The sequence below is a fragment of the Vulpes lagopus genome, chromosome 9 (genome assembly GCF_018345385.1).
Source record: "Vulpes lagopus strain Blue_001 chromosome 9, ASM1834538v1, whole genome shotgun sequence".
Taxonomy (NCBI): domain Eukaryota; kingdom Metazoa; phylum Chordata; class Mammalia; order Carnivora; family Canidae; genus Vulpes; species Vulpes lagopus.
The window spans coordinates 71,914,147-72,025,379 of NC_054832.1; the positions used below are offsets into that span (position 1 = coordinate 71,914,147).

At 37.8% G+C, this 111,233-nt stretch overlaps 1 pseudogene; it reads right to left on the bottom strand.

Annotated features, from left to right (window-relative positions):
• Window positions 1-23,449: 23,449 nt before the first annotated feature.
• LOC121498627 lies at window positions 23,450-104,467 on the bottom strand (annotated as a pseudogene).
• Between the last annotated feature and the right edge of the window lie 6,766 nt (window positions 104,468-111,233).

The following is a 111,233-nucleotide window of genomic DNA, read 5'->3' on the forward strand; positions in this document are numbered from 1 at the left end:
TGCTATCCAAAAGCAAGTTCACATTCAAAAATAATCATTCTGATTTCCTTTTTTTTTTTTTTTTCAGAGTTCAAACAGATTTGCAAACATTCAGGTCAACCTACCCAGTGATGCCTCACTTGATAATTAATTTCTTTTGAAGTTTAAATTCTCAACAGTCGCTCTGAGGAGTCTGACCTGGAAGCCCACTCCAGGCATCACTTCTGATCAAAGACAAGACTGGGAAAACCGAGGAAGGAACCCTCAGCGTCCAACTGTGATGTGAGCTCTATAGTGGAGTGAGCCAGCACACCAGAGAAAAGAGTAATGATTAAATGAACTAGAAAATCAGTGCTAGCACACGCATCCACACTCATGCACGCACACAAATGCACTCTGTTAAATGCTTTACATGTGCTATTTCATTTAATTCCCTCAACAACTCCATGAGGTAGGTACTATAGGACCCTCATTTAGGTTTAGGAATTTACCAGAGGTCACACATCTGGTAAGTAGTGAACAGTGATACAAACTTAGAAGTGAGAGTCTTGACTACTGTGATACCCTGCCTGGCACTGGAAAGGACATGAATGAGGAGTCTAGCACCGACCCTAGATTTTAGTCTAGGTGTTGCTATTCACTCCGTTTGCTACGGACAAAATCACTTGATCAGCCTCATTGTGTCTTTTCTATCTCTTCTCCCCTCTCCCTTCAATTCTACTCTGCCCCCTTCCCCTCTCCTCTCTTTCCTCCTGCTCTCTCTTTTTTCTCTAAAATGATAAAATTGCACTAGATTATACCTTTGGTTCAATTTTTCCCTTACATGTTTTATAAATCTATACTATGAATAGTTAAGTACAAGCAGTATGTATGGAGCAGGTGTCTCCAAGAATATTCTTAGAAGTTCTTTTTTTCATGATGAAAATGATTTACATAAACTGAACTCAAAATGGTTTGCTGTTTTCATGGAAAGAGGAATGAAAAACTTCAAGAACTCGTGCCATCTTTGACTTTCCCTGACACGTGATTCAATTATTTTCCAATCCAAGACCGAAACTGATAAGTAAATTGACTGAAAACAATATGCTCATGTTTTTCTGGAAAGTAAACATTTGAAATTAACCTTATATAAGTTCTGCTACTGACATTGCTGGTTTTCAGTTCCCATTGCATAGCTCCTTCTTCCCAATGGCTGTCACTGAATATTTTTGCTTTATTTTTGTTGTTGTTTGTACAAGAAACAATTGTCCATCATGCCAAATGAGCACCACCTGATCCAGAGCTATTGAGAAATGGTTGAGCTTTCCATTTCTCTTTCATATCTAATAACTACCATTATCATTTAATACCTATAGAGATGAGCCTTAAAATAAACATTCTTCCAGATTTCTCCATAAACTATAATTATATTTCAAAATGAAAAATCACATTTTCATTTTGAAATATTATTGCTTTTGCTAAGATATGAATGAATGATCAAAATACAGCTGTTTATAAAAGCTCATGAACGTCTTTTTATACTTTTCTATAGCTGCACTTTTTTTCATCTAACACAATTTTCAAAGATTTTAGTGTCCCAAATCACCTCTCATTGACACAGACATAAATTCATCTGATTTATTTACTAGTAGAAAAGACAAACCCCTTTCATAAAGTTTGCTTGCAACAAAATATTGCTGCTAACAGTGCACCAAAGAACTGCATGCATAACTAAATGTATAAAAATAAATTTCCAATCACACTTAAAAGCAAGGGCACTAAAAGAATTATTTGTAAGTACTAAGTGAGGATGGACAGTGGGGGCAGAATTGTGTATATCTAGCAAGTGCAGAGGATCAAAAGAGGTAATTCCAAATTCTATAAACACCAATTTCACATTGTCATTGAAGCATTTCCAAACTGTTTAATTATGTACCGTGCTGCACAAAGGATCAAGCTAGGAATTACATACAGCTGCTAGAACATGATAGGTGCGCGTAGCCGGGTAACGGTCTGATCACAGAGACACCAGGAAGATGTTCTTGTCTCTTCAAAATAATATTCTTCTGAAAACACTGAAGCAGCTATCGCTTCTGCAATACAATAAAAAAGTGATTTCAATATATATGGAACGAATGATTGACAAAATGCCAAAAACTCAGTTTCCTCATTATCAAATGGAGTAAAAATTCAAATCCTATAAGGTTGTTTTGAGATTCAAATGAGATATTAGATGCTGTTAAAATATTTTGTAAATTGTAACATGCTTCAGCTAATGTATGTTAATGTGATTGTTAAAATACTAGATTATGCAAAACTTTTAAAGGTCACGTTGCATATGAAGTAACTGACCAAAACTTCAAAGCAGTTTTTTTTAAGATTTTTTCTTCTTTCTATATTATCTTTCTTTCTTTCTTTCTTTCTTTCTTTCTTTCTTTCTTTCTTTTTCTTTCTTTCTTTCTTTCTTTCTTCCTTCCTTCCTTCCTTCCTTCCTTCCTTCCTTTCAAAATATTGCTGCTATTTCTTTCTTTCTTTCTTTCTTTCTTTCTTTCTTTCTTTCTTTCTTTCTTTCTTTCTTTCTTTCTTTTTCCTTCACAGAAAGAGGGCACAGAGTGAGAAGCAGACTCCCCTCACTGTAGGGAGCCCAATTCAGAGCTTAATCCCAGGACTCTGGGATCATGACCTGAGCCGAAGACAGACACTTAACCAACTGAATCACTCAGGTGCCCACAAGGTAGTATTTTTAATATATACGTTCAAACCCAAGCTGGTGAACAAATTGAAGATCGGTTTGCAGCTCCCACTCCATGAAGAAAAATGAAATAGAGAAGCATACAGGGAAACCCTGGAATTCTCTGAAGACGTCTAATATTCAGTTTATATTCCAATTTCCCTAATTGTTCCAAAGTAGCTCTTAGAAATTATTTTTTTAACATCAGAACCTAATCAAGTCTCACACCTTACATTTGATTATTCTCTTTCAATTTAAGACACCCCTTTTCTCTTTTCATAACAATAACTCCATGGAAAGACCAGACTCTGTCTCACTAAACGTCCTTCATTCTAAATGTTTCTAAACATTTCTTTGTAATATAGTTTAACTGTTCCTTTTATTCCTGTAATTTGAAGTTAACTCCAAAGGCTTATTTCAGTTTAGCAAATAATCTGGGTCAGAATACATCCTAAATGATGTTGGGTACTCCATAATGAATCATTCTGAGATACATAACTTCACGTAGACCCATTATTCTGAAAGCTAAATTGGATCACTGTATGGAAGTAGTGACTACCAGAGAGACCCACTGTAAAGATATGTTTCCAATGATCAGATAATCTATGGTGTGATATGCTGGGCAATTTGCCAATATCCTATTATTCAACAACCATCACTAATGCTTTTAACATTCTTTATTGATCTTTGCCTGGATCCGCCATTTTATTCTGAATTACAAAAAGTTAATTGTCTAGATATTTCATTCTTTCTGAATAAAAAGTTGTGACATTAATTAGCTCATATTCTCCCATTAAGGAGAACTCTTCTTCATCACCTAGCCATGAACTACTTCATAGTGTAGCTTTCCTAAATTTGGGAGGCATGCATTTTTGTGAAAATGTCATGTTGATGATTTTTGGTAATAAACAAGAAAGTATCAACATAAAAACATTTTAAATCATAAGAAATACATGCATCCAATTGAGAACAACATACCCTGACCAAGTGTGGTGGAAGACTATTGCTATTATACTATATATATATATATATATATATATATATATATAAATTTTATATTTTATATATATTTTTTTATATTTATATATAAATTTTAGTGACACATGTGAAGTATACAGGACCTTAATAAGCATAATAAATATAACAATAAAATCCATTAGAGGGCAGCCCTGGTAGCTCAGCAGTTTAGCACTGCCTTCAGCCCAGGGCCTGATCCTGGAGTCCCGGGATCGAGTCCCACGTCAGGCTCCCTGTGTGGAGCCTGCTTCTCCCTCTGCCTGTGTCTCTGTCTCTGTCTCTGTCTCTGTCTCTGTTTCCCTCTGTGTGTCTCTCATGAATGGATGAATAAAATCTTTTTAAAAAATCCATTAGAAAATATAAAACATCAGGTTTTGAGAACTTGGTCTCAGAGGTAAAATATTATACTCCATTTCTCCATCAACAAATGTTTATTATTCTCGCTTGTATCAAATGTTTCTAAAGGCAAAATTTCTCCACGCACACTCACCCATATTCCTATTCTTCCACAACACACCACCTCATACCTCACATATGAATATGCTTATGTCAAAAGTTTCCTTATAAAAAAAACAGCATAGGGCAGCCCCAAGTGGCTCAGCGGTTTAGCGCCGCCTTCGGCCCAGGGTGTGATCCTGGAGACCTGGGATCAAGTCCCATGTCGGGTTCCCTGCATGGAGCCTGCTTCTCCCTCTGCCTGTGTCTCTGCCTCTCTCTCTCTCTCTCTCAGTCTCTCATGAATAAATAAATAAAATCTTTAAAAAAAAGCAAAACAGTATAACCTGAACAGTAATGAATGTGGCTGGTCTAATTAAGCCCAAAGAGTGAAGCTCTTAACATTTTTGTATTAAAATATTAGCGCAACAGGGCGCCTGGTGGCTTAATCGGTTAAGCGTTGCCTTTGGCTCAGATCATGATCCCAGAGTCCTGGGATTGAGCCCTGCATCAGACAACCTGCTCAGCAGTGAGTCTGTTTCTCCCTCTCCCTCTGTGGTCTCTCTCGCTCTCACTCCCTCTCAAATAAATAAATAAATAAATATCTTTAAAGAAATATTAGTACAACTTGTAAAATATACCCAGAGACACTGTTTTTTTCTGAGAACTGTGGACAGTTTTTCCCAGGCATGCCTGTGACATGTATGGGGGCAACAGAAGCAGGAGTGATGGAAACTTCATCATAGCCCCTCTGGGCAGAGTCCCTGCCTCTTCATGCTTGTGTCCTGCACCTGTCTGAACCTTCCAGGGACTGGGCACTCACTGACTCTCCAAGCAACTTAACTTGGTTTGTAAAATGATCAAAACATAAGGATGATATCTTTTATATTGAGTGCAAATTTATTTTTTGGTGGTTTTTGCTGATTCATCCAAGTTCACTTTCTGAAGCAATACGAGTTTAATACTTGTAAGGCAGCTGTTTCCTTATTTTAAGAGGAACTCATGCCCCTGCATTGTCCTGTGTCCCCAACTTTTAGCTGTGCATCTGAACTTCCTCCTACCATTCCTATGGAGCATCATTTTCAGATCTGTCTAAACAGCCCTGGTGGTCTCCTCGGATTGCATTCTAGCTGGCTATGGTCCCACCAACAGTGTGACTGATACCAACACCATCCCCACATGGCAGGGTAAAAGGTACGCACAGATGGCCCATGAGACACCTGTGCCCTGGCTATGGCATCCCTAGAGTGCACTGGGTCATGACATAGTTTGTCAGTGATGACGATAGAAATTACTGAGCACTGACTAAGGACCAAACTCTGAGCCTTGTCAGCATTGCTTTATTTACCTCCTAAAACAACATTAGGAAGTAGTGTATCTGTTTTCTATTGCTGACATCACAATTTTATCAGCTTAAGACAACATCATTTCATTGCCTTAATGATTCTATTGGCCAGATGTCCTGGGATGGTTCTCAGGTTAAAATCAAGGGCTCTTGAGGGTGCCTGGGTGGCTCAGTCTGTTAAGCACCTGCCTTCGGCTCAGGTACTGATCCCAGAGTCCTAGGATTGAGTCCTATGTTAGGCTCCCTGCTCAGTGGAGAGCCTGCTTCTCTCTCTCCCTGCCAGCTCCTGCTCTCTCTCACTATCTCTCTCTCACACTCTCTCTCAAATAAATAAACAAAGTCTTTTTAAAAAATCAAGGGCTCTTCAAGGCTCTACTGCTGTCTGGAATCTCTTGAGGAGAATCTGCTTCCTTGCTTGCGCAAGTTGTGGACAGAATTTATTTTCTTGCTGTAGTAGAATCAAGGTCCCATATCCTTGTTGGCGTCAGCTGAGGGTCATCCTTGGCTTTTCCAGGTAGCTTGCAATCCTTGGCTAGCAGCTGCTTCCCTCCACTTCCACACTGGCAACAGTGGGTCAGCTCCCTCTCCTGATGAAAATTGCTCCCGCCTATTTTTCTATCCTCACAGTTCTTTGAGGACTTTCCCCCCTTCCTCTTATAATTTAAAAGGTCCTTGTGATTACATGGAAACCATCCAGATAATCTAGGATTACCTTCCTATTTTAAGGTCAGCTGATTGGTAATCTTCATTCCATCTGCAACCTTAATTCCCTTTGCAGAATAACGTATTCCTAGGCTTAACACCAGGAAGCATGGAGGACAAGCTCCTGCCTAAGACAAGTAGGTGTTAATGTCTCCATATCACAAAGAGAATTGAGGCAGCAAGACTAGCAGCTGGAAGAAAATCTAGAAATATCCTTCTTGGATCTGTAAATGCAACATGTAATGAAGCTCTAGTTAAAGGACCAAAACTATTGGAAACTTAGAGCCTAAAATTGTAAGTAATCTTAATACAGTGATGCAAGTTTGGGACTCAGTCTATTAGTATATTTGTTTGATTATGGCAGAATGGAGGGAGACCCAGCTGGGCTTACCTGGTGGCAGCTGATGAAATTGCAACATCAACCACAGAAAATGGGATTCCTCTATTACCCCCTAGTAATAGGGGCAAAGCATACAACTAGAACCCTCTGTCTTTGCCTGAGCTGACATTGCTGTACTTGTTGAGACTTGGAGATGAGCAGTGGCCTCCCTGACCAGAGAAAGTGTAGCTCAGGAACGATGGAAACTATCGGATACCTGTACGAGATCCCATTTCCCTTCTCTTCCAAGAGCATCCCTAATGCCTGCCATAGTGGTAGGATAGTAGGATGCACTCCTGTGTGCTAGAGGAGGTGACAAAGGCAAGCCTGGGGTTTAGTATGGAAATGGTCATATGTTTATTCCTAGCAACAATGTGCTGTCTCTTGGGACCTTTGTGCACGGCTGGTGGAAATGTGAAATGGTGCAAGTGCTATGGAAAACAACATGGAGGTTCCTTTAAAAAGTAAAAGTAGAATTTCCATACAACCCAACAATCCCACTTGCAGGTGTTTATCCCAAAGAAGTAAAAGTAAGGTCTCAAAGAGAAATCTGCACACTTACGTCCATTGCAGAACTATTCACAATAGTGAAGAGGTGAGAGTACCCAAACGTCTATCAAAGGACAAAATGCATAAAGAAAATGGAGGAATACACACAATGGGATATTTTTCAGCTCTAAAAAGGACAGAAATCCTGGCACATGCTACCACATGAGTGAAACTTGAGGCATTAAACTGAAGTCAGTCACAAAAGGCACATTGAGTATGATTCCACTTATATAAGGTGTCTAAGGTAGTCCAATGCATAAAAACAGAAAGGACAGTGGTGGTAGCCAGGGACTAGGGGAAGAGGAAAAGACGGGGAATTTTTGTGTGATGGGTAAAGAATTTCAGTTTCACAAAACACAAAAGTTCTGGAGATGGGTTGTACAACAGTGTAAACATTATTAACGCTACCAAAATTAAAAATGGTTAAGATGGGCAAATTATATATTTTTTACCACAATAAAAAAATATGAAACAGTCTCTTATTCATGCAAATTTAGTTTGCCTCCTCAGATTCCACTGAAATTGCCTCAAGAAGAATGACAGCTGGTGCATTCAGCAACTGTAGTGTTCTCCATTATAAATATAAAGTTCTAGAATATAAATGCCTCATGAATATTTCCCCGAATACCAGATGCATTACTGGGAATGTTACCAGGTGCCCTTAAGAATCTGTTCAATAAAGGAGAGAAAAAGCAAACCAGTAAATAACTGACTTAAGAAAAAAATAAGATCTACCTAATAAAAGAAAGTAAAAGAAGGCATATCTCTAATGTACATGGATCGGGACAGATTTACTGAAGAGGAGTTAAAGGTCACCCTGAGTTTTTAGGCTGCAATAGTGACCAGAATTGGTCTGGAAGTCAGAATACCCAGCAATTTTCTTCTTTCTCAAACTAATATTCTCTCCCTTAATTTAAGACCGAGTATAGAAGACCTAATGTAATCTAGATGTTCTGTTGATAGTGACTCTGTAAGTCTTAGTTGACCAATTGCCTCTACTGTTTCTGAACATGAGTTAATATTTAGGTAGAAGTTTGATAAAGCACCAGAAATGGAGAACTTAAATGGACCTTTTCTGGCTAAATCTCTTATAGTAATTTATGCCTTTTTTGTTTTCACTTGTTTCTAAAGTATCTCTTCATGAGATACTTGGACTCATGAGTATTGTACTCTGCATGAGTATGAGGGTGGCATTAAGCATTTGACTTATTAAAAACAGTAACACCTTCCCAGGACAGGTCTGTGCACTTCACCCAGAGCCACTTAAACAGACTTAGCACATGTTGGTGTCTGAGTGGGCGACTGCCCCTCCACAGCGCCCCCAGAAGGGAGTGTGCATTACCCGTTCCCTGGTGACCCTAAAGGATCAATGGTTGTGTGCAGTGTTCACTGAGGGTGGTGACAAGTTCACCCTGAGGGATAGCAGAATGGGAACAATTCTGCTTTTCACCTCAGGGGGAATAAAAACAGGTACTTGTCCCTTCAAAAAGAACTGAGAATTCTGTGTTCCCCAGATGGCCTCCTGATTTGTGTATGTGTGTGTGAGAGAGAGATGGAGGGGAAGCAGGAATCCCACACCGCTGCCATCCAGAGGGTCCTGGAACTTTAAACCTGGCTCATGGGACAACCCAGGGTAAGTCCTTACGTCTGCATTTCAAGACGCCTGGCAAGTATCACTCTTTTTACCTCCTGCAGATTGCTAAACAACTTGAGCTACTGGAGTCACAGAGGTGGCAAGATGTCAGCCTCATTGCTAATGAAGGTGTAACTAGAGAATGTGGCTTCACGAGGTCAGCAGAGTCAGCTTTCAAATAGCACACCTCCAAATTAGGCTGAGTCCTCACCCAGGGGCAGGTAGCCCCAGTACCCACTCCCCCAGGGCGACAGAGCAAGCTCTGCCACAGGCTGCCCAGGTGGAGGGAGCCAGGGGAAGTAGGGGGGGCTGAGCTGTCCTTCCAGCCCCATGCTAGGAAAGAATGAGGGGGAGGGTGGGAAGCTAGCAGGGGTGAGGATGATCCCAGAAGAGTGTGAAAAAACGGTTTCCCTCCAACGCCCCTCCTTGCCAAATAAAAGGAATTTCCTGGGAAATGAATGATCCATCAACCAGGCCAAAGGAAATGTGGCAGGAGCCTTTAAACAAAAGGAAAAAGAGGAAAGGAGACAGAAGAGGGCAGAAGGGGGGTGGAGAGGAAGAGGGGGAAGAAGGAAGCAAAAGAGGGAGAGAGAGTTTTTATGACTGATGCGCACAGGGTTGGAGTGAGCATTTGTCCCCAGTCAGCACAGATCTGAGCAGGCACAAGTTTACTTGTCCACCTTCAGGTAAACAGGCAGAGAAACTCCAGGTTTTTGGAATTGTGTTCTTTATTCACGTAACTATTGACTTGTTTGCTGAGTCCCCATCGGTAAAACTTTGTGAGCACAGGGACTGTGTCTTGCTTTCTGCTCAGTCACTGGTGCCTAGAATGGTGCCTGATAGATAAAGGGTGCTGGGCAAATATTTGTTAAAAAAAAAAAAAAAAAAAAAAAAAACAAATACGAAGGCAATAGTCACACATCAAGGCAGCTCATAATTTCAAAGCAAAGCAAAACAAAAGCTATGTCATCAATAAATCTCTGAGACAACACTGCTCATTTCTACCAGTCACTTAATTTTGTCAGTTAGTTCTGTTATCCAAAGTTCACTGATATCACTCTTGAACTTTTAGGCTGCCTAACACCTGGGAATTATGAATCACAGATTTTTTATTTCTTCCTGATTCTCTGACATTCCATGGCGGTCAGCAGCTGGGGTGACAGTGTCCGTGAGTCCTAACTCCTGTATTATACCCGTCTCTCAAAGTCGACGTGCCTTGGGAACATAACAGCCTTTCTAAAACGTTTTGCTAGCCCACCCTTAGAAGCAGAACCCTGACAACTGAGTCATGGCTAGTGTCTAATGCAGTAGACATTCATCTCATTAGGCACTAATAATGGAGACATTCAACATACTGCCCAGTACCCAGTATTTAAATTTACCTTTAGAACTAAGTATTTGTCATATGTTTTTTTCGTATGGTCCAATAAAGTACAGGAAAACAAGGAAAGAAAATATAAAAGCAAGAGAATTGCGAAAGCAAAAGCACGGTCGATCTTTTTAAAAGTGCTGCGATGTCAAATAATTTATTACAAAGCAATGCTGACATTTAAAGTGATAGATAAAAATCCAAAAACTGATTTTGCTGTATTATCTCTAAGATCTCTTGAGTTATTCATATTTTAAATGTCAAACACATTAAGCAGATTCTTCCAAAGCAGGAACAAAATGGTCTCTTAACCTAGTGTGCACCGTGGTTACACATTTTTTATAATTCTGAGCAAATATCAACATTGCTTATTATTCTTTCAGTTTAACTCAAATTTATGACCAAGTCAATAGTCTATTATCCTCACAGCATCTTGGCACGTACAAAAACTATGCATACTCTGCAGACACAAATAAGCAGAGCAAGAATGACAAGTGCAGAAGGAAGGGAAATAGCTTTTTTAGTCTTGTGTTAGGAAAAGGAACCCACAAGTATGTTCTTCTACATAAATAATTCTTAATCTACATGATAGGGCTCAAAACCGAGAAGAAAAGTAGGAGACCAGAAATGCGCCTCCTCCTTTAGTATATTGCCCTTTACAACCCCGTGCACACTGGACCTTTGGGAACCCTGGCTGTGCTCTGAGCACACACAGCATGGTCTGTGTTTTTCACTACCCAGCTGTTCATAGTCTGCAAGAACTGACCCGGGACTTTTGCCACTCTCTGGAGAGAAGATACTCTACCCTAGCTCAGCAGAGCCAGGAGATGAGCCTTTGAGGTCCTGAGTTCACAGAGCCGTTTTCATCATGGTTCTGCTGTCTTCTAATAACCTGATCCCATATAGACTGCTCTTCCTTCCTTCTCTTCCGTGACATCTTTTGATATCTAGAACATTCTGCTGACTTCTGTGCTAACACCAGCACCCGATCTGTTTTCTTCTTTTCTACCCCTTTCCTTGCCCACATTCTCAGAAATTCAACCTGGACCTAGAAAATTCTTATAGCAAACTGACCCAGTGGTCACAGAACCTCCTCATTGCCCACCACGTTCACTCTACTCTGACTGCCCGTTACCACTGAGGCATCTTTGATTTAGCAACATTTAAACAGTTGCAGCCACACCTGTGTATCCCACCTCCACTCCTACTTCATTAACTTGATTTTATATTTCTTGAAAGCTTTTGACCACTGTTCCCAATCAACCCGTAGCCCTCTTCAGTCACCTCTGCCTCCCTTCTCAGTCTGAACCTCATAGTTGGCTTTAGTCAGGGCCCTAGATAATTGATTTCCCTTGTTCTACGTTTGGCAGTCCCTATTCTATACAAACACTCTTTGCTTCTTGATTCTGCATCACTGAGAGTAGCCAGAGTAGCTAAGCAATAAAATGGCAAATGTGTATTGATGTGTACTTATAAATTCATGTTCTCCAACTTGAGAACATGCATGAACCATTCACGTATGAACCATTCTCCCTCCAGCCCCTGAAACTCGGCCATAATGGATTTGTCACCCTTCTTTCTAGCTTTCTCCATGTGCTCCTCCCTTTCAAACCATTGACTATGACTTGCATGCCCCTTGAGTGCTCACAGCACCTGAGAGTTGGCCTCTGCTTTAGGGTAAGTTCCACAGGTCCAAGTCCCCACAGCTCCTCACGTTGGGTGGGCAACTACTGTCAAGCTACCTATCCTTTCTGGGTGGGGAATTGGGTGAAATAGATGATAGGAATTAAGGAGTGAACTTATCGTGATGAGCACAGAGCGATGTGTAGAAGTGTTGAATCACTAAATTATACATCTGAAACTAACGTGACATTGTATGTTAACTAATTAAAATTAAAATAAAAAGTAATTTTTTTTAAAAAAAGGTACTAATACATTTCTCTTCCACTTTTGTCAGAGGAGACCATCATCCCGTGAAGGGAGCCCCAGACCTCAGCACCTCACCCCCTAGACTATTGTAATAGCATCCTAATTGTCCTCAGCCCATCTGATTTCTCTATTCTCCAGTCTGTCCCACACATTACCAAGGATTAAACTTCCTAAAGAACACCTTCAGCATGTCACTTCTTTGCTCCGAATATTTTTGTGGTCTTCTTGTTTTCAAACAGGTCTTGCATTTAAGGATTTGTCTTTGTAAGCCCTACAAGGTCCTACACAGTGACCTGTGGGACCTGGACACTAATCAGAGGCTAATGCATTGCCCAAGTCAGTGAATTCTACTATTGTGAGATTTGGTAGCTTATTACATTAACTGAGAGCTTCTGTACTATTTACTACACTTTCAGTGCAAATGACAAAATATTTACTGAAGATCACACCACTGCAGTTATTGTTAGGTGTAAATAACCACCCTTGTTTAATCTCTACTACGTGCTGAATGTTTTACTATATACTTTATGTGCATTATCATTTAACCCCCAAACCATCCTGATAGATGAATGGTATTATTCCTGTTTTAAAGAAGAGGAAACTTTCAAGATGGCTAAGGAACTTGCACAAGATAATATATATGTATGGAGCTAGAGTTCACACTTTATAGATGTCTGGCCCCAAACTTTTCTAGATCCTATTTTTCAACAGAAAAATCTTGAGAAGTGTTGTGCCCAAGATTGCGAATCCGAGAAACCACCAAGGAGCCGACACCGATGCAAACACACGAGGGTTTATTTACAAGCTCGGGTCCAAGTGTCCCCAACACAGCAGAGCAGGGACTTGGCCCCAGAGGTGGGTTTCAGCTTAGTTTTGTTTTGTTTTGTTTTTTTTTTAAAGATTTTTTATTTATTTATTCATGATAGAGAGAGAGAGAGAGAGAGAGAGAGAGAGAGAGAGAGAGAGGCAGAGACACAGGCAGAGGGAGAAGCAGGCTCCATGCACCGGGAGCCTGACGTGGGATTCGATCCCGGGTCTCCAGGATCGCGCCCTGGGCCAAAGGCAGGCGCCAAACCGCTGCACCACCCAGGGATCCCCATCAGCTTAGTTTTTTATAGGCTGGTCTAGGGGATCTTCAGAAGGGGTGGAGGAATTTCTCAAGTTGTTTACATTTTGATATGGGGCTTTCAAGGGCATTGAGCTCTCTTCTTATTCTAATAGGGGCTTCCAGGCCTTGGCTTGGGCTCTGTTCTCATTCTAATATGGGGCTTTCTAGGACGTTAAGCTGTAAGCTGTTTTCTTCCGTAACTGAAGTAAGGTAAAGTTCAGCTCTTATTCACAGGGGCCTGGGATGGCTGTACTTGTGATAACGCTGAACTTAAAGTGGAATGGCCTTAATTTTCTTGGCCTCCACAAGAAGTCCCTTTGGTCTATAAGGAAAAAAAATGTCATTGGGACCCCTGGGTGGCTCAGTCAGGTAAGAATTAGATTCTTGATTTAGGCTCAGGTCAAAATCTCAAGGTCCTGAGATGGAGCTTGCATTGTACCAGCTGTGTTCAGTGGAGAGTCTGTGCAAGATTCTTTCCCTCTGCCTCTCCCCATTCTTTTGCATGTGCACACAGGCAAGCTCTCTCTCTCCCTCTTTTTCTCTCTCTCTCTCTCAAATAAATAATCTTTTAAAAAAGAAACAATAAATTCACACACACACACACACATACATGCACACACACACATTTTGAAAAGTCCCTGATTCTAGATTCTAGAAAGGTTAAATGTAATCAGGAGAAGAATGTGCCTTTTTTAATGTTCTCCATTTTGCATTGTCCCCAAGACAAAATGATCTCTTTTGACATTCATCTGCTCTTTTCCTAGAAAAGTTAGTAAAGGGAAAAGGGAAGAAATACATGGCTTTAGTGGTTCACTCAGTACTCTGCAGTGTGACAGCACAAGAAACCCCATAACAAGTGTGTGACAGTCACTCACCGTACAGAAAGTGTCCTAGAATCTTCACACTACTTTGCCATGTGCCACTTTGGATACACCCAGGATAAGCTGACTGCAGGAGAGAGCTCATTCTCTTCTTTGTTTGCTGTAAATATGCCAGGATAAGTGGTGCAGGGGCATTCCCACATCCTGTAGGATGTGTTGTCAACACTCCTGATCCTGGACAATACAAAGGCTAATAGGCACCAGATTATTATTATAGAAATATGGGACAACCACCTCCTTTTCAGTTTATCTGCCTGAGCATTTCACTTTCAGAGAAGATAAAGGCCAAGTCAAGAAGTGATGACTGATTCTGGAAGATAAATACTCCTGAATGAGCACGAGGATGAATTAGACAAGTCAATGCAAATATTTTCTTTTCACCCCCAAATTCAAATTAGATTGTAAAGAAATGTGGGTCCAGCCACTGACTTAAGATACCACACAGAAATTTAGGACCCGTAAATATAGAGTTAAATAGAATCTTACTAAATTTTCTACAACTACCTCTACTTAGATGGCAGTAATTTAACGATTAGAAATATTAAGCAGAATTCTTATTGCTTACATCTTTGCTCTTACACAATATTTTCTCTAACCACACATTAGAAAGAATACCCTCTAATTGGAAATGAATGGCTAACAACTCACAATCCTTAAGAAAGCAGACAGTAACGGAGTGCAAAGTCTTCCTCTCTTAATAGCTGAGTTTGATCTCCTTTAGATAAGTGTTGATTTTTTTAAAAAAGATTTTATTTATTTACTATGAGAGACACACAGAGAGAGAGAGAGAGAGAGAGAGAGAGGCAGAGACATAGGTAGAGAGAGAAGCAGGCTTCCTGCAAGGAGCCCGGTGTGGGACTCGATCCTGGATCCCGGGATCACACCCTGAGCCGAAGGCAGACACTCAACCACTGAGACACCCAGGTATCCCAACTGTTGATTTTTAAACAGTTTTAATACCAGAGAGATAATATTTGAAGTGAAAAATGATTAGCGGTGAAATGAACAGATTAATTGTAGTTATAATCTGTCAAAGATTTTTGTTGTATTTTCTTCTGTTTCTTGTATCTTTAAAAAAAATTGTAACCAATATTATGTGCCAAGGGATCTCATATTCCACCTCCCGCTATGTCATATGGACATAATTGACTAATAGTATTAATAAGAAACATCTGTTCCAATGAATATTATGCCTAAAGTAATTCTGTGTATATGTGTGTAATATACTGCATGTAATAAGAAGCTCTGAGTACTCACCAGCTTTAAAGAGTGCTCTAATTTGGTTAAACTTCAAAAAGCCATTTATATATGTAACTAAAGCAAGTAATAATGTACTTTATTACATTTTCAGTAATTTCCATTGTCCATTTTTTAAAAAACTAATTACATAATTGGCTTCTAATTACAACATCTTAATTCAAATCAATTTAAATTTTACCACTAGAAATAAGTGACTCCTTTGCTGCAGCTGCTTTCAAATCATATCTTTCTCCTCATTCCAATGCTCATTCTCCATATATTTTTAAATAAAAAGGTATACACTGTTTTTTGAAAGGAGTAAAGATGATAAAGATCAAAGAGTTTGTGTATATTAAAGAACATTGCCTGACGTACATTTATGCTCTCACCAACTGGTTTGAATGCACATCAAGAGATGGTGGTATTTGTTCCCAAATCTATTTATGCCAGTTACATTATTTATAATAATTATGTAAATTCATAAACAATCACGCATGAAGTATGAGGATGAAAAGATATTTGTTTCTAATGAAACTACATTGAGTGCATTGGAAAAACTAAATAAAAGCAAGATATTTTTTAAAATGTTTAGCTTGGTGTAGCAAGACCATTCTCAAAGTTTGGAGAAAAAAATCATTAAAAAAAAAAAGCATTCTCGGGGTTTCTGGGTGGCTCACCAGTTAAGTGTCTGCCTTTGGCTCAGGTCATGATCTTGGAGTTCTGGGATGGAGCCTCATATCAGGCTCTCTGCTCAGCCAGCAGTCTGCTTCTCCCTCTTCCTCTGCCCCCACCCCAACTTGTGTTCACTCTCTCTCACTCTCTCTCACCTCTCTGAGGTGCCAGTTGAGGCTCATGAACATTCATGCATTATAATACTAGCTTGCCTGGAGGATTTTCTCCAGCAACCCCCTGCTGCTTGGATACGGGCAATGGGAATGTGGGTGTCTGAGTTCATTCAAGGTTAGGGTTTTACCAAGTGGGTGGGACAAAAGCAGAGGATGGGAACAGTGGTGACACTATTTGCAAGTGAGCGATCATAATAATGAATCATAAAATACAAGGGGAAGAAGAACAAGGGGAGGGCCAGTGGATAGAAAGTTGAGAATTAAATTTGCAGTGAGGTTGAAGATTGTTGCTGCAGGAGTACTGAAGCATGGGAGCTGAAGTAATAGGAAGCAGTGATTGGGAGGAGTTAATCAGATTTCAGAGGTGGTACAGTTTATGGTGATGATATAGTCCGAGACACGATTTTGGGAGTGTGTGGACATAATGGAGATGTCACAAGATCATCGGAAATGACATGGGCTAGGACCTGAGAAGCTAAAATGAATGAAGACACCTTCATGCACGGTGAAGTCATCAAAGATGATGGCAAAGGTTTGGGGGGAAAAAGAAGGCTGCCATCTAGGGACTGAAGTGTTCAATGAATGAACAGGATTTTGATGGTTACAAAGCAGAGGAAGCTTATTCAAGTGAATGACAACGAGCTTCAAAGAAGCTGCATTGTTTTTATTTTATTTTACTTATTTTTTTTCCAAAAGAAAAATGGACCTGATGGTCTGGAAATGACACTGTTTGGGGGTAGGGCAGCAAGGGCAACATCTAAAGCAATTGGGATATAAGAAAAGAAAATCAGCCTTTTTTTGAGAAGGCTTCAGGGGAAATGTTCCCAGAAAAAGCTGGCTTGCAGACAAAAAGTTATGACCAGGTTCCCAGAAGATGAAGAAGCTGCTGAAGCTGTGAAGGATGCAGGGACATTTACTGTTTGAGAAGAGAGCCACTTGTGAAAGACCAGAGCTCCGGTAAGTGGTTCTGCCAGAATTCAAACCCGAGTATGTCTGACCCCCAAGTGGGGCCACGCTGCTTGTCAGAGAGAGAAAACGGATCCAAAGTAGTGATTGGCTGTTGGATGCAGGCAGAAACATCTTCAAAATTCTTTCATTTGTCTCTTTAATTTTTGGCAATTTCTAAGACATTCAGATTATTATGTTGGCATATGTATGTAGCTGAAAACAGAAGAGAGAATAGTTATTCGGTCCCCGAAAATGCAGACTTTGGAAGCTCCCCTTAGCCTCAGAAACTCGATGTGAACATAACAACTCAGGTGAGCCTTTGGAGCTGGCGGAGGTACTAAATCAACTGAGACAACAAAGTTATTTTAGAGCTTATGAAGCACTTTTTATAAACTGCTGTTGCACTGAATGCTTCCCGCAAGAAACTATTCAGAGTGAAAATGACAATGGGAAGATCAAATTCTCATCAAAGCTGATTATTCTGGCGGAAAGACTATGCAAAACATCTTGAAGGCATGTGCACTATGCTTAATGCATCTCTTTTAGTCTCATTTAGTCCAATATTGCATATGATTGATAAAACATTTTTTTGGAACATTCTATCCCTAAACCCCTGTAAACAAAATGATATCACTCAAGTTCTAATATTCTGACCGAATTCATCTCTTCACTGTGAGGAATGATACAGTACAAGGTCAAAGGAAGTAAAAGTGAGATGTTGGCCGTCTGTCTTTAATCCTCTAAAAATAAAATGTCAATGAATGTGCATCCAGTATATTCCCATCAATTCCAGGTTGGAACTATAACACGAAACGATTAGACAGATTTCCAGAGCAACCCGCCACCACTGTTCTCTTTTTCCACAAACGACTTAAAAAACAAACGTAGTGATTATTTTTTTTTTGTCAACAGACAACTTGTTACCCTCTGATCCATAACCTGCTTTTCTCCAATAATCCATATTGTTTTTTCTCCTAAGGTTAACATCCAAGAAAAGTAGTTTTTCCAGCTTTCTGGATCCAGTGGCCACCTAATGTTTTATCAGGCCTTTTTCTTGAAAGTCCACTGCCCCCCTTGACCTAACCACACAGCGTGGGAAGCAGAGGGAGCCACATGACAATGTGATCCTCGCCGCTCTTGATTAGTCCAGGGCTGGATACCTGACTCGGAACCATTGGATACGTAAAGCCTGGATGTTGTCAGAACAGTTTATGGCCTTGCAAGATCAAAAGAGTGAGGAAGGTGATCTGCCAGACTCAAGAGGTGGAAAATAGCCCGATATCGATGTGTTGTCAGAAGTGCTACCACTTGGACAAGCAGAGATGAAGATGTCACGTAAACCCCCATGTCTTCCTGTGCCTGTTGTTCACAGTATCCCTCTGCATTCCTGTCCATGGTCCTGTCAGACATTCCGGTATCCTTGTGTCTTTATATGACACCATCCTCCCCATTTCGCTGAAGCTACGACACCTTAGAATTTTGGTCTCCAAACAAAACAAAATTCAAGAAGCTGTTGCCCTGTAAGTTGTGCCTAGGGATATCTACCTCGTGATGTGGAAAGCATTAAAAGAATGCCCCCCTTTCTTGTATGAACAAGCACTTTGAAATTAGTTGTCTCAACCACAGCCCTTTGAGTAATAACAACGAGAATGAATGTTCGTCGCGAGGTTAGAAAGTTCTAAGCACTGTGCTATGTGGATTACAGTCATTACCGCATTCGATCTCCATGGAGTCCTTACAAGAAAACTGAAGCTCAGAGAAGTCAAGTGAGATGGACAAAGATTCCCTTCCCAGGTCCATCTTCAAGAAAGGACTTGCCCCCAGCTGTTTGAAGTGCTGTCATCCCCTTCAGGGCTAGCCTCAAACTGTGGAGAGCTGCCTCCCCCAGATCACACCCCTCCCGGTCTGTAGCCTGTGTCCAAGGAGTTAGAGGTAGCAAAGCCCAGCATCAATCTGTAGGGACATCTTAGTTCCAGAGTTCCCAGTAGGGTGGTTGGGGCTATCAGATAGATCTCGAAGCTCAAATTCCCTTCTGTCCAAACTGCTTCCTTCTCGTCCTTTCCACAGCTGTCCTTTCCAATGCTGTTCCCTAGTATACACTCGAACACTAACCATCTGTCTCTGAGGCTGCTTCCTGAGAAGCCCAAACTTTAACAATTAGATTGTCCAAGTTCCTCCAGCCAACAAGGGCAGAGCTAGGATTTATGTTAGTCTTCCTGAACCCAGGCACATGCATTTCCCCTCTGTCCTAGCCACAGTGTCTACAGTGCAAACAATGATTGAGAGGCCACTGTGTCAAAACTATTCAGTTCACAATGTTTGCTTTGGCCATAGAAATCCAGTCTTTTCCTCATCTATCCCAGAGAGGGAAGCTTTTGAAATTTACAAAAAATAAACCTGTTCCTATCTTATTAGAAATATGTAAGACCCAACATTAGGGGCAGCCCCGGTGGCCCAGCAGTTTAGCGCTGCCTTCAGCCCAGGATGTGATCCTAGAGACCCGGGATCGAGTCCCACCTCAGGCTCCCTGCACAGAGCCTGCTTCCCTCTGCCTCTCTTTCTCTCTCTCTCTCTCTCTCTCTCTCTCTCTGTCATGAATAAATAAATAAAATCTTTAAAAAAAATCTTTTGAAAAGACCCAACATTAGAAAGTTAAGGGCATATTCAGTGATCATTCTCACTGACCACAAAGAGAAAAGAAATGAAGTTGTGCATTTTCATTATTGGTGCAAAATATATGTGTGCACGTCATGTGACACATACATCTCAATTCCTAATACAACTTGTATCAATCATTTCCCAGAAATTATTATCTTACTAATGCTGAAAGATTCTGACCCTAAAACTGGTGGGAGAAAGGGACTCTGAGTGGCTCAGTTGGTTAAATGTTGGACTCTTGGTTTCAACTCAGGTCATGATCTCCGAGTAGTGAGATAGAGCCCTGAGTTGGAAGTTTCAATGAAAACTCAGATTTCTAGGTTTTTTCTTTTTTAAATCTAGCAATACCAACCCTGCATTCAGTGTAGAGTCTGCTTGAGATTCTCTGCCTCTCTCTCTGCCCCCCAACCCCTGTTTGCATGCACACTTTCTCTCTCTAAAAAACCAAAACCAAAACCAAAAACAAAAACAAACAAACAAACAAAAAAAACCCTGAAAAACTAGTGGGGGAAAATGCAAAGGCAAATGAAAAAGTCAGAATTTCCCACACATGATCTTGATTCTTCTCCTATTGGTGAGGGATTTGTATTCAGCTTTTTAGAGTAACCAAATTCATAACCATCTGCCCACACCTTCTTCAACATTTAGGGGTTATTTAGAAATGATCTTTATGTACAAAGATTACAGAAAGCCCTTACAAAAATTTGACCCCATTGGATAAAAAATAAAATAAAATAATTTCAAAGACTCTTCTGGGTTTTTTCCAACAGACTGACAGACATTAAGAAGTTAATGGGTAGGCCGCCTTTAATGAATCCCATTTTTTCTTCCCCACTAGACCTGGAGGCCATGGAGAGCTGGCAGGAGAACAAAGGTGAATCAACACCACCGTGAGTAATAGAGTCCTACCTCCACGGTGGGGAGGCCAGCTGGCCAGACTGTATCCCAATTAGGAAAATGTTTTTCTTCCTTAGCCTAGATTAGACCTAACTGCCCCGAGAAATACTGCGTGTCCTTAGGTGTGTGTGTGTGTGTGTGTGTATGTGTGTGCTGTTTGATTTGATACTTAGCTCCTGGATGACCCTGACTGAAGAGGCACATCTTCAAAGGAGCCTGAGCTGCATTGCAAAAGCCTAATTGCAGCTTTGTACTGACTTGGATATGTGTCACTCAAGCCCCCTGGGAGTCATCATGCTGAATGAGCCCCTCCTCGCTCACCATCTGCACCACACTGACCCCTGGATGGTAACTGGTCAGAATAACCCAGACATCAGGAAATCCACGCTCGGGTCATTACCTCCCTTGGCTTGCCGAAGGAGGGTAGTAAAAGGGGAGCTGGAGCCTATGGAAGGGTAGGGTTTCCTTGAATGGGAGGTATCATGTTGAGTTCATGACAAGGGGATATAATGAGAACAGAATGGATGGGAAGCAAGGCCATTCCATGGCATGTTTAACTTTATTGTGTTTATTCTTTGCATTATGAAGACATGGATATGAATACATAGTTTATAAAGATAATAAAATCCTTCTAAAGCCTAAACTCTTTAGCTAGTTGCCTCTCTCCAGGATAATCAGGTGTCATGTAATCGTGAGCAGGGGGTGGTTTAACAATGTGGAGGGTCAAGGAAGCAAGAACAAAGACTGGGGCAGCCTCACATCCATCCAGGTTCAGCTATCCCCAGGGACTTAGCAGTCTTCTCGAGGTGGCTAATAACCAGGAGCTCTGGGGAGTGGGTCCTGCTGGGTAGGAAAGAAGTAGCCAGGAAACATCTCCATAGCAAGTATGACACTGTCTTTCTTTCACAAATATATTAAAAACAGGTGACCTTTAAGAGCGGGGGAGTCTGCTGCCTCTTCTAGAACCTTCTTTGGAGGGACTGGCTGTCTGGCACCCGACCCAACATACCCAACGTTGAACACCTGCTGGATTTTATTTAACGGCTGGCACAAGGGGTTTTGTGTCTTGTTTGTGTATTTAAATTTTTTAATTAGTTTCTGACATTTGAAAATTGAGAAGTTTCTATGAAAACTCAGATTTCTAGGTTTTTTTTCTTTTTTAAATCTAGCAATACCAAGCCCATGTTCTAGAATAACAACACCCCCGCCAGGAGTGAGTGGCCACTGCTGCATTTAGAGGGGAGGCTCACGCTCCGCAGTTTCACCAAGTGGTCCTGCCCTCGCTTAGAGTGGGCCTGGACCCTCTTACGTGTGTGCCCCCCAGATCCACGAGGAAGAAAGAAAGGCTCACTGGGCAAACTGTCTCACTTTCACAGTTGGTGTATTTACTTCTGTGAGTTAAGGGAAAGAACCTTGCAAAATAACTAATGGAAATGACATCTGGCTTACATAGATTTCAAACACTCTAAAAAAAAAAAACACACACACACATTTTCCACAACTTTGAGTTGCAAAATTGGCAAAAGCGGTGAGAAGTTGGGAAAGCAATTTTCGACACAGTGAGGTGGTGTCAGACTTCGTGGACTTTGAGGCAAATATCTTAGAGCGTCATCAGGCAAGTCACAAACATCCTATTTATGAACATGGAGGGAGAAAGCCAGGATTCCCAAGTATTTATTTTTCTACATATTGCTTTTCTGTTTGAGGCACGATATCAGCGAGTTATCACACACAACCCAGAGCAGACCCATTTCATGGCACCAGACATCTTTCTCAATACATTTGGACTGACTGTATGTAGTAACAAATCAAAACAAAATTGTATTGCTCGTGTCCCCACTAACTGCAGAATTTAAAATACCCGAATCCACCATACATTTTGGGGATAGGTCCATAAAAAGATTTAAGAAAAAGTATCTTCATGGAGCATCTCCTGAGCAATTTCTTCAAATGCTTTCGAAAAGGACATCTCTTGTGTCTGCTGGAGAGATGTCATGTGTTACCTGGCTAATATCTGAAATGCACTGCGTTGTAGTTTTCTTGGTCTTTACAATGAAATTATTTATAACTGCTTCCCAACTGTCTTACCAGTATGGGTCCTCTCAGGAGTCAGGCACAGAGAATATTCTAGAGAATAGCCTGCCCTAAATGAGTTATTCTGATTTGTGGAATTCTGTACAATAAAAATGAGCACAGATATGCTGATGTCACTTAGTTCCTAGCCTCTTTGGTGCTTTCCTTTGCGATTTCACTATCAGATCTAGGATCTCAGGAAGCAAATTCACAAAGCAGGAGCTGGTGGAAGAGGGGGATTAACTTGGCTCCATTTTCCCTAACCGTTATCATATAAATGCTGCTAGCCTAGAACATGATTTGAAGTAAAGGGCAGTCAGGCTGACCTCAAAAAGAAGTGCCTTGGAAGCATCGTGAGTGGCCACTGAGCAAAACTGCCCACCTACCATATCATCCTTCGTCCTCCTCCACACCCCAGGCTGAGCATCCTGCCCTTGTTTCCACTTCCATTTTCTACTGTTCCAGAAGAAGAAATGGGCATAGAAGAAATGGATTTGTTTTGTTTTGTTTTTTGGGTTTGGGTTTTTTTTTCTATATCCTTATGACCCCGTTTTTTGAAAGGATTGGAAAAATATAAAAATGCCCTTTAGCTTAAGGATTTTTGAGTTATATGCAAATGGAGTCATTTCAAGAGTGGAAGAGTCCTTGGTCATTTCTTAATATCAAAATTTATGCAGGTTTCTCTTCTGAATGTCTTCTAAAGAGGCAATCATACAAAGTCTCCCATTTTCCATACACAATAAATTCTTTGTTTCAGCCAACTCTTAATGGAGGGGCAACTAGTACAACACCATCTCCCTGGACAAAGAGCATTGAAATATTCTGTTTTGTTGCTTTATATATCTTTGTACGTTTCCTCATCAAATTCTATAGCAGTCACATTTTTCCACATCTCCCAATATTACATTTAAATGCTGATCATAAGCATATAATCTGCCTTGAAGCTCTCTGTTGTTTCTTATTTTCACATAAATTAGCTCAACCAGGCTGAGCCTTCTGAGATCCAGGAGCTGTTTTACCATCCTGGTAGTTTCTTGCTGTCCACATCGTCTACCATGTTTCCCACCCTGAGCCCTTTAGAACATCTGCAGTTTAATCCAGATCTGCCACTTATTTTGTGACTGCCTAGCTTATTTTCCTGATCTTTAGTTTTGCTCTCTGTGTAATGAGGATAAAAAATAGTAGCCCTGCAGGACTGTCATGAAAATTCATTTATTCATTCAACAAGTATCTACTGAGCTCTTACTGAGCTCTACTGTTCCAAACACTGGAAATACAGCATTTGGAGGACAGGGGGGACCAAAGTCTCTGTGCTTATGTTGCTAATATTCTAGGGAAGACACCACAAGTAGTATATTATTATATAATATAATAAATATAATATAATATATAATACTATATAAAGTAAGAGATCCTTCCTTCTTTCTTTCCTTCCTTCCTTTCTTCTTTCCTTCCTTTATCTTTTCATTCATTCATTCATTCATTCATTCAACACAATATTTGTGTTGGCAACTAAAGAAGGCACTGGATAAATTGATAATCAATTGAAACTCAATGGAGTCCTGAAGGAGTATCCAAAAGTAAGACCCACCATTTGCTTCGACATGGATGGAACTGGAGGGTATTATGCCGAGTGAATTAAGTCAATCAGAGAAGGGCAAACATTATATGGTTTCTTTCATACGAGGAATATAAAAAATACTGAAAGGGATTATAGGGGAAAGGAGAGAAGATGAGTGGGAAATATCAGAGAGGAAGACAGAACATGAGAGACTCCTAACTCTGGGAAACAAACAAGGGATAGTGAAAGAGGAGGTGGGCAGGGGATGGGGTGACTGGATGACAGGCACTGAGGGGGGCACTTGACGGGATGAACACTGGGTGTTATACTATATGTTGGCAAATCGAACTCCAATAAAAAAATATTTTAAAAAGATAATAAAAGTAAGACCAAGAATCTCTGCCATGAAGGAAAGGTGATTATAGGAAGGTGATAAGGCGAAGGGAAAAAAAATTAAAAAAAAAATTAAGGCTGTCTTAACATTTTTGCCCTGATATGGCCATGAAAGTTCTGAAAAACTTTAAGACTTGCTGACAGACCAATACTAATTCTATTGTTTTAAATATTTATACTATAAGACTATTTAGGCATTACAAATTTTATTACAGGGCAGCCGGGGTGGCTCAGCGGTTTAGCGCCGCCTTCAGCCCAGGGGGTGATCCTGGAGTCCCAGGATCGAGTCCCATGTCAGGCTCCCTGCATGGAGCCTGCTTCTCCCTCTGCCTGTGTTTCTGCCTCTCTCTCTGTCTCTGTGTCTCTCGTGAATAAATAAATAAAATCTTTAAAAAAAATTTTATTACAGGGGCACCTGGGTGGCTTAGTTGTTGAACGTCTGCCTCTGGCTCAAGGTGTGAACCCCGGGTGGGTCCTGGGATTGAGTCATGTATCTGGCTCCTCACAGGGAGCCTGCTTCTCCCTCTGCCTGTGTCTCTGCCTTTCTCTGTGTGTCTCTCATGAATAAATAAATAAAATATTTTTTAAAAGGTTTATTACACACTAGTGTCTTGGTCCTGATAGAGTAGCTTATCTCAGACTACCTCTTCTTTCAATGACAATTTTAAACTCTGGAGAAAACATAAAACTACAACAGCTTTAAGATAGTGGAAGACAACCAAACCTAGGCAGAAGCTAGAAGGGACACACATCTCTCCAACACCCCCACCCCCAACACATACACACAGTTCACCATAGCACACAGGCAAATACTCAAGCAGAAAGCAGCCATCACAGTAGACTGAAGAGTCAGGTCAGAATTCAAGGTTGTCAGAGCAGTAAGAAATGTGAGCAGGAAATCCCAGAGAAAAGGATGCAGCGGAGAGGACAGCCCTAACATCTGCACTTGAATTCCTCTTGAATTCTTTGCTATCTTTGAACTTCATGTATGAGCAGAGAATTGGAGGAGCCCAGCTGTGAGCAGCAGCTGCCTGATGTCACAGAGATGGAGTTGAGAGTTCAAGCCTCACCACGTTAGAAGGACTTAGTAACACTCAGACTTTTCAGTTAAACTCCAAAAAGGCCACATGCTAGGAGGAAGGGCAGGTTTACTATTTTATAGCTACAGTTCAAATACATGTTGGGAAACACCAGTGCTAATTTCAAGACTAAGGACCAACTCCTTACAACTCAGGGCCAAATTGGAATACATCCACCCTAACAGTGAAAAATGAGTCTCCACAGAGTCAAAGTGATATGCTGGTAACTTTAAAACTATTTTGAAATAGTTTTAGAAATATGGAAAAGTTGTAGAGATAGCAAACAGTTCCCATATACACTTTGTCCACCTTCTACTAATGCTAATATATTGCATACTCATAGTATAATGATCAAAACTAGATTAACATTGGTGCTATGCTATTACTAAACTTCAAACCAGGTGTTATTCAAATTTCATCCTTTTTTCCACTCATGTCCTTTTCGGTTCCAGGATCCAATCCAGAATCCCACGATACTTTAAATTGTCTTTTTATCTCCTCCAATCCCCAGTCTTTCCTTGTCTTTTCTGACCTTGACACTTTTCACAAATGTTGTTCTATCATTTTGGTACTCAGTTTAGGTTTATCCAATGTATTCTCACGATTTGATTGAGATTATGCATTTTATGCAAAAATGGTACAGAAGTGATTTTAGCCATTTTTATCGCATTATATCAGTGATATGTGATGTCAGTACATCTTATTTCTGAGGCTGTTAATCTTGATCACTGGATTAAGACAGCGTCTGCTGGGTTTCTCTACTCTAAAGTTACTTTTTTTCCCCTCCATTTATTTATTTAAAAGAGAGAGTGAGGGCAGCCTGGGTGGCTCAGTGGTTTAACGCTGCCTTTGGCCCAGGGTGTGATCCTAGAATCCTGGGACAAAGTCCCACATTGGGCTCCCTGCGTGGGGCCTGCTTCTCCCTCTGCCTGTGTCTCTGCCTCTCTCTCTTTGTGTCTTTCATAAATAAATAAAATCTTTTAAAAAATAATAATAATAAAAAGAGAGAGCAAGCATGGGGTGGGGCAGAGAGAGAGAGGGAGAGAGAGAATTTCAAGCAGACTCTATGCTGAGCATGGAGCCACATATGGGGCTCCATCTCATGACCCTGAGATCATGATCTGAGCCAAAATTAAGTCAAATGCTTAACTGACTGAGCCACCCAGGTGCCCCATACTATTTTTCTTTCTATAATTGATGAAACTTTGTGAGAAATACATTAAGACTATGCATACCGTTGCTCCTAAAATGCTAAATTTTATATCAATGGGTGGATCCTCCTTGTAGCAATTATCATTGTGGTATTTGACCCAAGTTAATTTTTATATTTCTTTCATACCTTCTACATATATTAATTAAAATTCTTCTGTAAGAAATAACTTTCTATTTTCTCCCATGAACCTATTTATTCAATTAATTATTTATATCAGCATGAACTCATGGAAGCTTGTTTTATTTTATAAGGTTTTTTAAAAAAGATTTTATTTATTTATTTGACAGAGAGAACTAGCACAAGCCTGGGGAGCTTCAGGGGGACAGGGAGAAGCAGACTCCCCACTAAATAGGGAGCCTGATGGAGAGCTCTATCCCAGGACCCCAGGATCATGCCTGGAGCCAAAGGCAAAGGCTTAACTGACTGAGAACCACCCAGGCACCCCTATTTTATGAGTTATAATCCAAAAGATCATTATTTTGTTACTCAAATTGTTCCAGTTTTGCCCACTGGAAACTCCTTCATATTGGCTCCCAGATCCTTTCAGCAAGCTTCGTCATTGCCGTTTTTTAATTGAGCATATTTTTACTTTCACTACTCCAAGGAACTATGGTTCTTTTTCCTGAAAAATATATGCCAATAATTTAATTGTTGGGATAGTGACTCACCAAGAGAAAAAAAATCTGACAGACAATCCAAATATTAAAATTACTTGGAGAAGATTTTAAAAGTAATCAAGATATAGGTAAGAAAATCTTTAGAAAGGAGAATTATAAAGGTGAAAAGATAAACAAATTTCAGGAGAAATATGGAAACTAAAAAAATTAGGGTAATCCTAGAACTGAAAAATATGATATCTAAAATCTAAAACAGATATGAACCATGAGCTTGATCACACCTTAATATATTTTGACAAATTTTTTGCCACACTTCCTCAGGTTTACATAAAACTTTAATGATACATTTCAATATTCTTTTGTATTTTTTTCTGATTCTATTCCTCTCCCTCCCCAATTATTCCTTAACATAATAAGTTTACATTATTACATACATAAACAGTATGTAGTATTTTTACACTTTTTTGAGAAATGTTTCTAAAATTTAGTTTTTTTACTCAATGTTACTTTTCATATTTATCTATATTGATAATAATTCATTAACTCTGGCATATTATTTCATTTCTTGAATGCATCCTAATTGAATCATCTAATCTCTTTTGAAATACATAGATGGCTTCCAGTTGTTGAGTATTCAAAATAGTCTTGTCATAAACATATTTGCATATATTTCCTTGAGCACATGTGAGAGATTTTTCCTATTATATATTTTTTTGAGCTGAATTTCTGATCTTAGTGTTTGGGCATATTAACCTAAGTCTCTATCATCAAATTTTGCTCCAGTGTGGTTGCACCTATTTACATGATCAAAACAGTATGGGATTTAAGTGCTCATTTCTCCACATACTTGCCAAAACTTGTCATTCTGATAGGTATAAATGTAACTGTACTTGATTGTTTTAATTTACATTTACTGGGTGGGTGATGAGATTGTCATATATTTACAACATATTCAGGTTTCCTGTTTGTAAATTGCCTATTCATCTCCCTTGTCCATTTTTATTGAGTGATTTGTCTGTGCATGATTACCATGTAAAGTTCTTTATAAATTCTGAATAATAATCTCTACCAGGTATAGCTTTTTAAAACATATCCTCCCAGTATATAGTTTACTTTAAAGTTGTTTATGGTATGATTTTTGAACAGAAGCTTTAATGATAAGTAGTGTTTTTTTATGTGCCTCGGTTAAGAAATTCTTCCTTTCTATGATGTTTCCTCTAAGATATTTTGGTCTTTAATATATCATAAATTTGTTTTTGTATCTGGAGTGTTAAAGAGATCTTTTTCCTATATGAATAAGCAATGATATCAGAACCATTTATCAAATATCTGCTCCTTTCTCCACTGCTTCACAATGCCTCCTCTGTTTTCATATACATATGAATCTGGACTATCACTGTTCTGGATGTCTCTTTGTCTATCCCACACCATCCTGATTCCTATAGCTTTGTGATTTGTCTTATCTGATATGGAGAACTCTCTCAAGTTGTTCTTTAAAATATCTTAACTACTCTTGGCTTTTTACTCTTCCATGTGAATTTTAAGGCCAACTTGTCAATTTCTACAAAAGAAATTCTACTGGGGTTCCTAGAATGAATTTGCATTGAATTTATAAGATTAATTTGGGGGAGACTGGCATCTTTGTGACATAGTCTTTTTAACCATGAACATGTTTTATTTCACTTATTTATTAAGATCTTTTTTTACATCTTTCTATAACACTTTAAAGTTTTCTCCATGTGGTTCTTACTGTCCTTTTATTGGATTTATTCCCAGATACCATATGTTTTTGTTGCTAATTGGGAATATCATTTATTGTTAGTACATTTTCTAATTAGTTATTACTGAGGTAATGTTATTGCTTTACACTGTGGCTGTGAAAATCTCTGAGTTTTCAGGGTTAGTTTTGACAGTGATGTGAAATATAATAAATGTGTGGGATAGTAAAGCATTATCAGGTCAGACACACATGCAGTGGCCTCATAATATAGAATCTTAAGAATTCCATCTCCAAGTATATATTGCCTACAGTTTGGAGATCTCTGGTTCACACCCTACCATTTTAGAATGATCGAAAAAAAAGCAATGATTTGTACAATTGGCACAATATCTGTACCATTGTTTCTGGTACAGAAACAGATCAGAGTGATCAGTTGGACTGCCAGTCCTCTTTCTCCGAGGCTTATGTTTACTTTGAATATAATTCAGGATGCATGCATCATCTGGCCTTTGTCGTAGGTCACTTCTTGACCTTTGGACCATGGTGAATGAAAATCCAGCCCTCTGCAGGTTTGGTGCTACCCCTGGTGGGTCTCAACCCAGTCTAGCGTGAGCTGGCACCAGCATGGTTTCTATGAAGAGTCTTCATGGGAAGAGATGAACTACTCAGCAAGGAAATAAGCTTACCAGTTCTTTCTTTTAGTTGGTATTTTCATGTGAAGGAAATGAAGAAGCACTTCACATACACTGAGTCACTTAATTTTCATAATATTTCGATGAGGTATCCTTGTCCTATTTTAGAGACAACAAAGCAAAATTTAGGAAATTAAATAACCCACCTCCCCAGAAAATGATAGGACCTTTGCTCTACTTAATTCCAACATCTGGTGACTCCCGGGTGGCTCAGTGATCAAGCATCTGTCTTCAGCCCAGGATGTGATCCTGGAATCCTGGTACCAAGTCCCACATCGGGCTCCCTGCATGGGGCCTGCTTCTCCCTCTACCTGTGTCTCTGCCTCTCTCTCTCTGTCTCTCTCCTGAATAAATAAATAAAATCTTAAAAAAAAAATAATTCCAACATCTGTGCCTTTCTCACTACCCCATTCATTGATGTTTACTTATTTTTACCAGTATTATATTTGTTTGTACCTATATGGTATTCTTTGTACACAAAAGCACATTATTATACTAATGAAAAGACATTTTAGAGGCTCAGCTAATCAGTTCCTTAGTTGGTCAGTGACTAAGATGGTTCGTGCCAAGATGAATGGGAGTGAGCCTCATGGTCCCACTGAAGGATGGTGGGGAGGGCACATCTGGCAGGGGACCACTAGAAATTGTCTCCTGTTAAGAAATGGATCTGGAAGGAAAATCTAATCACAAGATCAGAAAAACCAGTGACTATTATGCAGAGAGCATTGGCAAGTTGCTGAGGATCTTTTCTGAGCAGAACAAAAGGAAAAAGGGCTTATTATTTCAGCACTAAAAAAATTGTAAACAGACATAAGAAAATTATAAATAAAGATGATATTTTAAAAGTTAGGTACACGGGATCCCTGGGTGGCGCAGCGGTTTGGCGCCTGCCTTTGGCCTAGGGCGCGATCCTGGAGACCTGGGATCGAATCCCAGGTCGGGCTCCCGGTGCATGGAGCCTGCTTCTCCCTCTGCCTGTGTCTCTGCCTCTCTCTCTCTTTCTCTGTGTGACTATCATAAAATAAAAAAAATAAATAAAATAAAATAAAAGTTATGTACAGCAAAACAACATCAACTGAAAAAACAGAGAACAGAGGTTATGGCACCTACATGGGCTAATTAGATCACTTTTGTCCTCAATTCATGCATCTTTCCCCTCCAAAATCTGCTTTGTACCTCCAGTAACTGTAAAACAGAAGATGAAAATATAATGCCCAATAAATTTGAAGAACTCTTCCTTAATGGGTCTGGCCAAAATACATCTTGTGAAATCTGGAGACTCATAGTATAGGGACAATGTTGAATTTCATTTTTTTGTTATTTAAAATATTGAATATATCAGTTGCAAGGCATCTACAGTAACAAAGCAAAAAAACTAGAAGCTTACTTCTGAACATCCCTTTAGACTTGCAGTCCCGTGTATCTTTAAAGGCAAATTTTAAAAAAAATGTAAGAGAATAATATGCCTTTACTTGGGCTCCAAATCCTTTTCAGTTTATAGAAAGAGGCATGCTGCTTTCCTCAGCTCTTTGTGGGAAACCTGCATAGGGCTGTATATATAATTGAAGTCCTGGTATCCATTTATGCTTCCTCTCCAATCCGAGCAAAGAATTCAGAGACCAGCAATTCTACAGTAATTAATTTTAAAAAAGGGGGGGTGGGGAGGCAAACACACACACACACACAAACTTCGCGACAGTCGGATTCACTTTTGCAACCCCAGGAGAAGCTGACCTCACAGTACAGGTGCTTCACTGCCTTGTCAGTATATTTTACATTCCCAAAAGACCTCAGTCACACCTGGGAGTCACAAAGAGTCAGATTGCCTGCTCTGTTAAAATCCAGATCAATGGAAGAGAAAAAAAAAATCTAACCCCGAGTTTTGTTATGCTTGGTTTAAATAGCTGTTCATACTCTGCATTCAAGGTAGCAACAGTTACACAGCTATAAATAACTTTACCCCATCCTCAAGGGACAAGCAAATCTCTGCTACATCAGCATGATATAGCTCATATAAAACATAACTGAAAAGATAATACAATAAGAATAGCCACCATCTTCGAGTGTTTTCTATTTCCCACTTGCTGCTCTAAAGTTAAAAATTAATTTATCTCACTTCATCTTTATGAAAGTTATAATACTGATGCTAACACTTCATATAGTCATTTATTGGCCATGTGCAATTCTTAAGTTATTGCTCACGGTCAAATAGTCAGTAAATGGAAGAGCAGGCTTTGACCGCAGGCCTGTCTGGAGCCCACACCCTCCTTGCATGATGCTATCTGCCTCTACCTCCAGTTCAGTAGGGCAGATTGACAAACCTCCACCTTACAGAGGAGAGGACAGAAGCCTAGAGGGATTACCTGCTCAAGATTGCACAGTGGAGGTGCTGCGATTCGAGCTTGGCATGGACAGAGCCAGGGCCTGTGCCAGGGAAACATCCAGCGGGTGCTCAGTGCTCTATCTGGAGGTGGCCTTGGAGACCCGGCCAGAATCCACAGCTTGTCATGCAAATAGAAAGATCTGTTCTCTAATAATGTGTGGCATATGGTTAAAGACCAGTGCAATCTGGCAGGATTAAAAGCCTGGTGTGGAATATATGACCAGAGTCTCTCCCCTCTGTTCAGAGCAGATGGAATGGTGAAGGTGATGGTGGCTCATAGGAGAGGTTAGATTCACATGATGGGAAGAGGGCATCGTGGGGTCTGATGGGAGGGGCTGCTGGCTGCTGGCTTTTCCTATTTCCTCTACATGAACTCAATATGTTCCAGTGTGAGAGGTACATTGATTTGTTGAAGGATAATTCAGCTGCCATAGCAAAATGGAGGAAAATATCATTGTGGGCATGTACAAGCTGCTTGCGTTATGCCAGGTTTTTGAAGCCAAATCCAAGCTGTCCTAATGTATTGCCTTATTTCAGTTCAAGTAATATAATTAAAGGCTACGGTTGGCACATAGTTACTAATTACATGGTAACCACCATGCCTCCTCTGGGTTTTAATATTTATTCATAATTTTCTTCACCAGATCAAACTAACCATCTTGGACAGTCATGGGCTAATATTTTTGTTGTGATTGTCCTATAAGTAGACCTGTTACATTCCAGCTGGCCGACTGATCTTTGAAGACAGAACTGACTCAGTCTTGCTAATTTTTACACTTAATTAAATATTAGACGTTTGACTTTGGGATAAATATTGAGTAGCTAGATCTATCAAGGTTTTTAAAGCCTGACCAGCATTTTACATTCAAGAAGCAATAGAAGGATTGATGGAAATTTATATATTCATGATGTCCAAACCAGCGCATGAGTTAGGTGAAATTTTTCTAGAACCAATTGAATAAGATAGTGACAAGATAGAGATGACAATTGTTTAGAGACTTGTTTTAATGCCATTCTCCCTTTGCAAGATGCTGGGTTTCTGGAAAGCAAAGTTGTGCTTTACTTACTAATCTTTGTACACCAAGCACAGTACCTGGGGCATAGTGAGTGCTTCATAAATATTTATTGAATGAATTAATGAATGAGTGAATGAATTAGATGGGTAGGAAATATAGGTCACTGATGAGCTAGAAGGGTTGTCACAGGAGACACACTCAGACAACAAAAAGACTTTTTGTTGTCTAAAAAGTACGAATGGAAAGTATGTAAAGTTTACATTAGCTTACATATACATATATACATATACACACTTATTCATATGTAATAATGTATAACAAATCACAAATAGTACTAAGTGAGGTTTCTGTGTTAACTTGCATCTCATCAAAGAGATGGGGAGAACTTTTCACCAATAATGGCTCTTATCTATCTTCTGATTCCATCCAGACTATATCATAAGTCTGTTCTTGTTTAAGAGGACATGTCCTTCCACAATATATACAAATATTGAATCACTATGTTGTACATCTAAAACTAATATAATGTTACATGTCGATTATACCTCAAAAAATAAAATAAAAGACACTTCCATTTAGTTCTATTAATTGCAGAGACATCTCAAGTTATGTTTAAAAACTGACCAAGGTTTATCCTTGACTGTATTGATCACATTTTTTTTAAGATTTTACTTATTTATTTGAGAGAGAAAGACTGAGATAGCAACAGAGAACGAGTGGTGAGGAGAGGGAGAAGCAGGCTCCCCACTGAGCAGGGAGCCCAACACGGGGCTAGATCCCAGGACCCTGGGATCATGACCTGAGCTGAAAACAGATGTTTAACTGATTGAACCACCCAGGTGTCTCTGACTGCATTTTTATAGTTCTAGTTAATTCACTGCTTCATAGACATGTCACTACTCTTTCAAAGTATATTCTGCAAAATTACTACCACCTGTGTTCTTTCTTTTCCTTGCTCTCCATGACAACCTTCTCTGTTTTGATGGTGAGAAGGGATTAAATAGACTTCCTTGGATTTTAGCAGGAACAAAACAGCTCCCCAACAAAAATGCTTACTCCAGGGGATCCCTGGGTGGCGCGCAGCGGTTCGGCGCCTGCCTTTGGCCCAGGGCGCCATCCTGGAGATCCGGGATCGAATCCCACATCGGGCTCCTGGTGCATGGAGCCTGCTTCTCCCTCTGCCTATGTCTCTGCCTCTCTCTCTCTCTCTGTGACTCTCATAAATAAATAATTAAAAAAAATTTTTTTAAAATGCTTACTCCACTGCATAGAACCATTGCGATTATGAAACTTACTTTGCTTTTATTCAAATCTCCCACCTAGTATAACAGTCTATGTTTATAGTGTTACCTTTTTCCCATTCCCTAAGGATAGGTTACATATACACCCAACCAGAACTCTATCATTAAAATATTAATCATTTGCATAGTCCTTGGCCATTAAAATTATTTCTGACTAATTGCCTAATTTGTCTTTTATAAGGTCCAGCCTAGAAACCAAAGCTAAGGCTGTTTATGAGACCTGCCTCCGATTACATTGTCAGTAAGTGGCAGGGCTCATTGTACCCTAAGTCAAGATTGCTTTTTATCCTGCTAAAGTCATTGCAAAGTAGTTTTAAAAGATTTCCACCAGTTTAACACCAACATCTACCAGTGGCTGGGATTTCAACAAATACATGTCATCGGTACTGGGATTTCCCACTCCTTAGTCGCAAATGAGATGACCTTCTGCAATCAGCCTCATGGTGGTAGGAAGGGCTGGGAGACTGCAATCAGAAAGCACTTTCACTCCTTTTACAGAATGGTGCAGAGGAGGGACAAAGCATCATCATCCCAGAAGCCCTGCACACAGTCATTTCTGTTGCCCTCCTCCCCGCACCCTTTCAATCTTTGAAAATGTCTTTTTGCAAGAGAGTGATCCGCACATCATCACAGTCTCCAAATGATTCTGAAGACTGATGGTTTATTTGTGTATGCAGTCATTATTTGCTCATTTCCATTTCATTCCAGTCAGATCCCTATTATCTCAGGACTGCTCACCAAGTCTGTGGCTTCTCCGGCTCATTTGACCTGCCCCTTTGCTCTTCTGTTACAAGTATCCTCCCATTTCTAAGCCTGGGTCTTTGTTTGCCAACACGCCAGTGCAGGGAGAAAAGACATAAGGAAAGGGCTCAGTTTACTACTTGTTCACAATGGCAGTGTAGATAGATTTCCTGTTTCATTCCTTGTTTTTTCAGTTTAAGTTTTGCAGAGTGAAGAAGGCAGGATGTGGAGGGTTTGAAAACATGGATTATTTTGCTAGGTTCTGGTATTTTGAATTATTGATGTTCATTGTAATTAGATAAAAGGAAAAATCTAATCTCTTTAGGGGTCATTGAATCACTTTTCTGCTCTCTGTTTTGGGATATGGATTCCTTTAAGGTAAATTAGACTATTGATCTTAGTCACTATCTTAATATTGATATAGTTTTCTTTGTTGAAATTCATTAGTTACCACTTGCTGAAAACAGGCCCTGAGGTGAACTGATTGCCCTTAGCAATTTCATAGTTTATTACAAAGCTAAGAGTTAAAGCAAAACTCAAGGATGACCTGGCCAGGCACACAGCTCCAGCTCCGTCAGAGCTCTGGGCTCATGGGCTGGTTTTTGCCCCTACTGCTAGCAGGGAGGGGAGAGCTCAATGTGGTGAAGTCACTTCGCTGAAAAGCCTGAAGCAGATGAAGATGAAAGGTGTTGGTACCAGTGTTGTCTGTCCTGGGAAACCAGTGGTGTCTCACCTCTGGGGCTCTCCCTGAAGACCAGCCCACTTTGAATACTACACAGAGAAGCACCTTTGGTGAAACTAAAAATCGGTTACAGTTTCTTAATGGTTTTACATGCTGAAATTATGAAGAAGTTTTACAAACTTGAAAAATTTCAGCAGTTTTACATGCTGAAATTATGAAGAAGTTTTACAAACATTGAATAAATGTCTGCAAACGTAGTCCCTGGCTATATCTTTTAGAAGCTTGATTTGGGGAAGAAGGTGGGATGGTGCTGCTAGGAGAAATTGTTGTGTGTCTTTAATACAGAGACCATTCACACTGGGAGCGTTACATAAATAGCAAATTGTTGTAACAATCAGAAATACTTCCTTCAAGTTGATGCATTAATTTAATCCAGCAAAACAACAAAAGTATATTTTTAAGTCCAGTTTATAGTGTTGTCAGCATTACACCTCATAAACTTTTATCATTTTATAGATGAGTTACTATTGCAACCTGGTTATATGCTAGGTAAAACTTAACTAAGCACGTTAAATGAAATTTTAAAATGTTATAAAGAATAAAGTGGCTTCCATATGAAATATCTCTTTTGGTGTCACCGACCCATGTTATTTTTTTATTGAAAAAAAAAATTGAATAAGCACTGCATGTACTTGGGTACTATAGAAACCGTTTGCTAGTAATCAAGGTTTTTTTTCTACTTTATTTTCTAAGCCAAGTGTTATACAACATCCCACATAATAGAATTGTTCCAGAGGGATGGCGAAATAAAGAGTATTTATAAAACAATAGTATTAGCAGTGATATAAACAAAAATTCATTTAATGTGAGAAGTATAAATCAGTAAACCTTTTTTGCTCTACCAAGATGAAGAATCTTAAAAATGTTCCTGACTTTTGATCCTATATTCCACTTCTAGAAATACTTTAGCAAACCGAAGATGCATCAAGAGACCAAGATGACTCAGAGAGCATTAGTTATAAAAGCCTAAAGCAACAGTAAAATAATCTAAATATCAAAAAGAGAAAAGCCTGTTGTGATCGAAGGAATTATAGAGTGGAATATTGAACAATAACATTAATGTGATGTTTTTGAAAAGCTGCTGGTGTTGTATAAACCCACCCATAAGACAGACTTGAATGAATAAAAAAGAAAAAATTCTGTGAAAAGTATGATTAAAATCAATCTATATTAAATATATGCATATATGTAATAGCTTGAAAAGGTACCAAAGGAAAATACACCAAAAGAAAATACACCAACATACTGAAAAGTAGTTATTGATTATTTTTATTTTCTGTTTTGTATTGTTTCTGAATTTTCAAAAATGTTGAAACTTGAATGCCTTTGTGACAGTTAATGTTATGCATCAACTTAACTGAGCTAAGCAATGCTTGGAAAGCTACTAAAACATTATTTCTGGTGGTATCTGTGTGACTGTTCTGAATGAGAGTAGCAACTGAATTAATAGACTGAGTGAAGAAGACCACCCTTACCAATGTGCGTAGGCATCATCAAATTTGTGGAGGGCCCGAATAGAACAAAAAGGTGGAGGAAGGGGGAATTTGAGCTAGGACATCTATCTTCTCCTGCCCTCAGACATTGGCACTCCTAGTTCATGAGGCTTAGGATTTGCACTAAGAGTTACATCATTAAACCCCCCCCCCAACCCCCAGCACACACACTCTTCTCAGACCTTTAGATTAGGATTGAATTATACTGTCACCTTTCTTGGTTCTCTAGCTTGCAGGCAGCAGATCATGGGGCCTCTTAGCCTCCATAATCATGTAAATCAATTCCTATAATAAATCTCTAGATAGATAAATAAAAAGATAGATATATAGAGACTGTATATATAAATATATACATATAGTCTATATATACAGACTATATATAAACTATAGTCTATATTATATATATATTATACATATATACATATATAATATTATACAATTTGTATTTAATCTGTATATAGTCCATCTATCCTATTGGTTTTGTTTCTTTGGAGAACTCTAATACAATATTATATTTATAGTGAGACAGTATCATATATAAATAAAAATATTTATTTTAGTCAGGGAACACTTCATTACTCATCCTATGAGGCTGTTATTACCAAAATCAAAGGCATCAGGAGAAAAATATAGACCAATATCCTTTATGAATACAGATGTAAAAATTCTCAACAAAATACTAGCAAATGAAACACAGCAGCATATAAAAACATTGTACACTGTAATCAAGTAAAATTTATCCCAGAAGAGTAAGATTGATTCAATGTATGAAAATCAGTGTAATATATCACATTAATAATATAAAAGAAAAAACCCACACAATCATTTTTGCAGATGCAGAAAAAGCATTTGACAAAAATACAACACATTTTCACAATAAAAACAATCAGAAGGGATCCCTGGGTGGCGCAGCGGTTTGGCGCCTGCCTTTGGCCCAGGGCGCGATCCTGGAGACCCGGGATCAAATCCCACGTCGGGCTCCCAGTGCATGGAGCCTGCTTCTCCCTCTGCCTGTGTCTCTGCCTCTCTCTCTCTCTCTGTGACTATCATAAAAAAAAAAAAAAAAAAAAAAAAAAAAAAAAAAAAAAATTAAAAAAAAAAACAATCAGAAAATTAGAAATAAAAGGGAATTTCCTCAACATAAAAAAGAGCATGTATGGAAAGCCCATAACTAACATCATATTGATTGTGAAAGAAAGTTTCTTTTCTCCTAAGACCAAGAACAAGACAAAAATATCCACACTTGCCAATTCTATTCAACCTTGTAGTGGAGGTTCCAGACATAGTAACTAGGCAAGAAAAATAAATAAAAGACATGAAGATTGCAAAGGAAAAAGTAAACTATTTGTAGATGACATGATATTCTATGTGGAATATTCTCAAGAATTCACATATAGATACACAAACACACACACAAAAACACAATTTAGAGATATTAGTAAGTTCAGTAAGGTTGCAAAATATGTCAATATACAAAAATCAGTTGTATTATTGTACAGAGCCATCTGAAAATGAAATTAAGAAAGCAATTCCATTTACAATAGCATCAAAAAGAATAAAATACATAAGAATAAATATAACCAAAGAATTGCACAGCTTGTACATTGAAAACTACAGTGCTGATGAAAGAAATGAAAGACCTAAGTGAATGGAAAGACATCCTCTGTTTATGGACTGGAAGACTTAATATTGTTAAGACGGCAATACTCCCAAATATGAGCTACAAATTAATTGCAATCTCTAAAAAGATTTCAAGAAATGGAAAATCTGACCCTAAAATTCATATGGAATTGCAAGAGATCCAGAACAGCAAAAACAGTCTTGAAAAATAAAAAGGAAAATTGGAAGACTCTGACTTCCCTAATTTCAAAACTAACTACAAAGCTGCACCAGTCAATAAAGTATAATACTGGCTTAAGGATAGACATGGAATTAAGAGTCCAGAAATAAAACCATACATTTATACCAATTAATTTTCAACAAGGATGTCAAGACCATTCAATAGGAAAATAAATCTTTCAGTTGCAGGATTAACTGGATATCCACATCCAAAGAAATGAATTTGGACCCTACTTCACACCATATAATGAAATTAAGTCAAAATACATCAAAGCTAAATGTTTGAAATATTAGAGCTTAACTTATAAAAATCCTTAGAAACATAGAATTAAATCTTCATGACCTTCATGATTAAGTAACAGTTTGTTAAATATGACACTCAAAGTGTAAGCAACTAAAAATATAGATTAATAAGACTTCATTGAAATTTAAAACTTTTGCATGTAAAAGGACACTATCATGAAAGTAAAGAGACAGTCCACAAAATTAGAGAAAGTATTTACAATCATTTATCTGATAAGGAACTGGTATCAAGACTACATAAAGAATACATACAATTCAATGATAGACAAATAACCAAAATTTTAAATAAGCATTACAAATAAGATATACAAAAGGTCAGTAAGCACATGAAAAATGCTCAACATCATTAGTCACTAGGCAAATGTAAATAAAAGCACATGGGACGCCTGGGTGGCTCATCAGTTGAGCATCTGCCTTTGGCTCAGGGCATGATCCCTGGATTCCAGGATCAAGTCCCACATTGGGCTTCCTGCATGGATGGAGCCTGCTTCTCCCTCTGCCTATGTCTTTGCCTCTCTCTTTGTGTCTCTCATGAATAAATAAATAAAATCTTTAAAAAAATAATAAATAAATCAAAAGCACAATAAGATACCACTTTGTATCCACTACAATAGCTATAATTTTTTCAAAATTCAGATCAAAATATAAAAATTATTTGTAAAAAAAATAAATAAATAAAAAATAAAAATTATTTGTGAAAATATGAAACTATTGTTTCATACTGTGAAAACATGAAACTTCATACACTGCTGGTGGAAATGCAAAAGTGATGTAGAAACTGGAAACACTGTGACAGTTCCTCAAAATATTAATATATTAACATCAATATATAGAGTTACCATATTGTCCAGCAATTCTACTCTTGGTATTATACCCTCAAGAATTAAAAACATATGTTCATTTAAAAAGTTTGTACATAGTGATACCTGGGTGGCTCAGTGGTTGAGCATCTGCCTTTGGCTCAGGGTGTGATCCCAGGGTCCTGGGATCAAGTCCCGCATTGGGCTCCCCACAGGGAGTCTGCTTCACCCTCTGCCTATGTGTCTGTCTCTCATGAATAAATAAAATCATTTCTTAAATTATTAAAAAATTTAAAATAAATAAAAATTAAAAGCCTGCATATGAATGTTCATAGCAACATTATTTGTTATAGCCAAAAATAGAAGCAACCTAAATGTCCAGCAACTGATGGATAATTAATTGTGGCATAAACATACAATGGAATATTATTCAGCCATAAAAAGGAATGGAATATTGACATATACTACAATGTGGATAAGCCTTGAAAACATTGTGCTAAGAGAAAAAAGTCAGTTACAAAAGACCATTTATTGGATGATTTCATTTATATGAAATGTTTCAAATAGGCAAATTTTTTTTAAAGATTTTATTTATTCATTCATGTAAAACAGAGAGAGAGAGAGAGAGAGAGAGAGAGGCAGACACAGCAGAGGGAGAAGCAGGCTCCATGCAGGGAGCCCGACGTGGGACTCGATCCCTGGACTCCAGAATCACGCCCGGGCTAAAGGCAGGCCCCAAACCGCTGAGCCACCCAGGGATCCCCTAGGCAAATTCTTTAGAGACAGGAAGTAGATTATTGGTCCCCAGGGCCTGCAACAAGAGATGAAAAGAGAATGACTGCTAATGCGTATAGGGTTACTTTTGAGGGTGATAAAAATGTTCTGAATTAGCGGTGATGGTTGTATAAATTTGTGAAAATGAAAAAGCCACTAAGATTTACACATGAAAATAGTGAATTTTAGGATACCTGGGTGACTCTGTTAGTTGAGTGTCTGACTCTTGATTTCAGATCAGGTCATGATCTCTGGGTTGTGAGACGGAGCCCCATGTAGGGCTCTATGGTGGGCAGGGAGTCTACTTGAGATTCTCTCTCCCCCTCTACCCTCCCCTTACCCTCACATTCTCTCTCTAAAAAACAAAAAGGGGAATTTTATGATATGTGAATTATATCTCAATTTTTTTTAAAGATTTTATTATTTATTCATGAGAGACACAGAGAGGGAGAGAGGCAGAGACACAGGCAGAGGGAGAAGCAGGGTCCATGCACCAGGAGCCCGATGCAGGACTTGAGCCCGGGACCCCAGGATCACTCCCTAGGCTGAAGGTGGCGCCAAACCACTGAACCACCCAGGGATTGCCTTATATCTCAATTTTTAAAAGTATTTTTTAAAAAGAGTTCATTTGCTAATGGTGACAGCAGAAACAGTCAACTCCTCTACATTGTTCTTCCCCTAGATGGGCCAGAAGTCTTATTGGGCTAAATGAGAGAGCAGTGATAAGAAAAATCACAATTTGGAAAAGAGTAAAGACACTGATTGATTACCCCTTCTTTAAATGCAGACTTCCTTCCATATTACAACAGGACCAAGTTACAGAGAGGGAGAAGACTCCATTTTAAAACAAGATTAAAATTTGACTATTACATGGGCTACATATTGAATTGCCTAATTAAAACTGTCTTTTATGACTTGAAGTGAGATTTTTATTACTTAAAGGATACAACAGAAGTTATGAGGTCTACTGGACTTCCCCTGTAGGGACATAGGGAGAGCCACAGAGTATCTGAAAGTACAGCAGGATGCAGAGCTAAAGCTGTGTTCTAATTTCATTTGTTTCCATGTACAACTGGATAAAGGAAGATGCTGATGGTTGGGGGGATATATAAAAACCCTCATATAAAGCTAGAGAGAAATATAATAATATTTAATAAAACAAAATCACATCCCCATGATCCAGCAGCTTCACTTCTGTGAATGTCTCACAGGAACTTCTCCATAAAGGCATGGACACTGCAACTAAAGATCCCCTGAGAGGCTTCCAGCAATTCATTACTACATTCAGCAAGTAATGTGACATGTTGTTTTTTTACGTATCACCATGTTAACTGCTAATGGAAAGTTGAGAACAAGATTGAAAGGCAGACGTTGAAACCTCTCTCCCTGGTGTGTCCATGAAGGTCATGGATGATGGGCCTGGATTAAGATTCGGAATCCTTCTCAACGCCCTGCTTCTCCAGGCAGCCATTAACAAATGAACAGCCTTGTAGGGCAAGATGGCATCTTTTTAATTTTTTTTTTTTTTTGCAATTTCTGTTTTATAGTTAAGGAGACAGAACGTACATATATTAATATTAAATGTACGATCCGGTAGTACAGAGTAGCATTGCTTCTGGGAAGAAGGGCAAGTGTAGCCAAGGCCATAGCAGGGGAGGAAATTATGTAGGAAAGGATAGCTCAGCTTTTGGTGGGTTTGGAGACAAAGGCATAGAGAACAGAAAGAGTGTAGAGCGTAAATGAATGGAACTACAATATAGGTGCATAGCAATGAAGTTGCCTACGAGGATAAGAAGACTATCTACTAAAGGTGGGAATGAACTGACTGAGGTTCTTTTCCCTCACCTTGGACCGTGACGTATGATAAACACACTAACCTGCTCCCCGACTTCCCTTTAAAGGAAGGATTTGCTGTCGCTCCTGCATTGTTGCCCTAGACTGGCCTGTGCCTGGGCTTGAAACAGGCAGGTACCCAACAGTCTGGCCATTCAGCCCACACACAGGACGGGCCAGACCACACTCTTCGAAGAACTCCCTCTCTTTTCCTCCTAGAACATCTTGTGCCCACATTCAGTCTCCACACCTTCATCTGGAGGACCTGACCTGCAGCCTTTGACAAGCACCTCTGTCCCATGTGACCCTTCTGTGCTGAATGCCAAACATACTAAGAAAGCAATAAGGAATCGTCCTCTGTTGCACATTTGAACCATGAAGTGAATAACGTCCTCCTTTCATTTTAATAACTGCTATACATTCTTATAATGTAAAGAGGGTATTTATACCTCTACCTTGTAATAATATATATTTTTATATATATATTACATAATATATATATAAGTATATATATATTTTAGGCCAAATGTTTGGATTGTTTTTAACTTAGAAAAAATTAAATAATTAACCAGACATCCTGCATTTCTATAGGGCTATTTTAACTAGAATAATAGGGCATTAAAGTTCATCTCTCATATCATTTTCCTTAAAGCTTCAGGAAGAAGAGATGGGAGAGGGCTAACCTTGAAATCTTATCGCACAGCAGCTGTGTTCTTACATTGTTCACAGACTCTGTTTAAACTACAGTTGGGCTGAGGCCACTACTACTGAGCAACCCCAGTGGTTCTCTGGAATCAGATGTTCTAATGCTGTCAGCATACGGGTTGTCCCCTGTGCACTGCTTCTGTCACAGCTCCCAGGCTGTCAGGAGATACTCCTGGAAGCAGCAAACATTTACAGCGAAAGGGTTACAGCAAAGGGTCACAGCCTGCAGTCATCACTCTTAGCCACAAGGGGTCAGCGTTCACACCTACTGTCCTAAAGATTCTGAGAAAAAAAGCAAACCTTCCACTTCATGTTGGATGTAATGAGCTTACTGCAAAATATTTGTCAAATAAAGATGTATGGAACTTGCAATATAAAATGCTTACTTCCCACGTTCCCTACAAATTGTTTTACACTTATTGAAAAATCATGAATTCTGAGAATATTAAAACTACAGGCAGCATAGAGATATAAAGTGCCCCAACTATTTTCAATTGACTGCATACTCTGTGCGGAGCACAATCTAACCAAATCACATAGAGGATCAGTGACCCTCCCCAAAACCATTTGAGCCAAGTGCGCTCCCTGAACCTGGCAACATTTCAGACCAGGTAACTGAGATAAAGTAACTCCCTCAACACGTATTTATTAAGCACCAAAGACCTGGGAATAAGTCAGGGATGAACCTATACTTAAGTCTGATGGCAAGGCTTGCTTTTGTCTTACATAATACCTTCAACTTCTTCTTTTACAGGTGAGGAAACAGTATCTAAGATGCTAAATGGATTGTTCAAAGGAACAGAGCTCCTTGTTTAGCTGGTTTCTTTTTTTTTTTTTAAGATTTTATTTATTTATTCATGAGACACAGGCAGAGGGAGAAGCAGGCTCCCCGCAGGGAGCCTGATATGGGACTCGATCCCTGGGCTCCAGGATCATGCCCTGGGCCAAGGCAGGAGCCAAACCGCTGAGCCACCCAGGGATCCTATTTAGCTGGTTTCTTTACTCCAGATTGGTACCAGATAGAGGTGACCATTACCTTTAGTGTCAGAAAGTCAGTTGTGGGGAGATGACCGCAAAAACAGAATCAGCCAGTGAAAAAGGGAGAGAGAAACATTCATGTATCATGGAATGTCTGATTTACATGAAGTCAATAAGAAAGCCATAATTCCTGAATAAATTATTTTGGGTTATTTTTTAATAGATTTTATTTATTTATTTGAGAGAGAGAGAGAACATAAGCTGGGGAGAGGCAGAGGGAAGAGGGAGAAGCAGACTCCTCACTGAGCAAAGAGCCCAATGTGGGGCTCAATCCCAGGACTGACCTGGGCTGAAGGCAGATGCTTAACCAACTGAGCCACCCAGATGCCCCATATTATTTTAGTTTAAACTCATTAAAATTTTCATCTAAATGCAATTCTCTCTGAGAAATGTAATAGTATTATTCCATCATCTTCTGGCACTTATTACTTCTTCATTCTATTGTATTTCTCTAACATTTCTTTTTTTTTTTTTAAGATTTTATTTATTTATTCATGAGAGATGCGGAGAGAGACAGAGACACAGGTAGAGGGAGAAGCCAGGCTCCATGCAGGGAGCCCGATGTGGGACTTGATCCCAGGTCTCCAGGATCACGCCCTGGGCTGAAGGTGGTTCCAAACCACCAAGCCACCAGGGCTGCCCTCTCTAACATTTCTGATGTATATGATTTTCTCATTCCACCCTCCATGTCTCTCAACATCTTGAAATTTCTATGACACCCTTTTTTTGAGTGCTGTTCAATTTCTTCATCTCTATCTTTAAAGTTATTAATTATTATATCTGTTTCTAATTTTCTACTTAATAGACCTTTTTGCTTTTTAATTTTAAAGATTATATTTTTAACTTCTGTAAATTCATTTTTCATTTCTATTTATTTTTCAACGTATTTGATCTTTTATCTTTCCTTATGATGCCAATTCCCTCATTTACACCTTTGAGTATTTTAAATATATTTATATTATGCTCTTTAGATAGCCATCATAAGTTTATAACTTCTCGAAATTCTAATAATGTTCTCACTTATGGCAGGTTGTTGCCTCCTTTGTTATGTATTTTATAAATTGAGGTATTAAAAGTAGTAACACTATGTTTTTCTGCGAGAATCCATTGTGGTTGTGCAATCACTCCCTGTTAATGTACGGGGGAGGGGGCAGAACAAAGTACAATAAATTGGGAGGCTAAACAACAGAAATTTGTTTTCTCACAGTTCTGGAGTCTGGAAGTCTAAGATCAAGGCCTATCCTGATGACCTCATTCTATCTTAATGACCTTTTAAAGACCTTATCTTCAGATACAATCACATTCCAAAGTATTGGAGGTTACGATTAACATATGGAGCCCACAACCCCAAAAGTAGTTTTGCTTACATGTCTGGGCATGTCACCAGCCTACAACAAGTTTTATGTTTTAACTTAATAGCTTAAGTGTTCCTGGATCAATCTTTTAAAGAAGGGGACGTGGGATCCCTGGGTGGTGCAGCAGTTTGGCGCCTGCCTTTGGCCCAGGGCGCGATCCTGGAGACCCGGGATCGAATCCCACATCGGGCTCCCGGTGCATGGAGCCTGCTTCTCCCTCTGCCTGTGTCTCTGCCTCTCTCTCACCCTCTCTCTGTGACTATCATAAAAAAAAAAAAAAAAAAATTTAAAGAAGGGCACCTCCCTCTCTCCACTTCCTCTGATTACACATCCTAGAGTCAAGAAAAGAGGGCAATGCACTGTTTCCACCTCCCTGTGTCACTGGATGGATGTTTTTTACTTCATTGAAAGTGTATCTATCAAGGATCCCTTCCTTTCTATGAATAAGTTTCTCCAAAAATCTTACCAGCTTTTTACAGTCAGTTATTTATTTACTAAGTTTCATGTTACATTTCAAATCTTAATTCCTAAACAACTTTTTGGGGATCATTATGCTTTTTGAGAGCTTAGATACCTAAAACTGGAAAAAAACTCAGCTAAATCATTTTCCACTGAAGAACACTATAAAAGCAGAGCAGGACTTGAGGATCTACAAAACAGCCAGCTTTAACCCAACAGGAAAGAATTGTCCTGTCTAAATCCCAATTATAAGATGTGGCAAATTCTGATTAAGAGTTTAAAAAGACCAAACAAGTATTTAATCAATGACACCTGCAGTTAAATCAAATCTTTTATAAATCTTGATTCTGAATTAGGCAATCTAATCTCATCCCATATAACCAAATGTTTTTCCTAATTATTTTTTAATAATCAAAAAAGATTATACCTGTGTCCTTTCAAGATACTAAAGTTCAGTTTGACTATCTTCTGACTCTTGTAGTATCTCAGATAGCTCAAGGAATAATCAATAGCCATATACTACAGGATATGTGTGAAAAAAAATTTTCTATGTATGCAGAAAGAAATGTAGAAAGCTATATTAGAAAACCTGGGCCAAGGAAGGTAGACACATGGATTCTCACATAAACTAACTAGCTGTATGGCCTTGGGTGAGTCATTTATTCTCTAGGAGATGCAATTTCTTCATCTTACATAAAATCAAAGTCTCAGAACTAGTAACAAGCTTAAAATGGAATCATACACAGCAAGTGCTTTAGAGTATACCTGACATACAGATTTTTCCATCTTTAGCTCAGCTTCTTAAACTTGGCTCCTAATGAATATTCTGCTTTTGATGGCTGCATAACAAATTGGATGTTCTGGTGTTCCTAGCATCTATAGCCACCAATCAACCAATACTGAGAATGCCATTGCCTTTCTAGATTGAATGCAGCTTATCACCAATAAGTATGGATCTGGTTTGGAAATCAGAGTCAGGTATCGGTTTGAAGGCTGTCTTCTTCTGAAGATGTTACACTGGACTTGGGGCCACATGACTAAAATAAGTAAAGTGCCAAGATGTATATGTTGTGCCCAAGATTACGTACCCGAGAAACCACCAAGGAGCCGACACAGATGCAAACACACGAGGGTTTATTTACAAGCTCGAGCTTGGGTCCAAGTGTACCCAACACAGCAGAGCAGGGACTTGGACCCCGAGGTGGGTTCCAGCTTAGTTTTATGGGCTGGTCTAGGGGACCTACAGAAGGGGTGGAGGAATTTCTCAAGTTCTGTTTACATTCTGATATGGGGCTTTCAAGGGCAGTGAGCTCTGTTCTCATTCTATTATGGGGCTTCCTGCACTGGCTTGAGCTCTGTTCTCATTCTAATACGGGGCTTTCTAGGGCGTTAAGCTGTAAGCTGTTTTTTCCTGTAACTGAAGCAAGGTAAAGTTCAGCTCTTATTCACAGGGGCCTGAGATGGCTATACTTGTGCTAACGTTGAACTTAAGGTGGAATGGCCTTAATTTTCCTGGCCTCCACAGTGTACTCCTTGTACATGTTCTTGAGAATCTCCTTCCCTTGAATGTGGGCAGAACCTGTGACTATCAAGTGACGTCAGCATCATGACTTAGTTACTAATTGGTTGACAGAGTTCATTGCAAGTGGTATCATCCTGGGTGGACCTGATGTAATCAATGGAGCCTCTAAAAGAAGGTGAGATATCTGAGAGATGGTCTCCTGCTGACCTCAGTGGAAGAAGCTAACAGCCATGTTGTGAACTCCTATGGAATGGGGCTGCCTCTACACTGAGCATCAGCAGTACAACTGCAAGGAATCAAATTCTGCCAACACCTGGATGACCTTGCAAGAACACTGTGAACTCCACATATGAACTGCAGAGTGGCTAATACCTTGACTGTAACCTGGGGAGATCCTGAACAGAGGACACAGTCAAGCCAGGCCTAACTCCTGACCCAGAGAAGATAAGAGATAATAAATTGACGTTTTAAGCCACTAAATTCATGGAAATTTGTTATTCACAATAGAAAACTACTATAGGGCTTTATCTGTGGGGGCCAGTTCTCTGCCCTTAATAATAACAAAGACTCTCAACATCTGCTGTGTATTAGTTTATAACATCTGTTTATAGTAGCACCACAGAACCCCTGGGCCACTCAGGAATGAGACAGCATAATCTCTTTTAACTCCATATTGTCCAAAGCTACTATTTGAGTACAACAACTGTTGATTTGATGCTTTGGTTTAATATGCATAGATAGTCTCATGTAGAAAAGGAGACTGGTATCTTATAAGCAGATGCAAGTCCCTTACTTTTTGTATGCGAATTATTTAATCCTCACAAAGCCTCTAAGATGGCTTTTGCAGTTCCCATTGCTCAGATGAGGTCATTAAAGCTCAGAAAGTCTAAATGACTTAGCCAACCATACCACTAGAAAGTAATACGGCCAGTATTCAATTATTGGAATGCCTCAGATGGAATATTCTATGTTATTTAGTTTATTTTATTCATCGTATGCTACAAGAATGTAGCTGCCAAATCAAAGTCCTTAGAAAACTCTCAGTTTGAGTTGAAAGAACTTCTCAGATTTCCAGAAGAGGCATTGTGTGATTAGTTAGAGGATCATTAAAGTTCACTGCCTTCCTTGGACTTTCCTGGCTAATGCCTGGACCATATTACATTAGGACATGGCAGGATGATGTGTCAGCCTAGAGATATATTTTTTTTGTTGTTGGTATATTAATTATGGACATCTTTCTTTCTTGACAGATTTTCCAGAAGCCAAAACAAGTGGTTTGTTTTTCAAGAGAACATTCAAGGCATATGAAGACATGTTGATTCCTATGGTACATTTTGTTTGTATTTTTATTCCCCCTAAAGTCACATAAAAATATGGATTTCACACAGGAGCACTTTCAGTGCAATACAACAGTACAAATCCAATCTTTTAAACTGCCTTTGAGCATCACATGGTAACATTACACTATCTAGCAGCCTCTGGCCTTATGCAATGGGCAGTGTGCATAGGAATATATTAAACTCATCAATCAAGGGATAAGAAAGAAAAATACACTGTAAGGAATGTGTTCATGCCCAACATTGCTGACACTCTTGCTCCCTTCTTGCTGTTTAGTTGATCCTCGATACCTATAGGAAGCATAAGATGCATCCCATTGTTAGCTTTTGTACTGCAAGAAGCAGAGTATCATTAAAATAATGTCAATGATAAGATAGTAGATCGATGAGATAACTGTATATTTTTAAATGGTAGCATCATATTGTAATTCTGAAATTTCTTCATGATTATTTTCAAAACTGCAAATATCATCCATTCTCTCCTCCTTTGCATCCCTCACAGCCTAATTTGGTGTCCATTTACCTTATTCAAAGAGAAATCACAAGAAGTTTTGGTTAAAAGAAATTGAAGGGCAGCCCGGGTGGCTCAGCGGTTTAGCACCACCTTCAGCCTAGGACGTGATCCTGGAGACCGGGGATCGAGTGAGTCCCACGTCAGGCTCCCTGCATGGGGCCTGCTCCTCCCTCTGCCTATGTCTCTGCCTGTGTGTGTGTGTGTGTGTGTGTGTGTGTCATGAATAAATAAATAAAATCTTTAAAAAAAAAAAAGAAATTGAAGTCAGAATAATTTTGTGCCTTGTGGTTTCTTTTAGTGGTTTTATGATTCTTTGTATATCATTTTCCCTGAAATAAAATTTAAGTGAAAGATCTGACTTCAACTTTGTCTTTTTATTCCTTTAGTTCTAGAAATACCATTGAATCATCCAGGAATTTTCTGGAGTCTTCTTCCACCTCCTCATCCAAATCTCCAGTTCCCCAAACAGTACTTAACTCCCATCAGAGCAGAACACAGATGGTCTGCTGATAGAAATGTGGAAAACCTTCTTTTAGTTTCTAAACTCTGGACATCATGATCATATGTCAAACAATTTTTATTTTATGTAGGTATTTGTTCTCAGTAAAAAGAAAAAGAAATCCTTAGTGAGAAAAAATACCTTTGCTACTGATGGTTTTTTTAGAGCAGTGTTGTTGGAGTCTGGAACCAATGATCAAGAAAGAATTCTTGAGATGGCTTCAGTGCAAAAAAGTGGGGGGACAGTACTGTGCATAGGATGAGCTGCGGACCTGGGATTGTGAGGAGCAAGTGGTTAGGTACTGGGGTTGGCTGAAGTAAAGGTAAAGGAAGTTCCAAAAGGATTTTCACATGCTAAAGAGGACTCACAGGATACAGGGGTCTTTGCTATTGTCAAACAAAGGTTGTTTCTCCCTCTAGCAAGGCATTAACATTAAGACTATTGGGAGTTTCCTGGAGGAATGTTATCCTCTGCCTAACCCAAGTACTTGTTATAAAGTTATAAGGACATTTAATCGACATTTCCTTCTGCCTTTGTTTCTCACTTCACAGTGATCAGGAGCAAATCTGAATGTGAATGAGTTTTCTCAGTGCTTTTTTTGAGAGCAGATCTTCAAGAATAGGAGAGGTGAAAACACTGGAAACCTGAGTGAGGAAAGGCAGAAAGGAAAAGGCTGAGGTATAACACAAAGACCTGGATCATCAAGGAAGTGTGCTGTTTTGGCACTGAAAGGAAAGATGCCATGAAGATCAAAATACTGTGATGCAGAGTGGGAGAAAACATACGACCAATAGATAAGGTCAAGGGCTCACATTAGGTCAACAGCCTTGCATCATCTAATGATGCAAAATATGTATATGCAAATATATGTGCAAAATAAATATATTCGTTTATAATACACAAAATAATTATATGAATATAATATGCAAACTATTATATGCAAATATAAATATGCAAAATAAAGTAATAATATGCAAAATAAAGTATATGAATAGGGAAGAGTCATTTGGAGAGATACATGCAGTAACTAGGAAGGTCTAGAAGAGGATGAGTTAGGACACTGTTCTGTGCTCTGCAGACGCTAGAGGGAAACCATGTCCTCTCTGCCACGGAAGCTAAGGAAGCCCGTATGTTTTCCCTATGAGAAATGCTAAAGGGAGTTCTGCAGGCTGAAATGAAAAGACAGTTGGAGCTCAAAGCCATAAGAAAAAATGAAGAATGTTGATAGGAGTAACTAACTACATAGATAAATATAAAAGCCAGTATTACTCTATTTGGGCTTGTAACTACTTGCTTATATCTATGATGGGGGAACACAGGGCTAGCTGAGGACAAACATGAGCCTGGGGCAGCACATTGACAAGTCCTTGAAACAGGCAAAGGGACATTCCTCTACAGACTCAACTACCTCGATGTTAATACTTTGCTAAGGGCAAAAGGCAATCTTAGCCTGACCCCCAAGAGCCTGTAAATCTACTTTAAAATGTAAAAATTATTTTAGAAATTTCCTTTATCTTTAAATCCCCAAGATACATGTTGGCAATTTTCAAGCACATGGCCCACAATATACATCTGAAGGGTCTCGTGACTCTTATTGGATGGTAATAAGTGACCTTTTCCCAACCATAGCCAGCCCCCTCAGGATCCTGGAAACCTTGCTCCCAAAATTCCTTAGAGAGTACATTATCCTCAAACCCTTCCCAACTCCCAGGTAGATAATCAGCCCCGTGGGCAGCAGCTCTTCCTGCCCATGGGTCCTGTCCCCATGCTTTAATAAAAACACCATTTTGCAAAAAAGACATCTCAAGAATTTGTTCTTGGTCCTTGGCTCTGGACCTCACCTCTAATTCCAAAACTTCTTCATCTTCATGACTTAAAGGGAAAACATAATTGCATAAAATAGTAATTATAAATCAATCTGTCAATGAGCACACAATATACAAAGATGTAGTCTGTGACAATAGACTACAGAAGGAGATATATAGGAGCAATTTGTATACAATTGAAGCTAAGCTGATTACACATTAATACATTAATTTGTATACTATTGAAACTAAATTGTTATAAATTTAAGATGTTAATAATGAAGAAACCCCACCCCCCGTGAGAATGTAGAACCAGGCCTAACCCAGAGGCAGTCCACACCCAGGTGCCTTCCTGGAACTTAAGCAACGAAAAACGTTCTGTGGTTTTTCCGAGATAAGAACCCCCCCCCCCCCCCCCGCCACGCCCTGACTGGAAAGTCCCTGAACATGCTCATGTTGACCTTCAAATAGACCAATCATGTCATAACCCGTATGCTATGCTAATCCCGCGGTTTTTGCCTTTAAAAGATGCCTGTAATTGCCAACCGGGGCTCTTCCACTTCTGAGGCAGAGCCCGTTTGCGCAAACGTTCAATAAAATCCTCTTGCTAGGGACCCCTGGGTGGCGCAGCGGTTTGGCGCCTGCCTTTGGCCCAGGGCGCGATCCTGGAGACCCGGGATCGAATCCCACGTCGGGCTCCCGGTGCATGGAGCCTGCTTCTCCCTCTGCCTGTGTCTCTGCCTCTCTCTCTCTTTCTCTGTGTGACTATCATAAATAAATTTTAAAAAAAACATTAAAAAAAAAATCCTCTTGCTAGTTGCATCTGCCTGTCTGGGGTCTGAGTCTCTGGGGCGTCCATCGGGACACGTTGGCACCTGTGAGCCAGGGTCCAACAATAACAATCCCCAAGGTAGTCACGGAGAATTTTAAAATACACAGAAAAGAATGAAAATGGTATACTATAAAAAATCAACTAAATACAAAATAGTAGTAGTGGAGGACTTGAAGAACCACAACAAAAGCATTTAAGACACACAGAAAACAACTAAATAACAAAATTAAATCCTTCCTTGCCAGTAATTAATTTTAATGTAACTAGATTAAACTCTCTCTTTGAGAAGACAGAGATGACAGGATGGATACAAACAATATGATTCATCTTTAAGCAGTCCACAAGACCACCACTTTGTTAGGATTCAAAGAGACTGAAAATAAGGGACAGACAAAAGATATTTCATGTAGTAGTTGTAATAGAGCTGGAGCAGATATATTATTATTAGACAAAATAGATCTCATATCAAAAAGTTTAGTAGTGGGCTGCCTAGTGTTTCAGTCAGTTAAGCATCTGACTCTTGATCACAGCTCAGGTCTTCATCTGTGTCCTGAGTTTGAGCCCTGCATTAGGATCCATGCTGGGTGTAGAAGAAAGAAAGAAAGAAAGAAAGAAAGAAAGAAAGAAAGAAAGAAAGAAAGAAAGAAAGAAAGAAAGAAAGAAAGAAAGAAGAGGAAGGAAGGAAGGAAGGAAGGAAGGAAGGAAGGAAGGAAGGAAGGAGGAAGGAAGAAAAGAAAGAAAGAAAAAAGAAAAGAAGAAAGCACCTGAGTGCTCAGTCACTTAAGCATCTGCCTTTGGCTCATATCATGGTCTCATGGTCCTGGGATCAAGCATAGAGTCAGGCTCCCTGCTCAGCATACTTCAAAAACAGAAGTAGAAGCATGTCCCAACTCATTCTATGAGGGTAGCACTACCCTGATATGATGTCAGACAATGATACTATAAGAAAACTGGAGCTTTATTCCTATGATGCAAAAAACCCCAACATAATACCAACAAACTAATTCAATAGATTATTAAAAGAATTATCCACCACGACCAAGTGAAATTTATCTCAGTAATGCAAAGGTAGTTCAACATATGAGATCAGTCCATTTAATATACCTCTGTGATAAAAGGAAGGAAAAAACCCCACATGATCATCTCAATTGATGCAGGAAAAGCATTTGACAAAACTAAACACTCTTTCATGACAAACAAACAGACAAACTAGAAATATAACTCCTGAATATGATAAAGGTCATGTGAAAAACCCACAGCCAATGTCATTCTCAATGGTAAAAGACTGAAAGCTTTTCTTCTGAGATCCAAAACAAGCCAAGTATGCCTGCTCTTACCAATTCTATGTAACACAGTACTAGAAGTTCTAGCTAGAGTAATAATGGAAGAAAGAGAAATAAAAAATATTCAACTTGGAAAAGAAATCCACCTTGTATGTATAAAATTCTGAAGAATTCACACATGCATAAAAAACCTGTTAGAACTAATAAATGAATCGATCAGAGTTGAAGAATGTTAAATCAACACTTGACTGATTTAGTTGTATTTCTATGCACAACAATCTGAAAAGAAATTAAGAAAATATTTGCATATACAACAGCATGAAAACAAAATATTTAGAAATAAATTTAGCCAAGGAAGCACACAATTTGTACAGTGAAACCTACAAATCATTGTTGAAAAAATTAAAGAAGTCCCAAATAAATGCAAAGACATCCCGTGTTCATGGAATGGAAGGATTAATATTGTTAAGATGGGACTATTACCTAGATAATCTACAAATTCAATGCAAACCCTATGAAAATCCTAACAGAAGTTTTTGCAGATATGGAGAAACCCATCAAATTCATATGGAATTTCAAGAGACCCTGGAAAGTCAAAACAATAATGTAAAGGAAGAACATTGTTGGAAGACATACACTTCCTGATTTCAAAACTTACTACATTAATCAAAATAGTGTGGTAATGAAATAAGGATAAACCTATAGATCAACAGAATAAAGTTGAAAACTCAGAAATAAATCTTTACATCTATGGTCGACTGATTTTTGACAAAAATACCAAAATCTTAAGAAGCATAATCTTCAATACAGAGTGCTTATGGGTAGCCTGGGTGGCTCAGCTGTTTAGCACTGCCTTCAGCCCAGGGTGTGATCCTGGAGACCCGGGATCTCAAGTCCCACATCAGGCTCACTGCATGGAGCCTGCTTCTCCCTCTGCCTGTGTCTCTGTCTCTCTCTCTGTGTCTCTCATGAATAAATAAATAAAATCTTTAAAAAAAAAAAAGATTGCTTAGATCAGTGGATTCCCACATTTTATTTATTTATTTATTTTGGATTCCCACATTTTATTTTTTTTTATTTTTATTTTTTTTATGATAGTCACAGAGAGAGAGAGGGGGGCAGAGACATAGGCAGAGGGAGAAGCAGGCTCCATGCACCGGGAGCCCGATGTGGGATTCGATCCCGGGCCTCCAGGATCGCGCCCTGGGCCAAAGGCAGGCGCCAAACCGCAGTGCCACCCAGGGATCCCAAGATTCCCACATTTTAAAGAATAAAGTTGGATGGGGAACCTGGGTAGCTCAGTCCACCAAGTGTCAGAATCTTGATTTCTGCTCAGGTCATAACCTCAGAGTTGTGAGATAGAGCCCCAGGTCAGGCTTGCACTGAGACTGGAACCTGCTTAAGATTCTCTCTTCCTCTCTCCCTCTGACTCTCCCCACCTCTTAAAAAAAAAAGAATAAAGCAGGACCCTTACTTTACACCATATACAGAATTTAACTCAATATGAATCAAGAGCCTAGATTTAAGAACAAAGAACTATAAAACTCTTAGAAGAAAACAGGGGCAAATTTCATGAGCTTGGATTTGGCACTAATTCCTTAAGTATGACATGAAAAGCACAGGCAACAACTACAAAGTTAAATTGGACTTCATCAAAAATTTTTTTTATTTTTTTTAATTTTTATTTATTTATGATAGTCACACAGAGAGAGAGAGAGGCAGAGATATAGGCAGAGGGAGAAGTAGGCTCCATGCACCGGGAGCCCGATGTGGGATTCGATCCCACCAAACTGCTGTGCCACCCAGGGATCCTGGACTTCATCAAAATTAAAAATGTTGTCCATCAGAGGATACCACCAAGAGAGTGAAGGTCAACTACAGAATGGAAGGAATATTTGCAAGTTGTATATCCCATGCCAGGTTAATATCCAGAATATATTAAAAATCTCTACAACTGAACAAAAGAAGGACAAACAACCCAACTTTTTTAAATGAGGAAAAAACTTGAAGAGCTATTTCTCCAAACACAGATGGCCAAAAAACATGTTAAAAGATGTCAAACTCATTAGACTTTAGAGAAATGCAAAGCAACACCACAGTGGATGTTACTTCATACCTACTAGGATGGCTGTAATCCAAAAAAAGTGGAAAATCGTTTTGGTGGGGTTGTGGGAAAAAAATGTAACTCTTGCTTCCATGGAAAACAGTTTGACAGTTCCTAAAACAACTCAACATAGAGTTATTATATGACTAAGCAATGTATTCTTAGGTATATAACCAAAAGAACTTCAACAATAAGAAGGAATGAAGTTCTAATACATGCGACAATATGGATGAATCTTGAAAACATTATGCTAATTGAAATAAGCCAGACACAAGAGGACAAATATTGTATGATTCTCCTTATATGAAATATCTAGAATGGGCAAATTCATGAAAAAGAAAGTAGAGCAGAGGTTACTACGGTCTAGAGGAAGAAGAGAATAAGGAATTAATGAGTACAGAATTTGGGGGTGGGTGGGTAATGAAAGTGTTCTGTAAATAGATTGTGATGAAAGTTACAATGTAGATGTACTTAATGTCATTGAATTGTAGACTTCAAAATGTTTAAGATGGTAAAAGCCTATGTGTATCCTGCTGTAATTAAAAAAAAATACACAAAACTCAAATCTGTATTTTCTATTATTCAACTGTCATAAAAGAACTGCGTAAAATTGCTGTTTCCAATAGTTACTCACTATGGATATTGATCAACAGTTCGCAGACCAGCACCATTTTGTGGACCACTCTAAGAAGCACTGATCTGGAGCAAGATATTTCACCTAAAACTCCTCAGTTTCCTCGTATATAAACAGGGAGTGTTTGAATTGCTTCTCTTCTCTGGTTTTGTGTGAATGGAATCAGATAATGCGCGGAAATTACTCAGCACAGTCCTGGCACAGTAGTCTTTGGCTCCTACTTGTATGATGATGTTCATTTTCTTTCTTTTTTTTTTTATGATGTTCATTTTCACTTACACATTTCAGTCTACATTTCAAATTGTTGATATGTATGTTTTATTGATTCTTTAAAATTTTTAAACTTGAAACTGCTTTATCCGTTCTTTACGGATATTTGCTTATCCTCTGCATTCTGTTTAGTATATACTATATGACATGGCATTTATGTTTTATATATTTGATATCTGCACAGACTATTTAGGAGTAGGGATTGTGCTTTCTTATGACAAAATCACTAGTGCTCAGCAAAATTTCTGCCATACAATAGCTCTCAGTAATGCTTATTGAACAGTTTCTAATGCCACCTCCTCAGCTGCACTCTACAGTGCTGAAAACAATCCCATACTGAAGAGGCACAAAATAAGTTTGTGTGATCTAACTGTAACCTCGAATTGGGTTGGTCATTACGTCCCTACAACATTTTGGTATTATTTAAGTTGTGGCATTAAGAGCAGTCATTTATAGTGTGAGTCATCCATGAAAAAATTCCTGGAGCATAGGACATTCAAGTGCCTTTTGTTCCCATTACTAAATAGCAGAGAACATTAAACCACCTACATTCAACCTCCCACCACAGTAATGAAGCAAGTCACAGCCTTCAACATGACTCCTAAAGAATCCTACAGTCCACAGCAAAGCCAAACCAGGGAACAGCCCTATGTGGTCTGCAAGCTTTCTATTCATGGACCTTGAAGCATAAGACTGAATTCTATATAAAGAAAAATACCCCAAAAACTAAACCAAAAAACCCCTAAACAAACAATGACAAAAATCCCTCTTTTGATTCATCTCTCCCCATAGACATTCCAAACTTGTGCCTCACAAAAAAAAAAAAAAAATGAAATTAAATATAACAACAATAATAACTCATTCATAGATCCTGAAAAAGTCTGGAATATAAACTATATATAAATTATACACTGGACGATTCATAAAACGGATTACGGGAATTATTTCAGTTAATTAAAACCTAAACTAGCTGTTCTTAAAAACAAATCAACAAACCTCTTCCATTAGACCTCAGGTGAAGAGGGATGAAGTAAAATGCCATCTTTTAAAATTTTAAACACTTGGGAATCAGAGAGAGAGAAAGAGCACATTTCTTCTTTGACTGTTATAAGTGCTTCTTAAATATAAATGGGAAAATAGTTCATTGGGTTTCCAATACCCTTTTCATTTTTTTTAAAGATTTTATCGGGATCCCTGGGTGGCACAGCGGTTTGGTGCCTGCCTTTGGCCCAGGGCGCAATCCTGGAGACCCGGGATCAAATCCCACGTCGGGCTCCCGGTGCATGGAGCCTGCTTCTCCCTCTACCTGTGTCTCTGCCTCTCTCTCTCTCTCTCTCTCTCTCTCTCTGTGTGTGACTATCATAAATAAATAAAATTAAAAAAAAAGATTATTAAAAAAAGATTTTATCTATCTATCTATCTATCTATCTATCTATCTATCTATCTATCATCTATTTATCTATCTATGAGAGACACAGAGAGAAAGAGGCAGAGACATAGGCAGAGGGAGAAGCTGGGAGGATCCTGGGATCACTACCTGCCTGAGCTGAAGGCAGACGCTCAACCACTGAGCCACCCAGATGTCTCTAATACAATCTTCATTGAGGTAAGGCTAAGAAGTAAAGTTTTAGCCTGAAGTGATAAGTCCCAAAACTGGAATAGACGCATCTATGTGTTCTGCACAGACATGCCATACAAATACAGGACCCAGTGGCTGGTGGATGGATGATATTAACTGTCTCTGCCTTAGCTGTTAAATCTCATCTACACGACGTTCTACTTGTGAACCTCTCATTTGCCAGTAATCTCATTTTGGGCCGAGCATACCAGTGGCTAAAGAAGTATCTGAGTCCCATAAATAAAACAACACAAGAGAATTGCATTTTTCCACTGTTTTCTTTAACTTATATTAAAGCGCACTCACCACTCACCCGGGGCCAAATCTCCTTTGCAAAGGAGCCCTTATTTTGTGCCAATATATATTTTTACTCAGTGATTTTTTTTTAGCTGCTTTATTAGGCTGATCCCTAAAACAGACATAAAAACGGGAGAACCACACTCTTTTCTCACTTTTTCCCCAGTTCCCACAAGTTTTAGTATTTGGTTATCACTGAACTTCCTTACTACATGTTTTATTTTCCTAGGTACCCATCCCAGAGATTATAAAATATAAAATGAAAATCTACTATAAAATATCCAGTGACAATATTGCCTCAAAATTCTGACTCTACAAATATTTGAGGCATAGCTGGATGCAGAATCTGGAAAAAAAAAAACAAAATAAAACATTTCTAATTTAAAAGATCAAGTAGGTCACCCAAATATATTACATCTACATGTAATGTATGAAATTTTCAATATTTCATCTGTCTTAGGCTTTCCTTTTTGGATTTAGGAAAAGGGGGGAAATGTTCTTCTAGTCTTTGTTGTTCACTAGTTTCAGACCAAAAATGTAATGAAGTTTTACAAATATATGGGAGAAACTGTATAAACAACACTGACAAATGAAAAACTCCCTCTTGCTTTTTCAGGACACATAAAAATCCAGTTTTGAGACTTTATCATCATTTCGTCTTCTCACTCATCTGAAGAGTGAAAGAGAACTGTCATTGCTCTATTCCTGCTCACCAAGGGCCATGTATGGACCTTTGTCACTGTCAAGTTGCACAGAAAAGCTGAAAGAGACATCATTCCCAACAATTCAACATTCCCAACAATACAACAAAAGGATTGTATTATTCATATACATATGAATATTATTTATTATTATTATTTAATTTGAAATATATATTATTTTAATATTATTATATTATTTTAATTTAAAATATACATTGTTTTAATTCAAAATGTAATTACATATAAATATATATGTATGAATATATTTTATATTATATAAATATGTAGTGTGCATTTTAAACACATACTCAAATTTAATACATACTTAAATAAATTTAATATTAATTTATATCTATCTATCTATTTTTAAAATTTCTATATCTTGTGTATTCTAAAATTTAACTACTGGGAGGAAATTGCCCTCTCAGGGCTAGTCAATTCCTAGAGACAGTGAAGGGCCAGGTCAACAGATCACCTCTCACATGCATACTAACCAAGCAAAGTCCATTTGCCCAACTACTTATTTCCTTTACACCAAGCAGATATATCTCCTGCCCTAGAACATCCCAGGACTAGTTACCAGGCAACTAGAGATCAACCCTATAGCTAGAAGCCTACCGGAATTATTCAAATAAGCCAGTCCTAAACTGTTCACTTTGCCCTACCTTTCCTGCAGAAACTTCAAATAAAGGCTCTGGCCCAGGCTTTCCCCTCCCTCCTCCTCTTCTCCTGACCTGAGCCCCAGGCTTCCCCTGTGGCCCTGTGTGGTGTGGCATGCCCCCTTCTTTTGGGACATGTAAGTAATAAGTTCTTCTTTCAATGGCATTGACCTCTATGTACCTTATAACTCAGTCACTAGTGTAAATTAAAATCCCACTGGTACAAATGAGGCGAGTATCATAAATGATACATATGCAAACATTATTCTTCTGGGCTCTCTTAAGCATTTTGCTGGGAGACAAGTCACCCATTAAAATTAAGGACAAATATATACACAGATATGTTAAAAAATGAGAATCTGTTAGCTTTGCTTTGCTTTTGCCTTCAAAAAGCACATAATTAGCCATCAATTTTATTTCAATGGCCTTTCCCTAAAATTTGTCTGAATTGCCAGATAAGATGGCTTTCAAAGTGGAAAGCTACAGCTTCCCAGTAAAATTATTGCATTAGCCAGCTGTTTGGTATCATGCTGTGTTGGGTGGCTTCTGCATGCTTTCTAATTAGAATGCAGTATAGACCTTGGTGAACAAGTTTAGACCTTGATGACCTATGATGTTGGAACAAGGTATAATGGGGAGCTGAGCTTTAAATCACTCACCTTCTTTAAGCTTTTATGCAAGGCATAGCAGGCCCTCTGCTGGTGATAACAATTGATTGTACTGTCCTACAGAACACATCGTTTACCAAACACAAATATTGTCTGTGGCAGTAGTTCTTAACCTTCACTGTGCAACAGAATCTTCTACAGAGGTTTCTAGAGGTATCGATGTCCATATTCCTCTGCAAGATGTTTGGTTTTAGCATTGAGAGTTCAAACATTGAGATATTTTTAAATTCCTTGGATGATTTTAATGCTCAATCACAGTTGAGAATACTCATTTGTGTGGTATCATCTTTTGGTCTCGGAGTCCTGGGTGAAAATGATAAAATCTTAAATTTTAGCCCTATTAGGTAGATGGATTTCACAAGCACAGTACATCTAATAGCTGAAAGTCTTATAAAAGAAAAACAAATTCCAAAAAATAGCTGAATGGTTTAGTGACCAGAGCCTTGGAGTAGCATTAGGAAAGTTGATTCAGTGTTATCATCTACCTGCTAAGAGATTCTGGGTAAGTCACTGCAATCATCCATCTGCCTAAGATTCACTTGTTTAGGTCTATTTTGTGGAGCTTCCAAATGGTCACACTTCAAAGTAAATGAGATTGAGAATAAAGAAAAATGTAGTTGAGATTATATCAATTAAGGGAGAGTGAATTTTAGTTACTAGCCAAGTGAAGTCTAGCGCTCAATTAAAATAGTGTGTGCTGAGAATTAGAGGAAACACCCTGGACAAATCCATTTGTGTTTATGGAGAAAAGAAACAGCCTTGTGATGCATAATTACATCTTCCTTCACCTACAATTCTTCAAATCTTTTTTAGGATCCTTGATCCCACATATGGCAGTCAGTGAAGTGTTATGAGTGAACAACAGTGTTATAATAACAAAGAAAAATATCCTATCATTCTTTTATTTTAAATAAAATATATTTGAAATGTGTAAGAATTCTTTTGTTTTTCTTGGAAGAAAAAGGATGACTTTATAGGTGGTAAATGTGTTTTTTCTTATATTTCTGGACGGATTATTTGACTTCTCCAATCCAATAGTATCATTTCATTACCCTCTATAAGATTGTTTGTTTGTTTGTTTGTTTGTTTGTTTCTGGAATAGCTCCTTATTGAAGAGCATCTGGAAATTTGACAAATTCTCTCTTTAGATGATTAATAAAGTCACTAACTAAAATCCAACAATGAAATTATGAAGTCCCGATGTTCATTAGGTTTCATGCAAGCCTTTGAGTAGGTATCCTATCACCCTTCCTAGTACTCAAAATGCATTTAATATTTTTCTTTTTTTTTTGCATTTAATATTTCTAATATGAAACTCCTGCATTATCTCAGGGGAATGAGGTAACCCCCCCCCCAAAGGGAAGAGATAGAATCTTCATCAATGAACTTTCCATGTGGATTATCTCTATATCTCTCCTTTCCATTAACAAAGTAATCAGGAATGAATATAAATAGGGTAGGGAATGTCTCCAAGGGATCTTTCTTTGAGTCAAATCATGACTCTTTCTTATAATTTTTATCTGACAAGAATGGCTTAGGTATAATAATGTAACTAGAAGTCAGAAATATAGATGAGCTGACCTCTCAGATCTGTGCTCTATGAATTTACGTTATCTCTTCTACATATTTGTGTATTTTATTTTGAAGCTGTTTGCTCCAGAAGGAGAAATTGCTCAGACTAAATATTAATCATTTTAAAATTAATTTCTGAATACAAATATATCTTAGAATATCAAATTCTAAGGGAAAAATACAGAAGAAAATAATTTAGCTGGCTATAAAAAATAGCTTATATTTATTGAGCACTTTCTTTATACCTAGACCTGACTTTAGGAACTTAAGAAAAATTATCTCACAATCTTTTCTCTTTCCAGGGCTTTGGCACATGCCTGGTATTCTTCTGGTTTCATCCTACCATTGAAATGGCACTTGTTCTTCCATGGCCCTGCATTATAATTAGGAAAACACAATGTACTCTGAAGCAAAAACTAACATTTCCTCTGTTAGCCAACAGTATAATTTACAGAAAGTATGAACTTAGTTAAGTGACATGGATTGTGCTAATTCAGCTAGATAGAGTAAGGTCGACAGGAATAATTTTATAAAACAAACAGAGCAGAACTGTCAATTTGTCAGATGTAACATTCGTAACTAGTTTCCTGAGTAAAGCACTTTATAACACTTGAATCAGAATTCCACGATAGTAGAAATACATGGTGGCTTGAAAAAAAAGCACCATTTTATTGAATGTATGAGTGGAAGACCAGCAGCAGCAGTTGATTCCCATCTGAGAGCTTCTTAGAAATCCAGACTAACATTTGCATTGTAACAGATGCCCAGGTGTTTCTTCTGTATCCTGGGGTAAGAGGATTTAGAATTTTTAATCTACTTTGGGAAGTGATAGACATTGAGGGAAAAAGCCTAACTAACACCTTTATTTAAAAAAAAAAAAAAGGATTTTATTTACTTATGAAAGACACACAGAGAGAGGCAGGAACACTGGCAGAGGGAGGAGAAGCAGGCTCCATGCAGGGAGCCCAAAGCGAGACTCAATCCCAGGACTCTGGGATTATGCCCTGAGAGGAAGGCTCAACCACTGATCCACCCAGGCAGCCCCTTTCTAACACCTTTAAAATTGGTCATCTCCCCAAAACTGGAGATTGTGCTATTTATCTTTGTGCCACCTCTACCTAGTAGTAGCTGGTCTATGATAGCAATAAAACATTTGCTGAATGAATAAACTAGTTAAAGGTACTCTTTTAAGCTGTCTCGGGCATAGGCAAGCTTGAGATATGCTGACGGAGAGATGTAAGCCCCCCAGGCTGGTATTTTGTTGTAGCAGCCCTAGCAAGCTAATACAGGTAGAGAGATCCATCTATGAGTATTTTCCCCCCACAGTATAAAGACCTCTCCTAAAGCTGTGGAGAAGTCGGCTCTAACTAAAGTACAGTTGACCCTTGAACAATGCAGGGGTTAAGGTCGCCGATCCCCCCATCTACACGGTCAAAAATCTGTGTGTGGGGCAGCCCAGGTGGCTCAGCGGTTTGGTGCCGCCTTCAGCCCAGGGCCTGATCCTGGACACCTGGGATCGAGTCCCACCTCGGGCTCCCTGCATGGAGCCTGCTTCTCCCTCTGCCTGTGTCTCTGCCTCTCTCTCTTTCTCTGTGTCTCTCATGAATAAATAAATAAAATCTTTTAAAAAAAAGAAGAAAAAAATCTGTGTGTAACTTGTGAGTCACCCACAAATTTAATCACTAATAATCTAGTGTTAACTGGAAGCCTTACCAATACCACCACCAATAGTCGATTAACACATATTTTATATGCTATATGTATTATATATTGTATTCTTACAATAAAGTAAGCTAAAGAAAAGAAAATGTTATTAAGAATATCACAACAAAGAGAAAATACATTTATAGTACTGTATTTATCAGGAAAAAAATATGTAAGTGGACTCGTATAATTCAAATCTGAATTGTTCAAGGTCAACCATAGGTGTTCCTGTATTCTCCCTCGGCCTTCTTTAATATATATATTTTTTTATCATACTGTAGCATATTCTGTGAATATTTTCAAATCTTAAGACTGCTTGTGTTTCTTGAATCTAAGGATTTTCATCTAGTAATTTTTGAAGGTCATCATTCTAGTCTCAAATGTACTGTTTCCCTCAATTCATCTCTAGTCTCTTATTCTCCAACTCTAGTTACACATGATTCTTCCTTTATGTCTCCAACTTTCTGTCCCATTTTGATCCTAATAAATCCCTGGGTTTGGGGTCATTTTATTAACTGCATTGCCTAATTGCTACTAATAATAAGTTGATTTAATTTTTAATTTTACTAGCTATATGTTTTATTCTTAGCCTTTTAAAAAAGTATTCCTCTTTTTTTTAAACACTTTTATTCTTTTCTTAGGTCTCAAATCTTTCTGTTCTTTTCAACATCATTTTTTAAATCGTCTTTCAGTTTGCTTCTATGAAACAAACTGTTGGAGTGCTAAGTCTGCTGGCTCACTCATGGTTCTGTTTGCTCAGGTGCTTTGCCATATTTTATTGTACACTTATCTTCAGGATGGATTTGTTTGGCACAAAGACTGCACTCCAGGAGCAGTTTCACTATTCCTTCTGCAGGTTTCCCAGGGACATCATTTTCAAAGTAAAAATTTTTCAAAGTCAAAATTTCAAATTTTTCAGAGTAACTCTTTTTCACACTACTCAGAGAACATTCTTAAGTCAATGAACAAACTTTTTACAGATCACTGAAGTTCTGAGTAACACAGGGGAACGTAACTAAGTACTTTCGCATGCATGTGAGTATTGACACCAGCCATTTTCTTTCTTTTTCTTTTTCTTTCTTTCTTTCTTTCTTTCTTTCTTTCTTTCTTTCTTTCTTTCTTTCTTTCTTTTTTTCTTTTTTAAGAGAGAGAGTGTATGAGAGGGAGGAGGGACAGAAGGAGAAGTAGAAAGGGAGAAAATCTTGAGCAGTCTCCACGCCCAGCACAGAGCCAATGTGGGGCTGCATCTCACACCCTGAGATCATGATCTGAGCCAAAAATCAAGAATCCCTCGCTTAACCCACTGTACCTCCCAGGCGCCCCACCAGCCATTCTCTGATATAATAATCCTCCATCTACCTTAGCAGCATTAGCTCATGTGCTGGCTATTCATGTTCTTACTTCCTATTGCTAATTTCCTTCTTTATTATCATATATATATATTGATAATCACATCATAATTTCTCAGAATTCTTTTGGTGTACTATATGTAGTTCAGTTTGTTATCTTTCTTTGATACTGTTTGTATTTATGGTGTTTAAATATTTGAGTTCCTGAATTCAAGTTTGGATGCATACATCATCTGTTCTTTCTGGCAAAGTTTCCCAGGGAAGAGCAGAAGGCTAGTCCCAGTCTGTATTCTTCCCAGAAAGTTTAAGAAGAGAAGAGGGGATGAGTCCCAAACAAGGAGACCCATGCACCTGGGTCTCCAGAACCACTGTTTGGCTATTTCCATGCATCACCACTCCACAGACACCACATGAGGAAAAAGAGTGGAGAGACAATAGTCTTCTAGGTTTTACCCAAACTTGCCCAGGCATATGAAGAGAATGGTTGGAAGAGTAAATACCTGATGTGGCTGGCCGCTGATTCTGGGGCTTTGCACTGTTCTAATATTATTCCATGCAGAATAGCTGTACTTCATCGGTAAGTCTGTCTTGAAAGGGGGAAGCAATGATTGCTCCAAGACAACTCAGGAAGAGGCCAGAGTATTGTTTAAAGCTTTCTTCCAGATTTTCCTGTTACACTGCCTCTGGCAGTCCTGAGCCAGGATGCGGCCGCTCATCTACTGCAGATGAGTCTTAACTGACCTCAGCCTCCCTTTTCTTTCTTTTTTAAATTTTTATGTATTTATTTATTTATTTAAGAGAGAGAGGAGGCATGCATGAGCAGGGGGGAGGGGCAGAGAGACCGGGAGAAGCAGACTCCTCACAGAGTAGGAACCCTGATGCAGGACTCAATCCCAGGACTTCAGGATCATGACCTAAGCCAAAGGCAGATGCTTAACCAACTGAACCACCCTGGCACACTCCTCCTCCTCCTCCTCCTCCTCTTCTTCTTCTTCTTCTTCTTCTTCTTCTTCTTCTTCTTCTTCTTCTTCTTCTTCTTCCTCTTCTTCTTTCTTCTTCTTTTTGTTTAATCCCATAAATTCCCTTTTCTTTCTTTCTTTTATTTCTTCAGGTTTGACTTTAGGAGAGCCAGCAGCCCATATTTATTTGATATCCTGATAGAAATCTATAATCCATTTATTGCTTTTTATTTCTGACACCTGAGTATTTCCCTTGACTCTTACTATGGCAGATATACATTAAAAGTCATTATATGTTATTTAGCATTGTAGGGACTTTAAGACATGTGGGTTTGGGGATTGGTATAGTCTTAGAAATTACTGGAACCAGAAGTCACTTTAATCTTTTCAAATCTGTGATACACATCTTTATGTATTTGATTTGGCTACTCTTCTTTCACATTTTGCCAAATTTTACATGAGATAATTCTAAAGTCAACTTAATACTGCTTGGGTAATATTACATACATTTTACAATAAAGCCTATGATACTTGAAACAAGCAGAAATGTGGCAAGAGAAGTTAAGAACCTTTGTCCCAACATGATGGGGGCATAAATGGTGTTTCTTTTATGAGGTAGTGATATAATTATGATTAAGAGTGTGAGCTTTAAAGTCAGAATTTCAAGTTGGATCACCTGCACCCTCAGTCACTTATTAACCACCTACACTTGAGCTACATTCTTAATTTCCCTAAGCTTTGGTTTGTGCAGCTGTAAAAGTGGTTAATAACTGTACCTACCACAGGCATTGATGTGAAGATTAACTTCTATAATAGGCACTTAGTACATGGCTGATCATACAGTAAGTAACTAATTAAAAACTCTCGTTATTTTTATTATGTTTATTATGTTTTTCTAACCTAGAAATATTGGAAAAGATGAATCAAGGTGGTGGGCCACTACTCTCTTTGGTTTTCCCTATAAAACCTCATCTACTTCCATGACTTATATTTAAGTTTACATTTAGAAAGGGACAAACCCAAGTATTATTTAAATGCAAACTCTCAGTTTCCTCTTTCAGCTTAATAGGTCTTCAAATCTTATTTGCCGCTTCTATAATATGTAGTAACTTACATGAGCCAGAAGGACTTTAGAGCTATTTAAATATATTGCATTTATTTAGTCTAATAATGATTTGGAATTAAGACACGTATCTTCCTGGTCTAGTGATTCTCTATATATCTTACAGGTGTTACATTAGAATTGCAAGAAACACTGTTGGGGATATTGACTGAAATTGTAAAAGAATGTAAGAAGTATTAATCATTATTTTCATAATATCTACATTAAATGACATAAAACAGATGGAATTATGTCTTTGCCATTTACATATATATAATATGTTGTTTAAAACAACATATATTTTCTGATATTCTAAGCTGTAGAAGTCTGAAATCAGTTTCACTGGGCTAAAATCTAAACATATATTTAAATATCCTTAGGATTTAAGATAGAAATGTATATATTACTGAATGAAGATGAGTTTGAACAATTTATCTTTGATTAATGATGGGTCAGTTTTTTATTGACTTTTTTTTTTGCATTTTGTTTTTAGAAGTTTTCTAAACACTTGACAAATCTGAAAGTCATTTATTTATGTTTTTAAGAGAGTTTAGGGGATTTTCATTCTAGCTTTGATGGAAGAACAAAAACTGGATCCACACTCCTCCCTTACACAACTAAAAACCTAGATAAAATGTATGAAATCAATACTTATGGGCATTCAGTGGATCCTGGCACAGGGGGCTGTGAAGCGAAGCAGGGTCAGGCCTGCAGTGAGGCTAATGGTTGCCTGGGTGATCACTGCAAACTGAAGGGGGCACTCACTTGCAGGGTCATGCAAGTGCAGAATTGCCCTGAGCAAGAGGAGTGTGGAAGTGTTCTTGAACTGGGGAGATAGGAATCAAATATTAGGGAGGCTCAACTGACGGGAATTTGCATAGAGTCCCAAATAAGGGGAACAATGTAGAGGCACACATGGCCTGGTGTGTCCTCCCCTTTTGTCTACTGCCTGGTACCATGTAGATGCCATAAATGGAATGTTATAAGCCCCTTCCTTGGATAGAAGGACTTGGAGACAATCATCGGCTTCCCTTCCTCTTGCTTTCCTGAAGCAAAGGCAGTGTACTGCTTTTTGGGTTTCCTGCCTATCTGAACTCTGTCCAAATATCTGCATCATTTCCTTTGTCTGATGACTAAGTTGAGAATAAGAAAGGAAAACATTAATAACATGCAGGGCACTGGGATGTTGAAGTTCCAACCAGCCAGTGTAAAGCAATCTCACTGACCAGTTGGAGCATTCAGAGAAGACCCAAGCCATACCATTACTTAGCTTTAAAGGCTGCTCTGAACTCACCCCAAAGAAATTTCAGAATGAGTTTCAAAGGGCTCAAGCTCAAATGCAACCGAATTAACAACCAGCCAGAGCAAGACTTAATAGTCTTTGAAGGACGTTAGCAAGACTAGACACACATCAAGATAATATTAATAATAATAAGCATCCTATTCAAACTGCTAGACATGAAGAAGCAGGAGAATGTGATATGTAAGGAGAAGAAAACTCAGTGATGGAACTGGACCAAGAATGATAGAAATGATGGAATTGCCAGATAAAGTCTTTTAAAAAGCTATTAAAAACATATTCAGATCCTTAAAAGAAAAAATTGAAATAATGAAGAAAGAAATTTTCACTAACTTTAACATAACTGAAATCAAACAGGCAATGTTTTCTGACTATACCAGATTTAGATTAAAAATCAATAACAAAAGATATATAGGACATCAGTAAATACTAGGAAGTTAAAAAAAAAAAAAAGAACATCTCAGTAACACTTGGGTCAAAGAATTCATCAAGAGAGACATTAGAGGGCAGCCCCCGGGTGGCTCAGCAGTTTAGCACTGCCTTTTATCCCAGGGTGTGATCCTGGAGACCCAGGATCGAGTCCCACATGATGCATGCATGGAGCCTGCTTCTCCCTCTGCCTGTATCTCTGTCTCTGTCTCTCTCTCTCTCTGTGTCTCTCATGAATAAATAAATAAAATATTTTTTAAAAATTTAAAAAAAGAAAAAAAAAGAGAGACGTTAGAAAATATTTCAAACTGGATGATAAAAAAAGCACAATATATCAAAATTTGTGAGGTACAGCTAAAGCAAAACATATAGGAAAATTTATGGTTTGAATTATTATGTGAAAAAAAGATTAACATTAATAATCTAAGCTTCTGGCTTCATAACCTAAAAGAAAACACATTAAACTGAATAAACAGGAATATGTAGAAAGAGAAAAATAAAAAAGATAGGAACTAAAATCCATAAAATAAAATATCAGAAATAATAGAATTCTATAAACTCCTTTAGAAAATAGAAGTGGACATTTTCAAACTCATTTTAAGAGTCCATCATGACTTTGATAACAAAATCAGACAAAATCATTGCAAGAAAACTATACACTAAAACCCTTGATGAACATAAACACAAAATTCCTACCAAAATGGTGACACCTAGACACCAAAGTACATAAAAAATACATAATATATTATATATATAATATATAAAATATATAATATATAAATATTATAACCAAGTGGGATTTATCAAAGAAATTCAAGGTTAGTATAAGATTTTGAAAATTCAGTATAAGTATCTCAGTAGATGCAAAAAATGGACTGGACAAAATTTAATACCTAATTATGCTAAAAACTCTCCAAAAACTAGGCACTGAAGGAAACTTCCTCAAATTGATTAAGGGCATTTATAAAAAAAATCTACAGCTAATCTGATACTTAATGGTAACATACGGAATGTTTCCTGTAAGACTGGAAGCCAAACAAGAATGTCTATTAAATACTTCCTATTTGTACAAACTTGTCCTGGAGGTCCTGGTCAAAATATATGTGCAAAAGAGAATAAATTTTAACTTACAGATTATAAAGAAAGAAACTAAAAACTATTAGCTGGTGACGTAACAGTTTATGCAGAAAATTCTAAAGAAACTAAAAACAACTAGTATATATTTATATTCATTTAATAAATGAAGTTAGCAAATTTGCAGAAATAATATACAAAAAAATTAAATGTATGCTTATATGCTGGAAACTATTGGAAAAAAATTTAAGAATATGGTCTCAATAGCATCAAAAATATAAAATACATTTACATAAATGTAAATATATGTAACATATTTTTAACAAAATAGGTTAAAACCTGCATATATAACATTAACACAATATTCTGAGAGAAATTAGAGAAGAACTAAAAAAATCGAGAGCTATATTTACGAATTGGACATCTCAGCACTGTTTATCTTTTTTTTTTTTTTAAGATTTATTTATTTATTTATGATAGACATAGAGAGAGAGAGAGGCAGAGACACAGGAAGAGGGAGAAGCAGGCTCCATGCCGGGAGCTTGACGTGGGACTCCAGGAACACGCCCTGGGCCAAAGGCAAGTGCTAAACGGCTGAGCCACCCAGGGATCCCCCCTCAGCACTGTTTAGATGTTAATTCTCCCCATCCAGATCCATAGATTCAATGCAATCTAAGACAAATTCTCAATAGGCTACTTTGTACAAATTGATAAATTTGTTTTAAAATTGAAAATGCAAAGAATTGAAAAAGACTAAAATAATTTTTGTTTTTGTTTTGTTTTGTTTTTTTAAGATTTTTTTAAAAGAGTTTATTCATTCATTCATAAGAGACACACACACAGAGGCAGAGACACAGGCAGAGGGAGAGCAGACGCCTTGCAGGGAGCCCATTGCAGGATCCTGAACCCCAGGATCACCATCCAAACCAAAGGCAGACACTCAAGCTCCGAGCCACCCAGGTGTCCCTAAAATAATTTTGAGCAAAGCAAAACAAACGAACAAAGTTTGGGACTTTGACCACCTGTTTTAATGACCTCCTATACAACCACAATAATCAGGACAGTGTGATGTGAGCTAATGACAAACATATAGAACAATGAACCAGAATAGAGAATTTAAAATTGGTCCACACATACAGAGTCCATTAAGTTTTTACAAAGCTGCCAAGATAATTCAATGGAGATAAACAGTCTTTTCAACAAATGATGCTGAAACAATTGGATTGTTGTATGGAATACCATGCAAATAAATAAATTTGATATGAACCCACAACTAATATGGTCAGATAACCTTCAACAAAGCAGAAAAGAATATCCAATGGGGAAGCAAAAAGCATCTCTTCAACAGACTGTGTTGGGAAAACACATGCAAAAGAAAGAAACTGGCTCACTTTCTTATGGCATACACAAAAATAAATTCAAAATGGATGAAAGACCTAAATGTTATATAGGATGCAAAATCCTAGGGAAGAACATGGGCAGTCACCTCTTTGACATTGGCCATAGTAACTTCTTACTTGATATGTCTCCTAAGGCAAGGGAAACAGAAGCAAAAAATAAACTATTGGGACTTGAGTAAAAAAAAAAAAAAAGCCTCTGCACAGTGAAGGAAACCATCAACAAAACTAAAAGGCAACCTACGGAATAGCAGAAGGTATTGCAAATGACATATCTGATATTAGTACTGAAAATATATAAATAACTTATCAAATTCAACCCCCAAAATAAATAATCCTGTTTAAAAATGGGCAGAAGACATGAATAGATATTTTTCCAAAGAAGACATCCAGATGGCTAACAGACACATGAAAAGATGCTCAACATCACTCACATCAGGGAAATACAAACCAAAATTACAATAAGATACCACCTCATACCTGTAAGAATGGCTAAAATTAACAACACAGGAAACAACAGGTGTTTGTGAAGATGCAGACAAAGGGGAGCCCACTTGCAGCCACTCTGGAAAACAGTAAGGAGGCTCCTTAAAAAGTTAAAAATAGAACTTCCTTACAATCCAACAATTACACCACTAGGTATATACCCAAAGGATAAAAAAATATTGATTTGAAGGGACACATGCACCCCAATATTTAAAGTAGCATTATCAGCAATAGCCAAATTATGGAATGAACCCAAATGTCCATCAACTCATGAGCAGATAAAGAAGAGGTGATACTAATCCATAAAAATAATGAAATTTTGCCACTTGCAATGATGTGAATGGAACTAGAGAGTATTATGCTAAGTGACATAAGTCCATCAGCGATAGACACATACCATATGATTTCAGTCATATGTGGAATTTAAAAAATAAAACAAATGAACATAGGAGGGGGAAAAAGAGAGAAGCAAACCAAGACACAGACTCTTAACTGTAGAAAATGAACTGATGGTTACCACAGGGGAGATGGGTGGGGTGATGCATTAAACAGGTGATGGATATTAAGGAGGGATTTGTGATGAGCACCAGGTATTGTATGTAAATGATAAATTGCAAGATTCTTCACCAGAAACCAGTATTGCATGGTATGCTAACTAGCTGGAACTAGCTGGAATTTAAATAAAAACTTGGGGGAAAAAAGAAATAAATTTGGGATGCTTGCGTGGCTCAGCAATTGAGGATCTGCCTTTGGCTCAAGTCATGATTGCCGGGTTCTGGGATGGAGTCCTGCATTGGTTCCCCACAGGGAGCCTGCTTCTCCCTCTGCCTATGTCTCTATCTCCATCTGTATCTCTCATGAATAAATAAATAAAATCTTAACCAAAAATAGAGAAAATTTAATACGGATTTAACACCAAAACTCAAAGTGGAAAACTTCTTGAAGAAACCTTGTGATTATGATTCCTTAAGACACAAAGAGCACATATCATAAAACAAATAAATTGAACTTCAAAATTAAAATTGCTGCTTTTCTAAAGACACCACTAAAGAAATTGAAAAGCAGGACACAGAGTTGGAGAAACTATGCATGTATCGAATAAAAATCTTATATCTAGAGTATATAAACAATTCCAATAATTCAGTAATCAGATAATAAACCAATTAAAAATACACAAACTATTTTAATATTAACTTTATGAAAGAAGATATAAGAATAGCCAATAAGTGCATAAAAGGATGTTCTACATCATTTGTCATTAGAGAAATGCAAATTAAAACCACCATGAGATACCACTCCACACTCTCTATAACTAATATTAGAAAGAAAGAAAAAGAGAGATAATGCCAAATGTCAGCAAGGATGTGGAGCAACTGGAATGCACACTAGGAGTGGAAATGTAAAATGTTATACCTACTGTGATGGTTAATTTTATGTGTCAACTTGCCTAGGCTAAGGGATGGCCAGATAGCTGCTAAAACATTAATTCTGGGTTTGTCTCTGAAGCTGTGTCTGAAAGAGATTAGCATTTGATTCAGTAGATTGAGTAAAGATCATTCTCACCAATGCAGGTGGGCATTATCCAATCCACTGAGGGCCTGAATTTTTCTACCAAAAGGTAAAAAATAATAATAATAAGTTTTTTTTCTCTGCTTAAGCTGAGCCATTCAGCTTCTCCTGCTCTAAGATATCAGTGTTCCTGGGGGTTTGGACTCAGCCAGAGATATATAACATTGGTTCCTCCCCCCATTCTTAGGCCATTGGACTAAGGGCTGAATTACAACACTGGCTTTCCTGGTTTCTCACTCAAATGTAAATACTTGGTATTTCTGATGTGCATACTTTATATGCTTCCATTTTAGAAATTAGTAGCAACACTGTATAAGAATCAGAACAAAAGCTCTGGCGTAGATATCTATAAATTTTTTAGGAACATTTTTGGTCAAGAAGCAATCCCATAGCCAAAACACGCAACGCATTAAAACAGTATTAGAATTATTTCAACTTAGACATTAGCCTTAGAAATACTGTGTTTCCTATGGAACAAAATTATCAGTCTAAAAGTACACAAAATCTAAAAATATTTGTATCTCTACTTGTACCATATAAATATAAAACATATTTAAAATAGCTTTCCAATAACTTCTGTTCAACCAGATGAGTATCAAATCAAAACCTTTCCTTATCCTGGTTGTTACAAATGTATCCACTTGACCAGATGAGCACTGGATGGTATACTATATGTCCAGCAAATCTAACTCCAATAAAAAAAAATACATAAAAAAATATATCCCCTTTTCCTGCTCAGTTGCAACTTTCTGACAGGTTCTATAAACTTAAGCAGAACCAATACATTTTGCACCTCTAAAGTATGCTTATCATCAGCTATCACAATACTCTTACTAGAAAAATTAGGCAGCCCGGGTGGCTCAGCAGTTTAGCGCTGCCTTCAGCCCAGGGCATGATCCTGGAGACCCGGGATCGAGTCCCACGTCAGGCTCCCTGCATGGAGCCTGCTTCTCCTCTGCCTGTGTCTTTGCCTCTCACTCTCTCTCTCTCTCTCTCTCTCTCTGTCTCTCATGAATAAATAAATAAAATCTTTAAAAAAAAAGAAAGAAAAATAAAAACTACTGCAAAACCAAAAAAACTTATTTAGTTAGCCACGCTTCTCACTTAGCAGTACACATAATACAAGAACATTCATGGGAAACTCATATAAGGAATAATTTGTTAATAATTGTAGTTAAATAAGTGCATCCTCATGAGAAGATACAAAGTTTCTTTCCATTTCTGTCACAAAATCTAAGCTTTGGGACTAAGAATATCTATAATATATTAATTTTTACTTTAGATGGAAATTTAGATTCTATCAATTTGGAAGTTAGACTGTAACTGTGTTCTAAAGATCCATAACTGAAATGGTGTGATATGCTGTTGCTGCTGTTTTTTCCTATCATTTCCTTATTGACAAAATTCAATTTTACAAATTAATTCTTTACTAATTCCCTAGAAATTTAAGGATGACAGATAATTGATATTACTTTAATGAAAGTGATGCCAAATATCTCAAGGAGCAAAATGTAATGTGTAAATTATCACATTTCCTATTAGAGAAGTATTGTCCTAAGCTGTGATCCTTTTGAGAAGGGACCATCTTTTGTTCATTTTTATATCCTCAGCCACTGACACTGACCTACCAGTAAGTGTTCAAGAATTATTTCATTAAAGCCACTTACTTTATTAAAAGGACGGCTTTCTCTTCTTATAACTTGCATTCATATTAACACCAACATGAAGCTTCCTAATTAAATAATTGTTGACACTTTGATCGAATTAGATTTGTGAAGTAGCAGTATACAATAATTACAGCTTTATTACTTGGTAACAATGGTAACAGTCACATCATTGTCCTTTCCCGTTACTGAGTCATCTTTTCATGCTATTATCAATGCCTCAGTCATTATAGAATCTTGATGCCCCAGGACTATACGCAGTATATATGGCAACAAATGTATTTGTCTTGAGCTAAAATATGCACATTTTGTCCATGTGAGTGAAAAGTGGATGGAGATAGTAATTTGTGGGCGAGTGGCCTATTCTTTCTGCTATAAAAGCATTCAGAAGAATGAAGTGTGTTGGCTTTTAGTCCTTGCCCCTAGGATAGAATTAGGAACTTTGGTTTTGAGATGACTTAAACCATCTAAGGGCTTGGAAGGATCCCAGAAACTTCAAGACTGAAGAAATAAATGACTAGGGATGAAGGGTGAGAGGAACAGGTTGCCTCAAGTGAAGATCAAAGCCCTACCTTCCATGCAGCCTACAAGAAGTCAAGGAACTGAGTTGGTAGGAGCTGCAATAAAGACCCCCTCTTCTTATGCTGAGCTCGTGGGTTGGGGTCACATGCCGTTCAAAGGACCACAGGGCTTAAAGAAAAAGCATCTAAGGATGTCCAGAAGCTATGTTTCCTACTCACTAGGCACTGCAGAATTACATGCCTCCAGATGCTTGTGGAACCCAAGTTGAGATCAATAAAACATTCCATACGTCAGGCTTCTCATCATGGTGGAGTTCAAGAGTTGGATTTGGCATGAGGTTTTAAAGCAAAGCTATGTGATCTTTTCTTTTACACTCAGATGTGTATATTTTCTGATTTATTTTCAGTACGATTTTATCAGGAAAAACCTTTGAATAAAGTGTTCAAGAAATACTTGGTGATCAAATATGTAATAATGATGCCCTTCTCACAGTGGCCCTGAGACTCTACAATATAATTAGTTCTTTAGGGTTAGGCAAACTGAATAAACATACATATAATCCCTGTTCCCCTAGAAGTTTATAAGCAGAATCTGTATGTATGTATGGCCAGTCATCTAGATATGCCAAATCCAACAGTATCCTGACATCACCACAGCTCTGGCCCTCTTAAATCACTAACTGTAATTATTATTTAAAAATAAGAGATCGCATATAATGCAGGGTTTTTGTACTCCCCAAAGCCATTCTTTTATCTCTCATAATATTAAAAAGAGATTCCAGTATTTTCATTCATTCATTCATTCAACAAATATATAGTACTAATTACTATGTGTAAGTACTGTTTTATGTGATGGGGATATAGCAATAAAACTGTCCTTAGCTTATATTCTAGTAAATATGTCCATATAATATACATACAACAAATAAACATTTAATGTAATATCAGGGAGAGACAAGTAATATGAAAAAATACAGCAGTGTAAGGAAATAGAAATTAATGTGGGAATGACGATGAGAGGTGCTATGTAAGGTAAGATGAGCATCGAAGACTTCCTGACATAGCATCTAAATATAGATGCGAATTCAGTAGGGCCTCCAAACCTGATTGGAATTAAGTTGAGGAGATGATAAGGTAAAGAAGCAGAAACTAGTAGAGCCAAACTCTGTCAAAATGTTTTACTATAAAAATGAACTGGAAAAATAAAACTGTGATTCCTAGAGGCATAGTAAGAGTCCAGGCTGGTTTTTCTTTTCTTTTATTTAAAAGAAAGTAATTACAGCATATTGGCATATTGACAAGATGACGACAGCTGAGAACAGAATTACTGACTGTACAGGAGAGAGATGAGAGTATCTGGGGAGTCAAGACCTTGAAAGTGAGAAAAAGATGAGATCTCGTAGGTAAGTTGGAAAGAGGCAGCAAAAGAGAGTCTATCAACCACATCAGGAGAGCAGGTGGTCCTGTGTTCAGGTCCCAGTAAGACAGCAGGTTGGATGACAAGGGCACCTGGAAGTCCTCTTTGGAATCCTTCTATTTTGTACCTGAAAGAAGGACCAAGTCCACAGACTGGAGAATGATGGTACAGAGGGGGGCTTCTAGAAGTCTGAGGAAAGGGATCCCTGGGTGGCGCAGCGGTTTAGTGCCTGCCTTTGGCCCAGGGCACGATCCTGGAGACCCGGGATCGAATCCCACATCGGGCTCCCGGTGCATGGAGCCTGCTTCTCTCTCTGCCTATGTCTCTGCCTCTCTCTCTCTCTGCGTGACTATCATAAATAAATAAAAATTAAAAAAAAAAAAAAGATAGAAGTCTGAGGAAAGAGGAAGTTGTGAAACAGTTGACAACATAGGAAAGTAACCTTACATCAGAAATGCTTTATTCTCTGTCTCTGCAGCCTCTAGCAAAACCCCCAAAATATTAAGAGTGACTTCTTACCATATTTTGCTCTTGTTCAGAAAGTGCTGTGCCTGTCTGGCCAACAGGCTTTCTCCAGCTCTTCTTCCTCTGTAGTCCTAAGCTTGCCTCCCACTACTAAGGCTGAAATTCTAGAAACTAGTTTTCTGATTTCCTTTTCAAGTGAGGCTTTGCTAAATGACCCTGTTCTGGCCAAGGAGACCTGGGAAGAAATCCATTTGGTGGGTAGGGTGTTAGGATCATTCTCTGACACTTTTTCTTCCTTGGTAAGAGTGAGATGCCCACAGAAGATGCTCTGCTGGTGTCTTATCGGCTTCGATTCTGATAAGTGGAGGTATGATGTGTGGCTGTGACCACCACCTTCTAGGGTGGTGAGTGAAATCTGAGAGGTGCACTCAGCCTATCTGAAACCTCTGCCTTGCTAACCTGTTGAAATCCCAAACCTGGGATTTTTGCTTTAGCTTCATTAACGAACCTCTATTGTTGAAGTCACTTATGATTCAGTATTCTTTTTCTTGAAACCAAAGCATCTCAATTGATGCAAATGTGGACTTGGATACAGCTAGGGAATGATGCCACACCCAACAACACTCGGAATATTCAATAGACCAATTTCACAATTATATTCATTTTTTAAATGATAAGAGGATAAATCAAATGGTTTAAATACTTAGAATTCTTCTGCATTATATGACTACAAGGTCTAATTTGCTGTGTTAGGGGAACTGTTTGGATTATATAGTTAAATTTCATAGTGTATCATACAACGTCTAATACAAACATAGCCTAAATTTATTTGGCTTATAAATGCATACAAGCTGTAGTTTAAAGTCATAATTTGATTAGAAGATACATGTTTAATAGACTGCAGTCTAAAATACCTTAAATTATGACAGTTTTAATGAAGAAATGATTACTATTCTTGTTAAAATGATTATTACCAACAATCACTAAGCATAAGAACATCTAAGGTTAGAGGAATATGGTAACAATGTTGAGTGTCATTAAGGAAAAATTGTATTTTTCCATAATCCTTTCCTATTCTTCGGCTGTGAGTAGATTGCTGTTGTCAGAATATAGAAATCTTTGTGGATTCTACAGAAGGTCAATATTTGTCTATACCTGTAAGCTTTTCATTTTAGATTTATATTTTTTTAAAACATAGTATGGTTTATGGGGATGGGAATTAGGAAATTTATCACAAAGAGAACCTGGCCTGGTATGAGGAGAGTTTTCTAGCACATTTAACTACCATCTCTTAGCATTCCTGAATTTCTGGTGATGAGCAGAACATTTTAATTCTGAACATGTTGTGATCTTCAGAATGTTACAATCTGGGAAAAAAAAAAGCCTTATTTGTTACATTTAAAGATAAACGCCTTTTAAAAGGAAGCACTTCCTTCCTTGGAAGAGTTATAAAGCCCCTTTCAATCTCAAAAGGAATTACCTAAAGAGGTGGAGAAGAAAACAGTCCCCTTTATGGTAATCTGCTTTTGTGTAATAAGTTAGATCACATCCAAAATTGAGTGCTTTATAGCTCTATTTGTTGGAAACACGGCAGAAAGAATTCATGTAAATTCTATTTGTGTAAATTGTTGTTTCTCTGCTATCAGTTTATTTGATGATATTTTGTGTACTTGATCTTTATATAGTCTCTCATTAATGTCAAAAAGAATTACAGAAACTGAATGAGAAGGGAACACTTCTATGTGTTTTCTGAGAAATGGAGTTAGCCTAAAAATAGCTGCCAAAAACAATCAACAAGAAATTCTGGGCAATCAGTGTTAGTCTTCACAGTCACCACTAGTCCCGACTGTTATTTTTCTGCATTTGTATTTCCTGGATTAAATTATGGAGAACTTGATTGATTGAAACAACGGAGGAACTCATGTCATAATTATTTTTTCATAATACTGCCTGAGATATACACTTGTTCATGTGGGCTAATTAGCAGAAACATAGAAGTTTTAAAGGTTATATTGTGAATATTCAAAACTAGAAAAACCAGTAGTTCTGTACCTCATTTCCCCAGACAGCAACATTTTAGAGGGATAAAGTTCAGGGTAGCAAAATCTCAGTGGACACAATTAAATGTGTTTCTTTTGCACTGATGATGCAAGACCACATGCAAACTGAGCACACAAATATCTAAGTTGATAAAATGTCTAACATAAAATTACAGATATAGCAGTATATGTCAAATTATTTAGAATCTATATCTTTTAACTAAGTTCATTTCTTAGAATTATCATCCTTGGAAAATACTTAAGATAGGTACGTAGATTTTGTTACATTAGTATTGTAGATAATAGCAAAAACGAGAACAGCAAAAATAGAAGGAGGAGGAGGACTACCTAAATAGCCAATAAAAGAAAATCTGGCTAAAAATAGATAAAATGGTGAACTTGGATACTATGCAGACATTATTAAATATTATGAAAAAAATATAAATGACATGGAAATATGTTTGCAATATATAGTCAAGTACACAAGCAGGTTATAAAACAGTATAAAGTACTATGTTCATTTGTGTGTTATTGGATTAATGGCTGTCTCTCCCATCTGGGAAAGGACTTTGTTTTGCTCACTAAGTCTAGCACAATGCCTGACATGCAGTAGTCAACTCAGTAAATATTTGTTTATACATATGTATATTCGTGATTACTGAGAATCATAACTGTAAGTGAAATAAATGACATTTATTTTTTGTGTTTCCTAAATTTTTTTACAATAGAATGTATTCCTTTTATAAATACAATACTATATTTTATATTATTTTTTGAGAATGAGACAGGGCAGGGGGAGGGGCAGACGGAGAGGGAGTGAGAGAATCTTTCTTTTTTTTTAAAAGATTTTATTTATTTATTCATGAGAGACACAGAGAGAAAGGGAGGCAGAGACACAAGCAGAGGGAGAAGCAGTCTCCATGCAGGAAGCCCGATGTGGGGATGTGGGACTTGATCCTGGGACTCCAGGGCCGAAGGCAGGCGCTAAACCACTGAGCCACCCAGGGATCCCCCAGAGTGAAAGAATCTTAAGCAGCTCCATGCCCAACACAGAGCTAGGCAGAGGGCTTTATCTCATCACTCTGAGATCATGACTTAAGTCAAAATCAAGAGTAGGACACTTAACAGATTGAGCCAACCAGGCTCCCCCAAAGCTCTATTTTACAATGTAGTTTTGCCATATGAATATTTTACATAGGACTTCTTTCTCCCATGGTTTGGAACAACATAGATCACTCATTCAAGTGAGATGCAAACTTTAATATTGTAAATGGAAAAGAGATTGACAAAGTAAAAATGAGGTGGAACACAGAACAAGCCTGCTGATGATCTTATGATAATTGATTTATTAAGCTCTTAAATCAGCCCTGGAAGTTTCTGATTTTATGTTTGTGTTGGCAGGGGTAAACCAAAAATGAATTGGACTCTCATTTCCTCAAAGTCCCTGTACAAGACTTCTTCTTTATATTTGTCAGCTACTGTCTTCTATTGGCTCTCTTTAAAATTTTAAATCAATTTTATTGATTTATTACACTCATTTAAAACATATAGTACAATGAGTTTAAGAACTGTACAGTATACACCCATATAATCACAGTCAGACTCAAGATTTAGGATATATTAGCCTGCACATTTTCCCATGATCCTTTGCAGTCAACTCCCCTCTCCTGCTACAGACCCCAAGCATCCCCTGATTGTATACTTGGACTTTCACTTTGCCTATTCCAAAATAGTATAAATGGAATCATACAATATGTGTTTTTTTAGTCTGATTTCTTTTGTTCAACTAATTTTTTAAATTTATCTACATTGTTGCATGATCTGAAATTTTTTTTTTAATTTATTCATGAAAGATAGAGAGAGAGAGGCAGAGACACAGGTAGAGGGAGAAGCAGGCTCCATGCAATGCAGGGAGCCCGACGTGGGACTGGATCCCTGGCCTCCAGGGACCGAAGGTGGCAGTAAACCGCTGAGCCACGGGGGCTGCCCTCATGTACTGAAATTCCATTATATTTTACTGCTGAGCAGTAGTTTATTGTGCAGATATCCAGCAGTTTGTTATGAATTCACATTTGATGAATCAATCAGTTATTCCAGTTTGAAGCTATTATAAATAACGTGTCTACACAAATTTTGTGTGAGCATGTTTTCATTTCCCCTTTGCAAATATGAACATCTAAGAGACCATTTGCTCAGCTGTATGGTGAGATATGTATAATTTTGTAAGAAATGACTGTGTGGTTTTCGAAAGTAATTGTAACATGTATGTACCCTCCAATAAAGGAATGTCCACTTGTGCCACATTCTTGTTAACATTTCATATTTTGTTTTTAATTGTGGCAATTTTGATTGGTGTTATACTGGCAATTCCCTGTTTTAATTTTCATCCAAAATATTAATATATTCCTCCCCTTTGTTCTGTTAATTTGGTGAGTATTGGTTATTTTTAAATGTTAAGCCAACTTTATATTCTTGAGATTGACTCTACTGATGTTTTATTATCTTTTTTTATATAGTCCTGGATTCAATGTGCTAGCAGTTAAAAGATTTTTACATGTTTAGACTGCAATATCTTTGTCTTGTTTTGCTATTAAGATAAATTGGGTCTCAATAGATAAGTATAAAAGTATTCAGAACACTCCTCTTATGTGAAGCAGTTTTTGTGTAGAGTTAGTACAATTCATAAATGAAATCTGGGTTGTTTCTGAGCCTAGGTTGTTCCTTGAATATTTTCAACTAAAAAATCAAAATTTTCATAGATAGAGGATTATTCATATTTCCTATTCTTTTCTGCATTTTGGTAATACGTGTATTTTAGAGAATGTCGTCATTTCATCTAAGCTGTCGAATTCATTGGCATAAAATTGCACATAATACCATATTATTCATTTAATTATTAGCAAGATTTGCAGTGATATCTCCTTTAGATTTCTGATATTGCTTACTTGTATCTCTTTTCTTGCTTACTTTATTTTTTTTTAAGATTTTATTTATTTATTCATGATAGAGAGAGAGAGAGAGAGAGAGAGGCAGAGACACAGGCAGAGGGAGAAGCAGGCTCCATGCAGGGAGCCTGACGTGGAACTCTATCCTGGGACTTGATCCCGTGACTCCAGGATCACGCCCTGGGCGGAAGGCAGGCGCTAAACCACTGAGCTACCCAGGGATCCCCGTCTTGCTTACTTTATTAGTCTAACTAGAAGTATATCTTTTTTAAAAAAATATTTTATTTATTTGAGAGAGAGTGAGAGAGAACATAGGTTAGGGGAGGGAGAAGGACAAGCAAACTCCTCACTGACCAGGAAGCCTGAAGTGGGGATCTATCCCAGGACCCTGAGATCATGACCTGAGCCAAACGCAGATGCTTAAATGACTGAGCCACCCAGGCGCTCCCGAAGTGTATCAATTTTTTTATCTTTTAAAATATTAGCTTTTGTTTCACTAGTTTTCTCTTTATCTGTTTTCTATTACATTGATTTTAGACATTATTATTTCTTAGCTTCTCTCTTTTTTTTATTTACGTTGTGCTTCTTTTTCTCACTATTTTAGGCCATTTGTTTTAGATCTTTTGTCTTTTCTAATATAATCACTTAAAGCTATTAATTTTATGCCTTAGCTGCATCACATAACTTTTGACATGCAGTTTTTTTTTTAATAATTCACTTCAAAATATTTTCTAATTTCCCTTATGTTTACTTTTTTGAGCCATGGATTATTTAAGAAGCATTATTTAATTCACATCTATTGGAGGATATTCTAGATTATTTTTTGTTACTTATTTCCAATTTAATTCTGTTGTGGTCTGAGTATGTGATTTCAACCTTTTGAAATCTGCTCACCTGTTTTTTTAATGCCCCAGTAAATGGTTTATCTTCCTTAATGATCCAAACCCACTTTAAAAGAATATGTTACTTGCCATATTGGATGGAGTGTTTTATTCATGTCAGTTGGGTCTAGCCAGTTGATAGTATTGTTTAAATTTTCTATGGCTTGCTAATTTTGGGTGGGAACTCTATTTAATGATGACACTGAGAGGAATATGGAAATCTTTCACACTCATGCATTTGTCTATTTCCTTTAGTTCTCCCAGTTTTTATTTCATAAAATGTATTGGTGCTATAGAAATAGGTGCTTCCACATTTGAGAGTATTTTGTCTTTTGAGGAATTGAGTGTTCTAGCATTATAGAATGTAATTCTTTATCCTGGGTAATATTTCTTGTCCTGAATTCCATGCTATATGATATTAATATAGTACAGCTTTCTTATGATAAATACCTGAATGGTCTATCTTCTATCTTTACTTTTAATTGAACTGTCTTTATATTTAAAATGAATTTCTTATAGATAGTATATAGTTAAGTTTTGCTTTTATATTCAGTCTGTAAATTTCTGCTGGTTAATTAGAATCTTTAGACTACTTTTGTATAATAGAATTACCAATATGATTGCTTTCAAGACTACCATCTTGTTCCCTACTGATTCCATCTGTTTTGTTTCTTTATTATTCTTTTCCTGTCTTTTTGGATTAATTTAGTTCTTTTTAGTATTTATTATTTTATCCTCACTATTGATTTATTAGCCATAATTAGTTGTATATTTTCTGTTGTTTAAGGTTTACAATAAGCCTCTCTAACTCATCATTTTATTTATTAGATTATCTGCTTATTATAAAAGAATTTAACTCAGAACAGCCAAATGGAAGAGACACATAGGACAAGGTATGTGGAAAGGCCATGGACCTTCAATACTTTCTATAGGTGTGCCAGGATCCTTGAATCTCCATGTATTCACCAGCCTGGAGGCTCTTGAACCTTGTCCTTTGGGTTTTCATGGAAGTTTCATTACATAGGCATGACTGATTAAATCATTGGATATTGGAGATTGATTTAATAACCAGAGGTCAGGAGGGTGGAGGTGAAAATTCCAAGCCTCCAATCACAGGGCTGGTTCAATTGACAGCCAGCCCCCCATCCTTTGGTGCTTCAAAAAGACACCTCCTTAACATAGCAAAAGATATCTTTAGAACTCTCATCACAGGAAATTCCAGCAGTTTTAGGAGCTCTGTACTAGCAATTTGATGAAGACCAAATATATTTTTTTGTTATAAATGACTCTGGTCAAGTCAGTTTTCCAAAGGCCCAGGTGACTTTCCATTGCAAGTAAGATAATATCTAAACTTCATTCTAAGTCTTTCAATCCCCTCATCTTCCATCAATGCCTCTAGCTCGATAATGTGCTCCATTCTCCAGCTTTAAATCCATCCCTGACATGACATCCATGTTTCTTTCCTTGAATCTTTGTTCCTATTGTTTTACTCTTTTTCCATCTCATAAAGTTCTCTTTATTTTCAAGGTCCTTTTTGGCCCACACTTCCTCAGTGAAACCTATCCCTGCCACCCAAGCAAAAATACAGTTTCTCTGAGCTTATGTAACTTTTGAACCGTCAGAACAGCACTTAACCCAGTTATTTTTCAATTGGTCTACCTTCTTATGTATCTTTGTTTCTTTATCTAGCACACAGAGAGGGATCAATAAAATCAATTGAATTAATAAGTTGCATAAGAGTTTATATTTAAGATAAGCTAGACTATATAGATGCTCAGCACTCTCTCATTCAACACTGATGACATGTACCCCCTCCTATGATGGCATGTACTCCCTCCTATAAGCCAAACAACTCCTCACCAACACAAAATGATCTGGGAGTGAGAGCCAGCCCTGCTGCTCTCAACAGAATATGAGACTGTCAGATAATGACAACTGAATGATACGGAGAAGGGATCTTGGAAGGAAGATCCAATGTGTGAAGGAAGGATCTTTAGTTTTGATGGCTTTACTTTTAATTGCAGATCAAAATCCTGTCCTATAATTTGTGCCCAAAGAATTTTCAGGAGATCTTGGTTAAAAAGAAAAGGGGGAATTCATTGCCAGTAGACCCGTCTTATAAGAAATATTAAAAGTTCTGTGAATGGTTTGTGTAGAAACTTTTGCAAATCTGAAGGTCACTGTCAAATTTCCTCCATGGTTGCTCTTTCCACCAGTCCATTACCCCATTATCCACCCATCCACCATCCATCCACACACACCCATCCAGTATTTAGGAAGGAACTGCACTGGATTGTCTTTTCCGGCTAAATAGCCTCCATTACTTTAAACATTTTATTAATCACTTTCATTACTTTAATCACTAGTGTGATTTTCTTGTTAACATGATGCACCCCTCTGGTAACGAAACACATACCTGGACACTAATTTCAGTCTTTCAGTAAATAAGGTAATAAAAATAAAGTTGCTTTATGAATTGAAAGACACTAAGCAAAGCCTAAGAAATTTTAGTAAGGATCTGCCAAACACAGATTAATCTCTCAGATCTACCAGTTGACTCAGTGTCAGTTTGTAATTCACAACCATCACCACGTCAGCATATGTTAGTTCTGAGCAGAAGCCATGCTATCTGACATTCCAGTCCACAGTTAACAGCGCTTAGTTTCTTGGCTAACGTCATTTCTGTCTGCACTGAACAGTGATGATGAAACTCACTTTCTGCTGCTCAAATTTTTGATCCACTCTGACAATCTCTGCCTTTTAATTGGTGCACTTAAAACCACTGACATTCAAAGTGATTAGTGATATTGTTGCATAAATATCTACCCAATTTATTACGGTTTTCTATTGTTGGCCTTTTTCTTTGTTTCTATTTTTGTCTTCCAATATTTTTCTGCCTTTTGTGGTTTTAACTGAGCATTCCATTTTCTCTCCTGTCTTACTTAGTATATTGATTGGTTATATTCTTTTTTTTTTTTTTTTTACTTTTTTTAGTCATTGCTCTAGAGTTTGTAATCTATATTTATAGCTAATCCAAACCCACTTTAAAATAACACTATACTGTTTCACAGATAGTGTGAGTATCTTATAATAACAAAATAATCCTAATTCCCCCTTCCCATCTCTTATATCCTGGCTGTCATTCATTTCATATATATAAGCACATATATATCTAAGCATACATAATTGAACACATTGGTGACATTATTTTGTATAAACTACTATTTGATCAATAAAATAAGAAAAATAAAAGGTTTTTTTTCTCCTTCTTTTATTCCTTCTTCGATGTTTTTCCTTACTTTAGATCTGAGATTTTGACCTATGTTATTTTTCTTTTCTCTAAAGAACTTCTTTAATATTTCTTGCAAGGTCTATTGGTAACAAATTCCCTCAGTTTTTACTTGTCTGAGAAAGTCTTTATTTCTCCTTCACTTTTGAAAGATAATTTTGCAGGGTACGGGATTCTAGGTTGGTGGGGGCTTTCTTCTCAACATTTTGAATATTGTGCTCCACTCTCTTCTTACTTGCATGGTTTTTGAGGAGAAATCAGGTGTAATTCTTTGTTCCTCTGTTGGTTTTGCTCCTCTGCCACCTCATTTCACATGTGCTACATCTTTTGTAGCTGTCCCACAATCCTTGAATGTTTTGTTCCATTCTGCTTTTCTTTGTTTTTTGTTTTAAGTCTTTGTTCTCTTAACTTTTTAAGCTTTGAGAATTCTATTGATATATTCTCTGGCTCAGAGATTCTTTCCTCAGCTCTGTTCATTCTAGTAATGAGCCCATCAAACACATTTATCATTTCTGTTAGAGTGTTTTTATCTTGTGTATTTCTTTTTGGTTCTTCTTTGGATTTCCATCTCTCTGCTTATATTGTCTATTTGTTCTAGCATGCTGTTTACTTTATCCATTAGATCCCTTAGCATGGTAATCACAGGTGTTTTAAATTCCCTGTCAGATAATTCCAACATCCCTGCCATGTCTGGTTCTAATGCTTGCTCTGCCTTTTCACATGGTGTTTTTTGGCCTTTTGGTAAATATAGATATTTTTTCTTGACAGGTAGATGTTATGTGCTGGATAAAAGGTACTTATATAAATAGTTCTTTAGTAATTTGGTGCTAAGGTGTGGAGTTAGTAAAGCAGTTTATAGTCCAATGATTAGGTTTCAGTATTTTAGAGTACTTATGTCTCTGGACTATGAAGTTCACAAATGTTTCTTAGTCACCCCTCCACCCTCCCTTAAGTGGAACAGGATGGTTAGAACAGATTGGAATTATTTCCATTCCCCCGGACAGAAAACACTCCCATCTTTTCAGGCTCACTGTGATCCTGGATTCATGGCCTCATTCAACTCAGTTATGTGGAGCATTTTACAACCTATGTATGTTGTTTTATATCACAACAATCCATGCTTGCAATGTAATCGTTTTCTGTTATTTATACAAAATACACTCGTATAGGTCTGTATATGGGCAGTAGAATGTACTGATAGTTTGGCCAAAACACAAGAGATAGATTACACTGAGCCAAAGCAAACAACTTCATATATAACATTAGTCATCCTTCTTTTGAGCCCTTCAGCTTCTTCATCACTGAACCAGTACACCATTCCTCCATCCCATTGTCATTTAGTGTCGAGACATCTCACCAGCTCTTCTCTCTTCCTTCCCCTCTGATCTCTCCCATTTATCTTTCCTACATGTCTCTTGGCCCTACTTTCCTCCACCACAGAGACACCAAATTCTTCCCTGATGTTAGGTGAAGGACTTTCCAGTCCTCCCCAAACACTGCACTGGGCCTACCTAAGTAAGCTTAGCAAACCTAAAAGAACTAGCAGATCTCCATTTAGCAGAATCAAGTCCTCCTTCCAAAACAATTAGGAATATTCTTTTTATCCCCCTCCATTACATCTTAATTAACCTCTCCATGGTATTTGATATTTTCACTGTTTCCTTCATAAAATGTTTTCCTCACTGATCCCTCTCCCTCATTTCCATCTTTTTTCCTTATCTGTGTTTCCATTTGTGTTGCCAGATGTGCTATGCACATTTTAAAAAGTTGTTTTTAACCTCACCCTATGCTCTAGAGCAGTTTTATCCAATAGGAATATAATACAAACCACATATGTAATTTTAAATTTTCTAGTAGCCACATTATAAAAAGTAAAAATAGATGAAATTAATTTTGTAATACATATTATTTAATCTACTATATTCAAAGTATTATTTCTCATCACATAATCAAAATGAAAGTTATTAATGACTATATATATATTTTAAAGATTTTATTTATTTATTCATCAGAGATACACACAGAGAGAGAGGCAGAGACACAGGCAGAGGGAGAAGCAGGCTCCATGCACCGGGAGCCCGACATGGGATTCGATCCCGGGTCTCCAGGATCGCGCCCTGGGCCAAAGGCAGGTGCTAAACCGCTGCGCCACCCAGGGATCCCCTAATGACTATATTTTAGGTTTTTAAATAAAATCTTCAAAATGTAATGTGTATTTGTGAAGGAAAAGACCACTCCTCCTAAGTGTCTACTCTCAATACTCTGCCACAAAACTATTTCACTTTCTGATACCAACTGTGTGAGTTTCCCACACTTCAAAAAATTCTGCTACAGCAGCTGCTATACCCTATAATTTGACTCAATTCAGACACTACCTACCTGGAGGTGGTATCAGATTCCTCAGGACTGCCTCTCCCCACTTCAGGTGCCAATCCCAAATCCAGATTGTCACCTGTGATTCTGGCCAACTAGCTATAAATCAGAGGATCTCACAATCCTTTCCTTGGGTTTGATTACTTTGTTAGAGCAGCTCACAGAACTCAGGAAAACATTTAGTTCCTAGATTACCAATTTTTTATAAAAGGATATAATCAGGGATACCTGGATAGAAGAGATACATAGGGCAAGATATGTGGAAAAGGGGTGTAGAGCCTCCATGTTCTCTTGGTATGCCACTTCCTAGCACCTCTGTGTGTTTATTAAGCTGGAACTTCTCTGAAATCTGTCCTTTTGAGTTTTTATGGAGTCTTCATTATGTAGACATGGTTGATTACATCATTGGCTATTGGTGATCAACCAACCTACAGTCCCTGTCTCAGACCTCAGTAGGACTGAAAATTCCAACCTTCTAACCATGGTTGGTTTCTTGGACAACCAGAACCCATTTTTAGGGGCTTTCCAAGAGTCACTGCATTATCATCAATTCAGGTGTAGTGGAAAAGGAGCTTCTTATGAATAACAATTTCGCCTTTTTCTCTTCTAGAGCTATTTCACAAGCAAGAAACAAAAGGTTCCCCTATAGTTGTCATTACTTAAGAAATCACAAAACTTTTAGGGGCCATGTGCCAGGAACCATGAAGGAAAATCAAATAGATTTCTTATTATAAATTAATATCACCATCTTTTACACAACATGTTTCAATTCACATGCTAAATTTCATTAAAATGTTTTATCTGTCTTTAAATTTAATAAAATTTGGGACGCCTGAGTGGCTTAGCAGTTGGGCACTTGCCTTTGGCTCAGGTCATGATCCTGGGATCCGGGATTGAGTCCCCCATTGAGGGTTCCCTGTAAGGAGCCTGCTTCTCCCTCTGCCTATGTCTCTGCCTCTCTCTCTCAGTTTGTGTCTCTCATGAATAAATAAATAAATCTTTAACATAAATAAATAAAATAAATAAATAAATAAATAAATAAATAAATAAAATTTGCAGTTAAAGTAGTTTTAGCTATTCAATATGTTTGAAACATACTTAATTTTCCAGTAAAATTGAATGAGTACCAAAAATCATTGTTTCATATTTCCATCCACATTGACAAAACTAGTTTGTGATGTTTACAGAATAGATTTGACTTTGAAGCAAAAAACATAACCACTTTCCAACTTTAGTAAATTTCTCCCTATCTCAACTTAGTAATAATTGCAAATTCTAAAGATAATTGCATAAATTTGAAAAGCAGCTCTACATTTACAAATATCCACAAAAAAATCTTCAAGTTTTTCCTGTAATTCTTATAGTCAATTTATATAACTCTGTGAATTATAATTAAAATCTTCTGCATATTGAGTCATGTCAAAAAATTCTATAAAATCATTTTTTTAAGATTTTATTTACTTATTCATGAAAGACACAGAGAGAGGCAGAGAAATAGCAGAGGGAGAAGCAGGCTCCCGCTGATGAGGGACTCGATTCCAGGACCCTGGTATCACAGTCTGAGTTGAAAGCAGACGCTCAAATGCTGAGCCACCCAGGCATCCCAAAAATCATTATTTTGATGTGTATTATAGAAAGTTTTTATTTCAAGAAAAATTCTCGTATCTGCATAGCTAGGTCATGAATAAACATTTCCCTCCTTGGACTTCAAATTTAGCTCTCTCATACACAGTGTGATATCAGTGAGAAAATGTGAATCACACTGAAATACTATTTAACCATGTAGTAAGCACTCTTTTGTGGATACTGTGCACTTAAAATATGGTTAATGCCACTGAGAAAATGAATTTTTAATTTTAGTTAATTATAGTTAATTTAAATTTATATTTTAAAACTGATGTTAGATAATGTATTAAATACTTTCCCATTAAATATAACTTTATTGTTCTGGTAAAACCATTTTTACAACCATTGCAACATTTCAGATATCATTATTATTGTATAAAAATGGGCATATTGTCCATTTTTAGCCATTGGGTATACTGTCCATTTTTAGTCATTGTCAAAGGATTATTTCAGTTTAAGCAATTTTTTTCTAGCCATTGATATAACATTGTAATGTGTTTATTTGAATATTTTATGTGTGGAGCATAAGTTACAGTATACTTATATAAATCAAAATTTGTAATTAAATTGAAATATTTATTACTTTAATTGTTATATACTTCAATGATTTTTCTAGTTTATTTACCTCTTAACCCACTTGACCATGAACTCTTTGGGCTGCATAGAGCTAGGTATTTTTCTGCTCTGTACTTCTAGTGCCTAGTACTGTACAACATAAAGAATAAGTACTAAGTTAACATTTGTTGGTTGAGTATAATCAGGACCCTGCCATGTACCTTTTCCCTCCTACACTCTCCTCTGGCCTATCATGGAGTATCGCAGCCTGCTCTAGATGCCTAGATGTGTTCTTTGTGCAATATATGTCATATCTATCAAAAAGAGGGAAAATGGCTTTAATAATAAGGCAATGCTGAAAGAAATTCTCCACACTTTATTTCTTCAGTATGGGTCTTAAACCAAGAGCTCAAATAATCAGAATGCTATCAGAAAAGGGTGTTATTAATTCCAAGATTTATTTATTTTTTATATTTTATGTATTTATTCATGAAAAAAAAAAAAAACAGAGAGAGAGAGAAGCAGAGACACAGGCAGAGGGAGAAGCAGGCTCCATGCAGGGAGCCTGATGTGGGACTCCATCCTGGGTCTCCAGGATCAGGCCCTGGGCCAAAGGCAGCGCTAAACTTCTGAGCCACCAGGCTGCCCTAATTCCAAGATTTATACATTTTATTGAGAAGATCTTGCTTGTACCACAGAATCAGAACGAAGCACACATGTCACGACTAGAGGCAGTGTCAGAGGTCAGACTGACCTGCAATTCAAACCCGTCTCCTCTACCCAGTAGTATCGTAATTTCAGATAAAACAATTTCCGTCTCTAAACCTTGATGTGCTCACCAGGAAAGTGTCAAGGATGTTAGGTATCATCATTTCCTGAGGTCATTGTGGAGATTAGGAAACATACAGAACACTTCACACAACGCTGGTCTGGTAAGGCCTCAATAAACCTTAGCAATTTTCATTATGAATATTATGAATAATAAAGTGTATCTGCTAGAGTATTTGACTGTTATCATCTGATGGTAAGATTCCACTTAAGAAAGCAGAAGCGTCAGTGAAGAAGCAGATGGCAAAACTGGAAGACTCTACAACAGCAGAGAACAGAAGAAAAAGACTAAATCAAGAAAAACAGGAAGCAGGGCAACTCTGAGAACCTACTTTTCATAAATAAAATACAATCTCTTCAAGGTGCTATGATTAGAATGATTCAGCTGTAATGATTTTTCTGCCCTGTGCTACTAGGGTAGATATTCAAATTCTGAATTCCTAGTGGACAATCTGATTAGCTTAATGTAGGTTTTGTGCCAACCCTTTTATATAAGATAAAGATAAGTTTCTGTTACTGTCTATTTCCTTCCTATGAAACAGAAGTAAAACAGGTGGTCAAGCTGCCTGCCAGGGGTGTGGTCCTGTGATAAGGATTCCTAGAATGGTAGAGCTGAGGGGGATGGTTTACCCAAAGCAATCTACAACATTTGAGCCTGTAGGGAAATCTGAATTATGATGGAAGGGGAGCCAAAGTCTTAGAAGGCAAGACTTGGCCATTGAATTCTAAAGAACAACTTGAAACCAAAGTTAGCATAAATTAGAGACTGTGAAAATAAAGACCAAGATGAATTTGGTTTGAAAAAGTTAAAGCATCCAGTTCAGGATTAAATCTGTGAATAGGAATAAGACGAAATATTTCCTGGTTTTCTGTCCGCAGAGTATTTCCAATGGCCACACATAAGATGCTTCAAGGGCTCATGTTAAAAGGTTCTACAGGGCTGGAGAGATATTAACTTCTATGGCTCCAAACAGAACTGTGCCAACTCTTAACCACATGAAACGGCTACATTTTTTGTCTTGTCTTGATCAGATTCTCTATACCTTTCACATGAATTTCTCCATCATCTTTAAACTACTGTTTTTCAAATGACAGTCTGTAGACCTGTGCTGAGCTGTGACAACATTTTTACTGATTTGTAGTTAAGTTAAAAAAAGAGAGAAAAAAATTAAAAATTGCTGCAGTAAGATTTTCCTAAAACTAATCTTTTCAATTTAAAGGACTTTCTTTTATTAAGTTATATCCTTCTAACACATTTTGATGTTAAAATATCCTTGTCTTTAACAATATTTTTTCTTGGCACAATAAATACTGGCAACTCTATATTGATTTCCTCTTCTTTTTCTTTTTTCTTTTTTTTTAAAATTGATGTTGATGTATGAAATACAAAATCTAAGTGTTGATGTATGAAATACAGTTTCTAGTGTTTCTAGGTCTCTCCCCATTCACTTATCACATAGTTCTGCATGAGGAAAGGTTGCCTCTGTCAGTACCCAACAGTGGTGAGGAGCAGGAGTGGCCCTAAGTTCAAATCCTACTTCTCCACTTACTTGCCCTCTGACCTAGGGTGTGTCGTTTGGTTTTATCTGTAACATAGCAATAATACTTGTATCCATTCCACCAGGCTTTTGGTAGAGCGCTCAGTAGATGTTAGTTCTAATCAGGATCTATTTCTGTTACTACGTTTAGGTAATTTTTTGTCTTTCAATTTATAATTCTCAGAGGTTAGATTTCCAACTAAATTTTTATATCTCAAAATACTGTCCAAATTATGAAGGGCTAGAATCTCAAAAGATGTCCTCCTTCAATGGTCTATGAAATATACAAGCCACCTGTCCCTCAAGAATAGGGACAAGGGTCTGGCTTTCCCCATGCTGCCCTGGGTCATACCCCTGGCTGCTCTTTGGCAGGAGATAGTCTTTAGCAGGGAGTATGACATGAACAAAGTTCCCTTTCTTATTGGGACATCAGTTATAAGTCCTTCATTCTTTCGGTGTATCAGATCACCTATCATCCATATTATAGCAGCTTTTGAGTATCGGGACTCAGCTAATAAGGTATTACTGTATATATAACCTTATTATGTTCCTTATGTTCCTTCTGGCTTAAGTACAGTTTGTTGAAAGAGGTCAACCAGGATTTGAAAGGAGAGGAGTTAGGGCAGCCCAGGTGGCTCAGCAGTTTAGCGCTGCCTTCAGCCCGGGGTGTGATCCTGGAGACCTGGGATCGAGTCCCATGTTGGGCTCCCTGCATGGAGCCTGCTTCTCCCTCAGCCTGTCTCTCTCTCTCTCTCTCTCTGTATGTCTCTCATTAATAAATAAATAAAATTTTTAAAACGAGAGAGAGAAGGAGGGAAGTCCAAGGGGTCAGTTAGTTGTATGAGAAAAGGCTTGTCCTTTAGTGCTCCCAGCATGCTCATGGATGTGGCAGCAAGAATCTATGATCAATTTGAGGTTAATCCTTGTACAAAGTGTGAGGTTTAGGTTGGGGCTAGTTTTTTTAATTAAAAAGTTTTTTAGTTATGGATTTCTTTTTGGATATGCATGTATTATTTCTCCCACACAATTCATTTTTGTTTTTAGATTTTATTTATTTGAAGGAGAGAGAGAGAGAGCACAAGTGAGCAGGAGAGGGAGAAAGCAGGCTCTTTGCTGAGCAAGGAGCCTGACACGAGGCTCAATCCCAGAACCCTGGGATCAGGAACCCAGCCTAAGGCAGACACTTAACTGAACCACTCAGGTGCCTCTCTGACTCAATTTGTTGAGAAGACTTTTCTTCCATTGAACTGCTTTTGCAATGTAAAAAACAACAAGAACAGCACCAGTTGATTGTATTTGTGGGTGGCTACTTCTGGGTTCTCTGTTCTGTTGCATGGATCTGTCTCCACCAATACCATACAGTCCTGATTACTGCAAGTCTTGAAATCAGATAGTATAATTCTTCCCATTTCCTTTTTTTTTTTTTTCAAAGTTCTTTTAACTATTCTAGTTCCTTTGCTTTTCTATATGTATTTTGGAGTAATCTTATCTATCTCAACAAAAGAAGGGATTTCTACCAAAAAAAAAAAATCCTTGCTGATATTTTTATAGGAAATGCTATATATATATATATATATATACCAGTTTGGGTATAATTAACATAGTTTACTCTGTTGAGTCTTCTAATCTACTGTTAGATTAGAAGTTAGATTAGACTGTTGAGTCTTTCTTCTAAAGACACAGTATATCTTTCCATTTACTTAGATCTTTGATTTCTCTCACTAGCATTTTGTAGCTTTCAGCATACAAGTCCTATATATGTTTTGTTAACATACATGCAAACTTTTCATTTCTTTTGAGCAATTATAAATGGTATCACATAATTCATTTCAGTTTCCATGTGTTTATTGTTAGTATATAGAAATAAACTATATATAGTATACTAGTATACAGAAACGTAGTGAATATTTGTATGTTGACATGTGACTCTGCTGAATTAACTTATTATTTCCAATCTTGTTATAGATTCCTTGAGGTGTTTGTTCTACATAGACTATCATCTCATCTGCGAATAACAGCTTTATTTCTTCCTTTCTGATCTATAGGACTTTTGTTACTTTTTTTCTTATCTTATGATGCTTGCTCAAACTTCCATTACAATGTTGAATAGCAATGGTGAGAGCAAACATCCTTGCTTGTTTCCTGTCACAGATGGAAAGCATTTAATCTTTCACCATTAAATATGATGTTACCTCTAAATTTTTAAAAAATAAATGTTCTTTATCAAGTTGAGGATGTTCCCCTCTATTCTTATTTTTCCGAGAGTTGTAATCAATAATTGTTGAATTTTGTCAAATGGTTTTTCTGCTTCAGTTGATAAAGTTATGTGATCTTTCTTCCTTAGCCTGATAATAAGGTGAGTAACACTGATTTTTCAAAATTGAACTAATCTTGCATCCATGTAATAAACTCCACTAGGTCAAGATGTGTAATTCCTTTTATATACTGCTTAATTTTGTTTGCTAATAATTTATTAACACTTTTGGTAACTGTATCCATGAATGATACAGGTTCATAGCTTTTGGTTTTTATTTCTGGTTTTATACTGTGTCCCTCTGTTGTTTTTTTAATCAGAGAATGAGGGTAAATGTTTTTTCCTCTTCTGTTTTCTGCAAAAGATTATGTAAGATTGGTATAAACTCCTTAAACATTTGGAAGAACTCTCCAGTGAAACTATATAGTAATGAAGAATTCTTTTTCGAAAGTTTCTTATTTTATTTTATTTATTTATTCATGAGAGACACAGAGGAAGAGAGAGAGGCAAAGACACAGGCAGAGGATCCCTGCAAGGACCTCGATGTGGGACTTGATCCTAGATCCCAGGATCATGCCCGTAGTTGAAGGTAGACGCTCAACTGCTGAGGCATCCAAGCATCCCAAGATTTTTAATTAAAAATTCAATTTCCTTATTAGTTACAGGAATAATCTCTATCTCACATAAGGTGAGTTATAGATGATACTTTTCAGGGAATTGGTGCCATTTTATCTAAGTTGCCAAATTTATGAGTGGAGGATTTCTTGTACTATATTTTCCTTATTTGCCTTCATTTTTGTGGGGTTTATAGTGATACATCCTGTTTTCATTCCAATCCCACTGAGATTTATGATTTGCTTCTTGTCTCTCTTTGGTCAGTTTTGTTGGAACTTTATCAATTTTATCAAACTTTTCCAAGAACCAACTTTTTTCTTTATTGTTTTTCTCTTTTCAATTTCTTAATTTTTTCTCTTATGTTAATTATTTCCTTCCTTCAGTTTTGGATAAATTTCTTCTAGTTTCTTGGGGGTGAGAGCTTATATCATTGATTTGAGGCTTTCCCTCTTTTCCAGTGTAATCATTTAGTGTTACAAATTTTCCTTAAGAGGCACTTAGGTGGCTCAGTTGGTTAAGTGTCTGCCTTCAGCTTAAGTCATGACCCCAGGGTCCTGGGATCAAGCCCTGCATCTGGCTCCCTGCTCCGCAAGGAGTCTGCTTCTTCATTTCCTTCTGCTTCTCTCCCCTAACTCCTGCTCTCTCACACTCTTGTTCACTCTCAACTAAATAAAATATTTTTAAAAAATTATTTTATAATTCTTTAGCTGCATCCCACAAGTTTTGAATGTTCTTTCATCTTATTTAGTTCAATGTGTGTGTGCATGTTTGTTTCTTTGTTTTCTCTTGATACACTGTCTTTGACTCATGGATCTTTAGAGGTATACTTTGGTTTCCAAGTGTTTAGAGATGTCTCTGTTATGTTTCCATTATTAATTTCTAGTTTTTTAAAGGATTTTATTTATTTACTTAATTTCTAGTTTGATTTCAATGTAGTATGTTGACAGAGAACATACTCCATATGATTTTAATGCTTTTAAATTTGTCAAGGTTTGCCTTATATCCCAAGATATGGACAATTTTGGTGTCTGGTCCCTGCACTCTTGAAAAGCATGTATGTCCCACTGTTGTTAGGTGGAGTATTGTATAAACATTTATTAGATCTTGTTTATTTGTGGTATTGCTAAGTTCTTCCATATTTTTGATGATTTTCTGTCTGGTTGTTTTATCAGTTATTGAGAGAGGGATGTTGAGATCTCCAACTGTAACTGTAGATTGTCTATTTCCCTTTTCAGTTCTTTAAGATTTTCTTTTTTTAAGATTTTATTTATTCATGAGAGACAGAGAGAGACAGAGAGAGAGAGAGAAGAACAGAGACACAAGCAAAGGGAGAGGCAGGCTCCATGCAGGAAGCCTGATGTGTGACTTGATCCTGGGATTCCGGGATCACACCCTAAGCCAAAGGCAGACACTCAACCAATGAGCCACCCAGGCATCCCTATACGATTTTCCTTCATATAATTTACAGCTCTTTTTTTCATTGTGCAAATTGCAATCACCGTATCTTTCTGGTGGATTGGCCACTTTATCATGTCATATCCCTTCTTGTTGCAGGTATTGCTCAGAAGTCTATTTTATCTGATATTAATATGACCACTCCTGCTTTCTTTAAATTTTTGCACAGTTTATCTTTTTTTCATCCTTTTAAATATTTTTTAAAAGATTTTATTTATTTATTCATGAGAGACACACACACACAGAGAAGAGAGAGAGAGGCAGAGACATAGGCACGGGGAGAAGCAGACTCCATGCTGGGAACCCAATGTGGGACTCGATCCCGGGTCTCTAGGATCATGCCCTGGACCGAAGGTAGTGCTAAACCACTGAGCCACCCAGGCTGCCCTTTTTTCATCCTTTTAATCCAAGCATACCTATGTCATTATATCTGAAGTGTGGTTCTTATAGACAGCATGTAACTGGGTTTTATTTTTATTCATTGTGCCAGTCTTTTAATTGGTACATTCAGATCATTTACTGTTATGAATTATTGATATATTAAAGCTTAAGTCTTCCATTTTATTTTTTGTTTTGCTTGTTCTCTTTGATTTTTGTTTGCCAGTTTTCTTTTACCTACCTTCTTTGGGATTATTTGACTTTTTAGATTAGATTTTTAGAATTCCATTTAGATTTATCTACAGTGTTTTTAAGTGTACCTCTTTGTATAGATTTTTTAGAGGTTACTCTAGGTATATGTTAAATACATATAACTTATTAAAGTCTAGTCTTATAGGTGTTTTACCCATTTGTGTAAAGAATAGAAAACTTACCTCCTTTATGGCCCTTTACCCTCTCCCATCTATAAACATTGGGAACCATATTTGGGTTGTAGTTTTGCTTCAGCTATCAAACATAATTAAGAAAACTCACAAGGAGCAGAGGCTACTTGTATTTATTCATATTTTTATATCTTTGTGTTCTCTTCCTTCCTAATATTTCAAGAGTCCTTTTTTTTTATAATTTCCTTTTTGTTTGGAGAACTTTGTTTAGCCATTCTGTGTCATCTCTGTGTTGGCAGTTGTTGATTGTCTTGTCTCATTCAGTTTGACATCATCCTGGTTTTTGATGTACCAAGTGATTTTTTTTAATTGAAATATGGTCATTTTGGATATTATGGTATAAGGTTATGGATCTCATTTAGATTTTGTGTTCTATCAGGACTCCTATGACATCACTCTACCTCATTAAAGCCCAGTACAAGTAAAATTCCAGGTTCCCCCCTGGGCCTCCATTACAGTGGTGGGAGAAGATTGAAGTTCATGCTGCACTGAGGAGTTCAGGCTCCCCACATGGTATCCTACTAATTTCCCCTTGCTGAAAGGAGGAGGACAGCCCCACTGACACTGTGTGTGGGGTGCAGGGGTAAAGGATGGTCTTCTTGGCCTCATTACCACGATGGGGGTGGAAGATTAGGCTCCCTGGAGAGGAGCACTTACTGAGACCACAGTGGGAGGGCTTTTTGTCATCTGGCTCCTTCTTTGACATCACGCTCATGGAGGAGGGGGTATGTGCCTTTCACATGGTGAAGGTTTACACTCCACTCTCAGTCTTTGTTGGGAGTTAGGGGAGTTGGCTTAGTGGTCTTGTTATCTTCTCAAACCTTTCTGTCTTGCTCCCCTACTCCTTCCATCCTCTTTGGCTAGAAAGAGAGGAATTTTCTTGGGGCTTTTTCTGTTTGCCTGTTGGCAATATCAGGTTCCATCTTCTTTCTCAATCAGGGGTATATAATGCACAAAGCAAACACAGGGACTCACCCCCATGTGGTTCCTCAATCTTGAGGACCCTACCTGATCCGCTGTCTGCTCACCACATTTTAGAATCTTGAGCATGCTTATTTGATATCTAATGTCCAGGGGAGTTAGTAGTTTTTAGAGGGAAAACAGGGAAAAACACAACTACCCCATTTTATTGAAAGGAGAAGTTGCACTTTTTTTCTTTCTTCACATTCTGTTCCTTTGGCCATTCAATACTGCTTAGTAAAAACTTGTATCTTGTATTTTGATTCATCTATTATGCCTCTTAAATACCTAACTTATGACATACAGACTTCTACTTCTTATATCTTTCAACTACTCATTTCTCCATATTCACCAGATTAAGATAACTAACTAGATAGTTAGCTAAATACATAAATAAATGTATTGCAACATGTAATGAAAATCATTTTTAAAAATATAAATTACAAAGAGATTTGTGATTTTCCCATGACTTTTCCATTGATACCAAGAGCTGGAATCTCAGATAAAACCTTCTAGTAGATGTAAAGAAAAGTGACAAGAATAGTAGAGAATTTTTTTTTTTAACAAGCAGATACTTATTTGCTGAGATATCATCAATCTAATCCTGTCTAAACATAGAAATAAGGACTGAGACTCAAAATTCTAAAAATTCACAGCAATTTATGATTTAAGTTTCCTAAGCAGACAATATTACATAACTTTTAATTGCTTGATTAACGATGGAAGCATGTTAAGCTGTCACCACTTTAAAATTTAAAAGCCAAGCTCCTGTCAAATAAGCTGACATTCAGGCACTTCCCAAACTGCTTCTTCCACAATAATTTCACATAGTCATTTTTCTTTTTCTTTATTTCATTGTGACAGCTTCAACTTTTATACTTTCCAAGCAGACCACAGGCAGAAAGTTCCAACAGGAAAAATGATCACATTGTGTTTTACCTTTATTATCAAGATCTGAAGTGTTTTATCAAAAGGAGTTGGTCAATGAGGCCATGCAAGTCCTGGAAGGAGCTATGAAGAGGTATAGAAATATGTGTCTGGCACACTTTGCACTCTTTTCTTATATCATGAAAATAGGGTAGTTTATGGAAGCCTGGATGACTCAGTTGGTTAAGTGTCTGCCTTTGGCTCAGGTTGTGATCACAGGGTCCTGGGATCAAGTCCTGCATCAGGCTCTGTGCTCAGCAGGGAGTCTGCTCCTCCCTCTTCTTCTGACCCTCACCCCACTCAAGGTCTCTCTTTCACATCCTCTCTCTCTCAAATAAATAAATAAAATCTTAAAAAAAAAAAAGAAAAGAAAGGGTAGTTATTATTGCCATTGTTGTATTTTTATTTTATTTCATAATTTTTAAAAGATTTTATTTATTTATTCATAAGAGACACAGAGAGAGGCAGAGATATAGTCAGAGGGAGAAGCAGGCTCCATGCAGGGAGCCCGAGGCAGGACTCTATCCCCAGAACCCAGGATCATGCCCTGAGCCAGAGGCAGATGCTCAACCACTGAGCTACCCAGGCATCCCTATTTCATAATTTAAAAAGATTTCCACTGATCAGGGAGCCCCACACAGGGTTTGATCCCAGGACCCAGGGATTAGGACCTGAACAGATGCCTAATGACTGAAACCTCTAAGCATTCTAATTTTATTTCTATTTCCCACCATTATAATTCTCTCGGGTTGTCTGAGGTACAGATAAAACCACAGTTTTTCAGTGTGTCATGGTACTTATATTCACTGGTGAGTCTTGAGAAGGAAGCCTCAGAATATTAGAAGGTTTTCTTTTCTTTATTTTTTTAAAGATTTTATTTATTTATTCATGAAAGACAGAGAGAGAGAGAGGGAGACATAGACAAAGGGAGAAGTAGGCTTCCTACAGGGAACCCAATGCGGGACTCCATATTACATAACTTTAAAATGTAAATAAAAGGCTGGTGAGCAAAATAAGCTCCAAAGAGTGGGGCTGGTGTTCAGATCTGGATATTGTCATCTAAGAATCCCTCCGGGTATTTCCCACCCCCACTCCCACCCAGGTACTTTTAACAATGAAATTTGACAACCTACATCCGCTAAGTCTATCTATAGGCCAAGAGCAACAGATTTACTTCCAAGCAGCAAAAGGAAATTTGATAGAATATGGTAGGTGATGAGGCCCCTGGGTGACTCAGTGGTTGAGCGTCTGTCTTTGGCTCAGAGTGTGATCCTGGGGTCCTGGGATCGAGTCCTGCATTGGGCTCCCTGTGGAAAATCTGCTTCCCCCTCTGCCTATGTCTCTGCCTCTCTGTCTGTGTCTTTCATGAATGAATAAATAAAATGTTTTTAAAAAAATTTTTTAAATACAATAGGTGATAAAGGCATATTTTGGTGTGTAGAATTTCTACTGCTCTGACACTGTTTTCAGGCTTAGAGCCCAAATTAAATTTCAATAAGACTTCCCTGAGCATTTTTCTCCAGAAAGTTAGCTGTGTCAGGATGGGAGGGTACAGTATTCTTGGGTTTTGGAGGAGGTATACGTGAAGGAAAAGCTGGACTAAATATTTGAATGAAAGCTAAGGGTTCAGGATGACTAATAAGCAAGAGCAGGTGGAGAGAACCCACTGGAGTGTCAGCAGATATACAGTGTAAAGAAGGGGCCTCTTCTGGCCCTTAAGTTCACTGCCAGCCTGGGGTCCAGGCACCAATCATCAGCCAGGCTTGCAGGGTCAGAATTAGCAGCAAGGGGCCTAGAACCTGTAGAAACAGAATAGGCAGAAAAGACCAGAAGGAAACAAGAAGCCAAAAACCCATAGGGATGGGTCAGAAAATATACAGGACACTAAAAAAAAGGAGACCTTGAAAACAAACCATGTCTAGTTCTGAGGTTTACACAGGCTTCTTGTAAAGACAATAATCAAATCTGGACAACAATGAGCCTAGGGCTGGTAGGTAAAGATAAATGTAATCCATTGGCTGGGATCCAGAGACAAGTTCTGGTGGGCACAACACTTACTTTTTTTTTTTTTTCATTCAAGTAAAACATAGAACTTATAATGTGCCAGACAATTTTCTAGGTACTGAGGATACAGCAGGGAATGAAAACAATTCTCTGCCTAAGAGGAAATTATATTTTATTGAGAAAGATAATAAACAAGTTACAAATACTGCAGAGCATAATTTCAAGTAGTGGTAAGTGCTAAAAAAATTACAAATAAAATAATAAACTAAGAACCAGGGGATAGAGATAATAGAAAGGAGGCCACTTTAAATATATTTATTGTATTTGAGGAACAGCTTCTCTAGGAAGAAGAAATTTGAGGAGGGACCTCATTAAAGCCAGGGAAATTGCTATGTGATGATCCCATGGAAGAGTGCTCCAGAGAGAACAGAAAGTGCAAAGATCCTGTGGCGGTACTGAGTATGGCGTGCTTGAAAAATTGCGAGGTCAGCGTGCTGAAAGCCAAGGAAGCAAGGCAAGGCTGGCAGGTGATGAGTTTGGAGAAACACTGGGAAGATTTTGAGGGCCTGACAGGCCCTAGGTTAGGAGTTTGGATTTTATTGTTGAGATATTTCTCTCCTTGACTCTCTCCTAAAATTAAACCCCAACACTTCTTGGTTACCACAGATTTTCACTCTGTGCCTTATAAGTAACTATTCATTGTTGTCACAGGCAGCATAGCCACTCCATGCAGTAAAAATTGGCATTGCTCACCCTGTGGGGCTCTTGGCCACAAGTCCATTTCACTGTCTCCACAACCTACAGGGGTCTCTAAATGGTAGTGCTCGAGCCCAGCATGAGTGGCTAATGCCATGTTCACGTGCAGTCACAAACACCAAGTCCAGTCTAGATAATACAGTGGGCCAGAGGAAGACATGCCTCAGATATCCACAAACATGCGATTCCCATAGCCTATTTTATATTTTCAAGTGCACTCCACTGAATTTAACAAGAAAAAGAAAAACAAAAAACAAAACAAAACCAAACCCAACCAGGGGGAATTGTTTTGAAGTCCCAGAATCTTTCTGCTTAAAGTTATGGGGGAAATGGATGTATATGCTTTCCTGGATATAAAATATAACCAGAAAAGTAAAGCACAAATAAAATAATTTCCATGCCAGGATAGGAAATTCAGAGTTTACATAAGGAAATTCAGAGTTTTCCAATAAGGAAAGTTGGGCCATAATTATTTAACAAACATTGTTAGATCTGGATAAGCAGTTGTGCTCCCGTTTTCATTTTGGGACATATAACTATGGAGACATCCTGGATCTGACACTATTTAGCCACTCATCTTTATAGATTTAAGTGTCATCTAGCTCTGCTGCCTGCCATAAAAATATTTCAAATTCAGGTATCTTGCTTTTGCTTTCTTATCAAAATAATGGCCATTTACCAAGTGGCACTAAAGTGATAGGGCATTGTTCTTGAGAAAATACACAGTAGCTAGAATACAGGTAGGTGTGAGGAACAGGTTTGTGGATGCAGGTAAACTAAGTCACCTCCTGGTTCCATTACTGTCTAGTTGTGTGGGCTTCACTGTGTTACTTCACTTTTAATTCCTTAGTCTCTACATCTGGAAAACAAGGATAAAAAATACCCACCTCATAATGTGGTGAGGACTGAGATAACATAGGGACCCCAACATAGAGTGAGGACTTCATCAGTGGCAGTTTTGTAATAATTATAGATTATTACAGAAAGTTACAATAAGAGTACGGCAAGGTCATCTGGTTTCTTTCAGTGGCTTCATCTTACATAATTTTATAGGGAATTAACATCAGTATAATGTATGTGTATAGATCTATGGATTTTATCACATGTATGGATTCATCTAATCACCACCATGATCAAGCTACAGAAGTATCCTATCACTCCAAAAGGCTCCCACTTGCTACTCAGGAAGTCACACACCCTGTCACTCCAGCCCTCACCATCTTTATCCTTCATCAACCACTACTGATCTGTTTTCCATCTCTGTAATTTTGTCATTACAGAAATGTTTTTATAAATAGAATAACATAGTATGTGACCTTCTGAAATGGACTGTTTTTTCACTCTTGATAGTGCCTTTGAGATCTAGCCAAGTCATGGCATGTATCAGAACGTATGGGTTTTATTAAAAATATCATGCAATGCTCATCATGGTAAGGTAAGTATATTTATCACCTATCATCATACAATGTTATCACAGTATTATTGACTGTATTTCCTATGTTGTACTCCTCATCTCCATGACTTAATTATTTGCAACTGGAAGTTTGTACCTCTTAATCCCCTTTACATATTTCACCCATGCCCTCACTGCTCCCCTCTGGCAACCTCTTGTTTGCTTCTGTATTTGAGTCTGTTTCTGTTCCATTTGTTTGCTCATATGTTCTTTTTTTTTTCTTCTTCTTAGATTTCACGTAGTATTTGTCTTTCTCTGGCTTATTTCACTTAGTATAATATCCTCTAGGTCCATCCATGTTTTTGCAAATGGCAAGATCTCACTCTCGTTTATGGCCAAGTAATAGCCATATATACATTTCACATCTTCTTTATCCAGTCATCTATCGATGGACACTTGGGTTGCTTCCATATCTTGGCTATTATAAATAATGCTTCAATGAACATTAGCAGTGCAGATATCTTTTTGAAATTAGTGTTTTTATTTTCTTTGGATAAATACATAGTAGTAGAATTATTGGATTTTATGATATTTCTATTTTTAATTTTTTGAGGAATCTCTATACTATTTTCCACAGTAATTGCACCAATTTACATTCCCACCAACAGTGCATGAAGGTTTCCTTTTCTCCACATCCTCACCAGCACCTGTTATTTCTTGTCTTTTTAATTCTAGCCATTGTGGCAGGTGTGAGGTGAGCTCTCATTGTGGTTTTGATTTGCATTTCCTTGATGATGAGTGATGTCAAACAATTCTCATGTCTGTTGGCCATCTGGATGTCTTTGGAAAAATGTCTATTCAGATCCTCTGTTCTTTTTTAAGTTAGATTATTTGGAGGTATTTTTTTGGGGGGGTGTTACATTGTATAAGCTGTTCTTTATATATTTGGGATATTAACCCCTTATTGGATATATCATTTGCAAATATCCTCCCCCATTCAGTAGGTTGCCTCTTCATTTTCTTGATGGTTTTCTTCTCTGTCCCAGAACTTTTTATTTTGGGGTAGTCCCAACAGTTTATTTGTGCTTTTATTTTTCTTGCCTGAAGAGACATATCCATAAATATGTTGCTAAGGCTAATTTCTAAGAGATAACTATGTTTCCTTTTAGGAGTTCTGTGATTTCAGATCTCACATTTAGGTATTTAATTCAATAGTTTGTTCTTTTTATACCTGTGTAGCATTCCACAATATGAAAGTAGCTTTTTTTTTTTTTTAACCATTCATGTTTTGAGGACCATTTCAGTTGTTTCTAATTTGGAGCTATTACAAATAAAGCTACTTATGACAACCCTATACAGGTGTTCATCTGAATATAAATGTTTTTTTCTGAGATAAATTCCTAGGAGCATGATTGCTGGGTTTCGTGAACTTTTCTAACAGTTTCCTTACTGACATAATTATAAGCCACAAATGTGTAATTATTTCAGTACAAAAGATTCTCAATAAACTCCTTGAAAGATGAAGAGAAGTTGAATAAACTCTTTGGATAATATTGCAAAATTATACTGGTCAAGATAATTAGATTATGTATTAGATAATTATCTATTAGATAATTAATGATAGGTGCTCAACAAACAACCCTACAATCAATAGCTCAAAACAGTAAAAGTTTGTTTCTTACCCAATCAATATCCATTGTGGGTCAGGTAGCAATTCTGGATGGCTTCCTCTCTATCTTGTGACTCTTTGTATTTTGATGTGCCAGTATCTCTGCCACCTTTGCTTTCAGCTGGATAGCTGGAAGAGGGAAGGAGAGGATATGAAAGATAGCTCTGGATGCCTTAGGAGTCAGGCATGCATATGGCATACATCACATTTGTCTATATTCCATTGGCCAAAACCAGTCACATAGTCTCTACTTAACTGCAAGGGAGGTTAGGCAATTTGGTCTTCCAAGAAGAGGCAATGGAGCATTTATCTGGCTTGGCTTTGTGACAATGTGAACAGCAGGTGTGACCAGATAGAAAAATAGAACATTTTTATTTTTGGTATCAAAACCTTGCAGGTTGCACTAAGTCTGGCTTGAGGAAAACTCAGTAGCAATACCTGAATCACTTCCTATGAAGACAACTAATAGAGTTAAAGAAAAGGTAATGGCACTTGTAACAGTACCAACAAGGGTTTATTGGTAGTTATAATCATTAAAGCAGTTGAAGCATGCTGCATGTATTAATTCTACTGACTGGAAGCAAGCAATCTTTGGGAGGTACACAAATGGAGATGAGATACAGAAAGAAGAGGTGGAAATGTGTCAAGACCAACCACACTTGTTGGCTCTGAAGAGCCATTCTCATTCTACATGCTATAGCCAGACTGAAGCCAGGTGAAGCGAGGATCAGCAAACCACAGCCCACAGGTCACACCCAGCCCTCTGCCTGTTTCTGTATGGCCTGGGTGCTAAGGATCAGTTTCACATTTAAAGAGTTGAAAAAAAATCAAAGGAAAGAATGATATTTGGTGACACTGGAAAACATATGAAATTCAATTTCATTGTCCATAAATAAAGTTTTTTCAGAACACAACCATACTCCTTTGTTTATGTATTGTCTAATAACTGCTTTCACACTACAATGACAGGGTTAAATGGTTGCAACAAAGGCTGTATGCCTGAAGACAAAGCCAGAGTTATTTACTATCTGGCTTCAGTTTGCCAACTCCAAGTATAAACCATCTGGGCCTAATAGTTTTCAATGGTTTTGAGAATATTGTTAAGTTCATGGAAGGCTATGCCCCTTTTAAAGCCAACTTTATTTAATGGCTTTTTTCACATTGGAAAAGTAGCATCGCTATTTTTTTAAAGATCCACTCTTAATAGACCTTTTTCAGCTACTTGTCACAAGAGCAATCATGTGAGACTTAACAATCACATTCCTGAGCCTGAAGGGATAATGGTATTGTCCTCAAAATCCATCAGCGTTGACCCTGGAGTCCCTGGTCTGGAAAAAGAACTGCAACACGTCCAGCTTTTGAAGAGTCCTAAAATATTACATAACTATAGCATAATTCTGTTATATGACTAGAAACCTCTAAGTCCTATGAAAAAGATCCTCCCCAGGCATAAAGTACACAAGTTTTTAACTGTATTTAGAAATCTTCAGTTTTTCCAAGCTTACTTGTTCCCCACTGAGCAGCCAAGTTCAAAAGAGCGTTAGCAGAAAACAAAATTTTCTTAAAAAAAAATGTTCCCATAGTGTCCATGTTGTGAAATACTTCATCTTTTAAAATAACCTGCAAAAATTCAGCATTAACATCACAATTTACAGAAATGAACGAGTAGCACTTGAGTTATTTTGATATTCAGGGAAAAGCATGTGACTCTTTTCCTCTTGAACTATCACATACCATGCCTTTTTAACAACTTGCAAGGTTTTTGTTCTCCACATCTGATTTTGCTTTTTAAATGTGTAGTTGGGGGCAGCCCCAGTGGCGCAGTGGTTTAGCACCGCCTGTAGTCCAGGGTATGATCCTGGAGACCCGGGGTCAAGTCCCACGTCGGGCTTCTTGCAGGGAGCCTGCTTCTCCCTCTGCCTGTGTCTCTGCCTCTCTCTCTCTCTGCCTGTGTCTCTGCCTCTCTCTCTCTCTCTCTCTGAATAAATAAATAAATAAATCTTTTAAAAAAAATGTGTAGTTGGAATGAGCACTGGCTTGGAACTTAAAAGGCCCAGGACCCAAATTCCCCTCTGGTACTTTAGTTGTGTGACTTTGAGTCAACCACATGATGGGGCTCATTAAATGGGACACAGCCTGGAAAGTACTTAGCACAGTGCCTGGCATTTAGAAAATGATCAATAATATTGTTTATGATTAAGATTATTCTTGTGTCATTGGGGAATGAATGGAGCACTAAGAGTCTTCTGTTTTGTTGCTGTAGCAAAAAACCGTGGTGGCAGGGTTATAACTTGTAGAAATAGTGTCAGAGACAAGTCATAGTTATCGTCAACAAAACCATCTGTCAATGGATTACACAAACTCAAAGAGTAAGAGCCTCTTCTGTTTATCAAAGCAGTGGCTAAAACATATCAATTATATGGACAGAAATATCATAGGTATTAAATTAAGTCAACGAAAACAATCATTTTACATTAAGCTCTCTTAAACTCCTAGGAAATCTTAGAATTTATCCAGTCAACCACCTGGCTCATTAAGTCATTCTGCCCCTTCCCATGGTAAGGAAATCACCGTCCTTTGAGGTAACCCATTTCAGCTTGAAACTATCCCTTTGACTGAATTGAAAGGGATTTCTCTGGTGCTTACATTCTTTGGACCAAGTTCCACACTCCGGAGCCAAATCTGGTACTTTTCACTTTTGACTGATCTTCAAATATTTGATGGGATCGTCTATACTGCTCCTGCATTAACTTCTCCAGTCCCTTCCATGTTCACCAATGCTACCGGGTTGGTGTGGCCATACCCTGGCCACATATCCTATTGTGCTTCAAGCACAGCACAGCCCCTTTCTTTACAAAATAGCTCATCCACCCTGTACTCTGCCCTCTGGCAAATCTACAGCCACATAAATTCCCCAGACTGTATAGCTAGATCAAAGTAGTCTCAGTATGTTCTCCAGCCCATTCCTGTGCATGAGAGCACATTTCAAAGCAAAGTGATTTGATCTCTTCCCTGGGTTCTGTTCTGCAGGTCAGAATCACGTCCCCATGATACTGAAAGCAGTGTGAGAAACTGGAACTCCAAGGTGCAGCGCCTGGAGAATTTACACCTGGATGTCCCATTGACTTAGTTCTCCCTACAGTGAATGGAGTCCAAACAATACAGAACCCTGCAACTAAATGAATGTGCTTTTTAACATTCATTTCAATATTATGTTGAGCTCGGCAAAGAGTCTGAAGCTTTATCCTACTTGCGTGCTAGCAAGTGAGCTGTGAGCCTGCCCCAGTGTCATGGGTACTTCCAGATGACACGAGATGCCTGGGTGAGAGACAAAGGAGCTTATTACCCCAGACACAGCAAGCAGCCTGAGCTTCATGTTCCTGTGGTTTCCACTTATCTCTCATGTTCCACAAGGACAGGTCTGAAGACTCAGCAGGTGTGCATCACAGCTGAGAAACCTGGAGGTTAAAATCCCCCAGTCTTTCATAATGGGCTGTAAGTGAGCTTACCCAGCTTTTACCCTGGAGGGAGACATAATCTTTATCACACTGGGCAGCAAACAAACCTGCCCTTCACTCCGGGGGGGTCGCTATCTATCTTTTCCAAGGCCATTCATTATACAGATATCCTTGAAAAGGGAATCTAGAACAAAAGCTGGCAGTGCCTCTCCTCATAAGACTTGCAAAGCATAAGAGACCCACGAAGAACAGTCTCCCAGTACATCGTAGGATTTTATTTGGGGAATACTTAATTTCTACAGAACATTAAACCATCCAGTAAATATCTATTGAATGAACACTG